The sequence below is a fragment of the Acartia tonsa genome, chromosome 8 (genome assembly GCF_053477335.1).
Source record: "Acartia tonsa isolate MP-2025a chromosome 8, ASM5347733v1, whole genome shotgun sequence".
In the NCBI taxonomy this organism is placed as follows: Eukaryota; Metazoa; Arthropoda; class Copepoda; order Calanoida; family Acartiidae; genus Acartia; species Acartia tonsa.
The window spans coordinates 16794622-16938800 of record NC_137267.1 but is presented as its reverse complement, the minus strand read 5'-3'; the positions used below and the strand labels follow the sequence as shown (position 1 = coordinate 16938800).

At 31.8% G+C, this 144179-nt stretch overlaps 3 protein-coding genes and 2 long non-coding RNA genes across 12 annotated transcripts; 2 read left to right on the top strand and 3 right to left on the bottom strand.

Moving 5' to 3' along the window:
* Nucleotides 1-59142: 59142 nt before the first annotated feature.
* LOC145326130 (uncharacterized) lies at nucleotides 59143-76627 on the top strand. Of its 2 annotated transcripts, none has more exons than XM_080169248.1 (28): nucleotides 59143-59236; nucleotides 59684-59775; nucleotides 60645-60706; nucleotides 61138-61220; nucleotides 61427-61541; nucleotides 61945-62015; nucleotides 62351-62444; nucleotides 63051-63128; nucleotides 64423-64544; nucleotides 65276-65347; nucleotides 65594-65639; nucleotides 66211-66271; nucleotides 66521-66584; nucleotides 66789-66866; nucleotides 67356-67425; nucleotides 68308-68384; nucleotides 68829-68886; nucleotides 69349-69420; nucleotides 69937-69986; nucleotides 70332-70400; nucleotides 70811-70897; nucleotides 71235-71321; nucleotides 71557-71667; nucleotides 72971-73061; nucleotides 73902-74003; nucleotides 74480-74558; nucleotides 75948-76003; nucleotides 76319-76627. In XM_080169248.1, the coding sequence occupies exons 1-28, from the start codon at nucleotides 59174-59176 to the stop codon at nucleotides 76339-76341; spliced, it is 2133 nt and encodes a 710-aa protein (XP_080025374.1). In that variant the 5' UTR covers nucleotides 59143-59173; the 3' UTR covers nucleotides 76342-76627. The 2 variants fall into 2 exon arrangements, with proteins under 2 accessions (XP_080025374.1, XP_080025373.1); XM_080169247.1 differs by having other exon boundaries at nucleotides 75948-76022.
* LOC145326131 (transient receptor potential cation channel protein painless-like) lies at nucleotides 76317-109787 on the bottom strand. 2 transcript variants are annotated; one of them, XM_080169249.1, is made up of 26 exons: nucleotides 109629-109787; nucleotides 108666-108765; nucleotides 108308-108375; nucleotides 107841-107930; nucleotides 107474-107543; nucleotides 92909-92994; nucleotides 92556-92595; nucleotides 92134-92210; nucleotides 91737-91825; nucleotides 91356-91422; nucleotides 91026-91127; nucleotides 90449-90485; nucleotides 89889-89950; nucleotides 89234-89318; nucleotides 88256-88292; nucleotides 87138-87264; nucleotides 86743-86780; nucleotides 86293-86350; nucleotides 84794-84898; nucleotides 84193-84238; nucleotides 83770-83823; nucleotides 83419-83470; nucleotides 82092-82187; nucleotides 81835-81868; nucleotides 81118-81384; nucleotides 76317-77683 (listed from the first exon to the last, which is right to left on the bottom strand). In XM_080169249.1, the coding sequence occupies exons 4-25, from the start codon at nucleotides 107878-107880 to the stop codon at nucleotides 81245-81247; spliced, it is 1542 nt and encodes a 513-aa protein (XP_080025375.1). In that variant the 5' UTR covers nucleotides 107881-107930; nucleotides 108308-108375; nucleotides 108666-108765; nucleotides 109629-109787; the 3' UTR covers nucleotides 76317-77683; nucleotides 81118-81244. The 2 variants fall into 2 exon arrangements, with proteins under 2 accessions (XP_080025375.1, XP_080025376.1); XM_080169250.1 differs by having other exon boundaries at nucleotides 86743-86777.
* A 409-nt stretch (nucleotides 109788-110196) lies between these two features.
* LOC145326500 (uncharacterized) lies at nucleotides 110197-135071 on the bottom strand. Its single transcript, XM_080169872.1, has 7 exons — nucleotides 135065-135071; nucleotides 134488-134539; nucleotides 134034-134126; nucleotides 133588-133704; nucleotides 132493-132574; nucleotides 110921-110995; nucleotides 110197-110250 (listed from the first exon to the last, which is right to left on the bottom strand). Exons 1-7 carry the CDS (start codon nucleotides 135069-135071, stop codon nucleotides 110221-110223), a joined length of 456 nt encoding a protein of 151 aa, XP_080025998.1. The 3' UTR covers nucleotides 110197-110220.
* LOC145326128 (uncharacterized) lies at nucleotides 112862-131458 on the top strand. 6 transcript variants are annotated; one of them, XR_013881761.1, is made up of 14 exons: nucleotides 115062-115137; nucleotides 115888-115955; nucleotides 116860-116944; nucleotides 117677-117793; nucleotides 118089-118226; nucleotides 119061-119148; nucleotides 119488-119617; nucleotides 124918-125119; nucleotides 126838-126907; nucleotides 127472-127524; nucleotides 128602-128675; nucleotides 129423-129632; nucleotides 130009-130146; nucleotides 130626-131458. It is a non-coding gene; the product is annotated as an uncharacterized LOC145326128 (long non-coding RNA). The 6 variants fall into 6 exon arrangements; XR_013881758.1 differs by lacking the exon at nucleotides 117677-117793; XR_013881762.1 differs by lacking the exons at nucleotides 126838-126907; nucleotides 127472-127524; nucleotides 128602-128675; ... (1 more) ...; nucleotides 130009-130146; nucleotides 130626-131458 and adding an exon at nucleotides 112862-113121 and having other exon boundaries at nucleotides 113601-115137; nucleotides 124918-125705.
* LOC145326129 (uncharacterized) lies at nucleotides 117365-117959 on the bottom strand. The gene is made up of 2 exons (XR_013881763.1): nucleotides 117821-117959; nucleotides 117365-117406 (listed from the first exon to the last, which is right to left on the bottom strand). It is a non-coding gene; the product is annotated as an uncharacterized LOC145326129 (long non-coding RNA).
* Nucleotides 135072-144179: the final 9108 nt, after the last annotated feature.

Below are 144179 nucleotides of genomic sequence, written 5' to 3'. Positions count from 1 at the left end.
TACCTAAAATATTTAAGAATGATTACTGACAAAAAGAAGATTTTTTTTATAAGCGAAGCTCCTTTATAAATACTGTATGGCTGTATGTTATTCTGTCCAAAAAGGTAAATTGACGTTTTCCCCATTTATCTACGTTTTTTTTGTTTAGAAATATTTCAAGTTTAGAGTTTTATTAGATATCTATTATAAATTACTTTTTGTTTTCTTATTAGGTGTTATTATGCTAGTAGCCTCAACTCTAGCCCTAGAAGTTTCTAAGATAATAAGCTTCAGACAAAAAAACCTTACTATTTTATATAATAGGATGTACACCATGAACTATAACAACTTTTTCTATAAAAAAACGTATCGTCTTATCTATTATTTGCATCATCTGTGGACAAAATTGTCACATGTTTACCTATCCTTTACATCCCTGCAATCCTGTGAAAATGTTGAGACTATTAAAAGTTTTGTCTAATATCCTTTATGATTTTTCTTGTAAACCTAGCTCTGGATGGCTGGGTTGTTATGATCCTCAGGTTTTGGTCACGCTTGATTACGCAGAACTGACATTAAAGTAAAAGAATAGAGATCGAGAGGACATGAGCTATATGTAACTCTGTCCACAGGACGGTGACCATGTCTTTAAAATCAGCTAATAGCGTCGAAAATATAAACAGAGCCGAGGTAGTTGTTTGGATTATATATCTGTACTTGAATAATAATTACATACACTAATTACATAATTACATACACTATTGAATTGGCAATAAAATCACAAAGATAATTAAAAAATGTTGAATGTTTACAGAGGTCCAAAATTCAAAAACAATTTTGAAAGGTCTGATTTCTACAACATTACATCTGTTATTGAAGTTTAGAAACCATATATTTTCACCTATGACTGTCTTGTTTTTAGAGTAAAATGTTTGGTACTTTGAACCAAACAATTTTTAAACTTCAATAAATTGACAATAAATAATGTGTCTGATATATAAGGATCTGCTTTTAGGGCTATGCCGCTTGGAAGCACATACTTTTAGTCCATATTTTTTCATGTAAAAGTGTCTGATAACCGGGAGCCTTAATAATCAATAATTTTGACAAACCCCAAACTGTCCTAGTTTTGAGCAAGACGATTCCTGTGACGTCATATAAAAAGGGAAGGGGGGGAGACAATCTCTTCCCTTTTCTCCCATCTCTTTTGAAGAGATTTTCTTCCCCCCTTCCCTTTTTCTTTCCCGAAACGTAATTGACGTAACTGGAATCGTCTTGCTCAAAACTGGGACAGTTTGGGGTTTGTTAATAATTTTCAAATTTGGAACAGTTACCATTTTTTGTTAAATTTCCTAGTTTTGGGTCAGGTTTCTCCAGTAAGAACCTATCCGGACGATCTCTACTGGGTAGCTTGAGAAAAGTTTAATTAGCAGAAGATTTGAGAAAACAGACAGAAAAAAACTTAATAGATTTCTAATAAAGTTTTGACAGATATAAAAACAAAAATATTTATTTCATATTTTAATTAAACTTATTATCAAATCGTTAAGACTGTGAAAAAATATATCAGATTAAAGTAAGAAAGTTACTCTATATACCTAAATGCTTAGTTATAACAAATTTTAAAAAGTGCTTTGAAAAATCTGGAATTGGTACATTAGATTGGCTTCTGAAATCTCACAATATATAATGATAAATCTATGTATTAAATATTTGGTTTTGTTGGTTAGACAAGGTGCTTAGTTCCAATCAAAACTTTTAACTAAATCTTTACTAAGTCTTTATTTATCTATCACACGTTCTTAATTTTCTGAAAAGAAGTTTTTTTTATCTATCATTCACCTAAGATTTCAATAAAATATGCGAAACAGCGTAAAGTGCCTCCTAAAAAATGACGTCATACAATGCAAAGTACCAACGATAGGCCAGTAAAAATATTAATTGACCGATGGTAAAATTTATACTGGCCTCTTATTGGTAACTTGTATTGTATGACGTAATTTTTTTGGCGGCACTTAACGAAGCTAGTAAAAGTGGCGGCACAGATTATGACGTTAAAAAAATTAACCAATGAGAGGCCACTATAATTTTACCATTGGTCAATTACAGTGCATACAGGCCTCTCATTGGTTATTTTTTTGACGTCATAAACTGTGCCGCCACTTTTACTAGCTTCGAACTTACGCTGTTTCGAATTTGCACTTTAAAACTGATTTTGTTATTGGAGTCTTAATAGATGTATAAGTATAGATTTATAACTACATGGCCCTGGTGGTGATGACCATATTGGTTTGCTAGCATATTGCTTTCTGCTCTTTTTTAACGATTTAGTTGTGTTAGTATTTCCAACACTATTGGATAATGTTTAAAGACCCAATTGCAAGTCGGAAAATGATCCATACCCTGTGGTTAAAGTCACATTTAGCTCGTGCCCCCTCTATTCCTTAATCCAATGGAGTCTTAATAGTTTGTGTCGACTTTATATGGCATCTCTAGTTTTTTTTCTGACAATAGATTTTTTCATAAAGATGTTTTACGTTGACTAAATTGCAAGAATATTACTATACTATAACGACATTATGACTTTGTACTCTTATTGACAACACAGAAGTAGTATTATTTTGATAGTATTACACCCACGAGAAAAGGGAAGCAACCTCTAGGTGTATATTTATAGTATAGACGAAACTATAAAATATTTAATAGAAAGACAAAATTGATTGATTATATATTGACTAAAGTCTCATTTTGCAAGGAAAGGGTATGGTTAAATAACCTGTTAAAATCGACAAAATAGCAATGTAAAGCTATAACCACCTTTCTTATTATTTTTCATTACAACCTATAAATTATTTTTTCTCAAATCACCTATGTATAAATAAAATAATAATTAAGTACTTACAGGATGATTAAAAACATAAGATTTTGATTTTTTTAGAAGAAAAAAATAATCTTTTAGAAGCTACGCTTCAACATAAAAGAATAGCAAACAAAAATCAATTTTCGTGGGAATCTGAATCTTAAAACTTTTGCCAAGCATCTCCTTGGAGACCTAGGGCGGGAAAAGTGAATAGAATTCTTTATATTGCAGTTGGACTAACTTTAACAACCTTCCTTATATTGTTAACTTTAGCCTTTTTCTATCTATAATACAAAGTAGCTTGATGTCTGTTTGTCTGTACGTCTGTCTGTCCGTCCGTCTGTCTGTCTGTCTGTCTGTCCGTCCGTCCGTCCGCCCCCCCCCAAAAAAAAATAAAAAAAACTCCCACTAATTTGTTTTTTTGATGATGTATATGATGAAGATCATCAATTTTTTTTATGATGCAGATGATGAAGATGAAGATCCACCACATGTACTACATTTTTTTTAATTACCTCTTGGGGCAAAGCCGCTAGTATTCAAAAAACTAATTGGAATTGAATTTGTTGGACTGATAAAGTGGCGTGCCAAAGAGGGGTGCAGAAGGTTGTAAATGTCAACATCCAACTTTAAATTATGATTTAGAATGCCTGCCTATCCTTTTTTTAAAACACATATGGTTTCACACCCCCTGGTGAAAAGCTGTACACGCACCTAAAAAATTCTCACAATAGGGTCTATACTAGGTGGTTTGTTGATGATTTAAGGGATTTTGCTGAGAAGTCTGAATATCAGAAAATAAGGGATGGTAAAAGAGCCTAATTTTTGTTTCTTTATTGAATTTAAGAAATATGTTTTTATTTGATTGAAATATTTTTTTTAATGTGAATTAATGTATGTTTGAACTTAACAACGCATTTGACTTAACAAATCAAATTAAATACAGGAAATTTACGCCTCTTTAATAATTTAAAGATAGACAAACATACATATATACAAACAACAAATAGAGGTACATACATAAAGACAATAAAGAATCATATAGACAATAAAGTCACATAATCATACAGACAATAAAGACACATAATCATATAGACAATAAAGACACATAATCATATAGACAATAAAGTCACATAATCATATAGACAATAAAGTCACATAATCATATAGGCAATAAAGTCACATAATCATATAGACAATAAAGACACATAATCATATAGACAATAAAGTCACATAATCATATAGACAATAAAGTCACATAATCATACAGACAATAAAGACACATAATCATATAGACAATAAAGTCACATAATCATATAGACAATAAAGACACATAATCATATAGACAATAAAGACACATAATCATATAGACAATAAAGTCACATAATCATATAGACAATAAAGTCACATAATCATATAGGCAATAAAGTCACATAATCATATAGACAATAAAGACACATAATCATATAGACAATAAAGTCACATAATCATATAGACAATAAAGTCACATAATCATACAGACAATAAAGACACATAATCATATAGACAATAAAGTCACATAATCATATAGGCAATAAAGTCACATAATCATATAGACAATAAAGTCACATAATCATATAGACAATAAAGTCACATAATCATATAGACAATAAAGATACATAATCATACAGACAATAAAGACACATAATCATATAGGCAATAAAGTCACATAATCATATAGACAATAAAGTCACATAATCATATAGACAATAAAGTCACATAATCATACAGACAATAAAGACAATAAAGAATCATATAGACAATAAAGACAAATAATCATATAGACAATAAAGTCACATAATCATATAGACAATAAAGTCCCATAATCATATAGACAATAAAGTCACATAATCATATAGACAATAAAGACACATAATCATATAGACAATAAAGTCACATAATCATATAGACAATAAAGTCACATAATCATATAGACAATAAAGACACATAATCATATAGACAATAAAGTCACATAATCATATAGACAATAAAGACACATAATCATATAGACAAAAAAGACACATAATCATATAGACAATAAAGACACATAATCATACAGACAATAAAGACACATAATCATATAGACAAACAATAAAGACACATAATCATATAGACAATAAAGACACATAATCATATAGACATTAAAGACAGACACACATAAACATTCAGACAGACAAGAAATACATACTTACACAAAGACAGACAAGAAATACATACTTACAAAAAAAACAGACAAGAAATACATACTTACACAAGGACAGACAAGAAATACATACTTACACAAAGACAGAAAAGAAATACATACTTACGAAAAAAACAGACAAGAAATACATACTTACACAAGGACAGACAAGAAATACATACTTACACAAGGACAGACAAGAAATACATACTTACACAAAGACAGACAAGAAATACATACTTACACAAAGACAGACAAGAAATACATACTTACACAAAGACAGACAAGAAATACATACTTACACAAGGACAGACAAGAAATACATACTTACACAAGGACAGACAAGAAATACATACTTACACAAAGACAGACAAGAAATACATACTTACGAAAAAAACAGACAAGAAATAAATACTTACACAAGGATAGACAAGAAATACATACTTACACAAAGACAGACAAGAAATACATACTTACACAAAGACAGACAAGAAATACATACTTACACAAGGACAGACAAGAAATACATACTTACACAAGGACAGACAAGAAATACATACTTACACAAGGACAGACAAGAAATACATACTTACAAAAGGACAGACAAGAAATACATACTTACACAAGGACAGACAAGAAATACATACTTACACAAGGACAGACAAGAAATACATACTTACACAAGGACAGACAAGAAATACATACTTACACAAGGACAGACAAGAAATACATACTTACACAAGGACAGACAAGAAATACATACTGACACAAGGACAGACAAGAAATACATACTTACACAAGGACAGACAAGAAATACATACTTACACAAGAACAGACAAGAAATACATACTGACACAAGGACAGACAGTAAGATGCGGAATTTTATTACATCTTTGTTTCCATTATTGTCTTAGGTTTCAAGCCATTTTTTCAAGGAATTCATATAAGAATACTATAAGGTTGACAAACATATAAAAACATTAAATATAAATGCACTAAAATTGGGAGTGACTTTAATGTACAAACACACATTCATCTTCTATTGCAAAATATTTCTTTTTGAATTTCTTTATTAAACGTATATTATGAATTTTAACTTGTATGAAGCTTGCTGTTTTCTACAGAATTTTTGATAATATGGTATCATTTTATAGAATTGAAAAAAGTGAAATACATTTTCTACTTAAGAAGTTTGTTCTTTTTTTATTTAGTACTAGCGGCTTTGCCCCTAGCCTCTAGAGGCTTTGTCTCAAGAGCAAGTTTAAAAAGAAGTGGTGGTGCAGCACTAATGTTTTAATTACCTGCCTCAAAAAACAGTAGTAATAGTAGTAGTAGTCTTTATTACATGCAAACAACAGTAGTAGAAGTAGTAGTAGCCTTTATTACATGCACCAGCAAAAAAAATTGGAAGGTGGATTTTTTTTTGTTTTTGGGGGGGTTGGGGGTGTCACAACCCCCAGGAAAATAGCCTAAAACCACCTCAGGACCAGCAGGTATAATCCCTAAAAAGTTCAATGGTTCAGAGGTTACCGAGATGTTAAGGGACAGACATAATTCTACATTGTATTATAGATAGCGTTTTTTGAGATTTACCTTCTACTCTATAAAAATGCACTTATTTCTAAAAAATATTATATAGGCTTTTATTTTATGCGCTTATTAAAAAGTTTAAATTCATATAAGTTATATTCCCTAACCTATAATAGGTGCACCTTGAATTTTAGGTATAATGTTACACATAAACAAAAGGTTTCTTTTACCCTAGTAATCTCAAAACGTGTAAGTAAGCAATTAACATTTTTTTTGGCTTACTTAAATGTGCCATTGTGCCATTTTTGTGGTAAATTACTGATAAGCCATAAAGAATACTAATTGCTTACTTATATATGCATTCTACAACAATTTGGTCTTACTTGTGAGATAAAAGAGGGTGGAGTAAATAAATACTCAGTCATTTACAGTAAAAGTGGCTTATATAAGTTGAAGTGAAGAAAAAGAAGGAGGAGTAATAATTAATCCCTTCCTTCCTGTAAGCAGTTTATGAAAAAAAGAGAAGATTTGGCTGATATAAGCCAAATAAGCAACAAATGTGATTGATTGCTTATAAGTAATTTATCCAAAAATTGCATGATTTGGTATATAAGCCAAATAAGCATTTATTGTGATTGATTGCTTGTAAGTAATTTATCAACAAATTGGATGATTTGGTATATAAGCCAAATAAGCATTTATTGTGATTGATTGCTTATAAGTAATCTATCAAAAAATTGTATGATTTGGTATATAAGCCAAATAAGCATTTATTGTGATTGACTGCTTGTAAGTAATTTATGAAAAAATAGCATGATTTGGTATATAAGCCAAATAAGCAATCATTTTCATTGATTGCTTATAAGTAATTTATATAAAAATTGTATGATTTGGTATATAAGCCAAATAAGCAATCATTTTCATTGATTGCTTATAAGTAATTTATGAAAAAATAGCATGATTTGGTATATAAGCCAAATAAGCAATCATTTTCATTGATTGCTTGTAAGTAATCTATCAAAAAATTGCATGATTTGGTATATAAGCCAAATAAGCATTTATTGTGATTGATTACTTATAAGTAATTTATCAAAAAATTGCATGATTTGGTATATAAGCCAAATAAGCAATCATTTTCATTGATTGCTTGTAATTAATTTATCAAAAAATTGTATGATTTAGTATATAAGCCAAATAAGCATTTATTGTGATTGATTGCTTATAAGTAATCTATCAAAAAATTGCATGATTTGGTATATAAGCCAAATAAGCATTTATTGTGATTGATTGCTTATAAGTAATATATCAAAAAATTACATGATTTGGTATATAAGCAAAATAAGCATTTATTGTGATTGATTGCTTATAAGTAATCTATCAATAAATTGCATGATTTGGTATATAAGCCAAATAAGCATTTATTGTTATTGATTACTTATAAGTAATTTATCAAAAAATTAGATGATTTAGTATATAAGCAAAATAAGCATTTATTGTGATTGACTGCTTGTAAGTAATTTATGAAAAAATAGCATGATTTGGTATATAAGCCAAATAAGCATTTGTTGTGATTGATTGCTTATAAGTAATTTATGAAAAAATAGCATAATTTGGTATATAAGCCAAATAAGTAATAATTTTCATTGATTGCTTATAAGTAGTTTATGAAAAAATAGCATGATATGGTTTGTAAGCCAAATAAGCAATAACTTTCATTAATTACTTATAAGTTATTTATAAAAAAATTGCTTTATTTGGTATATAAGCCAAATAAGCCCATTGTCCCCTTCATTCCTGGTAGCAAAGGTAAAATTAAAACATGGATATTTAAATGTAAGATATATAAATAGATTGCTAGATAGTTAGATAATTAGATAGATAGATAGAGAGAGAGAAAGAGAAAGTGAAAAAGAGAGGGACATTGATTGAGAGGGAGAGAGATCAAGAGAGTGTGTGTGATAGAGAGAGAGAGAGAATTTGAGAAATAATAAAATAATAAAAGAGAAAGATAGATAGATATTTTGCTCTTCTATAAATAGATAGAAAGAAAGTAAAATTTCCTTATATGGATGTAACTGAATGTCTATTTGTTTGCCTGTACCTCAAGATCTCGCTTACTACTATTTCTCCTTTACAGTGACACTTTTTATGGTTCCTGGGAAAGTTTATAACTATTTCAAAAGAGGGTACAAACACCCAACTAAGAAAATTGCCCCAGAAAAATTAACTCCCACCAATTTTTTTTGTTCGTCTTCAGAAATCTTGCTTACCACTGAAGCAATTATTTGGCCATTTTTCCCCTACCCTTTATTTTTTTGTAAAATTATAAAAAAAATCCATCAATTGAAATTCTTCTGGACTAAAACCAGTTAGAAATAAAATTGTTTTTAGAAAACATGAAATTTAACTAATTTAATTACTTATAAGCAATCAATCATAATAAATGCTCATTTGGCTTCTATACTAAATCATGGAATTTCTGGACAAAATACTTATAAGCAATCAATGAAAATTATTGCTTATTTGGCTTAAATACCAAATCATGCCATTTTTTCATTAATTACTTATAAGTAATCAATGAAATGTATTGCTTATTTGGCATATATCAGCTAAATTTTTCTTTTTTTCATAAACTGCTTCCAGGAAGGAAGGAATTAACACCTATATTTTATATAAGCATGTACTACTAGAGGATAATTTAGTATTTTGGTAACATAAAATGCTTTGTTTAATTAAAAAATTATTTCTGCTCTTTACCTGGATAACCCTGCATTTTTGCTTGCATCCTGTGCCTGCCTGGATGAAGATATTAAAAAAATTCCAACTCTCAATTATGTGTCATACCTGTGTTTAAAAACTCACTCAGCTACACACGAAGAAAATGAGAGAAAAAAACGGAAAGGGCTGTCCTGAATGCCCCTCCCCCCTAACCATTAAGGGTTAACAAGCATAATTAACTATAAATCATCCAAGCTTTTTAACTATTTTATATTTTTCCTCATATCTTTGGTGTTTATGGTCCAATTTTCAAAATTGTTGTAGTTAAGAATATCAAAATTAAATTATAAAATTCCTTCCACAATTATAAGTACTTTTAAGAAATCAATTAAAATTATTGCATTATATATAACAAATCATGCAATTTTTTTTATAAGTTACTTATAAGTAATCAATGAAAATTATTGCTTATTTGGCTTATATACCAAATCATGCAATTTTTTTATTAATAACTTATAAGTAATCAATGAAAAATGTTGCTTATTTGGCTTATATACCAAATAAAGCAATTTTTTTTATAAATAACTTATAAGTAATTAATGAAAGTTATTGCTTATTTAGCTTACAAACCATATCATGCTATTTTTTCATAAACTACTTATAAGCAATCAATGAAAATTATTACTTATTTGGCTAATATACCAAATTATGCTATTTTTTCATAAATTACTTATAAGCAATCAATCACAACAAATGCTTATTTGGCTTATATACCAAATTATGCTATTTTTTCATAAATTACTTATAAGCAATCAATCACAATAAATGCTTATTTGGCTTATATACCAAATCATGCAATTTTTTGATAAATTACTTACAAGCAATCAATCACAATAAATGCTTATTTGGCTTATATACCAAATCATGGAATTTTTTGATAGATAACTTATAAGCAATCAATCTCATTTATTGCTTATTTGGCTTATATACCAAATCATGCAATTTTTTGATAGAATACTTATAAGCAATCAATCACATTTATTACTTATTTGGCTTATATACCAAATCATCCAATTTTTTGATAAATTAGTTACAAGCAATCAATCACAATAAATGCTTAATTGGCTTATGTACCAAATCATCCAATTTTTTGATAAATTACTTACAAGCAATCAATCACATTTGTTGCTTATTTGGCTTATATCAGCCAAATCTTCTCTTTTTTTCATAAACTGCTTACAGGATGGAAGGGATTAATTATTACTCCTCCTTCTTTTTCTTCACTTCAACTTATATAAGCCACTTTTACTGTAAATGACTGAGTATTTATTTACTCCACCCTCTTTTAACTAACAAGTATTGTTGATATATAAAGTAGTAAGTTTTTTATGTCTGTAGAAAATAACCTCAATAACAGCTGAACCTATAAAATTATCTTTTACGGTGAACCTTCCATTAGGTCCTGAGATGGTTTTAGGCTATTTTATTTTTATTCCTTATAACAAAGTAACAGGATCTTTGTATATATGTATGTCTGTCTGTACCAAAGGATTGATCCAACTGCTGAACCAATATATTTCTCCTATACATGGAAGCTTCCTATAGGTCCTAAGATGGTTTTAGGCTATTTTTTTTTATTCCTTATAATAAAGTAACAGTACCTTTGTCTGTATGTCTGTCTGTTTTGTACCTAAGGATCTTGCTAACTGCTGAACCAATATGGTTCTCCTATACACAGAAGCTTCCTACAGGTCCTTAGATGGTTTTAGGCTATTTTTTTTTTATTCCATATAATAAAGTAACAGTACCTTTGTCTGTATGTCTGTCTCTCTTTACCTTAGGATCTTGATAACTGCTGAACCAATATGGTTCTCCTATACACTTATAGGTTTAGAGGTTTTTTATGTGGCTTATAAAGACCTTTCTATAGACACCTTAATAAGATTTCTCACCCAATCCTAGCCAATTTGGCTTTCAAAAGACAGACCCATCAAACATAGAGATATGACTGCTCTGTCTTAAAAAAAAGAACAGACCGTCTTAAGTACTTAAAATCTCTTAGATAAACCCCATGTTTAGAATTTTTGATGGGGTAGTCAATATCTTTCTATAGACACCTTAATCAGGTTTCTAACACAATCTTAGCCATTTGATATCAAAAAGAAAGATCTATCACACATCAAGAACTGTAGAGACCTGTCATGTCTAAAAGTTTGATGAAAATTGAAAAACTGCTTGATACAGGATAATATTTATGGACATACTTACATTTTTAGAACTTGATTATAGAGTTGCTTCGCTTATAATATTGCACTTTGTTGTCCCAGGAATCAGTATACAAAAATTCAGACCAATCGGATAATTAGGACACATACAAATTTGTTGTTAAAATGTAAAAAAATCAACATGTTTAAAATGGACGTACGGACATTCTGGTAATGATTATAGAGTTGCTACGCTTTCTAACTTGTACCTAACTTCTACAGGAATCACCATACAAAGTTTGAAATCAATAGGACAATTTTAACATGCCTAAATTATTGAAAAAAGCTATCCGTTATGGACAGACGGACCGACCCTAATTATAGAAAAGCTTCACTTTTAAAACAGTATATGAATTTAAAAATTAGAATTATTTATAGCATTGTATTATTGTTAGCTTTCTGCAGAAATTAGATTTAAAAATTTAAAAGTTTAAAACCAGTTTTGTTAGCTCTGAATGGTCGAAGGATCTGGCAAAGAAAACTAATTTTAATTTTATGGTTTTTATTTTAATGCTCGTGGAAAATTGTCTAGAATTTTTTAGTATGGATTAGAACTGGTTCTAATTCAGCGGATTTTAATTGGTTTCGAAGCCATACTGGAAAAAATATTTTTGGTACTAGAGCATACTGAAAAAACATTATATCCTGTTTTCTATGAATACAAAAATGTACATAAGATTAAAACCAGTTTTGTTTACCTGTGCCTTTGGAATCTTGGGCTAACAAAACTGGTTTAAAATCACACAAAAAAAATGTAAAAAAATTTAAAAATCAACATATTTCAATTGGACATACAAACTTTCTGTTCATAGAGTTGCTACGCTTCTTAAATAATACACAGGAATCACCACCTACAGTTTGAAATTGATAGGACAATTCTAAATTGACATAGTGTATGAACAGATGGACGCACAGACCCTTATCATAAACAAATAAGATTATTGAAATTACATCACCAAGCTGAGATTTGACATTATTATTGCATTGTATTATAGACAACTTTCAGTGTAAAGTAAAATCCTTATACTAAAGTAACAGAATGTTTGTTTGTCTGTGTGTCTGTCTGTGTGTATGTATCTTGCTAACTGCTGAACTGATCGGGTTCTCCTTATCAGGGTAGATTCTCATGGTTTCTGGAAAGGTTTATAACTATTTTGGGGGAGGGTACAACCACCCTCCCAAGAGAAATGACAAAAAAATCGAAGTTTTAAAAAATATATGGGAGACTTCAACGTAATAAAAAGAGAATTATCGTAAAATAAAGAAGTAATGTAGAGACTTTAAACTGTTTTTAACCTATTTTTAAAACGAATATAAAAAATATACTATGACACCAGTGAATCAGACTGCAGAGCCTAAATTTGAATTAAATCCCCAATAAACTTTTTTGGGGGGATTTAAATATTAATTTTTACTGTTGTTGTTCATTTTGACCAAAGCAAAAGGTTTTTTTTTTATTTGTTTTGCTTCATAAATATTGTATTCTGGTATAGAGTAAAATTAGGCCTTATGATTTTACTATAAAAATTCACTAAAAAGTTAATTCTTTATAATATATCGACGAATTAACATTAACATGTTTGTGTTCTCTCACTTATTTTAAAAACATAAAAATTGGCTGTAAAGGGTTAAATGACAACAAATGTTTATGCAATACAACAAATTTATTTTTGTCACATATACAAATGCGTTATAAAATAAGATTATTCAAACTTATTTTTTAAAATAATTTTAAAAAGAATGTATCTTTTATGTGTATGGTTTTCATTCTTTTCATTTTAATTAAATAGAAATTATTTAACTACATTGGAATTAAGTCACTTTGTATATATACCAGTATAAAACTTTGGGTACCAGTATACAACTTTGGGTACCAGTATAAAACATTGGGTACCAGTATAAAACTTTGGGTACAGTATAAAACTTTGGTTACCTCTATAAAACTTTGGGTTTAGTATAAACCCCCCCCCAACAGATTTTACCCTGGGGGTAAATTTTTTAGGGGGTGTCATTACCCCCCAAACAGATTTTGGGAGGGGGTATTCATCCTGTCTCCCAACAGACTCCAGGAGGTTAAATTGCAAATTTTACCCCATAGGTAAAAATTTTGGGTGGTAAAAAAATTTCCAGCACGCTTCGTGCGCAATTTGACCTCCCCCCCAAAATAAAAAAGCTTGAATGCCCTTGGGATTAATAACTACTCCTCCTCATTTTACTTCACTTCAACTGATATAAGCAACTTTTACTATAAATGTCTGAAGATTAATTTACTCCACCCACTTTTAACTCACAAGTAAGACCAAATTGTTGTAGATTGCTGACATAAGTAAGCATTTTATATTTATGTGGCTGATCAGTAATTTACCACAAAGATGGCACAATTGAATAAGCATTTTACTTATTTTTGCCTTCTTACACAGGAAGACATTACTAGGGATATCTATGATAAATAATTGAGCTCTTGTAATCGTTACTTATATCTTGCCACTAACGCCGTAATTGTGCGTCTTACGTGGATTCTACATATGACATCTTTTGTAGGGCGCTTGGAGTTCTAGAAAAAAGTATTTTTAGGGCAAGTCCTTAAAATAATTCCCAAGACTACTTTTATTGGATGAAAAGTTTTGAAACGCGTTTACGCCGCTTAAAATTGCCGCTATTGCCGTAACGAAGCATTGTAAGCAGGTGACACAGAATTTAACTTTGGTCAGGCTTGATTAGTTCTACAATTTTGTATTTTATGATGACACCCGTAAAACGACTCCTTCCATGAGTTTTGTTAGCACAAAAAGTGTAAATGTACATTAGCTTGAATGATAAATGCTATGGTTGCTTTAGTTTGTATATGCGCGTTTGTTTGTGTGTGTGTGTGTGAGTGTGTGTGAGTGAGTGTGCGCGGGTCAGACTCAGTTTATTTTTACCTGCCTAGAGTGAAGCATTGAATGAGTGTTAATGTTAAAAGTTATAAAAGTTTAAATTCAAAGCCTTGTATGTGAAAGCAAATATTATGTTAACAATGCTGTAAACATTTTAAAATTCGAATATTAAAGAATATTGTTTGAATTTTATTATGTTAATATTGCAATGTTGATAAAATCACACTTTAAAGAAATAAACCATAACAAACAAACAAATATCATGCATACTTGTTGTGTATATATAAGGTAGGGGTATATATTATGACTAGTAAAATACTTTTTAGTATGGCTTCGAAACCGATTAATATCCGCTGGATTAGAACCGGTTCTAAGACATACTAAAAAATCATTTATTGTATCGTATTATATCAGGTATTCTACGCATTTTTTTTAAAATATTTTTTCTCTTACAATTTTATATTTTTAAATCCACGGAAAGCTGTTTTGTGTTTATAATACGATGCTATAAATAACTATTTCAGTGTGGCTACGAATCTAATTTTTCTCTCTTGATTTAATAGGTTTTGATTCATACTGAAAAAAATGTATTATATTGTAGACAATTATCAAAAACAGAAATTTACTTGTGCGATAACTGTTTACAATATGCGCAATTACAATTATAAAACGGGATCCCTTTTGTAGATTAAATTTATTGGTGGAAAAGTTTGAACACTTTGTAGACACACCATACCCAGAAATGTAGGGATCATTGAGCAGTAAATTACATTTATACCTAAGGAGGGAGGGTACATATATTAGACTGTATTTTCACAGGTACCCAAAATTTTATTATCATCCTCGCTTATATTTAGCTTAAAAACTTTGGGTACATTTATTCAATTTTGATTGGTTGGTTCCAAACAAGTAGTGCACAATCAAAAATTTTAATCTACAACAGGGGTAATTTTATTTTCTGTATGGCTTTGAAACCGATTAATATCCGCGGAATTAGAACCGGTTCAAAGCCATACTGGACAAATGTGTAATGTATTATGATAACACAATTTTTTATGAATATCATAATGAAAAAACCATAATATCAATGCCAGATTTTTAAGCCCAGGACTTCGGCCCCTAAGGGATAACAAAACCAGAATAAACCTTTTAATTTTACTATCCGCAGAATGCTGTCTATAATTAGATGCAATAAATAACTATTATCATCATTGGGGATGTATTTCAATTAAACATTCATTGTCTTATCCCAATAAAAATTGGCGCTTTCACTCAGGGTACCTTGTTGAGCACTGAAACCCTGAAACCTTTGAATTTAAAAGACAGCTCTTACATGCCTTATTAACAAAAAGGTATTGACGGAGAAATAGACATAAACACATGGGTATACCGACGGAAAGACAATTTCAAAATTTGTATGGTGATTCTTGTGGTAGATAGGTAGACTTTAAAAATCGTAGGAACTCTATAATCGTTACATGAATGTCCGTACGTCCATTCTAAACAGGAAATTTTTGTGTTTAATAATTATTCAATTGATCTGATTTCTGGAATACTGATTCCTAGTACAATAAAGTACAATTTTGTAAGCGTAGCATCTTTAAAAATGTAAGTATGTCCTTAAACATTATCCTGTATTAAGCAGTTTTTCAACAAATTTTCTCAAAATTTTGTTTCAATTGTTAAACATTTATATTCAGTTCTGACACTCTAAAAGTGTTAATGTTTATTTATCACACCTTTTCAGAGCTTCGCTTTTATGGATGTTGTCATCTTTGTTTACCTATTTTGATGCCACCCTTTAAATTTTTTAAAGAGCTAATCATTTTGTTATTTAAAATTACTTGTTTTAAATTAGTAAATGTGTTAATGTTAGGCTTTATTTCTTAAAACGTTTTTATGATGCATTTGTTTGAGCAAGCAAGGAGGGAGGTGCCATTGGACCGTAAATTTCACATGTACCCAAAGTTTTGTAACCAGTTAAACTTGGAAGGGACACTGGGTTCTTTATTTCACTTTTACCCAAAGTTGTTATACTGCTTTATCTTATTTGTTTGCTCAGAAACATTTCAACCAACAGTTTTAATATTTGGAAGGATAATCATGTTTCTCGTATTCATTCGAATCCGGTGGATAGGAACCGGTTCTCATCCATACGAAAAAACTATGTCTAGCATCGTATTTTATCCAGCTTTCTACGAATATAGAAATGTACAATCATAAGATTAAAACCATTTTTTTTAGCCGGCGCCTTCGGCACCTCGGGGCTAAAAAACTAGTTTTAATCTCATAATTGTACTTTCTATATCCGCGGAAAGCCCTTTATAATACGATGCGAGAAATAACTATTATTATCATTTGGGATGTATTTCAATTTGTCGTCCATTATCTTATCCCTTAACCCGCAGCCGTGTCTCAATACGTACCGCATTCTCGTCGTAGGTTCGAATCTCGGTACGACACCGCGTCACAACTAAAGACATTAAAAATGGGTCCAACTGCTGCTATATCAGATGCGCGACATAAATAGTGGGGGGAATGCCTTGGCCTAAAACAAGCGTAACTCATTACTATTTCACAGTTAGGACTTCTCGGACAAAGGTCGTACAATCAAAGGTTTGGTTATCTGATGCTTTTTATTGGTTTTAAATGTTCGTGAAATTTTTATTAATGATTTTAACGTTATGTTATACTATCAGGGATCTTAAGATTTATTTATCATCATTGTCTAATCCCTTAGTTGTGCATGACTTTAGGTCAATTCCTGCATGTCCCCATTTTGTCGCGCAACTGACCTACTCTGCGGGGCAATCACATAACCCAACTTAACCTAAAATAACCTATCAAAATCTCATAAACCAAGGATGCTTGTTACAGGATAATGTTTATGTACATACTTACATTTTTAGGACTTGATTATAGGGTTACTTTGCTCATAATATTGTACTGTGTTGTCCCAGGAACCAATATATAAAAAATTTAAAATGGACGCATGGACATTCTGGTAATGATTATAGAGTTGCTGCGCTTTATAAATCATATCAAACTACTACAGGAATCACCATGCAAAGTTTGAAATCAATAGGATAATTCTAACATGCCTAAATTAACGAAAAAAAAGCTATCCGTTCCGGATGTATGGACAGACGTACTTACGGACGGACGTACCGACCCTTATTTCAGAAAGCTTCGCTTTTAAAATTACGATAAAACACCCCTTGCCACTATACCCAAATTTTATTATCGCAGGAATCTAAAGGGATAAGACAATGGCAGATTAATTGATGTACACTTACATCCTCAATGATGGTAAACAAAATTACCCCTTCTATGGATTACAATTAGGAGTGGACGTTTAGACACTATCCTTATACTAAAGTAACAGGGTGTTTGTCTGTTTGTGTGTCTGTACCAAAGGATCTCGCTAACCGCTGAACCGATCGGGTTCTCCTTAACAGGGTAGCTTCTTCAGGTCCCGGGAAGGTTTATAACTATTTTCTTGGGGATCGGGACACCCCCAACCCCCCCAAAAATGAAAAATACTCCCCCTTAGAAAAAAAGTTTAATTTTCTAACAAAAATTCAAAATGATGGGGGGAATCCTCCCCCCAAAAAAAATTTCCACCCCCCAACATATTTTATATTTTTTTCCTTTTTCTTTTAAAATCTAAAATAAGAAATTGGGTTGTCAAATTCGACTAATTGGTAATTGGTCAGCTTAATAACTTATATTGAATTTTGATTGCTTGGTTCAAAAATAGCTGTGTCAAAACTTTTTGACCAATGATTTATTTATTTCTTATCGTAAATGGGAAATTTACATCAATTTATCGTCCATTGTCTTATTCCTTAATATTCCTGGTAAAAAATAAAATTTAGTTTGAAGTAAAAACAAAACAAAAACATACATGCTCAAAAAAAAACATTAACGCTTTCACTTGAAGTACCTTGTTGAGCACTGAAACTAGGCAAGGTTAGGTAGGTTAGGTTGTATAAGGAGAGGGTGGTAGGGGGGGGGGGGGGGGGTTGTATTACTTATAATGTATGTCTTTGAGCAAAAACAATGAAGGAGGTGCCCTTGTACTGGTACCCAAAGTTTTATCTTAAGTTCTATTTTAAGTTACCTCTCTGTGTCCTGTCTCTCCTTGTAATATAATTGAACTGGCGCTTCGCCCCTAGCCTTTAGGGGCTTTGCCCCAAGAGGTAATTAATAAAAAAAATTGGAGAAGCAACTACTTTTTTTTAACATATTTGAAAAAAAAGCAGATTTTAGATTTTGGTGCTGCGAACCATAATTTTATGAGTTATCCATAATGCTTTCTTTTCAATCTTTTATTAAATTTTTTTTGGGAGGGGGAGTTGGGGGTGTCTCACCCCCAAGAAAATAGCTTAAAACCACCACAGGACCAGTAAGTATATTCCCTGAAAAGTAGAGCCCATTCGGTTCAGCATTCATAAAGACGGACAGACAGACATCGTTCTACTTTGTACTACAAAAGACACAACTTGCAAAATGAAAAGACAGAGCTTGTAAAACAAAAGACACAGCTTTTCTCAAGACAAAAGGCACGACTTGCCTGAGAAAAGAGAGAGCTTTTAGGGGCACTATGATGTGTGTCTATTCTGGAAAGTCTACGTTGACTAATAGTAATTTTTAAAAGCGATGCTTTTCTATAATTACGGTCGGTCCGTCGGTCTGTACGTCACAGACAGTTAGCTCTTTTTGTTAATTTAGATAGGTTAGAATTGTCCTATCGATTCCAAACTTTGCATGATGAATCCTGTAGTAGTTAGGTACAATTTAGAAAGCGTAGCAACTCTATAATCAATATCAGAATGTCCATACGTCCTTTTTAAACATGTCGATTTTTAACTTTTTTTTTACAACAAATTTTTGTATGTTAAAATTACCCGATTCTTCTGATTTTTTAAAAACTGATTCCTATTCCAACAAGGTACAATGTTATAAGCGAAGCATTTCTATAAACAAGTCCTAAAAATGTAAGTATGTCCTTAAACAGTATCATCAATTTATGCAGTTTTGCAACAAATTTACTTACAATATTGTTTGTACTAATGCATTTAATATTCTGCTAATTCAGTTCTGACAATCGACAAGTGTTAACGTTCGTTTGTCATTCCATTTCAGAGCTTCGCTTTTATGGATGTTGTCATCCTTGTTATAATTGAATTATCAGGAACTAGCAGAGAATGAGTGGGGACAATGGGCTGATTATTACACTAGTCCCCAAAGTTTTACAATAACGTTTTCTTATTCGCTGGCTTAATAACTTTGGGGACTTTTATTAGATTTTTAATAGTTAGGTTATTAAGTATGGTAGTGGTTAAACCTTAACCTTTCTACTAAAAAAGTGTTACCCACAAAAAAGATTTATTGTAATTGAGGTGCTTACATAAATTTATCGTCCATTGTCTTATCTCCTTAGATTCCTGGTAAGATCAAATATTTAGTCTATAATGAAAAGAAGGATAGTTCAAGGGAGGGAGGGGACCATGGGCTATTTTATACAATAGTCCCCATAGTTTTATAATAATTTTTTCCTATTTGTTGGCCTAACAACTTACTTTGGGGATTAGTTGGTTCATTAAGTTGAGTATCCAAAAGTTTTAACCACTAATTGTAATGGAAGATTTTTGTTTTATCAACGGGGATGTACATTAATTTATCGGCCTTTATCTTTTCCCTGTAGATCCCTGCATTAAAGCAATAATAAATAAGAAACAATATAGTTATTTTAATTTCGTCTAGTGTCACATCCCTTCACGATCCATACAATGCTTTACTCTGGTGGGCCTTCACGTCTGCATATTGTCATATTGTCTCCTTTACAGTTAAGCTTCTTATAGGTCCTGGGAAGGTTTTAAACTATTTTTGGGGAGGGTATCTTCACGCCCCCCCAAACAAAAAATACTTTTTTACTCTTTTGAAGCTCAAATTCAAAATAGGCTGAGGTTGACTTTTCCCCCTCCTACCCCTAGATGCTTCTAGGGGTGTAGCTGTTAGTTAATTATCATAAAGAAAGACAAAATAACCCTTTCCTTTGTTATATATTTCAAATACTAACATTTAAAAAATATGCAAACAAGAATAGTCATTTCATAAGAATCACATCAATAAAAAGTAGACTTTCTTAATCAAGAATAATAAGATCATAGGTAGGGCAACAATAACAATTAAACCTTTTTAAATCTTTATATTTATTCATAAGAAGCGCAGCAATAACAATCTACATCTTCTTATATAAACCCTAATCAATTGGATATAGATAGCTGATTACTTTTTAGTAGCGAAGCTACTCTATAATTCAAAATGTCCGTCCACTCGCCTGTCTGTTTGTCCGTCCGTCCGACCGTCTGTCAGTCTGTCTGTCTGTCAGAGAAAAAGTGGAAAAACATGAATTTCTCGGCTCCTATGACAGATAGATGGCTGAAACTTTATGACAACATTCCCATCACTAAGGATTATAATTAACTTTCACACATCCATTTTCCGATTTTCAAAAAAATTTTTGTTAGATATCTAAATTAAATTTCCTGCCTTTTAATAAAACATCTATGGAGGTTGGACTGCCTTTTAGCAGATTTTTGGCTATTTTTATATTTTTACATATTTCCCCATATCTTTGGTGATTATGGTCCAATTTTCAAAATTTTTGTAGTTAAGAATATCAAAATTAATTTTCCAGTTGTTTCAAAAAACATCCATGGTGATTGGACTGCACTTTAGCAGGTTTTTGGCTATTTTTATATTTTTACATATTTCCCAATATCAAGTATATACTTTTAAGAATATTTTGAGTGTTAATTAAAATTATGCATTAAATTAAATTAAAATAGGCACGTCAGAATTTTTCTATCAATTTCAAAATTTGTATGGTGATTCTTGTGGTAGATAGGTAGACTTCAGAAATCGTAGGAACTCTATAATTGTTACCTGAATGTCCGTACGTCCATTCTAAACAGCTAATTTTTGTGTTATATAATTTTTTGATTGATCTGATTTTTGAAATACTGATTCCTAGGACAACAAAGTATAATTTTGTAAGCGTAGCATCTATAAAAATGTAAGTATGTCCTTAAACATTATTCTGTATCTAAGCAGTTTTTCATAAATTTACTCAAAATTTTGTTTCATCTTTTAAACATTTATATTCTGATTATTTAGTTCTGACACTCTAAAAGTGTTAATGTTCATTTATCACACCTTTTACAGAGCTTCGCTTTTTTGGATGTTGTCATCCTTGTTTACCTATTTTGACCCCACCCTTTTAAATTTTTTTATGAGCAAATCATTTTGTTATTTAAATTTCCTTGTTTTAAATTAGTAAATGGGATAATGTTTGGCTTTATTTCTTAAAACGTTTTTAAGATGCATTTGTTTGAGCAAACAAGGAGGGAGGTTTGTGACATTAATAGTTTGAGTATGGGGAATGTCTTGGTTTAAAACAGGTGCAACTCATTACCATGCAGTTAGGACCTCTAGACAAAATTCGTGCAATTAAAGATTTGGCTATCTATTTGGTGTTACCTTACTTAATACCCTTGGGCGATTGAGCGCGTTACATTGCAATTTAGACACAGAGTAGGTTCAAGGTGGGGCGGAGAGGACTTTTACCCAAAGCATCACCGAGCCCATAGAGGTAATACTGGTATAAGGACAAGTATGTTCATAAGAAGAACAGCATTATTTTACTATACTGAATTTAACATGGACAAGTATAAATATAAGTAGAGCAGCAATATTATACAATTGTGATGTTTAAGTAATGTTGAAGTATATTCATAAATAGCGCGGCAAAATTATATTATGCTGTCCCTAGTAATCTCTCCTCATGGAGTAAGCATGAAAAAAAGTAAATTGCTTACTTAATTGTGCCATTTTTGTGGTAAGTTACTGATTTTAACAAGTGCATTTATATCCACAAGTTTGTCAGATAATCTAAACTTAACCCTTACAGATCGGGCCCTAAATCCCACCTAAATAGATTGGGGGGGGGGGGAGTTCATATTGACCCCCCCCTCTATCTCGGCTCCTGTTACAGTTAGAGACATAAAAATTTTCTGGTGGTTCATGTGTATTTTTAGAGAAAATTACTTTTTCTAGTCATAGCGGTCAGACCGCTCATTAGCTGCTTTTTAGCGGCCAGCCGTTAAATATTAAAAAAAGCTGTAGAGTGGCCAATTTTGCAGCTAGGATGACCAAATTTTAGGACGAACTTTTAATTTTTCATAACAAAAAAATACTTTTTCTGATCATCGCCGAAAAACGGCAAATAACGGAAACCGCCATTTATATATATTTATAATTCAGTACCAAATTTTGCCCTGGATTGTTGGGCTTGTTTTTATAGATTGTAAGCTCATTTATTTGATTGGATCCACCTGTAAAACTGTAAAAATTGAATTTTGGGACTTTTCTTCTAGGGGCTAGTGGAACAAAAGATCCCCCAAAACACTAAAAATGTAAGTTCTGAGCTTATTTTTAAAGATATCAATCTGATTTTTTTAAAGAAAACTTTTTTAACATAACTTAACTAATTAACCATTACAGTTTCATTTCGGGACTTCCTTTCTAGAGGCTAGTGGAGCAAAAGACCCCCTCTAAAACTATAAATATGAGTTCTGAGCTTATTTTTAGTAGCAAAGCTATTCTATAATTAGTAGTAAAGCTACTCTATTATTTGAAATGTCTATCTGTCTGTCCGTCCATCTGTCAGAGACAGAAAGGGTGAAACATGATTTTTTCAACTCCTATAAAAGATACAGAGCTGAAATTTTTAGGGATAATTATGGTAATAATCTTCATATTTTCACCAAGTTTCATTAAGTTTTGCCAATTGTTTGGGGTGCTAGATCGATTCTTACATTTCAAGGACTTTCAAGGACTTCCATGCTTTTTTTGAAAGGAATGGTAATTTCCATTTCAGGTTGTAAATCTTTTTTATTCCCAAAACTTTTGACCTTGGAACTAAAATTTGTGGGTATAAATAATCCCAATAATAGAAATATGCTTTTAACTTTAAAAACTTAATTTTTTCATCACAATGTGTATAATAAAGGATGAATTCCGACATTTATTTGGCCCCCTTTTCGACATATCTCTTTAGATCTCTAATAAATTATGCTTTTGAAAATCAAAACTCATTTTGATGAAATTTTATGAAAGTTAGGATCATGAAAATATCATTAACCTTACAAGACTAAAAAAAATGCTTTCAACTTAAAACTTATTTAAACTTTTTACTTAAAACTTATGTAAGTTACTTTTTCTTAAGTTACTTTTCAAAATTTAGGCTCTTTCTAAAATTTTTTTCTTGTGTGGAAATGTTAAGAGATCAAGAACATATGCTACTTTTTTTGATACACTAAGTAATATGGTCTGTAAACCCTAAAAAATACTTTTTGTGTGTCATGCTGTATTACATAGAAGCTCCACAATGATGTCTTAGTTCCTAAATGCCAAATTTCATTGGGGGTGGGGGTTATCATACCTGTACATCCCTCCCCCCTTAGACATCAGTGCACTTCATTGCTTGTTTTTATATATAATAGCTTTAAATTTGTTTTTGAATAAAAGTCTAATCCCAAATGACAAATACTATATTAGATATTTTACTATTATTTATTTATTCTAAATGTTAATAATAATTCATGAATATTTATTGTAAATATTAAAGAAACATATGTTAGAAAGAGTAGTTTTGTGTATTTCATATCAATATTAAATATATTTAATTTTAGTAATTTTTTCTCAGGAGTTTACTTCATTGGAGAACAGAGTTGATAAATCAATCAAAATATCATTAGGGTACATTAGAATCACTTCAAAGGCAGATTGTCTCAGTCTGTGGTTAGAGTGGTTTTGCTGGAACTTTATAACACAACTTTAAATCAGAAACAGAAGATTGATTTATGCAGAAAACTAGTGAATTTGATTTAAACATCTAATTTGTATAAATTTAAAACAAACTTTCATCAGTCATTTTTTAAACATGAAAAGAATATAAAATTTTTGAATGTATTGTAATACTGTATAATATCATGTAGTTTAATATAATTTGACTTATAAAGTTTTTTTTTTACATTAATTATAAAATCAATTTTGCCAATTTTCATCATGAAAGTAGGAAATAAATCACAAAAAAATGGCTTGTTTAAGTAAGGATTTTGTAGCAAAAATGGAAGATTTAAGTAAGAAATTAATTTCAAAAATGGCTTGTTTAAGTAAGAATTTTGTAACAAAAATGGAGTATATAAGTGGGAGATTAATCACAAAAATGGCTTGTTTGAGTAAGAATTTTGTAGCCAAAATGGAAGATATAAGTAAGAATTAAATCACAAAAATAGCTTGTTTAAGTAAGGATTTTGTAACAAAAATGGAAGATATAAGTAGGAAGTTAATCACAAAAATTGCTTATTTAAGTAAGGATTTTGCAACAAAAATGGATGATTTAAGTAAGTAATCAACCCCAAAAATGGCTTATTTAGGTAAGGGTTTTGCAACAAAAATGGATGATTTAAGTAAGCAATCAACCCCAAAAATGGCTTAATTAAGTAAGGATTTTGCAACAAAAATGGATGATTTAAGTAAGTAATCAACCCCAAAAATGGCTTATTTAAGTAAGGGTTTTGCAACAAAAATGGATGATTTAAGTAAGCAATCAACCCCAAAAATGGCTTATTTAAGTAAGGATTTTGTAACAAAAATGGATGATTTAAGTAAGTAATCAACCCCAAAAATGGCTTATTTAAGTAAGGATTTTGCAACAAAAATGGATGATTTAAGTAAGTAATTAACCTCAAAAATGGCTTATTTAAGTAAGGGTTTTGCAACAAAAATGGATGATTTAAGTAAGCAATCAACCCCAAAAATGGCTTAATTAAGTAAGGATTTTGCAACAAAAATGGATGATTTAAGTAAGTAATCAACCCCAAAAATGGCTTATTTAAGTAAGGGTTTTGCAACAAAAATGGATGATTTAAGTAAGTAATCAAACCCAAAAATGGCTTATTTAAGTAAGGATTTTGTAGCAAAAATAGATGATTTAAGTAAGCAATCAACCCCAAAAATGGCTTATTTAAGTAGGGATTTTGCAACAAAAATGGATGATTTAAGTAAGTAATCAACCCCAAAAATGGCTTATTTAAGTAAGGGTTTTGCAGCAAAAATGGAGGATTTAAGTAAGCAATGAACCCCAAAAATGGCTTGTTTAATTAAGGATTTTGTAGCAAAAATGGAAGATATAAGTAGGACATTAATCACAAAAATGGCTTGTTTAAGGAAGGATTTTGTAGCAAAAATGGAAGATATAAGTAAGCAATCAACTACAAATATAGCCTAAATGGCTGAGAAGGGATTAAATTTTGAGGAAAAATAATCCGGATTAAAATCTTAATCTGTAAGACATTTACGACAAAAGCGTCCGATTTGGCTGATTCTTATCAGCCACCCTTATTTTTGGGGATTTTTAGGGGTTTATAGGGCAATAATAGTTCTTCAAGTAAGCAATTAACCTACGAAAATGGCTCGTTAGTCCGACATGTCCGATTTAAGTAAGCCACTTTTGTTGTAAAGTGCGGACTTTCCCGATGTGAGCACGTCCTACTTAAATCTGACAAAAATGCTTATATAAGCACAAAAAAAGGTAAATTGCTGAGACAGAGATTACTAGGGTTATATTGTCTGACTCTGCGAGAATGAGGAAAAAATACATGATAAGTTTTACACTAACGTTTGAATGATGATGTTTGTATTATTTTATCTTTTTTTTTATTTCATATAAGGTAAGATTTTTAATAAATTATAATCTATAATGAAAGTAGAACGATGTCTATCTGTCTGAAGCTTAATATCTCGGTAACCGCTTGAACCGGTTGGGTTCTATGTTTCAGGGAATATACCTACTGGTTCTGTGGTGATTTAATGCTATTTTCTTGGGGTTGAGACACCGCCACCTCCCCCCAAAAAAGAAATCCCCCCCTAAATGTTTTTGTAAACAAAACAAATAAGCGGGATAGGGGAACCTCCACAGCACCTTAGGGCTATGCCCCCTTTGAAAAAACAAACCCTCCCCTCCATTCTTTTTACAAACCATTCTATATAGAAGGAGGACTTCCCAATATTTCTTGGGGCTAAGTGGTTAAAAGTTTTTTAAAGTCAAAATTTATTGGGTGAAACAGCCACTAGTGATACAAATCAGATTAATATTCAATAAGATTGTAATGTTTGATATTAATTTCATTAGATGATAAAGTTTATATATTCATTAAAGTGTCTCTACAAATTAAGTTTTCAGACTAAATCTAATAAATTTAATTCTCATACTCAAATTTGAATTACTCCATAACTTCATTAAAACTATTTTCTAGAAAATGTAATTGAAATGGAGATCATCAAAGATAATATCTTATATGAATTAATGAGAAATGATGAAAAAGTTTTTTTTTATTTTCACTGCAGTTTTTAACATCTGAAACAGCATTATCAAACATGCTGTTGAATAATTGAAATAGAGATCATCAAAGATAATATCTTGTATGAATTAATGAGAAATAATAAAAAAGTTATTTATTTTTTTTTATTTTCACTGCAGTTTTTAACATCTGAAACAGCATTATCAAACATGCCGGTAAAAATTCAAATGTCTGAATAAAATTTTTTCATATTTTTATATTTTTGGATAAATCTTTAATACAAGTAAAAAGATGTCCGACAGTTCGTTTACTGTCATAATCTTGAGTTCTTGGTAACTACTTAACTTGTTACTTTGTGATTTTCTGTGAAGTGTTACGCTATTTTTCTGGGATGCTGGACACTCCCCCCAAAAATGATAAAAATAAATTATGATGTTTCTTTTTTCAATCTTGTACTTACAGTGAAGCTTCTTATAGGTCCAGGGAAGGTTTTAACTATTCTCCATCATCCCAATTTAAGTTGACACCCCCCCCCAAAAAAAAAAAAAAGTTAAACTTTCTTTTAGAACTCAAATTGAAAATTAGCAGTCAACTTTTCCCCCTCCGACCTTAACAACTCCTAGAGACTTCTAGGGGCGCTAGCCGCAAGTTGATAACATTTTTAATAACATTTTGTTTAACGTAATTTAACAATGGATATATTTAGGATATACGTGGATATATTCACAGGGGAAAATTTGTCGTCAAATTAGTCTGATAATATTTATTGGCCAGTTCGTTTATCTATTAGGAGTGGAGGGGGGATGGGTTAAAGGAGTGAATGGGGGTATTGTTATTTTAGCCAGCTGCGAGCATCACTTGATCAGCGTACATAAAAATAATAAAATATTAATTAACAGTACTAATACAACTATTCTTGCTAGGCTACTTTCAGATATTATTAACCTTGTTAAACTATAAAAAGTATAAGAAAAGAAAAACAAACTGTCTCGTTTTAAAACCTCAAAGTGGATCATTAATATTTAAACAGTGTTTTCAATCAAGAAAGCTTTTATAATATCAAAATAAGAAAAATATTTTGTGTAACATTTCATTGTGAAAAATAGGTAAATTATTTATTATATTCTAGTGGCGAAGATACTCTATATGTGTGTTCCTGTTGTCTGCTTGTCATTTTTTAAAAATATTTTGTAAGTTAAGTTCATAGGTTGTGGATACTGATAATACGCATCAATTACAGATTTTTTATTTGAATTGATAAATAATAGTGAGGCTTAACATAGTAAAGGTCCTACAAACGAACATTAACCAATATAGATAATCAGCGCATTTAATATTCAACATTTGTATCAATCTATCCCAAAATTTTAAAAATACAGGATGCTTAATATGGACATACTTACACATTAAGACTTAATCATAGAGATGCTCAGCTTATAACATTATGCCTAATAATCCTAAAAGTCCATATACCAAAATTAAAGTGACTGGGATTTTAATATGATATAAATTTTGTTTAAAATGAACAGATTGACTTTCTTGTAATAATTATGGAGTTGCTACGCTTTAGAAATTCTACCTCGCTATTACAGGTATTGATATGATAATTTTAAAATTGACTTAACAATTTATTCATGCCTAAATCAACGATAAGGTCTATCTGACACGGCCGGCAGGACGTACTGACTGACCATAATTATGGTAAAGTTTCGCTTTAAATAAGCACACCATCTGAATGCTATCTGTGCAGAAAACGAAACCCTTTAGAGAAAGTTTTGTGTTTTGCAGCTAAAAGTTTGGGAATATTTTGTGAAAATAATATTTATAACACTTTGATATGCACAGCTTCATACAGAAGTTAGATTGTTAGCCCTATTCATTCATTATAAAACAACTTGGGAATGTAGTTAGCAAGGCCATAGAGATGTGTGTGTGTGTTTGTGTGTATGTTGAATATATAGTTGCTTCGCTTATAATTATAACAAAACGCGGTAATCCTTCAAAAAAGGTTAATTTATTATTTTATTTTTTCGCTCAAAAAAATTATAATTTAGAAATTTTCTTAAACTGCCTCGTGGATTTTTTTTCTTTATGAAAGCCAGTAATAGCATTTGAACTACTTTTGTTTACAGAAATGATTAAAATGAATGAAAACATTAAATTATAACAATCACATGTACATGAAAAGAATATGACATAACTGACATAAAACACTTATTATTGTCATAACTAATTTTTAGAAATAAAACATCAAAAGACTACATACATTCAAATATGGATTTGTAAATAAGTCTAAAATTATTTTAGGATTAGTTTTTGTTAACAGGGTATCCTATAAGTTAGTATAAGTAAGTTAAGAAAGATATGTATGTATTTCTATAATCTATTGTCTCAAACTGAAGATTTACTGAACCAATTGAGTTTGCCATTTTAGGAAAGCTTCACGTGGATCACGAGATGTGGTTTTACTTTTAAATTAAAGCCTTGTGATTATGCTATCGTTATACTCCTACTCTACCACTTTAAATTCAGATCCCCAAGGTTTTTCTACATGATCCCCACCCCCATCAAAATCCCCACACTTACGACGATATATTACTCATGTTTTAAAGTCTACTGGCAACACGCATCTTACTCCTTTGTTTAAATACGGATTTTTAATAAAAAAACAACGTAAATTATAAAAATATAAATTTGTGAATTGACTGACAATTCCATTATTCCTGTTTAGCTATAAATCTGTAGTAAACTAAATATGTTTAAACAACTAATTAAACAATCAAATGCAAGCTTTTCATATATCACACGAATACAGTTTCATACATAGAAAAGATACAGTAGACGCATATCTAGGTATTTTCTTGCATTCTTGACAATTTTTGCACATGACCGTTGTTCTTAATCCGCTTTATATCATAACTATTTCCTTTGAGGCCTCTGGAAGAAGTGGTGGAGGGGTGAGGATGGAACATCGACCCCCCCCCCCCCCCATATTTGGAATCTTAGTTTCTCCTCTCATCTCCCTCATTTTTATGACGTCACAGGAATCAAAAGTAGGACAGATTGAACTTCGTATTATTTTTTAAAACGAAAACAAAGAAGGTAATTTTTTCTAGTGTCGATTTATCCTAGAGGAGTAGAGACACCCTCCCCCAAAATAGTTTCACATAATCAACCTTCACAGGTCCTATTAGAAGGTACAGACATACATTCTGACAGACAGTATATTTTTAGTGGATCTTAAAATTGTAATTTCAGAAAACAGTAAAAGTGTCTGACTATGACGTCAGAAAAAATTAACAACTAACCAATGAGAGGCCGCTATATATTTTACCATTGTGAATACTGGCTTCTCATTGGTTAATTGTTAATTTTTTCTGACGTCATAGTCAGATACTTTTACTGTTTCCGTAATTTCACATTTTTTTCTTAATTTGTTCTAACATATTTTTCCATGTTTAACCCATGCTTTTGTGCTTTAGATGTATTACTCATCAGTTAGAATAAAGAATATGATTTAAATAAATTTTTTACAGATTAGTGAAAATGAATGTTTAAAAAATCTGCATACTTATGCTTATTTCAGGTTAGTATTTGCTACAACTAACCCTTGCAATAATATAAACTAGCAGCTGCGACCCTAGCCTCTAGGGGAGATATATTCCATGGGGTAGTGAAAAGCAGAAAATAGCCTAAAACCATCCCAAGACTTGAATCTGAAAAAAATATCTTAAAACCATTTAGAGACTTATTTGAAGCTTACCTTATATGGAGAACTCAAACGATTCAGAAGTTATAGAAATCTTAAGCTTAAGAACTTTACTACTTTTTATAATAGGATAGTTATAGGGAGAATTTGAAACTTCTATTCTATGTTATGAAAGAATCTAATCTTTTAGGATAAGAATCTCTCCGCACGCTCCCTACCCACAAATCTAACCAACTTTATTGCCTGTTAATTTGTCAAACTTTGAAATAATCCAGTCCACTTGATTACAAAGGCTCACGGCTTCATTAAAAAGTTGGAACACTTTAATCTCCTCACATCATAGTTTCATTTGAGTATTCTAATTTATGCAAAGGCCTAATATGACTGTCTTTGTTTGTGTGTGTGTTTGAATGTGTTTGTGTGATATTGTATGTGTGGGTGTGTGTGTGTGTGTATTTGTATGTGTTTGTTTGTGTGTTTGTATGTGTGTATTTGTGCGTTTGTATGTGTTTGTGTGTGAGTGTGTATTTGTGTGTTGTGTTTGTATATGTGTGTATGTTTGTGGTGTATGTTAGTTTATGAGTATGTCTGTTAATATTTTTTGTACTTGTTATCTGTTAGTTATGTAACTAGAAAATACCCAAAGAGATAAATACTTATTCAAGATGACTAGATAACTGGCTTTTCCGGTTTTGAAAAACAACTAGTAACAGTATGAAAAAAATTATTATGTAAATGTGTCCATATTCTTTGTAAAAAAACATGAATTAATTTTATTTAAAAAGCAAGTGTTTTTAATATATATCTTAATTTAACAGCGCATTTTAGAGCTTAAATAATTCAAAACGTACGTTGCTTTATTTTTGTAGAATTTTGGGCTATAACGTTAAATATTCAAATAATAAATTTTCTTTTGGCTTGAATTTTAATTCTTAGAATAGTCAGTTAGTGAAGAGCTGCTAAATATCTTATAAAAAGTTGCAAAAATGAAAGTTAGAAAAGAAAAAGTGTTTTTACCATTCAGTTTACATTACTCAGTAAGAACATATTTACGTTTATCAAATCATATTATAGACAATTGACCCGGGCTTTAACCCAAAGTAGTTGACAAACTAGGAAATAATATCATGCTTTCTCAGTTTATTTTCGTGAAAATGGCTAATACCATAAAATTACTTTTTTAGTAAGTATTCTTAGTATTCTAACTATATCGACTTTTAGATATTAATAATTCTACTTTTAATAGTAAATATAAAATAGCACCTATAAAGTAAGAAAAAAAGTTTTAGCCACTCAATATTGCTTCGAAATCTTCGAAAACAATTTTGTTTAAAAGAATGAGCACTAAAGAAAGAAAGAATTAGACAAAAACCATAGAAAGCAAGTAAACCAATAAAACGAGGTAAGATTGTGTTAAAATTATTAATCATGAATAGGTTTTTAAGGTCTAAATAATTAACATTTTTTTCTTGTGATTATAGTTGTCCGTTTTTAAAATCATGTTTCATTGGTACAGAAATCCTTAGGCAAAGATTGAACGAAAAAACAATTTTAATACCTTCATTATTATAAATTTATTATTAGAGCTCTACATTTTAGATAGAACAGTCTTCTGTGGAAAAGTAATGGACTTGAGTGGATTTTTTTGTGGTCCATTAGTGAAAAAAGGGATAGTACTTGAAAATAGTTTTTTAAAGAAAGTGTAATTATAAGTTGAGGTATGTTCTGTGCAGTTACAACAGTGTTAAAACAAAATAAAAAAATATTATCCTATGATATAACGTAGTAAGATTTTTTGTCTGTAGATTCAGATTTCGCTAACTGCTGAACCGATTGAGTTCTTAATTTTACGGAAGCTTCTTATAGGTCCCTAGATGGTTCTAGGCTATTTTCCTTACTCCTTCGAATATAGATATCCCATATGCTTCAAATACCGAAATATGACTAAAACAAATATATTACAAAACTTAATATAAAATTATTTTTAATTAATCGAACATTTTTAAAGTCAAAAATACTTAAATTAAATGTAATTTAAATGGGAATTTAAAAAAAACTTTAAGTACTTTGCAGAAAAGCATATTATTTTTTTTCTTTTAAAATACCAACTGGTAAGAGTACTACAACAAATTACGTTATACTGGCCTACGCTACCATTTGTCAATTAAAATGTATATTGGCCTGTCATTGGTAATTGAGTCTGTGTATTGGCCTGTCATATTCTAGAACTATCTACAGTTGCAAAAAGAATAATCTACATACAATATTACCTTCTAGACACTAGTTAAAATTAGGCAAGTCTAATATTGTAAGTTTTGTATTATGTGTAAAGAAGAAACACCAAGTTATTGCTAAGTTATTTTCTGCTTAGCTTTAATTAAAAGTTCTAGCAATACACACCTATATAACAAGTGTTAGTTAGGGATAGATAGATAGATAGATGGATAGATAGATAGATAGATAGATAGATAGATAGATAGATAGACAATCTATCTATCTATCTATCTATCTATCTATCTATCTATCTATCTATATATCTATCTATCTATCTATCTATCTATCTATCTATCCATCTATCTATCTATCTATCCCTAACTAACACTTGTTATATAGGTGTGTATTGCTAGAATAGATAGATAGATAGATAGATAGATAGATAGATAGATAGATAGATAGATAGATAGATAGATAGATAGATAGATAGATAGATAGATAGATAGATAGATTGATAGATTGATAGATTGATTGATAGATAGATAGATAGATAGATAGATAGATAGATAGATAGATAGATAGATAGATAGATAGATAGATAGATAGATAGATAGATATATAGATATATAGATAAATAGATAGATAGATAGATAGATATATAGATAGATAGATAGATAGATATATAGATAGATAGATAGATAGATAGATAGATAGATAGATAGATAAATAGATAGATAGATAAATATATAGATAGATAGATAGATAGATAGATAGATAGATAGATAAATAGATAGATAGATAGATAGATAGATAGATAGATAGATAGATAGATAGATAGATAGATTATATATAAGCATATCAAGATTATCTCAGAGCTGCACTAAAGATTCATTTTTAATATCTTCCACTTGGAATAGAAATTATAACAATTTCCTATACATGTTTAGTTTAGAATATAATAGACCTCTAATTTAATATTTGTAGATAGACCATGTGGATAGATGTTCTATTAAAAGCAAAGCTTTTCTATAATTATAACAACCTGTCTGTGCGTCCGTCTGTAACGGATAGGTTTTATAGCTAATTTACGCGTGTTATAATTGTCCTATCGATTTTGAACTTTGCAATGTGATTTCTGTAACAGTTTGGTTCGATTTATTAAGCGTAGCAACTTTATAGTCATTTCTGAAAAGTCCATACGTCCAAACAAATTATCCTACTCTTCACGGATGTATACATTATTGATTTATTTAAATAATAATTATAGATTTTTAATAACGTAGCTACTACACAATTTACGACCGACCAACCTATCATAAATCTTACTAAATTGACTTTAATTTCCTCTAACTTCAGCTAAACGCTATAACTCCTGCGCTACATACGAAAGTAATCGTTTTGTTTCTATTAATAGAAATTATTTGAAGTATTTACATGCATAATTGTAGAAATGTTTTGCCTCTGTTAGAAATTGAATGTATATAAAAAGGAATTATTTCGAAATTCTTGTTGAATTTATATTTTTTCCATCCCATATTTAAGACACATAATGTGCTGCTATGCGACAATTTTATACATTTTTTGTTCTTTTTAATATAATGTTTTTTTCTTTTTATCATTTACTATCATAACCCGTGCAAGGGGGAGGGGGTAGGACTGGCTTAATCCTTCATTTTCTAAGCTTTTACAAAAGCATGACAGATTTATTTTAACGGATTTCTTAACTTCAGGGTATAACACGGTTAGTTCAGAAGCAGCTTATACTGCCTTTAAACAAATGACGTCATACATTACAAATTATCAATGATTGGCCAGCATACATGTTACCACCTGCCTATCACAGGTCATTTGCATTGTATGACGTCATTTAATAATTAATGATATTTTACCTAATGACGGAGGGGGGGGGGGGATACACCTTCCCGTCTAACAATTTTTAAACAAAGATTAACGAATAGGGACTCGTGTCTTTCTAAAAATACATTTGACTTTATTTATAACATAAATTTCAACAAAACTTAGCTTTACATTAAAGAATAGATTTAGAATCAATTTGAAAACATTAAACCTAAAAAGGTAACATTTACCATATTAATATCCTATAAATTGTGCAAATTTTGATTGGAAATGCTTCTTTATAATTGAATGTGTGCGTGTATAGAGACATTACTGCCTATTAAATGATGAAATATGATGGAGGAATGGCTATAAAAGTCAGGTATAAATTGACAGGTGAATAGGTTCTCTAGTGTTTTTGGCCTGTGCATTTATATGGTGTGTTATGAGGCTATTGGGGTTTCTTTACATTTTTTTTTTGCAAATAATGAAATACCAAAAATGACAAAGATACTCCAAGAAGCATGATTAATCATAAGAACCAGGGATAAGGGGCAAAGATTCTGATAAACACTTCCCTTTAGTTACACCATAAAATAAGTTTTACACCAAATGAAATTAATTTGCTAAATCACGTGATTTAGAACAAACTGTTACTCTAATTTGTTAGGAAAGGTGATAGCAATTTGAAGAAAATAGCTCAACACCATTATTGAATTACTTAGTAACTATTTAAAGAAAATCAATTTATTTTTACTTGGAACTTAAACTAGATTGTCATGTGCTCTAATAAAGTGGAACTTGAAGCTAGCTAAAATAACGATAACCTCACCTTTACCTCATCCCCTTCTCTTCTACTGGAGGAATGAACTGACCAAAAAACGAGTTTCATGTTAGCAAGCTAAATTAACGACAATTTTTCCGCATATATTCTACATGTTACTGGACAAAGTGTCTCAAAAATAGCCATGTGAAATGGGGGAGATGAGAGAAGAAGTGGGAAAGAAAACCCTTAAAAAAAGAGATGGATAATCGTTCATTTTCATGACGTCATATGACTGATTTCTGAGACACTTTGTCCAGTTACTTCTACATCCATTTTTAGGAATAATATTACTAATGGCCTTGTAGCTAAGATATTTTAATTTAGACAGACGGACTTTCACATTTTCACATTCGGTGGAGCGAAGGGGAGATTTTGGGGAGGGTTGATGTTGTTTAGGAATGTCATCCGACTCCATGAATAACGTATTTTTATAAAGACTGTCTTCCCATATTTCATCCCTTCACTCACAGCATCCAAATGACTGTGCACGCTACAAAAAAAAAGTTATTATTCAGCTGCCCTTACTTTTTACTAACTTACCTATCCTCTCATACCTGTGTTTATAAGATCAATATAAGGCCTTATTGCCCTCTTGCCAAAGATATAAAAGTAGAAATATTGTTCTCATTTATTTGAAAACACAAAATCTGTATCTGTTATATTAGTTTTTGCTTTTTATTTGCAAATAAATTTCTTTTATATTTGTTTGTAAGGCAAATAGATATTGAACAATTAGGTTATGTTGGTAGAAATTATATATTATTAGAAGCAAAGCTAATCTATAATTACAAAGTCTGTTTGTCCGTCCATCTGTCAGCTACGTTTAAGAGCAAACGTGACTTTAATTGCATTCTTTAAATCATGAAGAAAAGAAGTAGCGGGTTTCTTCGTATTTCAATGTAGCTTTTAAAAGTTTATTTTAGATTAGGTAAATGTTAATGATTGCCCCGCAGGCATAAAGGTCCCCGTAGTGGCTAGAAATAGGAGAAGAACTACTTTGAAAATACGACAAAACCCACTTCTTCATTTTCTTTCCATGATCCCATTTTTTGTGAACATTCCCATAGCAACTACTCCAGAAATTTCTTGGTCCGTCGTTCTATCTGTAATGCTACGGAGTAAATAAATTTTCTAAGGCTAATTTTACCCACCAAATCGCTTAAATTATTTTGTCCGTTTTTTTATTGGTATTTCTCTGGAACTTCTTAATTTTAAAATAAAATATATTATTATGCATATTGGTCTATTCCATTTGCTGTCCTTATTAATTTAATATTCAAGAGCTTCGCTTCTTATGGATGTTGTCACCATTGTTTCATATTGTAAACCCACAGCAGTCATGTAAATTCTCACGATACTGCTTAGTGCAAGGGCGTCCAAGCCTTTTTTATTTTTACCCCCCCCCCAAAAAAAAAAATAGGGGGAAATTTTGTTTAGGAAAGGGGGGGGGGGAATTTTTTTTTGGGGGGTAGTAATCTTCACCTTACCCAACCCCCCTTAGACGTCCTTTGCTTGGTGTTCGATAGATCCATAGTATCAGATTCCAGTTTAGACTCCATTGCAACATACTAGAGACGTTAAAGATGTATCAACTGCTTTAAATGTCTGGTTTGTAGAGCTTTACTACTTATGGATGTGATCGTCCTTTGTAAAATTCACAAAAATTATATGTTAATAATAAATTCAATTTCGAAGACAAAAATTATATATATTACAAAAATATGAAAAAAAATTTAATGTCTTATTTAACTAAAATGGAAAAATTTCTATTTCAATTTAATGAAAAGAATCTAGAATTTGATCCAGGGAAAAAGGAATAGAAAATTATGCTTAAAATTTAGTTCATACATATAATTCCCGGGAAAAAGGTCTTAATATTTGGACAATACATATTTAAAGCATAAAATAGCGACCAAATAAACAAAAATGTTATAAGAGGCGTAGCTAACTTCTTAAACTATTTCAAAATTCAATATATGATATCAAATGTATACTTCATTTTATAATAAAATTTTATTTTATAAATTTTCCAAACACAATTTTTCATTTCAAGACAATTTAAGAAAAAGAAACATTTTGCTGCAATGCCCCATACCCCATTAACTGACTAGAACACATATAAAGAAGTCTGGATTTTATTTTGCTTCATCTTACAAATTTTTATTCACAAAACGTAGAAATTTGATTTTCTTGCGGGGGAATAATTTATTTCTTATTCATAAGGTTTAGTTTAGGTAACAGCCATTCAATTTCAGGTTTTGCTTGCCGCATTTTAACACACTTTCATATAAAATGTATTAGATAGGTGTCTGAAATTTCTGATTCATTAAATGAATAATAAAAGATGTAATTAAATGAGCTGATACATGCCGAAATAGCCTTCTGAAATTCTTTTAATAGATTCCTAATAATTTGGGGCTGGGGAAGGAGAAGAAAAGGTCATCAATTCTAAGAAGTGTTTCTCCCCAACGACAGCTGAGATCACGCATAGGTTTTGTGATTGTTTTGGCACAATGATGCGTTCTTTGAGTCTTTGTGTCGTGTACTAAATGAAAATTTCCATACCCATTAATCCTTACTCCAAAAAATCAGAGACAACGACATTTCCTTCAAAGACACCTCCCAGAGTGCGGCATCCATAGTGAAACGCGTGTTCTCCCTTGTGTGTATTTTTTTTTGTTTATCGGAATATGCATGAAGCAAATGTTTTTGTCGTGGAATATGTGTTTGAATGCTAGAACCCAGCTATAAGTATGTCCTGCCTCTCATGAGATGTATCCAGGTAAAGATGTATTACATGCGTGTTGAATATAAGGCCAAATCCTAAAGTAATTTCTTTCGATAAATGAAGAACAGATTATTTTCTTTGTTTTGTTTGATAAAAAAAGACTAATCGTACCTATGTAACATGTTAATTATAATGTAGTACGCTTAAAAATAATATCTTGTATTTGTTTAAAGCAATCTTTGACCTTATTATGATGATCGATCTGACTATTGCATTAATGTGTATTATTATTCTAATGTATTTTATATTTTTTTAGATGTACGGTTTTCATCTTCAAATAAAGATTTGTAAACTATCTGCGTTATATATCCTCGTCGGACAGCAAGTATTGGATTGATTGTCTATCAGCAATTGTCTGAGCGGAAAAGATCTCGAGTCACGCCGATACAGTGATTTTTTCCCGAATTAATTTCCTTGTTGGTTTAAGCTGGATTTTAAGCTATTTTTTATGCTTTTGTAGCTCCCTATAAAATTGTACAGAAATCTATTTCTTAGAATTTTATGTAAGGTATATTATTTGATTTTTATATTCAATATTTATATTGAATAATAGAGCACCTATTTGTCTAGGAGGTTAGACATACGTATGACGTTATTTTTAATTATGAGTGGTATGCCTTGGCTTATGAACAGGGTAAACTCATTACCATGCTAGGTAGGAAGTTTTCAGAGATGGGGTTTCAAAATAAATATTGCCGCGTGTATAACACTTGCAAACATCAAGATAAACTCTCAAAATCCAAATAATCAAAACCTAATAAACTGACAAGTTTTGGTCTATTTGATGGAGGCAAGTTGACCAACCCTCCCTGTCAAATACCTCTTGGGTTCATGTGAATAGAACTCCCAGTTTAGAACAATTCTCTACCTGGGCGGAGCCACTCGTTGTATATAAACAATTCAAGGAAAGGAATAAAATTGAAATTGAAATTTATTGAAAGTAATACATTTTCAATTTTCTTAAAGTCTTTTATTTAATTTTATTGGTTTCTATTGAAAATCCAACAGATTTCTAAATTCATTTTGTGTAAATGTTTTCAGAACAAACAAACCAAGGAAATATTTGTTTTTATTTGTTCAATTTTGTTTATCCTTAAAAGGATAGCCTTTTAGTTTATTTTTTCATATTAATATAATCCTAAAATTATGGCTGATTTTTCTATTTGAAACAAAGCAGGATTTTAAGATACTAATGAACATTGCTTTTCTTATTTAAATTGATATGTTCAAAATTACAAATATAAAATAAAGTCTGTAGAAGTCTGTAAATTCTAGTTGTTTAAAACAATAATTAATAGTTCTTGGTGATCAAAAATTGCAGTATGATAATTTTTACTGTTGTACTTGACGATCATGTGTTATTTAGGTGCATTATTAACATTGCAGAAAGTTGAAGGCAAATAAGTCCTTTTTTTCATCTATGCTCCATTTATGTCATCAAAGTTCTTAAAACCTAATCTTATCTAATATGCATAATAGCGATTTGAGGCTACCTGCTTAAATATTCCAGTTTAAACAGCTCTACCTACAGCCCCATATCTCTAATAAAAACAAGGATCCGAAAGTAGCAAAGCACAAAAAATAATGGATTGAAATATGGATAAGGTGATTTTATAAGCAGATGATCCAATCAAGAAAAGATTTATTGGAAAAAAACACGAAAACTTTCACTCATGACCAAGTAAATTACATACTGAACGGTTATTGGTATAGAGAATCTTCACAAAAAATTCAGCCGTAAATCTTGAAAAGCAGCCGAGAACATTTAATTTTCACCTTGGCATTAAAACTAGCGAACGGACAGACAAAGTGAATTATATAGAAGAGTTGCTACTAAAGATAAAAGTTAAGAGTATCCTTTTCCAGGTAACCTGGAGGGTTTCAGTAGGGTAGAGATTAAAAAGATATTAGCTTATAAAGCCAAAAGTCAAAAACAATATATTACTTATCTTATATCTTAGGAGAAATATAATTTTTAAAGATTTAAATTTTTGGGATCTACTGCAGTTCACGGTAAAACATTGCTGGTAACGCAATTTTCCAAAAATCTATAAATTTTAAAGGCTGCTAGCTGCCAAACGGCTGAACGTAAAGATCATACCCGCACACCATTTTAAGTAGCATAAGAAGTCCTACAAATAATCTGGAATAGCCAAGATCCAATAATGCACAGGGAAAGCTTCACTTAAGAAAAAACGCGTAAAATAGGTCTTTTTCGCGCATTTCTCTGCACTGCGAGATATTTATGCATTATTGATTTATGACTATTCCAGATTATTTGTAGGCCTTCTTATGCCGCTTAAAACAGCGTGCTGGCATGATCTGTACGTTCAGCCGTTTGGCAGCTAGCAGCCTTTAAAATTCATAGAATTTTGGAAAATTGCGTTACCAGCAATATTTTACCGTGAACTGCAGTAGATCAAATTTTTTAATTTAGTTCTTAGTAAATTTAGGCATGTTACTAATCTATAAAGCGAAACAACTTTAGACTTATTAATTGAAAGTTTTGTCTCCTCAAGTTCTGGCAGCTTAAACCCTTACTTTGGGCGAGCTGTATCTTTCACCATCAGTACTTGTGAGCCACAAGCGCATTTCCTCTTGCTAGGCCAAAAACCTTTTTATAGCCGTTTCTGTTCTTTAGACCCCTTTTTTTTATTTCTATTATGCTTATTGTATTTTCTTTGGATTTCAGAATAAAAAATAATTTTCTAACTTCCATTTCTATTTTATTTTAGTAATTTAATTTTTATATTGATATTGTGTGTTTAAAGTAGGTAAGTAGGTATATTTCAACCTTTTTAAACTCTTTTATATTAAACATATTATATTCTCCAAAAATTTATCCTTTTCATGTAACTGAAAAGTTGAAAGGGAGCCTTCAACCCACTTATGACAGCAATTTGTTTCATGTTCAGCTAAATTATTATGGATCTATTATATACATGGATAAACCACTTAATAAACAATAATCTGCTAGTATAAATTTTTTTCTGAATAACATAATGTAATAAAAAATATTCATTGTATAGTTTCACAAAAATAATCATAAAAAAAGGTTATAGGTTATTAGGAATTTTTTTTTTTTATGAATATTTAAAGACTTTTTAAGAATTAATAAACAGCCCTACTTTTTATTTTGAGCAGATTCAAAACCATATAATAATGAAAATTTAAGGAGATTCCTGTACGTTCCCTTGGAGGTAAAGTAAAAAAATATAAGACTGTAGCGTGTAGGTGATAGGTTCGAATTTCGACCCAAACTATCATTATATACAAAGATTTAAAGAAGTTCCTTTTGCTTCTATTACCGATGATCAACATAATTAAACTATTGTGATGACCTTGTCCAGAACAAGCGCAACTTTTTACTGTGAAAGTTAAAATTTTCCGACAAAGGTCGTGCTATCAAAGTGTACATGTCTGAATGATCTTTTACTGTTTTATTATGCACTCCTTAAGTAGAATTTGGTTCATAAAAAATTGATCTATAGACTAAAGACTATATAAATCAATGTCTTTTACTCCATATATTTTTTCAAGTGGCTGAAATTACAGATATTGTTGTGCTTAATGTTCAGTGAGGCAAAATTAAATATTTGAACTAGTAGCATTCATTACAACATGTTTTCCTGTTTTACCATAAATGGTCCTTTTTACTATACAACGTTTAAGATAAAAAAAAAGAAAATATCTGCAATTATAATAAAAAAGATAATATATAACCAATTCTCTTTTTAACAAATAAATTTTATGATTCTTTAGTTGCTTTACTTTTGAAGATTTATTCTTACATGTCCGAAAGACATATTTAAAGCTTGGATTCCATAATTTCATCTATATTCGAACCATACCTCTGTCTACAATCTACATAATCTTTCTTCTTTTCATTATCCTTTCAACTTTTGATGAAAGTTGTTGTTACAATAATACAGTTTCTAGAACTTTTTTTATGGAAGTTAACACCAGAAACTATTTTGACACCCCCTTTGAATTAATATCGAGGGGACGACATATTACGGAGGACGATAGAGGGGGTTATTTTAGCGGCAGAAGGGTAGATACACCCCCTAGGTGTCCACCAACCTACACAATCAACAGTTAAACAAGCGTCATTTGATTGGTAAATTTATGTATTTTTTTTCACATCCTCCTTAATTTTAAGGGATGTGTGACTTTTTGTAGCTTGACACTCCTTTGGCTGTTTTAAGGGTGGTATATACCCTTGCCAATGTGTAGAGTGTTATAAGGGGGTTTATCCACCACCTTAATTTTACCAGGGCGGTACATAAAAGCCTCTGTTTACTTTGAATTAAAAAAGAAAAAGAAAAAAGACCCCTGTTACAGGTAGACAATCATACATCCTATTTTATAACAGGCAAATCTATGCACAATTTTAATTTTAATATTTAATTATTCTTTTTATAAGAACACTTGGATCAAGAATCTTCCTTTGAACAATCAAAAATTGAAAAGATAAGAGAGCGTGACTTACAGAATAGGAAATAATAAAATATTTTACATTTACCAGACAAATATTTTACTCAGATGTCGCTAAGTTGTTTGGGAGAGGCTTTTGATCTTCTTATACCAAATAAACAACCCGCAGTATTAACTTACTTTATGAAAAGTGTCGGGTTCGAGAGTTGAGCACACTGAATCATTCTAGAGACGTTAATTATGGTACATACTGATGCTATGAATTGCATTTGACATTAATAGTGAGGGTAGAGGGATTGCCTTGACCTCTAAACCTCATTACTAGGCACATTTAAGTTATCCAGTCAAAGGTCGTGCAGCTAAAGAAATAGTTGTCTATTGGATGATACTTAAAATAATAGCCTATAGAGGGCGTTAGAGTATTGGGTCCCATTACAAGTGGATGATGGCCTTGATTTTTTTTTCACATTGACCATTTGAAATTAAAGGAGAACATAATTATTAACATAAATAGCAAAATCTAAAACAACAGAATTTTTAAAAACATATAAACTCGATGGTGTTATATAGAAGAAATTATATATTCTCTATAAATATGTACGCTTTATACTACTAAAAGCTATGTGGAAAAAGGATATAAATTGAATTTAAATACATCTATCTAACTTTCTCCATTTCAAAGTTTTCTATGAAGACCTTTGCTTATCTGTATGTATGTATATGCCTATCTTCCCACATATTCCTACAGCAATGATTCGACGACCGCAGCTAAATTCAGCCTTGCATCTTTTAATTATTCGTAGCTATGGTCAGCAGTTATGTTATTTTTATCTGCCGACAAAATCGAAAAATATGCATTAGTAGGAAATTGACATGTCGCAATTATTTTTTTTTAAATCTGGCCGCAACTCGACTAGATTCCATTTCTTCATTATCCAGTAAAATTTTTTACATTATAGTTTTGTTATCAGACTTTCAGCTGAGGTTAATTCAACAATCTTCAGCCAAGTCGCCCATTAGATCTTTCTAAAAAATATTTCTCATCTTTGGTCCTTGTACTCTAAAATAAGCGGCACGGTGCTTTCCCACAAAGGTCTAGTTGAGCACTGACTCCCACCCCTCCTGCCACATTGTGTGATAGTGCCGCAGCAATAGTACCCTGAATACCTGAATACCCTTAAAGACCTATTTATTCATCTAAAATACACACATACATATATTCAAATCTAAAGTACTTAAGGGTATTTTGTCTGAAGCTTAAGATTTCAATAACTACTGAACCAATTGGATTCTCTATTCAGGTAAGCGTCATATAGGTTCTGCAATGGGTGTAGGCTATCATATTTTAAGATTCAAGTTTGGGATGGATTTTAGCTATTTTCTCTCTGCCGCTTAAAATACAGAAACCCTAGATGCTAGGGACGTAGCCACTAGTATATTCAAAAAGCAAAACATTTATAACTACTGTTCTACTCCGTAAAACATGATAACTTTGTGCCAAATATAGTCAAACTATTTTCACAAAGGTTTCGTGGTTTATTACCTATTCTTTTACTATCTAACTTATTATGATTATTGCACATCTGCTCTATAACTCACTTTGTCTGTTTATCCATCTAGATTTTTGGCTTCGATACTAATGGATGTTGTACAAATAATTTTAATTTCAAAATCTATTTAATGTAATTAAATTTTTAATTGAATAGAAATTTTTCAATTTACGTACTAATCTTTTTAAATATTTATATTTAATTTACCTGCAGTACATCTAACACACATTATGATTTTATGCATTTACTAACTACATATAAATTATAATATACATACATCTCTGATATCTAAATACACTAAATAAGAATAGAAGGGAGTATGCTTTTTAAAATTATTTTGATCAATATCTAAGTGATTAAATATAATTGTTTACAATCCATTCAAAAGATTACTAGTAGAGTTTTTGAGAGGTGCATATGTAGTTGTAATATAATTATAACTACGTTTTTTGTATCCATTACTTTCAATTTAAAGAGATATTTGCATGAAGTGAATTTAAGAAAACTGATCTCAAGCATAAGTTACAATTATACCATCAAACATATATAATTTTGAATTAAAATGAATAACAAACAATTAGACATTATTAGATTAGTCGTTTTTTTGAAAAATTTTCAAGTCTTGATATTTTAAAACTACATGGCAGAAATTGAAATTCTTTTAAATATATGCCCTATAATTGTAGCTTAAACCATCGACCAGGAAATAATTTGCAGTTCACTAAATTCAAGTTTAAATGCATTTTGTGCAACTACCATAAACAGCAGAAATAAATGTAGGAATTGTTTCTACAACTGCCAGGTAAAACGCGTGACATTAGTAAAGAGAGAATGATTCATACCAGGACTGTCTAAAAGGGGGGGGGATGGAGGGGTGATTACCCCACCCCTCAAAATTTGAATTTCCTACACCCCGAGAAAATTCCATATGTACCCTGATTTTTTTTGTTGTTTTGAAAGGGGGGGGGGGATAAACCTTTTTAATACCCCAAACTTTTTGGGGGGAAGCTTAAAAACCCTTTTGTATTAATTGACCTTCTCTCCTAAAATGTAAAATTTAGGTGAACCGCCCGTCATGATTATTCAATAATTTAGAATAGGAATTGGTCCATTCATACCTGAATTTTACTGCACTCATTTAATTGAATAAAAGCTTTGACTGAAGATTTCATCATTCAACAACATTCAACTCTCACTTTCCCCACACACACACACACTCTATTACTCACTCTCTCTCTTACTCCGTATGTATAACTCATTTCATCTCTCTATCTCCTTTATAGAATTGGATCTGAAAATTTAAATTCAATCATTTTATTATATTTCTCAAACTAGGAAGTGGGATTTTGGTGTAGCAGTTGGATGGGTGTCTGTCAGTCTGTGTGTTCTCTAGGGTCATGAGGGAGGATGCAACCACCTTAAAATTAAAATTGGGAAGGCCTGTCTTCCCCCTTTTTGTTATCCCCTAATAGTTTGACACCACTACTCTATTAAACGCTATTAACGCCACTGGAGGAGACATTACAAATTAAATTTTTATAGTATCTTAAGTATCGTAAACACTCGGTTTTCACAAAGCTTAGGACAATTTTACAAACAAAAAAATAACAAACAAGCCGTATCTAAAGTTTTTAACCGATAATATTATCTAATAAATTAACGATAGAAGTTTTCCGTCACAGACGGATGCAAGGACCAAACTTAAATGTAAACCTCAAAGTGGGCTTATCTTTTTAAAAGCGAAGCTTTTCTATATTAGGTTGCTCCGATTCTTATACATTTTTATTCTGATTATACTATACAAGTGTTAATGCCCGTTTGTCCTACCGTTTCAGTGCTTCGCTTCTATGGATGTTTTAAAAGCGAAGCTTTTCTATAATTAGGGTCGGTCCCTCCGTCCTTCCGTTATTTGGACATGTTAGAATTGTCCTATCGATTTCAAACTTTGCATGGTGATTCCTTTAGTAGTTAGTTACGATTTAGAAAGCGTAGCAACTCTATAATCATAACAAGAATGTCCGTACGTACATTTTGAACATGTTGATTTTTTTACTTTTTTAACAACAAATTTTTATGTGATCTAATCATCCGATTGATCTGATTTTTGGTATGTTGATTCGTGGAACAACAAAGTATAATGTTATAAGCAAAGGAACTCTATAATCAAGTCCTAAAAATGTAAGTATGTCCATAAACATTATCCTGTATCAAGCAGTTTTTCAACAAATTTACTTACAATTTTGCTCCGATACTTATACATTTATATTCTGATTATTTAGTTCTGACACTATACAAGTGTTAATGTCCGTTTGTCCTACCGTTTCATTGCTTCGCCTTTATGGATGTTGTCATCCTTGTTAAGCATTAATATCTAATACAATATAATAATATCTAATAAATAAACGATAAAAGATATCCGTTACAGACGGAAGTACGGATCAAACTATAAAGTGGGCTGATCTTTTTTAAAAGACGTTTTAAGGGTTAAATTTTTAAGGGAGTTATAAATTGAGAATTTTCCATTTTTGATTAATATTAACTAAATAACTGTTTTAAGATTTTGCCAAATGCAACAAATAACAAGTTTATTAATTATGCCTCATAAAGTAATATCTTGCCAAAATGCAGCTATAACTTATGGTACTTTGTATTAATTTTAATGAAAACCCTTTAGAAAAAATTCGAAAAAACAATCTTATATAAATTGTTAAAATTTGTAATTTAGATATTTAAATATTAGATATATTAAGTTTTCAATTAATTTGAATTTTTCTCAATTTAAAAATTTTAAAAAATCTATGTATTAGAATAACATTCATTCTCTCTCTCTCTCTTTTCTCCATTTCTATCTCTCTCTCTTTCTCTCTTTTTCTCCATTTCTCTCTCTCTCTCTCTCTCTCTCTCTTTCTCCTTCTCTCTCCCTCTCTCTCTCTCTCTCTCTCTCTCTCTTTCGCTATCTCTCTCTCTCTCTCTCTCTCTCTCTCTCTCTATCTCTCTCTCTCTCTCTCTCTCTCTCTCTCTCTCTCTCTCTCTCTCTCTCTCTCTCTCTCTCTCTCTCTCTCTCTTTCTCTCTGTTATTCTCTCATGGTGACTGGAGCCAATCTAATTAAAGTAAAACTTTGATCAAAGGACATTTTAGATAAGCTTTGGGGAAGTGGCGTGTATAGGATTTTGTCAAGGGGGAGGTGGGTGTTAAGCATTAAAGGATGAGTAAAAGTGGAAGACAGCATTCCCCTAAATTGAATGGGAATGTTGGCACCCCCATACACCAACCACTCGCACGCCCATGCTACGTGGTAACTTATATCAAAGTTAATTAAAGCCAAAATTAACTAAACTTGAAATAAAGAATTACTATCTTTTCCTTGCTTAGTTTTAACTTTAATTTTTTGATATTTGAATGTATAACATATTTAATGTTGTTGATTTTTTACTTTTTAGTCAAATATTTAAAAAAAATTTTATATCTATTTATTGACATGTTTTTAAGACCTTATTTCGTTTAATATTGATAATATACTTAAATGAAATTGGTCGATAAATTTGTTTTTCTTATAAATCATATTCAAAGTGGGAGTGTCAAATAAAAGCCTAAAACCATCCTAGGACCCATTTGAAACTTCCTCAAAAAGGAGAACTTTATTAGTTCCTAATTGACAGAAATAAAAGCTATTTCTTATCATACTAGCGGCTACGTTCTTAGTCGAAAAAAGATTATATTTTTCCCAGAAATGATTGTTATCGCTCCCCTAGATGCTAGGGGCACAGCCGTTAAGTATTATATAGCAACACGCTTACAGCATACCTGTTTGAATATACTATGCAATTTTTAAATTAATACATAATAGGAAGTATCTACTCCAACGAATCCAGAGAAAATAAAACTGAAAATAAGAAAAATTAAATAGTTAAGAAGTTACCGTAAAATTTATCTCAAATGTACTCTTTTGTTTCTTATATTTTATTTTGCCATATTTACAAAAAGGTTGAAAATTTAAAATTAAAAGAAATGTTAACATTATTTTTTTGTCTCTTATAAATTATTCTAAATGAACCTGGAATTTTCTTCGCATATCATATGTTACGAATAAGTCAAGTTAACATCTTTCCAGGGGTGATAGCTATCGAGAGGGTGATGGTATCCTCACCAATGAAACTTTTTCTGATCCTGAAAGAAGCTTCACTGTAAAAGATAACAATGTGGGTCCAGCTGATTGCAAGATACTTCACTACACTCAGATACATAGACAGACAGACATCTTTTCTTTTATATATAGGGTTATTTTTCGATATCCTTTATCTATGCTATGGTAACAATCTTACAACACACATGTTTCAATGTACTATGCATTTTCAAAATTAATAGGGAATGGCTGCTCGAACCAATTCAGAGAAAACTGAAAATAAGAAGAGTAAAATAGTTACCGTGAAAAGCAGGGCTCAGCAGCCGCAGCCACCATCAGCGTGCGGCTAATAGAAGCCTCAAAATCAGCTGCGCGGCTTTCTAAGCCATTCAATAAGCCTCAGCCTTAGTCGCAGCCGCTAGGCTTAAAGACTACATAAGCCACTCAAAGCCTCAGCCGCATTCAGCTACTTGAAGTCACAGCCACCGTAAGCCTCAGCTACAGCAGGCCACAGCCACTCTCAGTCTCAGCCACCCTAAGCATAAGCCGTAATCAGTCTTGCGGCTTACAGGAAAAGTAGTCGCTGTCACAATAACCTGAGCTGCTGTCTGTCTCTGAATGCGGCTGAAGCTTAGAGTGGCTTATGTTGTCTTTAAGCCGATGCGATTAAGGCTGAAGCTTATTGGGTGGCTTGGCTGAGAAAGCAGCGCGACTGCATGCAACATATCAAAGGTTACGATTAAGTCAATCTAACATTTTTAGAAATCCAAAACACTGCAACTGTTATTACTTTTATTTAATTGTTACATATTAAAAGTATCTTTGTCTGTCTGTTTGTTTGTACCTGAGGATCTCGCTAACCACTAAACCGTTATGGTTCTCCTTGACAAAAAAATGTAACCAGCGCCATGTAGCGGATATAAATGACGCCATCTATCGGCAGAGAAACTATTTTTTGATAAACACCTGATCTTAACGTAAATTTAAAAAAAAAACATTTTACTTCCGTTAGAGGCCTCTAGGGGCGTATCCGCTAGTACTTATATAGAATTACAAAAAAAATTAAGACTCTCAACAATTGTCGTGTAATCAAAGGGTTGGTTATCTGTAGAATTCAGAAATAAGTGTTGAAGATTTTATCAAAAATTATTCGTGGATTTTAAATGTCCCATCTCATTTTTAAACTTTTGAGAATATGTTCTGCTGCCTTTAGAATAATATGTACAGTTTATGTAGATGTTAGGAAACATAAATATTCACATAGCTTAGTTTCAGAGAGACAATGATAATTATATCTTTAAATGGGGAGGGGGATGCTTTTAGTAGTTATTAGTAATTTTATAAAGGACGTCCAACGGGGGGGGGGGGGGGGGTTAATGGATGATAACCCTTGAATGAGTTTGGGGTAAAAGTTTGAATTTTGAATTTTTACCCCCCCCCCCCCAAAAAAAAAAATGAAAAGGCTTTAACGCCCTTGAATGTTAGGTCGTCTGTAGCTTAAGATTTCCATTTCCACAAGAACGATTTAGTTCTCTATTTTTGTCTATTTCATTTTTAGATTGAAGTCTGAGGTGGTTTTAAGCTACTTACTGCCCTTTTAATACAAAATCCCCAAAATACCTCTATTCAAACGACCTTAGTTAATATTTCATTAGTAAAAAATAAAATTGTCATATCTACAAAAACTAAATTTCCTATTCTCTAAATCTCTGTTATAAAAAGAGAAACATTTATTGAAAATATATTTTAGAATATGCACACAACCATTTGTTGTTTTCATTTCTTGCACTACAAATAATATCTTAGAATAATATCAACAATACATAGAATTAAACAAACAAGTAATGGTAAATCTTTTTCTCTTATTCATTCGAAACTGATTAATATAAGGTGGATTAGAACCGGTTCTCATCCATACTAGAAAACTAGCATCGTATTACATCCAGTTTTCTACGAATGAAAAAATGTACAGCATTAGATCAAAACCAGTTTTTTAACCCGTGCATTCGGCATCTCTAGGCCAAAAAACTGGTTTTAAACTTATAATTGTACATTTTATATCCGCGGAAAGCTGTTTGTATTACGTTGCGATAAATAACTAATAATATTTGTTATCTACGCTACAAAGTTGTAGGGTGTTTTTCCGTTCCTCTCTCTTAAGTTTGATAAAAAAAAATAAGGAAAGGGGATATTCCTCTTTTCACTTATAGAGACAAAGCCCTTAGAGGATAGAGACTAAGCCTCTAGTATTAACATTGGTCAGCATTATTAGAATTGCGTTATAGGGTAGATATTGATGCCTATAAATATCCAATTGTAGACGTGAATATTAAATGCATTTTAATTTATAACGAGTTTTTCGTTTTATGTTGTTTCTAGATTTAATTTCTATGATAGTATTATAAATATTCTTACTTTTTTACATCCTCAAAAAGCTTTGAATGAAAATTTTAATATTGATTTTTTGCTTTTACTATATTTTTTACTTGCGGCTACGCCCCTCGAGGCCTCTATAAATAAGCTATAAACCCTCCCAGGACCTGGCCTATGAGAAGCTACACTGTAAATGAGCACCATATCGGTTCAGCGGTTAGCGAGATCCTTCGGTACAAACAGACAGTTACTTTATCATAAGGATGATAAAGATTTTATTTTACTAGGGGCATTGCCTCAAGCAATTTTAATTTAAAACGATAAATTATTCTAAAATTTTCCCATAACCTTTATTAAGCTTGCTTGCAAGAATCAAAAGAAATTATAAGTAACTGTTTAAGAATTCTTAAAGGACATTCTTACATTAACATTAACATAAAATGTGAAAGGTTTTTTCTTGCTGAACCAATCTCCGTTTTAGGAAAGCTTTAAATAGGTTTTAGGCTATTTTTCCCTTCCCTCGTCTAGATGTTAGAAATTGACCTATAAAATTATGGTTGGAAAATATCCTTGTTGAAAACTCCATTAAAGGTGTTGCTAAAATGATAAGGTGACCTAGAAAAGTTTTAAAAGATAAAAAATGATGTGAAAATTCAGGTATATCAAGGGATGTAAAAGGGTCTCAAATTAGTATTTAAGTTTGGTCATGGTTACTTTCTATAATCTAATCAAGATTCAATAATTAGAGTAAAAGACTAGAGGGAGAAAGGGTTAAATAACTGTATCCCAAGTTATCACAAGCCAAGTAGCAGAAATCAATTAGGAAGCAGACAAAAAAGGGCCGTTGAAATAGGAAGGGAGGTAGTTGTCTGTATATACATCTATACTATGGATCTATTATTTAATATAAAACTTACATTTTTTTAAGCCTATTAATAGCAGAATTTGTTTACATTGTTTGACAGAATAATTTAGAGATGAATGTCCCCTCACTCCCTGCAAAAAACTAGATTAACAAAGTTTCAATGCAGTTTAAAGACGCCCCAGTCAGGAATTAAGGGTAATTTCTGTTCAAGTATTTGAAATTTAATCTAATATGATTCCTGTCGAATACAGAAACAATTTAGATGTTGATGTCGACATAATGTGACTATGTGCTGACATCCTATCGACGAGTCGTCCTGTCAAAGATATCAATAAGATCTACATGATGGCAATAGATAATATTGAACTTTGATGACATTATGACAGGTTATGATAACGTTGAAGGGGTGAGGGGGGTGGTGGGGTATTTAGGGTCTGGTTTTGTACAGAATGGACATTTTACATTTAGGGTTTTCTCACGATTAACAAAAATTAATGACAAAAATTTTAGAAGCAGTTTTCTAGTATTTTTTGCACTTTTAAATTGCATAAATACAGAATTGGTTTAATAAATGTCTATAATCTTTTTAACAGATTAAGCATGAAACTTTGATTGGAACTGAAAGACTTTTTACTCTAGCGATTTTTTTTATAAAACTACCACTACCTTGATGAATGTTGAACTTTATATTAAAATTTTCTCAAAAATGATAATATTCGGTCGGAGTAGAATTTTCATCAAAATTGAAAAATTGATATTCATTGGAAAGGAATTTTAATCATTGAAATATTTTACATTTCGGATAAATTTTACTAATATCTCAGATTTTGATATTACAGTATATATTAAATTTTACTGGCTTTATAGTTTTTAGTAATATTTTAATTTGAATATTTGTAACGAAAACTAAACTGAAACCAATCTTTAAAAAATCTTTGTTAATTGGGGTTAGAGATATGGTAAAATACCCATAGTTTCTTTCCATCATATTTAAAGAGTATCAGGGACGTCCAAGGGGTGAGGGTAATGGGGTAATACCCCCCTCCCCCTATTTTTTTAAATTTTTCACCCCCTCCCCTCCAAAATATAAAACTTTGATGTTTTTGCCTCTATGATGTAGAGATTACCCCCCCCCCCAAAAAAAAAAAAATAATTTTTAATGTTGATTTTTAACTTTTAAATTTTTATGTGATAAAATAATCCGATTGATCTGATTTTTTAAACACTGATTCCTAGGACAACAAAGTACAATGTTATAAGCGAAGCATCTCTATAATCAAGTACTAAACATGTAAGTATATACTTAAATAATATTTTGTATTTAAGCAGTTTTTCAAAAATTTTACTTTGCTAATTTCTATTCGACTGTTATACATTTATATTCTGTTATTCTACAAGTGTTAATGTTCGTTTGTCCTACCGTTTAAGAGCTTCGCTTTTATTGATGTTATCATCCTTGCTACACAATCAATAAGAATATAGTTTCAATTAATGTTCACTAAGACGACGACTTTATCTTTTATCTTATATTCTGATTCGCCAATTCAGTTAATTTTGATTATTAAATGTAGATATTGTTAGATCAGTAAAATTTGACATAATATTATTTAACATAAACTCATTTAACATACATACTTCACATAAAAACGTTTTACAAAAACTCATTTGACATAAAGGTACACTTCAGATAAAGGTACTCTTGGCATAGAGATACGTTTCACATTAGCCAGGGACAAGGGAAGGCTATTCTGGCAAACAATGCTTAGAGCTGATTTCATAGATTTCCAGTTTAAACTAGATGATGAGATTAAGCAACTTTTGGCAATATTTGACAAGAATCTAAAGCATTATTTTGTCAGTTTTTGCTTAATTTACTATAAGCCATTCAAAAATGATTTTCAGAGATTAGTACTATCTTCATTTTTGAGATAAATGAACAGAGAGTAAGCTTTTTACATTATTTAGATATTTTATCTTAATCATAGACTACTCGTAAATTATAGGTTAAATAGTGAATATAATTTATTGAAAATCCAAACAGTGGATAGCTGTAATACTTTGAAACATATTTCAGATTGTTTAAACATTTATCCCATCTAAAAATTAAAAAGAAAAAAAGTTTTTGCGACACCTAGCAATAAAGTTTTGAACTATATAACTATGCTTTTCCAAATCAAACATTTTATAATTTTTGTTGTGGTTTAATTTTGTATTTCTCGACAACATCTTGCCCCTAATTGCGAAACAAGTTGGAAGGAAGTTTACAGAATTTAAAATATGGGTAATTTCTCCCAAAGTGCCTAGTGGAGCACAGAATCCTCCTTTCCCTACCATTAATTTTAAAACAAACTGTAAACGATCAAAGGGGCGGGAGTGCTTTAGGTATAGCATTAAGGAAACCAGCAGATATAATTTAAATATGGGGGGGGGGGGAATCAGTGCTTCATAGGCAACTTTGTTGTAAGGCACCAATATATGTTTTTTTTTATGTTTATTTTAAATTAAGTTGATCGTCAAATAGATTTAGTATTGTATGATTTATGGTTATTATTTTTGAAAAGCAAAGCTTTTCCATGATTAGGGTTGGTCCGTGCGTCCATCTGTACGTCCATCCGTTACAGTTAGCTTTGTTTGTTAATTTAAAAAGGTTAGAATTGTCCTATCGATTTCAAGCTTTACATGCTAATTCCCATAGCAGTTAGGTACGATTTAGAAAGAGCAGCAACTCTATAATCGTTACTAGAAAGTCCGTATGTTCATTTAAAACAAGCTGATTTTTTTACTTTTTTTACAACAAATTTTTGTATGTTAAAATTATCCTAGTCATCTAATTTTTTGAATTCTGATTTGTATTACAACAAAATACATAAGCAAAGCATCTCTAAAATCAAGTCCTAAAAACGTCAGTATGTTCTAAAACCGTAACATGTATTTAATCAGTTTTGCAACAAATTTACTTACAATTTTGTAAAGACATATGCATTAATATTCAGTTTATTCAGTTCTGACACTGTTAATGTCCATTTGTCTTTCCATTTCAGAGCTTCGCTTTTATGAATGTTGTCATACTTGTTTTAATAAGAAATGAACAATGAATTTTATTTTTAACTTTAAAGTAAGATGTTTTTAGTTATTGAATCAATTTGAAACTTATGCCTAAACTTGCTCTAAGGGGTTAATTGTGGTGTTTAAAAATGAGTCGAAGTAAAAATTTGTCAAAATATTTTGTTTTTTGTCTTTAAACAGTTACAAATTTTATGGATAAGAAAAAAATTTAAAGATTTTAATTTTAGGAAATATTTAAAAATATTTTTTTAATCTCCCTACATCTGACTTGTTTAGTAAGATGTTTTTATGAATCCGTCTGCTATTTTATTATTTAATAGTGTACACTATTCTCATGAGGTTTAGTGAATTACCCTTATGAATACCCTTATGTATTATACTAAGAGCCCTTTTTTGTAATAGTTGCACCATTCATAACATTACATACTTGGTGAGGTTTCGTGATAAATTGGCATGAATTTAATAGAATTGTTTGTCAGACAGACATTCCCTTGTCCCTGCACATTAGCATACAGTTCACATAAAGTTACATTTGACATAAAGGTAAACTTGACATAAAGGTACATTTCACATTAAAGTACATTTCACATAAAGGTTCACTTGACATAAAGGTACATTTCACAATAAAGTACATTTCACATAAAGGTTTACTTGACATAAAGGTACATTTCACATAAATGTACACAAATAAAGATACATTTAACATAAAAACGTTTCATATAAAGGTAATCTTGAAATAAAGATACACTTCACATAAAGGTAAATTTAGGTATACTTCATAAAAAACTTTTTACATAAAGGTAATCCTATTATGTAAATTAATAAGTTTTTTTTGTCTGTAGCAAAGGATCTCGCTTCCTGTTGAACTGATATAGTTCTCCTGTATAGTGAAGCTTCTTATTTTATGTCAAATGTACCTTTATGTAAAGTGTTTTTATGTCAAATGTACCACTATGAAAAGTGATTTTTTATGTGAAATGAATTTATGAGAAGTGAGTTAATGTCAAATATTACTGATCCCCTAAGATCGCACGATCGCGAGATGATTCAACGATTTCAAATGCCATTTTATAGATTTTAAGCGACAATTATAAAAAGCATTCAAACATCCTAACATTTAGTATATAGGATGATTGGCATTATTTTATAGCATTTGATTTCTTAGATTTTAGAAACTTTTTTGTGGTTAAATAAGTTAAATTTATAAATCATAACGCCAGATTCCGAGTTTAATACTGAACAAGGAAAATTATGTCTATCCTATCCTATTATATCAGTAAGGTTTCTTTGTCTGAAGCCTAAGATGCTACTGAACCGATATAGTTCTTCTTTTTAGGCAAGCTGATCATAGCTCCTATAATGGTTTCAGGTCTTAGGATGGTTTTAAGCTTTATTTCTAGCTCTTTGAATAGGTAGCCCCTTGCACCTAAAGACATAGTCACTATTTACACACCCTGCCTTAACCATATAAAGGATAAACAAAAATTACCATGAAAACGGACAATGCAGCGTTCAAATAGGACCTAGTGCCAAGTAGAATCAATTGAGAATGAAATCCTAGCTGTTCCTTCTTGGCAGATATTTCAATTTTAAGATTTAAGGTGAAAATCACTAAATTTGCCTAATATACAAGGCAAATATACCTTTAATACAGGGAGATTTGTACTTTTTTTCTGTAAATCGCTAATGAGATCACTTTTCAAATAAAATATTATCTTAGTCATGTAAATCAATGAAGCAGTTGTGATTTGACTCGAATCTGGTTAACTTGTCTATGTGTTTTACTTGTTTTCTTAATCATCTCAAACATTAGAGCATAGAATTCTTTACACAATGTGTATACACTTAGAATAGAGATATCTAGAGAACACCTCTGTCAATTAGCCAATAGGATAATACTAGAAGAACAATCTGGCTATGTTATTGGAAGATATGTGTATAGATTTTGACTCAAAAGGGCAAAATGTTTTCATTCTGTTTGCATAATGAGTCACCTATAAATAGTAGCATTTTATAGGACAAAGCTTTGCTTGGGTAAAACATATCTTGTAAAAAGTATTATCTTATATAATGTGAAACATATGATAAAACATATATAGTAAGTGAACTATGAATAGTTGAATTTCTTTGGATAAAGTTAGCTTTCTATAAATTATTTTGTGGAAATATTTCATTGCTGTATTATATGATTTGATTGTACATAACAAACAAAAAATCTGGTGTTTGTATGTTTAAATTTTTTTAGTTTGACAGATTATGAGTCCAGTTTGACCATCTAGATATACTATATCTATTGGTCTAAGATATGATAATACAGGTTATTTGATTCCTTGTCTGTATGATAATCCAGGCTTCATTGATTTAATATTGTGTTTTGAAATATTTCAAAAGTGCTAAGTGATAATTTGTAATCAATCTGTTTCTTTTAGAAGCTTTTCTAAATTAAATTTGTTCAGTATAATGAAAGTCTAATTCTAATTGTACAAAATGTACCTTTGCTCACTATGAATTAAAGTATGTCTACTACTCTGTTGTTGTGAGGTTTCCTTCAAGTTAATGTTTCTTTTTTCATTTTCTCTTCTGCTTTAGGCTGTTGTAAAGCTTTATACTTAATAAAAACTTACTGCCTTGGTGGAACCTAAGGTTTGTGCTGAGTGTGAATATGATTATAACTATTGATGGAGGAGAAGGATTCTTCTTATCTTAGTTCTTCAGACATCCAAAAATCCATTTCCCTGTTTTAACTGTTTGGTACCAATCAGAGATTTTGAAGATTAACTCCTTAAGGTTGATGAATATAAGCCAAGAACTTTTGTTCTGTTACATTAAGTTTACTGAACATCTCAAGATAAATATTGCCAAATCCGAAGCTTCCCTATAAGCAAGGATTAGGGAGAGGGGTTTGTACCAAACAGTATAGTATATCTAGATTGTCAAACTGAACCCATAATCTGAATTATCTATCCTAAGAAATACAACAATAATACAATATTCATAGTTGACTTAATATTATATATCCTTTGTCTATATTTTACATTTTATGCAGGAATATATTTTTACAGGATATGATTTTACCAAGCAAAGCTTTATCCTAAGATATGCAACTTTTTATAGCTGACTCATTATGCAAACAAAATGAAAACATTTTGCTCTTTTTAGCCAAAATCTGTACACATCTCTACAAAAAACATAGCCAGATTGTTCTTCCAGTGTTATCCTATTGGCTGATTGACAGAGGTGTTCTCTAGACATCTCTATTCTAAGTGTATACACATTGTGTAATGAATTCTATGCCCTATTTTGGAGATTATTAAGAAAACAAGTAAAACACATAGACAAGATAACCAGATTCGAGTCAAATCACAACTGCTTCATTGATTTTACATGACTAAGATATTATTTGATTCAAAAAGTGTCCTCATAAGCGCGATTTAAAGAAAAAATGTATCTAATCTCCCTGTATTAAAGGTATATTTGCCTTGTATATTAGGCAAATTTAGTGATTTGTACCTTAAATCTTAAAACTGAAATATCTGCCAAGAAGGAACAGCTAGGATTTCATTCTCAATGGATTCTACTTGGCACTAGGTCCTATTTGAACGCTACATTGTCCGTTTTCATGGTAATTTTTGTTCATCCTTTATTTGGTTAAGGCAGGGTGTGTTTAATTATAAAACAAAAATAAAATAATCAATCTACATAAGTGACTAAAATGTGTAAAGCTAGGTGAATTTCAAAGATTTTTTTTATAAAGCAACAATTATACTTTAAATTAAAATATTATCGGTTTAGTTCAATTCTTTGGGTACCAGTATAAATTATAGTCAACTTACAATTACCTTTCTATTTGCTTCATAAATAAATAAAAAATAAGTTTATATAAATTTATAAAAATTAAATACATAATTTGTGGTCTATCATGGATCTGGCGTTGAAATATATCATCACACATTTTATTATCTTTCCTTTCCAATAAACGCCTACAAATTATTTATTTTACCCACAGTTTAATTTTAGAAAGATATTCATTTATAAGTTTTATTTTCTAATTTGTTTATCAAAATCTTATTATATTTCATTAGATTCTTTAGGTTGAAGGTTTTCCACATTAGACCTTATCTTTTTACCCTTATAAAAAATTAACAGGATGTCTGACTGTCGTTCTGTCCGGATCTTGCTAATTCATGAACTGATATGGTTCTTTTTTCTATGAAGCTTACATAGAAGGTTTATGATGTTTTTAGGGGAGGGTACCTCTACTCACACACAAGGATTTGGCACCCAAATTGTTTTTTTTATTTACTTTTTTATTTTAAAGCTAAAATTAAAAGTAGTATCAGGATTTATTTCTGTATGTTCCCTAGTGGTCTTAATTGACTGTACCGATCGTTATACAATTTTTAAATTTGTTCTGAGCAGGTTTTAGGCTATTTAAATGGGAGTAATTGTATAAAGTTTTCAAGCTTATCAAATATATTTTTCAGACTTTTTAGATAATACAAAATGAAGTTCAAAGGAGCCTGTTTATGGCTTATTTTAACGTTTTCTACATCAGCGTTGACTGAGGTAAAAAGTATTTGGAAATTCCTACTGTTTTTTTTGTTAATTTCAGGGCTCGGCAGCCGCGACTAAGCCTCAAATCTAAACCCATTGAGATGCTTTGACATTTTTTTTTTTAAAAGAGAGATTGTCATATTTGGGTCAGGTTTTGCCTTCCAGCTGATTTTTAAAATTGTAAAAGGATGACCTGAAAGGTATTAAAATTATGATTTTATTTTCGTAGAAAATTTTCTGTAATGCAATACGATATATGATTTTTCAGTATGGCTAAAACCAGTTATAATCCAGCGGATATTATTCAGTTTGCAAGCCACATTGGAAATGTTATTATAGGGTAGCTATTTAATCTGTATTTTAGGAAGCTTTTTAAAGTTCATATAAAAAATCATTGTGCATTTGTATAGTACGTCGTCATTTTTTTATAATCACTAAAAAGAGCTTCGTATTTTATAGGAATGTAAGGAGGGAGAGACGAGCCAGCTGCCCCCATTGCCCCCCTATTACAAAGCTACTCTGCAATATAACATCAGAAGTGTAGATAGAAGGTAAAATCAAAGTTATTAAAACGTAAATAAAAGAAATTGCTCAACTTTTAGAGAAAGCTTTTTGTTGTTTACTTTAGAACATAATAGGCTACATGGAAAAATTATGCTTTTTACAATTTGTTAGACCATATTAGACTTTTTTACCATTACATTTCTGTTCACTTTTTCTTTTTCTATTAGAAAATTATATTATGTTTCTTATCCCCCCTTTGTTCGTTTTATAATCAACCTACATACATTCTTGGATCTTGGACAAAGTAGCTTCGGACAAAGTAGATTCGGACAAAGTAGCTTCCGGACAAAGTAGCTTCCGGACAAAGTAGCTTCAGGACATTTACTTAGGAAAAGTAGCTTCTAATATTAATAAAGGTTATGGCCGCAGCGCTCGGCCCCCTGGCCAGCCTAGCCGCGGGCGCTCGGCTCCCTAGCCTATAACCTAACCTAACCTAACCTAACCTATGTTAGCCTCAGAACATTTATTTAAGAAAAATATCATCAACTGATAATACATAGGTGGTTTAGAATTTTGTAGATTTTGCAAAAAGTGGTTGATAGATTTTTACAATTTTTAATATTGTTTTTATAAGTTTTAATAATGTTTTTACAATTTTTTGGTTAGGTTAGGTTAGGTTATAGGCTAGGAAGCCGAGCGCCCGCGGCTAGGCAGGCCAGGGGGCCGAGCGCTGCGGCCATGACCTTTATTAACAGTGGAGGCTACTTTTCTTAGGAAGCTACTTTGTCCTGAAGCTACTTTGTCCGGAAGCTACTTTGTCCTGAAGCTACTTTGTCCGAAGCTAATTTGTCCGAAGCTACTTTGTCCAAGATCCGTTATTATTGAACTTCAATAAAGCTTGATTGTCCTTTTATAGCATGTTTCCATGCGCGAACTGTCATGATATCCCAGGTCTTAGAGCTACTGAAGATCCTCAAGGAAAACCACATCTTCTTCAAAAATAATATGTTCAAACTTTTATATTGTACCCCTTAAAAATAAATTAAGTTTATGTGAAACCAATCAGGAAGCAAGGTTAGAATTTCAACCAATAGGCAATATCTAAATAAGTGTAAGTAACACCAATCAGAAAGCAAGTTAAGAATTTAAGCCAATAGGAGAGATCTAAATGAGAGTACATATCACCAATCAGAGAGAAAGTTTAGAAGTTCATCCAATAAGAAAAAAATTACTACATGTGTGTATCACCAATCAGAGCGCAAATTTTAAAACTGTGTACGAGTTACTAATCAGAGAAGTTTATAATTGTAAATGAAAGATTTAAATAATTGAACATGTCACCAATCAGAGAGCAAGTTTATAAATTCGCATATTTTTTTGCACCTGATGTGATGTGGCATGATTTGTAGAGAAGGGACATTCTATATCAGTGGATGAGTCCTATGATGATTTACAAAAATCTGGTTATATTATGACTTACTCAGAACAAAATGTAAGTTGACACAATTATTTAGAAGCTTTACTTCCTTCTTTGATTATAACCTTTGAGGATTTACCCCTTTCACCAGAAAATTATTAAAGACCTCTATAGTCATTAAGTATAAAAAAACATAATTCACTCTCTAAGCATTTAGTCAGACTTTTATCAACTTCAGATAAACTTTTGATAGGTGTATTAAATTATAATCATGATTTTAGTTCGTAAAAGAGTCAACAGGGGAGCCAGTGTTTACTGTTGAGAAGGTTATTCACAATAAGCGTCTCTCTGGTTTTGAAGGATTTCTTACACATGTAAAATCAAATACAGCAAACAGTAAGTGAATTAAAGCTAATTTTAACCTGAAAGAACTAAAAAAAATTAATCAAGTTGCTATTTTAATTGTAAATGTCTGTTGCCTATCAATTCACTTTACAAAATTTAATATGTATTGAATTTTAGAGTACTATTGTTCTTTCGATACAATGATATAATGTCTTTTGAAGTCTATTTATTTGCTATGAATTGCACAAATTACTAACAAATTCTTTAAGCAGAACATAACTTATGAAACAGACAGACCAATAAGCAATTTCAAGAATATTACCATTTTAACAACTGAACTCTCATTGGTCAATCTCTAAGCCAGCATGTTCCTGATTGATAAGAAAGATGGCGGAAAATTTAAAGAGTAAATACGACCTTTGTTAATAAAACGCTATTAAAATGAATTTCTCAGTTGAGTACTGTGTTGCCGACAGTGTAGTTCAGGATGGAGGTATTGCATCTATCTTTGGAGTATTTTGTAAGGTAAATTTAGTTATGGTAACATCTTTATATCAAATCATTACAGATGTAATGTTGGAGACCGGGTTTTATAGAACCCGGTTTGCGTTTTCATAATATATGAAATAAACAGAATTAAATTATTGTATATTCATCAACCTGTATTGTGTATAAATTTAGTAAAGAAGTTACACTATAGTACAGATTTGGGAAAAATTGAACTTCTTGGTTGCTGTTGAAGATAACATTTACATTTTTTTTTCAAATTCCTTTCATAAATGAGCATCCATAATATAATTTACTTGGTCCGTCGTGTCATGTCTGTCATGCTACAAAAGACCAATAAATATTGTATTTAGGATAAGGACCCCAAGGATTGTATGAAGTTCAGTGTGACAGCTATGCTTCATGGAGAACATTGCTGGAATTTTACTCAAACTACTACTATCAGAGGTAGACAATGACTTTTTTAAACAGTGGATTTCCATTAAAGTTCCTGAAAAGCATAGAACCCTAATTTTGAAAAAAAAATGGAAATCATGAGCGGGGTAGTTTTTTTACGCCATACCCAATATAACCTAAACTGTGGCGAATTCTTAAAAAACTTTTTTGGCATTTTGCCTCACATAATTTTTAGTGAGGCAAAAGTTATTATTTCTAAATCATTCTAAAATAAGAGTGAGTGTGGGGGAGGGGGGGAGGTAGGGTTTGTAAGCCCACCAAGCAACTTACTTATTTTACTTTTTAATATGTTTTTTTAAAGAATTTAACACCTCAACTCAATTATTATATGTTTTCAAATTAATGTAAGATTCTTATTATTGAAATGGATTTATTATTACTTTCATCTTAGACCAGTTTTTCATTTACTCTAAGAAAGTGAAACCTGTAGCTGGCTAAAATAATAATCCCCCCCATCTTCTTTCACTCAATCCCATCCCCTCCTACTTAGGGAACGAACTGACCATTTTGTGTTGTCCATGTTAGCAACATAAATTGTCGACTATTCTATCCCTGTTATAATATTCACGTATTCTACATCCATGATTTTTGTTCCAGGTGTCGCAGTAAAAGAATACTCGACCAAACTTGTTGATAATGATTCTGCCACATTGGAGATGCTCTATTACTGGTCAGGTAACAGATCTATAATATAGATGTGTATACAGAAAACTACCTGCCCCACTTAAGGACCTGTTTAGTCTACTAGCAAATTGTTTTATGCAACTTAGCTGTGTTAAGATTCCTGACACTATTGGTTGATTTTCAAAGACCCCATTGAGAGTCGGCACAAGGTCCTTGGGATGAGGACATTCCATTATTTAACCCCTTCACCTTCTAGTGTTTACTTTAATGGTGTAATGGTCAGTTATAACTATATTTACGAAGCTGCTTATAGTACCTAACAAAAAAGAACACAGTAATAGTGTCTGACTGATTATGACGTAACAAAAAAAATAGCCAATGAGAGGCCACTATAAATTTTACCATTGGTCAATAACGGCCTCTCATTGGCTATTTTTTTTGTTACGTCATAATCAGTCAGACACTATTACTGTGTTCAACAAAAAATCACGTCATACAATACAAATGACCAATGGTAGGCCAGTATACATTTTTGATTTTACTATTGTTTAATATAAACTGGCCTATCAATGGTCATTTGTATTTTATGACTGCAGCTTTATTGGCAAATTTATCTGCTTCTTATTTTCACTGGATAGCCTGAACATTCATTATTTTCATATAATTCAAGCAAATTTCTTGGGATATCTTTTTTATATAAAGTAGTAAGGTTTAAAATAATAAAGAATAATAATAAAATTACTGAACTTATGTTTTCCTTTTAGGGAATCTTCAGGTAAATCCCAGGATTATTTAGGCTATTTTTATGCCCCCTTCTCATTTACCCCTTTCGATAAGAGCCCATAAATGCAATAGTCAGCCGCTAGTTCTGCTATAAAGTAATACGATTTTTGTTTGTTCTTTAAGATATCATTAACTATGAACCGTTTAAATGTTTTGAAAGTAAAAAAAAACTTTCCAATTTTTCGGCTAGTCAATTGATATAATTATTGAGGGCAACTATATTTTCTTCTGAATATATTGTGAATTTACATCTTAACATCGTTATCAATAAAGAAACAAGAAATGCCATATTTTACTGGTTAATATTATTTTATTTATGCCCCTATTATCAAAAAGATTTATGTGCCAATTGAGAGATTTGGCAGGTAAATAGCCTAAAACCATCCTTTAAAAAATCTGTAATCATTCGGGTAGCTGTGTGCAATTGTGCAACCCCCATAAAATTGAGAATCCAATAGGTTATGTGGTTAGCAAGAAGTAAATAACAGACAAAAAGCAAAATTACTTTCTATAATATGAATTGCATTTCTGCTGCAATTGTTATCCTTGCCATTATTTTTAGATTTGGATCACTGGGTGAGTAGTGGGGGTGCGGGTACCTCTGTTCCCATTGCCGCCAAAGTCTGGGGAAGTTTTGGAGCCACAGAAATTCATTTAGAGATGGACTATCAAAACTTTTTTGTTGTAAGTGGTTTCTTTTAAAAATAATTAACTATGCAAATTACAAAGTTATTAGCAAGAATATTTTCTTTTATAATTAGTACTTTCCTTACCTTACCGGCCTGTTGAATCCAGGTTGTCAGGATCTGTGAGCTGTTAAATCAATAACAAAATTACTTATACTTGTGGACAGTGATGTCCAAGGGGAGGGTATAAAGGGGTGATCACCCCCAAAATAAAAAAGCTTGGAAATCCTTGCCTATATGATTTAAAGATTACCCCACAAAAGTTGTTAATTATTTAATTTTTTACCCCCTTTCCACTAAATCAAAAAGCTTGAACGCCCTTGCTTGTGGGGATACCTCAACCCCCCCCCCCCCCCCCCTACTAGATGCTCTAAGGGAAAACGATGAAATGAGAAAACATTGAGACAAATATGGCTAGCAATTAACAGCTTATACCAACAATAAAATTAATTCGGAAAAAAATTCGGTACCTTACGTGTTTTTTAGCTATCGTTGGGGGGCAACACAGAGTAGAATTGACGACCTTTCCATCTGTCTCCCAAATATTATTCTATCCTTATTTCGCTTGTTGGTTATACCTTATTCCTGAGCAAATAATATGTTTTGAAAATGCTGGACTGATAACTCGACAAAATTTAATTTTTTTATGAGTAGCATCAATTCAAAAACATTCCTTCAATTCAAAAGGTTGCGTGATTATTAATAATTACCCAATTATGATTATTTTAGGTTCAAAGCCCCGAACAAGATTACAACGCACCAAGGATGCTTCACTGCAAAGGAAGAAAAGCTGATCTACCGGAAAGAATAATCACAATAAATAAATACATTTTAAAATTATTTTATTTTTGATCCAAAAAATTTCAATTTATTGGTTTCTTTCAAAATAGTTTAAACTCCAAGATTTCTCTATTTGAAATTTATTTTAATATGTTTTCTAAAAAACCCCAAGCCAGTCAATTTTGCAAAGGCTAAAATAAATTCTGTGTATGATTAAACAAATGATAATATCATTAGATTAGATTTCTGTAATTATTCTTTTGCTAGCTGCCAAACTTGTTTCCAAAACACTACACATTTGGATCTGAATTAGGTAAAACTTCTATATTTTTAAATCATCAAAACTAGCAAAAAACTAACCTTAGACCGAAACTATGCTTTGAATAAAGTTAAAACAAACGAATCACTAGTTTTTAAAGATATGTACAATTAATTGTACCTATCTTTAAATTGTATTTTTTTGGTTTCGGGGAGGCCTGGTATGATTCTGGTTGATTTACCTTTTCAAACATGAATGCATACATGATCAGAATCAATATTAGGCTTCCCTGAAAAGAAGAATGGGTTTAGCGGTTACCGAGACCGTAAGTAAACAAAAAAACATGAAAAATTAATTATCTATCAATTAAAAATCTAAAATTACCATGAAGGGAGGGGAAATTAGAATAAAATTTTTTGTTATTATTATTCGCTTAAAACTTTTATCAAAGTTTGATTGGTTGATTAAAACAGTGTCCAAACATTTCAACCAATAATCTTAACCAACAAATGGTTAATTTTGTTCATCATAATAATTGTACACCAACCTATCGTCCATTGTCTTATCCCTTAAGATCCCTGAGGATAACAGAAAAGTTTTAATATAATGTTTGAAAATATTTTAGTTTTTGTGCATCAACTTGGGGATGAAGCGCCACGCAAATTTATTTCTGCAAGAACAGAGTGGTAATGATTTATTATTTTTCAGATTCTAAATTCATTTCTTTGTTTTAAATCAAATATTACAATAACTTTACTCAAAAAATATATAATTATAGGTTATGATCTACATTACTATTCTATACATACAATGTTTAAAACAATGCCTAGTCGGTCCAGCAAGTAACCCCCCACACCGTATATTTTAAAATAGATTTAAAATAAGTGTGAAGTAGTTTTATTAGTGGAATACAATTTTTCACTTTATTATTTTAGGTATGATATGGATTTCAACATCAGCAGAATTGATTACAAGCCCTACAACAAATCAAATCCAATGGTAATATTAAACTTTACTTTAGAAAATAATAAGAAATAAAGACTCTGTTTGAGAGGGGAGATATTTTAGATTATTTTGGTCTCAGACAAGCACATATATCATTATTTTTTCTTTTTAAAGTAAGGTTTAGCGATTTTAAAAATAAAGTTTTGGCTCTTTACCATAGTATATTTGTTTTATTTTATATTAATATTTATGTTTTAGGCCCCTTTTTCAGCTGATGAGCATAATGTAAGAGAAATTATGGATTTTAATGTTGGTATGAAGTTTGTCATAGATGAGGTATTTATAATCAAAATTTACTTAGTGTTTTTGGAGAACTTTTTAAATTATCAGAATTTATTTCTATGTGACATTATAGTTGTCATTAATTCACAAAAAATAAACATTGAAGTTTTGAATAGAACCCTTTCAATCATATTTGTGGATTTACATAAAGCATAACTTATCATGTGGTACATTCTTTTTGTATACTTACAAACTTCTCTTTACCTTATTCTGCTTATTTTAGTTAGAAATTTTTTAAAAGTAGATAATACAGCATAAGAAAGTGTACCAGCATTATTTATTTTGTTGGGAAAATATCTGATAAATTCAACAAAAAATTTGGTGGTTTTTTTTGCACAGTTTTAATGTAGCATAGGTTAGGTTAAGGTAGGTATAACGTAGCCCTGAATTGAGTTTTCGATAAATATTAAACAGCTTAATCTTTATTTTAAAACAATACTATACAAAAACAATTTTCATCTTCACAATTATTTTTCTTTTTAGTTGATTGGTAACTGTAGTATTTCAAAATTGACTTATGATCCCTTCTCCCCTGATGGAAATGTCGAAATAGGTAAAATAAAAATAACATGAGAAAAACGCAATTCTAACCCAAAAAATTTGCGCCAAAAAGACCTGTCAACCATTGAAAACTTAGAATAGACAAAGCCGTCATGTCTCACTGTTTGGTGAGTCTGGCTTTTTTATGCCAAATTAACAAGGATTTGCGTTGGGTTAGAAAACTGGTTAATGTGTCTGTAGAAAGGTTTTAACATGCCCTATAAAACTATAGATATCTCCAAGATTTTAAGTCCTCAAGACGGTTTAAATAGCGAGCAATGGTTTTTTTAACACCCGTTACATACCTACATAACTAGTATGGTTAAAGAAGATGATTAAAGTCCCTCCACAGATTATGACGTCATACGATAGAATAGCCAATGAGAGGCCAGTATACACTGTAATTGACCAATGGTAAAATTTATGCTGGTCTCTCATTGGTTATTCTATCGTATGACGTCGTAATCTGTGGAAGGACTTTAATCATTTTGGTGGTTAAATTTTTGGGAGAAAGCCCAATCTGTCCCGATTTTGTATCACTTTTGAAAAGTGCGATTCCTGTGACGTCATATAAAAAGGGAAGGGGGGAAGAAAATATCTTCCCTTTACTCCCATCTCTTTTGAAGAGATTTTCTTCCCCCCTTCCCTTTTTCTCTCCCGAAACGTATATGACGTAACTGGAATCGCACTTTTCAAAGTGATACAAAATCGGGACAGATTGGGTTTTCTCAATTTTTGGGTGTATTTGTTTATATTCATGACATCTTGATTTTAGCAAAGCATTTGAGAATTAGAGTATATCTTAAAAATACCAAAGTATTTTTATTTCTAATAAAATTAACTATTAAAAAGTATTCTTTTCACAGACGAAAATGTATATTATTAAATATTTTAGATGAACATGGACATATTGTAATGGTTAGCCCTATCCACCACTTTCACATGAACGGAAAGTTTGCATACAACGGACAGGTATGATTATATAAATCCACGATCCTGTGGTTTTTCAAGAATATTTTCTTTGGTCCATATTTTTTTAGAAAAGGGACATCGTCCCTAGCACCTTTGTGGGTGGTAACCACTTATTTTAGTTTTGTTTATAAACAATGAACAAGTCTCTTACAAAATAGCCTACTTGAAAACTAACCCTTGAAAATCAACGCTCCTTGCCATTTTCCAGATTTTACTTGACATTGCAATCATTTTGAAATTCATTTAAAGGGGAGATACGAAAAGTGTTATGTTTGACGTCATATAATTACGTCTTAATTATTTCCTACTTTTCCTCTCACCCTTCCTTTTTAGAAGTATTTTTATGACGTCACACATAACACTTTCCGTATCTCCTTTAAAGGAAAAGTTTTTTATCTTATCTTTAATAAATTGAATATAAATATTTTTTTATTGTCAATATAGATTTACGACAGAGGGATCTTAATGGACGAATGGGTCACCACAGTTAGCGTTGATCAAGGTATTAAATAAATTTTAAACTGCAAAAAATATTGTAATACATAAGAGTTGTGGAAAAATTTAAATTTCTTTTAAAAGTTTGCATTTTTCTATAATCTATCAAAACTTTTGGATTTTAAATGACATTCTGTATTTTATATTTTTAGAAAAAACAAATATTACTATAAAATAGCTACGTTTCGTTTCATAAATACTAAAAATAATAATTTGTTTTCAAGTTTGGCTTTGAAACCGAAAATATCCGCTAGATTATAAAAGGTTCTCTGTCATGCTGAAAAATAATGTATCTTATCGTATTATAGACGATTTTCTATGAATAGTAGAATTAATTCCAGTCTTTTTAGCCTGGGCCTTCGTACTATCAGGGCCAACAAAACCTTTATTGATATTATCATTAATAGTTTTATTATCCGCAGAAAGCTGTCTATAATACGATGCGATTAAAAACTATAAATTTATTTAGATGGCGATAATGACAAAAACTTGACAACTTTGGTTTACTTTGCTTCCGCCAATTATGCTAGTGTTGACGCAAGTAAGATTCTATTAGTTAAGAATTTTATTAGTGGCATAACATTATTTTAACAATAATACTGAAGTACCTAAATTTAAGACTTGTTCTTTCATGCGTTGGTGACTCACTACGCATAACTCAATGGTTAGCTTCCTATGCATTCCCACCACTTCCGTACAATAAGTTTATGTATCTAGTTTAAGGTTTCTTTCAATTTAAACTGTATTTGTGTTAAATACTATAATCAAAGCTCTACTTGTTAATGACATAATTGTTTTTGTTTTGATACTACGATGATAATGATTGATGTCAGATTTTCTTATGACATAATAATGACGTCAATCGTAATAGTTTGGCCTAACGTGGTAATTGACCCTTTTTAAAGGAGACACTTTTACTTTTTTACCCTTGACTTAGAGTACTAGAACTAATGCAAGTTTTCTTATTTTGGCTAATTTTCAAACCTTTAATTGGCATTAACGCAGAATGCCGCTATATTTGTTATTATTTTATTTTCATGAAATGAATTTATTCAAGGATATGGATTTATTCCTCTGAAGACCGTGACTTATCCACAGAACAACATAGTAAGATATTTTTGTTTTAAGAATATATTTTGAAATGTTAAACTGTAGAAGGTTAAGTGTTGTTTTAAATTAATTGAAAAGAACCATATCGGTTGAGTAGTTATCGAGATCTTAAGCTACAGACAACAGACACACACACTCACTGACACAAAGACATCCTGTAACTTTTATGATAAGGATGTTGTTTATTATTGCTGGACTACTTAAGAACCTTATTAAAATAGGAGAAGAATTAACAATGTCGAAATTACGCCCCACACAACCGTAGAACTACAACAGATTACTCCTAAGTACCTGCTGCACTTTACAATTATATCAATAATTATCTATTTTTATCTTTATTAGCAAATAAAATGGAGTGAAGTTCAGACTTACAATATTCAAGGATTCACCAGCAATGATGATATGTTACAGGTATATTCATTATTTACAGAATGACCAGGCTTACTAACAGGTGCAATGCATACAATTATGTTAGAAAATGTTGACTATGTGGATAAAAATTGTAAAAAAATTGAAAAAAAAGACAAAATAGTATTTTGCACCCTATCCTAAGACTTAGGGTTTCTTTAGTCATACATAGATTTCTTTATTTTAATGTAAGGAAATCTTAACTTATTTACACAAACTTTAATAATAATATAAAATTACCCTAGCCATATTCAAATTGAAAAAATTTGCATGTATGTATTTTTTGAGAAAAATTAGGGGTAACCATGGTTTTGCATATACAAAAAAGTGGGTTCCAAAAGATCCTTTCGATGCCAGAATTTTTGCCACTTGTCCCTGGTAGAAACCATGCTAATTCCAATAATTTTGACAAGGAATTTGATATTACATCCTGTTACAAAGATGATGAGAAAATGAGACTCTCCATCACCTTCCCACTTCCTTCGGAGGCAGATCTGACCGTAAGTTTTAATAATAATTTTTTATGATACAATAAATCAAATTATCATAGATACTAGCTGCTATGCCTCTCCAGAACTCTTATAATTTAATGGGATGGAGTTCAGTGAGGTGAAGTCAAACCTTCACTTTTAAATTTATATGAACCTTTATTATAATATAGAACCCATAGACGAACACCTGGTTACTTTTATAGAAGGATATATGAAATGAGTATGATGAAAATATTACAACTTATTTTCAAGTGATGACATATCATTCGCTATTCTGAAAAAATGACAAAAATAAAAAAATTCAAATTTATTTTCCTGAAGAAAAACTAAATGTAAATAATTTCAGGGATTTGAAGCTGCATTGAAAAGAGAAGTACATTTGCTTACCTTTGTCTATGGCAAAGTTGCTCTCATCAGACTTCAAAACTTTGAGGTAAAGATTATAAAATTTGGGTTCTTGAAAATTTATACAAAACTGTATTATTCCTAAAATCTATTTTTTTTTAAGATTAAGGAAAGTTTTTATAGTCTTTATAGTATTTTCAATTGTCTATTTTACAATATACCATTCAAAACATACATTTATTAGAATGTGGGGGTTTTTAGAAATTGATAAAAAAAATGTTTAATTAAAAACCTTTCATTTAAATAAAAAAAATTTATTTTAGTATTTTGTGTATGAAGGAGAAAACAAGTTTGACATTATGTTCACAGTTGTAGCACCTCCCCCCCTACCAGAGGGGGTAGAGATACCCCCAGAATATCTTACTCTAAACAAGGTATTTATGTTCATAGTTGTAGCACCTCCCCCACTACCAGATGGTTTAGAGATACCTCCGGAATATCTTACTCAAAATAAAGTAATTATGTTCAAGGTTGTAGCACCTCCACCCCTGCCATAAGGGGTAGAGATACTTACAGAATATCTTACTCTAAATAAGGTAATTATGTTCACAGTTGTAGCACCTCAACCCCTTTCAGAGGGGGTAGAGATACCCCCAGTGTCTCAACCATGACACTTTGGTTGAGCTTGACTTCCGAATTAGCGGGAAGTTCACGAGATCAGTTGGCGAACATACAAACCCCCAATACCAGGAACCATCAAGTTTCAACAGCAGGTTTGAATATAGATTTATTGATGAAATTATTTCAAAGACCTGAAATTACAATATCAATTAGTTCATAATTCCAGTTATTTATAACCACGTAATCTTATTTGCTTTTTAAAAATCATTTTTCTCTACGGTAAGATCTTTGGAAACTTTGGCTTTAAAGGAAAATTATTTGGTTTAATAAATCATTGTTAAATGCAACAATAAGGCACATAAAAATTACTAAAACATATATTAATCATAATTAAGTTTCATGCTTAGCTGGCTAAAGCCTTTTTAAAACTACATATAATCGTCCTATACACCATTCTTCCTTATAAAATTAACAAATTCTACCTGAAGCTCTTATGGTTTCAAATCCCTGATATACTAGGGTCGTTCACACACTATGAGACCAATGATAGGCCCAATTTTGTTCTCCGAAATCTTCACACTCTCATATCTCATTCAAAAGTGAAAAACGTGGGCGCATATAAACAATCCATGCTGCGTCACTTTATGAAGGGAAAGTCAAAAAAGACGACATTTGCGCTTAATTCTGGAATAATGGTAAGGAATTAATTTTGCACTTGATAAACACAAAGCTTCCTCGAAAAGAGGTTAAGACACCCAGAATATCTTACTTTAAATAAGGTAATTATGTTCAAGGTTGTAGCACCTCCAAACCTACAGGAGGGGGTAGAGATACTCCCAGAATATCTTACTCTAAATAAGGTAATTATGTTCAAAGTTGTAGCACCTCCCCCACTACTAGAGGGGGTAGAGATACCCCCAGAATATCTTACTCAAATATAGTAATTATGTTCACAGTTGTAGCACCTCCCCCACTACCAGAGGGGGTAGAGATACCTCCAGAAAATCAACCTATGAATCCTTATCCTTACCTTTCTGACAATTCCAGAAAACAAATTTCTTAGGTTATCCATACTTAAATTTGCATTTTTTCTCATATAATAAAATTTGCTTCTAGGATGTAAAGACAAACTTGCAGCAAGCAGTTGATGCTGGTAACTTTACTATCTTCGATATTGGTTCTGGAAATAATGTTTACACAATGACAGGTTAGACAAAAAAATTAAAACAAATATTTTGTATAATAAATGATTTTGACTTTCATACGTGCAACCACACATGAAGCAAATTGTATAGACCAGTAAAGTTCTACTTAATCAGTTAGGGAGTTGAATCCATTTGTATAGAAGCAGAAATATAATCTATGATTATGGTTTGGACCCTCTAAAACTGTAATCTACCCTTCCACTTTCCCCTCTCTTGTTGAAGATATCTTCAACGCCGATACGATTTTTGAAATATAAGATTCCACTTTTGTCTCTCTTGTTGAAGATATCTTCACCAAGAGAGACAAAAGTGGAATCTTACATTTCAAAAATCGTATCGGCGTTGAAGATATCTTCAACAAGAGAGGGGAAAGTGGAAAGGTAGATTACAGTTTTAGAGGGTCCAAACCATAATCATAGATTATATTTCTGCTTCTATAAAAAATGATTCAACTCCCTAACTGTTAATCATTTAGTTTTATAATATTGCTGCACTACGTATAAACATGTATGTATGTCCATATTTTTTATCAATTGAAACTTGAAAAGTTTGAAGAAAAAATTCAATACTAATATTTTAAAAGATTCTATACAGTTAAAACAAGAAAAAGTAAATACATGAAACAACACAAATATCAGTAAATATAATACAAAATGAATAAGAGGAAAAAGGTTAAAAATAATTTAATTAACTCTTCCAAAAAATCCACTTAAATGATTTTCAACATAGGCAAACAAACAATAATTTAAGTTAGTCATTGTTAAGTATTTTGATAACCTGACATGGCCGTTGCATAGGCTTTGTAGATAACAAAAATCAAATTTTACCAATTATTATTTTAGCAATGTCCGGAAGCTTGATGGAGATAGATGTAGATGGAGGTGGACCTGGTAATCTACATGATAATGGTCTCACTATTACATACAAACAAGGATATTCATCAGGTTTTGATAATTCTATTTATTTGAAAAGTGAAACTTTTCTATAATTAGGGTAGGTCATTAAGCATTATACATTTTAAAATTGCCCTATCGATTTCAGACTTTGCATGGTGATTTCTGTAGTAATTAAGTACGATTAAAAAAGCGTAGCAACTGTATAAACGTTACCAGAATGTCCGTCATTTCATTTTAAACATGTTTATCTTTAACTTTTTTGACAACAAATTTTTATGTGATATAATTATCCAGCGAATGTGAAAACCAGTTGCAACAATTTTGTGTATCCGTGTTACATGTTATTTACAGTCCAATACCCCTTTTCTTCCCTGACTTTTTCTAAGAGGGAAGAGGTCATGATGCAGGAATTTATATGTTATATACACACCTCTAGTGCCAAAGGCAGAATTAGAAGAAATTTCAATACAAAAACAACAACAATATAAAATTGTTATGAAAATTATTTTTTTTTACTATTTTAGGTTCAATGGCAGGTTTAGCCTTTGGAATGATCTTCCTTGGTATGATTGTTGGCGGTGGTATCTATGTTGTTTTCTTTAGGTATATGTTTTAAATTTTTAAAACCAAAGCTTTTCTATAATTAGGGTAGGTCCGTCCGTCCGTCCGTCCGTAACGGATAGCTTTATTCATTAATTTAGGCATGTTAGAATGGTCCTATTGATTTCAAATTTTGTATGGTGGTTCCTTTAGTAGTTAGGTACGATTGAGAAAGCGTAGCAACTCTATAATCATTACCAAAATGTCCGTACGTCCATTTAAAACATTTAGATTTTTTTACTTTTTTAACAACAAATTTTTATGTGAACTTATTATTTGATTGGTCTGATTTTTGGTATATTGATTCCTGGGACAACAAAGTATAATGTAATAAGCGATGCAACTCTATAATCAAGTCCTAAACATGTAAGTATGTCCATAAACATTATCCTGAATCAAGCAGTTTTTTTCAACAAATTTACTTACAATTTTGCTTTGACCCTTATACATTTATATTATGATTATTCAGTTCTGACACTATACAATGTATTAATGTCCGTTTGTTCTACCGTTTCAGTGCTTTGCTTTTATGGATGTTGTCATCTTTGTTAGCTTATGGGTCTGTTTACTCATAAGACATCGAACTAACTATAAAGTATAAAAATAGGGATGGCTGGGGTACTCTCTAAGTAAAGGAAAGAATGATATTACTAACTAATCCTCAAAAAGTAATTCCCAATTTAAGAGAAAACCATCTTGTCCAAACAACCTGCAAAAGAAAACTCCAAAATGAACTTAAAAGGATGAAATCTCACCTCTCAGCGATGCCTCACCGCCTACCAAGAGAATTTGAACAAAAAATTTCAAATTAGAGATAAATAGCAATGATGAGGTTTTTTTAGTCTAATAAAAAAATGGAAGAATTGTTTCAGCTTCTACAAGAACTGTGTAGTAGTTTAACTGGTATTTGTATTAAGAAGTTAAAAATTTCATCATAACAATAGATAGTTTAAACAATTAAGTTAGTACTACTAATTAAAGGTCTTGTAAGCAAATGGTTGACTGTCTACTATAATAACTTAAGGATAAATCATATGCCCAGTTCACAAATAACTTTTAAAGGTCGACCGATTTTTTTCTGTAGGTCAACCTAAACAAGTACAACCCACAAATACCTTTATAAAATCGGTCAACCTAAAGCTTCTATAGGTCAACCTTTGTCTTTTGTTAACTGGGCTATAGCTTGCATGAACAAGGTTTCATAAATCTACATAAATTAACAGACCTCAACTATGTATACTCATAATTTATGGTCTCTTTTACGAAGAAAATCATCAGTCTAATTCTTACTGGGTATTTGAGCTAAAATACCTTTCAATTAACCATTACCTTTACAATTAAATATTGTCCCTAACTTACCTTTAACCAAAATTTTTCAATATTTTTTTTCAGGAATAATGTTCGAGCAGGGTTGCCAGCATCCAGAAGTTTTGAAAATCCCCTTGCAGGTTTCAAAGGATTTAAGAGGTTTTTGCAAATCAAAATTTTAAACTAATTATAAGTCTTTAAACATTTTTATGATTAGATAGGGTTAAAAAAATTTCAAAAAAGTTGAAATAGATCATTTAAAATGTGGTCTAATTAATGTTTTGAATTTGATTCAAATAAGTTAATGATACAATAACAAATTAATTTAATTTTAATTAGTTGTTTTTTTTTACATATTTTTTATAACTCTGTTTCTCTTTTTATATTTTAGGTAATATGTATCAATTACCTTTTGAATAATTTATATGAAATATAATTAAAATAATTTGTTTTAGGTTTGACCGGCCTGGGAAAATAGAACTGTACAGCCAAACGTGATAAATATAATAACTAAAATTAATAAATAAAATTGTTAATTCATTCAAAGTTAGAAAAAAGAAAAATAGTTATTGGTTTATTTTATCTTAAATATTTCAAATTTTAGAAGAAGAAAAAATATATTTCTCTTTAAATTAATGTTTGATATAAACGTTTTCTGTGATAATATCGTGATATACATTTTGTTACTGTTAGATCTGCTAAATCATAAATCTGTATGCAAAATAGCATGTTAATAGTTAAATAATAAATATGACCTCAATTAACATTGTCATTGTATATCTTCATAAATTTTTAATGGATTTATTTAAATCTATATAATATACATAAATTTCATTGAAAATAATATATAAGCAAGTATTATTAATTGCTACTTTAAGATTTTTAAATATGATATGTATGATATAAAGGATTGTACATTTTTTTACTTTTAGGGGTTTCTTATTTTTTTAAAAAATTTTAAATCACAGGTTGATTTTGTAAAGGTAAACTACTTATGGTTTTCAAAACTTTATATTAAGGTTTTAAATATTGGTGAATATTTTTAAATCTTAAATATGTAAAAATTAAAGTTAGCTCTTTTTAAAAGCAAAGCTTTTCTATAATTAGGGTCGGTCCGTCCGTCCGTCACGGATAGCTTTTTTCGTTAATTTAGACATGTTAGAATTGTCCTATCGATTTCAAATTTTGCATGGTGATTCCTTTAGTAGTTTAGTACGATTTAGAAAGCGTAGCAACTCTATAATCATTACCAAAATGTCCTTACGTCCATTTTAAACATGTTGATTTTTTTTACTTTTTTAAGGAGCTTTTTTCGTTAATTTAGGCATGTTAAATTGTCCTATCGATTTCAAATTTTGCATGGTGATTCCTGTAATAGTTAGGTACGAGTTAGAAAGCGTAGCAACTCTATAATCATTACAAGAATGTCCGTACGTCTATTTTAAACATGTTATTTTTTTTAAATTTTTAACAACAAATTTATATGTGACCTAATTATCCGATTGGTCTGATTTTTGGAATACTGATTCCTGGGACAACAAAGTACAATATTATAAGCGAAGCAACTCTATAATCAAGTCCTAAAAATGTAAGTATGTCCATAATCATTCTCCTGTATCAAGCAGTTATTCAACAAATTTACTTACAATTTTGCTTTGACTCTTATACATTCGCATTCTGATTATTCTTCAGTTCTGACATTATACAAGTGTTAACGTCCGTTTGTCCTACCGTTTCAGAGCTTCGCTTTTATGGATGTTGTCATCCTTGTTTTAACATGAAACCAAGATAGACTAAGTTTGATTAAATTTGACCACTATGTTGTTGTTGTATTGGCTGTTCTTTGTCCGTTTCCGGTCCGGGTTGTCATCAGAAGGATGGTGGGGGGGGGGGGCTTATGGTGGGGGCTCTGGAGGTGGGCGGAGGAGGGGAGGAAGACTAGTGAAACTTGGATGGGTGGAGAGTAAGGCAGCTACATGGGAGGGATTTTGCCAAAGGTCCATAGGAGTGAGATTTGTGGGATTATTTGGGCAGGAAAAGAGATGTTGGACAGTTTCTGGGGTAGGATTGGCGGGACAGGATGGGCAGTTGGGGGTAAGAGAAGCGTTGATGGAATGGAGGTAACTTTGGAGTTTAGGACAATAGTTGGATCTTAATTGGGAGAGGATGGTTCTGTAGTGCCTGGGAAGTTGGGTCTCGGAAGGGTTGATGTCAGGGGGGGCGTGTTTGAGGACAGGATTTGGGGGGTAGGAATTTATGGCTTGGGTAACAGCAGAGGTGTGGAGTCTGGAGATTGTGGATTTGTAGTTTGTAGGAAGGAGGGTGTTGTCGGGTGAAAGAAAAGGTTGTAGGGTAGGAAGGAACATGGATCTAGGGCCAGGGGGGGTTGTGACATTGTGGAAGGATGGATGGGAGGGACGGAGGGAGGAGGCCAGGTACTGGGAACATAAAAGGGAAAGGTGGTTCCGTACTGGTAGGATTTTGGTTTCTTGGTGGAGGTGGCTGATAGGAGATTTTTTAGTGGAACCAGTACAGATGCGGAGGGCTTGGTTTTGGAGGACTTGGAGTTTGTCAATGTTGTTTTTGGAGGTGTTAGGGAACCAAACAGGACAGGCATAGGTGGTGATGGGGCGGAGGAGGGTGTTGTAGGTGGTGAGGAGGGTCTCCTTCTGGTGGCCCCATTTGGTGCCAGCCAGACATTTGAGGATTCTAAGGCGGGAGGAAATTTTTGAGGAAATGGTGGAGACATGGGAACTGAAATTGAAAAAGGTGTCAAAGGTAACTCCAAGGATTTTAGGGGTTTTCTCAAGGGGAAGGGTGGAGCCATTAATTTGGACTTGAGGATGGAGGTTGGATTGGTGTTTGCGGTCGGGAGTGAAGAGGGTGACAGTGGATTTGTTGGGGGCGATGGAGAGGCCGTTGGAGGAGGCCCAGTCAGCGATTGAGGAGAGGTGGGAGTTGATGGATTCAACTGACTGGGGGATGTCAGGAGAGGAGTGGAAGGAGTTAAGGTCGTCGGCATAGGAGGAGGTGAGGGCAGGGGGAAAGTGGGGGGCATCTGCTATGTAGAAGTTGAAGAGGACAGGGGAGATAACAGAGCCTTGGGGGACACCGGTATGGACGATTTTAGGAGAGGCATTGGTGTTTTGGTAGGAACAGAAAGCCATCCTGCCACGCAAGTAGCAGGACAGCCATCTGATGATGTTAGGATGAAGGTTGGAGGAGGAGATTTTTTGGAGAAGGAGGTGGATGGGGATGCAGTCAAATGCTTTGGAAAGGTCGATGGAGGCAACAGTTGTGCGGCTGGGAGGGAGGTTTTGGTTGAAGCCATTGGCAATGGTGGTGGAAAGGTTGAGGAGGGAGGAGGTGGTGGAGTGGAGGGGTTTAAATCCATGTTGTGAGGGGTGGGTGGAAAGGGATTGTTTTAGGTAGGGAAGGAGTAGGCGTTCAAGGACTTTTGCAGCAGGACAGAGGAGGGAGATTGGGCGGTAGGAGGTGGAGAGGTCAGGGGGTTTACCTGGTTTGAGGAGGGCAATGATTTTGGATAGTTTCCAAATGGCAGGGATGTTAGCAGCGGAGATGGAGAGGTTGAAAAGTTTGGTGAGGTAGGAAATGCCATTTGGACCAAGGTGTTTGAGGTGAAGGATGTTAAGGTTGTCAGGGCCAAGTGCAGAGGAATTGGAGGAATTTTTAATTGCTTCAAGGACAAGGGCAGGGGTGAAAGGTTGGAAGTCTCTGTTAAGGTGGTTACGGCGGCGAATTTTACGGATGATTTTTCTGGAGAAAGGGTTTGAAGTGTGGCGGGAGACAGAGGTGAATTGACTGGTGAAGGATTCAGCAATGTGGAGGTGGGAGATGTGGACTTTGTTGTTGTTGAAGGAAATTGGTTGGTTGGAGGGAGGGGAGTTGTTTTTGCCGGAAAGGGATTTGAGAAGGGACCAGAATTTGGAAGGGTTTGTTCTATGGTCGGATTTAGAAAGGGTTTCTTGCCATTTTTTGTTGGAATGTTGGTTAACTATTGAGGAGATTTGGTCATTAAGGATTTGGATTTGAGGATCATGGGGGTTGGTTTCTCTTAAGGAGTCTCTTTGCTGGATGAGGGGTTTAGCAGACTGAGGGAGGGAGGGGTTTTGGTTTTTGATGATGCCGGCAGGGACAGTGTGTTTGGAGGCAGTTTGAAGGATTTGGCGAAAAGTGGTTTCACCTTGGGAGCAGGAGGAAGGGTCAGGAAGGTCTTCAAAGAGGGTTTCGGTTTCAAGGGTAAAGGTGTCCCAGTCTGCTTTATGGAAGTTGTGGAAGGTTTTAACAGGGCGGGGGGTTCTGGTGATTTCAGGGAGGGAGAGGAGAATGGGGAGGTGATCAGAGCGGAGGGTGGTGAGGGTGTGCCAGGAGAAATCAAGGGCAAGGTGGGCAGAGCACAGGGAAAGGTCAGGGGATGTGGGTTGGCCGTTGGGGGGAAGGCGGGTAGGGGAATCCTCGTTGAGGAGGCAGAGGCTGCTCTCATTAAGAGCTTCCAGCAGAGCCTCCCCACGATTCATGGCAGATTGGTCAAGGGTGATGGAGTTCCAGGCGGGGTTATGGGCATTGAAGTCACCAACTAGGATAAGGTCATTTGGATTTTCAAAAAGGAGGTTAAAGTCAGGGGTGTATTGTGGGGGGCAGGAGGAGTGTGGGGGGAGGTAAAGGTTGATGATTTGTAGAGGGGAGCCATTGCGGGAAATTTGGATGCCATCAACCTCAAGGGGGCTATTGGAGAGGTGGTTAAGGTTAAGGTGTGTGAAGGGGATGTCTTCGGCGATGAGGAAGGCTATTCCTCCACCAGGTCGGTCTTGTCGATCCTTCCTGATGAAGTTATAGCCAGGGAGAGGTTTAGGATTGGATTTGCAGGAGAGTTTAGTTTCTTGGAGGCAGGTAATTGGGATGTTAAGGGTTGAAATAAGGTTGTGGAGTTCATCTTGGGTGGTAAGGAGACCATTACAGTTGAATTGGAGGATGAAAGGTTTACCAGGAGGTTTGCGGGGGGCAGGGGTGGGGGGAGGAGGGGGCGGGGGTGTTTGAGGGTGTGGTGGTGATGGAGGTGCTGTTGGGGAAGGTGGGGGAGACGGGGAGTTGGGTGTGGAGGGTGAGGGAGGGGGGGAATTTTGGGGGGAACAGGAGGGGCATATCCAGAAGGGAGAATAGTGGGTGGAGGATGGAAGGAGGGAACATTTGGGGTGGAGGATGGAAGGAGGGAACATTTGGGGTGGACCACTATATAGATATGAGAACAATTCATAACAACAAAATATTTTGAGACAATTCTAACAAGCTCAAATTGATTCCTTTACAAATATTAGCCAGGAAAATTGCATGGATGAATTTATATGACAATATTGAACATATTAATCTGAATCATAATGGAGTATTGACTCAATTTTGTTTTCAAGATTCTCAATTTTTCTGTCGAGTTTCTCCACAACTGATAGCATGTGATCCTTGGGATCTTTTGTGGGCTTGTGTGGAGTCTCTGCACTGTGGTCTCCTACATTAGAATGCATTTAAAACTTAATATTTCAAATATTGTTAAATAATATATAAATAAGGCAATCAAATAGACAGGTATATTTATTTTTAGCAATATTTTTAGCTTTTTTAAAAAGGAAATTTTTCAGTATGTTTTTTTTCCTGGGGCCACTTCAATAAAGAGTAAAACAATAGAGGGAAATTGGTTAATCAACTGTATGTTCCCAACCTAAGGACCCTGTGCCGACTTTCAATTGGTCTTAGAAAATCATCCATAAGCGTCAGGAATATTAACACAACCAAGTAGCAGAAAACAATTTGCTAGAAGACGAAAAAGGTCCCCATTACCCGAATTTATTACCCGAACCCTAAATATTCTTAAAACTGTCCTGAACTAAGACTTATGAGATCTTACTGGACATATAACACACAAATAATTTTATTCAAAAAATAAATTAGATGAGATTACCTTCATTTGATGAAATTTTCATCAACTCAATAACCTATAATTAAAAATTTAATTTTAAACTCTTTAAAATAAGAAAAACAATGAGATAGTTTTAAATAAAATAATGAAATTTTAAAAAAATAAACCATATTTATTTGGTAAAATTGTTGGACTTGAAGAGAAAATTTAAAAGAGATATGATTTACCAATTTATATGAATTGTTTGCATTATCACAAGAAAGTTTTTGGCTGTATCACAATTTTCAAATAATTATTACCTTTTTAGAGGTTTCTTTAGAGCATCCATAGGACCATGAATGCTTTGTTTTTGTGTCTGTTATGTACAACATCTGAGAGTTACTGTATCTTCCTTCCTAAATTAAACAAATACATATTTTGTTTCAACAGATTGAGTTAGGGAGGGAAGGGACATTAGATCGTAAATTTCAATTATCTTTTAAAAAATTGATCTTTTAAAATTTGTTTGGATTAACTACATTGGGTAAAACGGGCGTCGTAGCTCAGTGGTAATGCACTGAGTTACGGTGGTGAGAGTTCGAGTTCAAGTCCACATGTGGCAACTCGAATTTCTCAGTCGCAATTCATTCACACAACTTTCCCTTGGTTGTGTAAGAAGAGTGATAATAGGGTAGTTTGGATACTCAATAGTCAAGTACATAATACCAGTGCAACCCTTACCCAAGCTACTTTGTGGAGAGCGTCATTCATTACGGTGACTTAATTTGGGACAAAGTACCCAAAGTTTATAACCACGTTATCTTATTCGTTGGCTTACAAACTTTTCTTGAAATTTGATTGGTTGGTTCTGACTAGAAGTGTCAAAACATTTCAATCAAAATTGTATTCTATGGAAATTATCATTACTGGGGATACACATCATTGTAGTGTCCATTATCTAATCCCTTAGTGCCCTTAAGAAAGACATTAGACTCTAAAGATGGATCTACAGATTTGAGTAACATCAGTTTTAAGTTGGTATAATTATATCTAAGAGATACTAACAAAAGTTAATGCCATAGTAATATTCAAAATCAGAGGGTTAATTATTTTGCAATAATAATAATCAAAATTGATTGTTCTGGATATCAAAAATATTGTCTGAAAAGTTTCAAAGAAGAACCCAATGTCATATAATGAGGAACTTTGGGTACCAGTATAATTTACTTTTCAATCTTACCACAAAGGGTCAAATGCTGTTCACGGTAAAATGTTCCTTGTTACGAATATCTCCCAAAATCTATGAACTTTAAAGGCTTCTATCGGCCAAATGGTGGAACGTATAGATTATACAAAACTTTAACTGACAAAAGAAGGCATTTAAATAATCTGGAATTCGCATTTATCAATAATGCCCAGTTATCTCGCAGTGCAAAAAAGCTTATTTTATGCGTTTTTTTCATTGGATCTTGTCTATTCCAAATTATTTGTAGGCCTTCTTATGCCACTTAAAACGGTGTTGTAATGTTATGTACGTTCAGCCGTATGGCAGCAAGCAGCTTTAAAATTCATAGATTTTTGGAATTATTTGTTACCAGGATCATTTTACCCTGACCTGCACTTGACCCGAAAAAAAATAATACTAACCTGTAGATCCAGAAAGACAGTAAAATGATTGCACTCCCTTCTTTGTCTTATCCTAGGAATTCATTTTAATATAGTACAATCTAAATTTTTAAGACTTTTTAAATGCATTTTAATCCCAAAACTAAGTTTTGGTGTATTAAATTTTCTTTGTCGATAAAGTTTTCAACAAAATGGTTTATTTTCTAACTATGGCGTAAACCTTTCTCTATTCCTCAATTGACTTAATTCTTTTTCTTCTTCTTTACATAATTTTGGTGTGGTTTACTTTAAATGAAAATTTAATTTTCTAACTACAAAGCCTGTTTTTTCTTGAATTTTATCATTAAAATTTATAAAAACAAATGGTCTTACCATTTCTTCAAGAAAGGAACATTCTGGAAGAATGCCAAAATTTCATCACAGATTCTAGAATAAAGGCTACGTTCAAGTCACACATCACATAGTAACTTATCAAATAATCACAGTAAAATCAGTTAAAAATGTTAATAACGATTTTTATCCATGGTTTAAGTGGGAGAGGATCGGCTTACTGTGTCTTCCCTATTCCTAAATATTTTTTTCCCTGTGTGGGGAGGGCTATATCTCTCTCCATGGAAATGTCCAGGAGGGGTTAACCCCCCCCCCCCCACCATATGAACACCTAAGAATTCAAAATGGTTAAACAATTTGTAAGGTTAAATGATTGGATTGTATATGTTAGTTAAATACTTTTGTAGCATAAAATCCAAATTTTTATTTTAATCTTAAACATTATTTTAAACTAAAAATGATTACCTTATTCCACTGAGTGTTCCAATTTGCTTGTAAACATTTGCATTCTAACATATTGTTTTTTATTTAGCTTATATTTTTAGTTTTAGTGCAGAAAGGTGGCGGTTTGATTAAAAATCCATATGGTGTTTTAACGTCTTATAAAGAACCAAACTGCTAAATATTCGAAAATTTCTGCATGAAAAGTATGATCTCAAGGACACTTCAAATGTTTTGAATTTTGAAATAGATTTTGAAAATCTTTGGGGCTTTCCATGAAAATGCCTATCGAGCAGTGACCCCATTTCCCTTTTTAAAAATTAAATTTAAGCGGCCGGTAGTTTTTTTTTCCAATGATTAACCCGTGCGGGGAAGTGGAGGGGTATATCCCTGCGGTCCTATAACTGCCCTGTCCTAATCCTGTGGGGCTAACCAGTTAACAATATAACCAAACCTAAGTTGACCTAATGTAATAAACAAACTTCCCCATCCCCATCAATTTTAATTCATTTATCTTTTTCTGTGCTCAACCAGGCACTTTGAGGGACATCACCAACACATTTTCTATAATTAAAACAAAAATAATATAAATAACATAATAATATAAGAAAATAAACCAATTCCTTTCTCATTTTCTTGATATCTCCAATGGCAAGACCAACAATGAGATTCATCAGGACAATACACATGGATACCACGAACAACACGAAGAAGATACGGGTTGTCCAATCTAAAATTCATGTATAGTATACGTTACGAAAAATGACCGGTCTTTAAAATGGTCCTGCCTCCCATCTAATAAAGTTGTACCCCTATTTTTTGTATGTGTGCTTTTCATATATATGTATAATTGTGTGTGTTGCGGTCAATTCGTTAAAAGAACTTTTACCGACATCCAGCAGGCTATAAAAGAAAAAATTCAATATGTCAAAATTCAGACCCTTATTTTTTAAAGTAAATTTTACTTAAGCCGAAAGACCACATAGTAAAATTAATTTTAGCCTAGGGGTTATTCAGAGTTTTATCTCCAGCATAAAATTCTGCTTCCATAGACACCTTACTCAGCTTCCTAGCTCTCATACAAGTCATTTGAGCACAAAAAGCATGTATCAAGAACTCAAAATCAATAAAATTTGGGCTTTGTGCCCAGGGTGCCCAATTTTCAGATCTCAGCCCACAGAAGGGCTAGAAAAAAGTTATTTAGCTTTTTGGTAATGGCAGAAGGAATAAAAGGCAGTTACCATTTGAACCCATAGTCTAAAATGACTTTAGATTACCCTTAGGGCTCCTAATAGGCTAGAATCGAGACATTTTCCATTTTTGATTTTCAGGATTCCAGGTATGAGTCTTTGGTTTGACTTTAGCTTGCTATAAGTGGAGCTAGGATTGAGATATTGGAGTTTAGTCTTTTTTAACCTCTCGATCACTGTGGTATCTCAGTGTAATATCCTAGCTTGGTAGCTTGATATATCAACTATCAAGGCGCTGAGACAACTTTTAGTGAGACCGCTTCGGTAGAGGTAGGAAAAAATTCACTCAAAATACATAATAGGTTGACTTTTGACATTTTGAATATCTTCTTTTATAGCCTGCCAAATGTGGGTAAATGTTCTTTAATCTCATTGAACGCAACAAACACAAGCATACATATGTATAAAAAGCATACACACAAAAAAAATGGTTAAAGCTTTATTAGAAGGGGGGCAATAGCATTTTAAAGACCAGTCATTTTTTGTAACGTATACTGTAATATGATAATGATTATTTATTGGATTTTATTACAAACAGTTTTCCACGGATAAAAAAATAAAAAAATATGAGATTAAAACCAGTTTTGTTAGCCCCCAAGGGGGCAAAAACAAAAATGGTATTAAGTTTATGATTTTAATTCAATATTCGGGGGAAATTGTCTGTAATACGAAGCTCTGCATGATTTTTCAGTATAGCAGAAATATAATGTTTCTGAAGGTATTTCCTCCCTCCCCCCCCCCCCCTCAAAAAATTAAGAATCAGGTAAAATTTTGAATTTCAAATTGTGTGTTCCACACCACCACTCCACATGTAAAAATTACCCCCGGGTAAAAATTTTGTAAAAGAAAATGAATTTAATAAACTGAATCGTACCTGAGCTCTTAACAAAGTTGTCTGTATAGTCGAACTCTCCCAGAAGCATAGTCATAACCTGAACAATTTTTTACAAGTAAAAAATTTGCTTCTTTTTTACTTCTTTTGGTTTTGGATTTCATTTATTAAAACATTTATTTTCAAAAAATAATATTGCATCAAAATGTTTCCGGCTGTTTGATTATGCCTTTTATTATTTGTATTGGCACACAAAAACAAACAATTTATAAAGTAGCTATGCTCCTCAGAATATGGTTTATTATAGTTATTTATTGCATCATATTACAGACAGCTCGGGTATTAAAATTAAAAATTATATGATAAAAATAATTTTGTATCCCCGGAGGACAGAGCCTCAGGCTAACAAAACTAGTTTGGTTGAAAACTAGTTCTAATCCAGTGGATATTAATAAGTTTCAAAGCCTTACTGGAAATGTATTTCTTACTTACCTTTATAAGTGAATCTCCCATATTAGCAAAGGCAACTACTAAATAAAAATATATTTGTATTAATTTGTAAATCATATATTAATATTGGAAATAATATAAAATTTCAAAAAAAGAACAGTAATGCTTTATACAGGGTGTTTTTTAATGGAACAAAAGTTTTTTGTTTGCTGTGCGATTCTTGTGAATTTCTAGCTTTTTGCTATTTCTTGTTTCTTTTAGGTATTTCAATTCCGATTCTATTGATGTGAGTAAAAACTTTGCTTTCAGCCGTTTATGAACTAGCTGCATTTAATGATCTTTTAATTTGGCGTTTGTTCCAGTATAAAAAAATGTAAAACACAAGAATAAAAATATGCAAAAAAGAAGAAGTAACTCCAAAGTAAATAAATAATTACCTCCTTGATCATGAAGAGCTATATGGAAGGTGATACTGTAGCCCAGGAAAACAAATATATACGAGAAGAAGAATTCTGTAATTGTTCGGAAAACTTTGCCGGACATAAACACGTGGCTTCCCATTCTAATTCAACCAATATGTCACAATTTTATAGAATTAATCAAATTAAATGATGACAAATTTAAGTGAAGCACAAACACCATGATTTGACAAAGTCATTTATATATTAGATGCTCAGTGATCATAAAAAAGATAGAGAGATAAAGAATGATATGATACATATGAAAAAAATATTTCTTAGCATGACCGACAACAGAACCAAGTAAGATGTATACAGAATGCTTTTTAAAAAGATGCTTATCTTAAGTAGCAACAGAGAAAATCACATTTCTCCCATAACGGATAGCCAGACAAAGTAAATCTACATGGTAGGGTATCGTATTTAGAGGCCCTACTGGGTTAGGGCTCCCAGCAGAAGGTAGGCATAAAAAACTATTCACTACACTTGAAGCAGCTTATAGTGCCTAATAAAAATGACGCCATGTAATATGACCAGTGATAGGCCAGTATACATTGATATTGGCCAATGGTATAATTTATACTGGCCTATCAATGGTATTTGTGTTGTATGAAGTAATTTTTTTATTAGGCACTATAAGCTGCTTTTTAAATCTTATTTAAAATCTATTGAGAAATGAGGGGATTGGGCTCTATGCAGGCTAGGCATTTTAAGAGAAAGCTGCAATGAAATGGTATTATAGGTAATAAGCAGATACAAAAAGACAAGCCACAAAGCTTAAAATTAGAAATTCTGCAGACTATTAAGCTTATGTCTGTGTTGTATGGGTGAGTTGCACCTGGACTGAACAGTCAACTTGTCAACTCAGAGGCTATACTCTTGGTCCTTCACCTCATACCCTTGGTAAAGTACATAGCAGACAACCAACCCTTAGAGCTCACGATCCTTGTCTGGAGAGCAGTTGGTGCTCATTTTTAAATCTGTTAGTATTGATGCAGTCTTGGGTCTAGAACCCGACACCTTCCTAAAAGATAAGTGAAAAGTAAACCATTTAAGCTTCATTAGTATATAATTCTAATATCAAATTGTGTTTTCCTTGGAATTCTGGAGATGTTGCCCAAGAAATTGTTTGTGCTGAAAATAAAAGTTATCATTTTTTATATTTTTGCTGCAAAGGGGTGTGAGCTTAAATGTTACAACCCTCCTCCCTTATTTTCTTTTTAAAATGGTTTATTAGGGTTCTGTATTTTGTTGGAAATTTTTTCATGAAAGTAGGGAATTATAACCCACCCTTCTAAGCTAGTAATAGGTAAATTAAAGAACCAATGTAGTGATTTTAAGCTATTTTTTATGGAATAGAAAAAAAAACAAAAAAAGCAAATATTTTATTTTCGCATCCACTAACATACTATGTTACCTGATTATCAGAGCAAAACTGGTTAGTGGTTTGTTGTGTACCAGCATACATATCAACTAATATACTATGTTACCTGATTATCAGAGCAAAACTGGCCAGGTGGTTTGTTAGGTACCAGCATACATATCAACTAATATAATATGTTACCTGATTATCAGAGCAAAACTGGCCAGTGGTTTGTTGGGTACCAGCATACATATCAACTAATATACTATGTTACCTGATTATCAGAGCAAAACTGGCCAGGTGGTTTGTTAGGTACCAGCATACATATCAACTAATATAATATGTTACCTGATTATCAGAGCAAAACTGGCCAGTGGTTTGTTGTGTACCAGCATACATATCATCTAATATACTATGTTACCTGATTATCAGAGCAAAACTGGCCAGAGGTTTGTTAGGTACCAGCATACATATCAACTAATATGCTATGTTACCTGATTATTAGAGCAAAACTGGCCAGAGTTTGTTGGGTACCAGCATACATATCAACTAATATGCTATGTTACCTGATTATCAGAGCACTACTGGCCAGAGGTTTGTTGGGTATCTGCATACATATCCACTAATATGCTATGTTACCTGATTATCAGAGCAAAACTAGCCAGAGGTTTGTTGGGTACCAGCATACATACCAACTAATATACTATGTTACCTGATTATCAGAGCAAAACTGGCCAGTGGTTTGTTGGGTACCAGCATACATATCAACGTCAAGGTTGGGTCAGCTAACTCTTTCACTAGTAGTTTTATTTAATTATGAAAAATAAAAAAGATGAATTTTCAAATATAATATGAACCCTTCATTTATATTTCTTTTTTTTTTAGAAACATTTCTAGCATAACTAGAAAGCTTTAACTAAACGGGGCCTTAGCTTTAACCTTTCATGCATAACTCATCACAATCTAACATAAAAAATAGGACTTTGAAATAGTTTTGTTTGTTGTCAACTTCCTTTTTTGATTAGAGTGGAAAATTTTCAAAAAGAGAGCTTTACAAAAAAAAGCTTTGCTAAGGGTGGCCTACGTTGAAGTATGTCTAGGGTGTCTTAGGCTAGATAAGGCCTAGCATTAGGTTAGCTGAGACTGAGTGAGGCCAAAGGCGGCTTTGGTTAAGAGTGGATAAATTGAAAGTTGGTAGCTTCAGCTGAGTTCTGGTTGGCTTAAGTAAGTCGCATGGCTGACCGTTAATCCGATGTAAGACGCGCCCATGAAGACAGATGCGGTTTATGATGGTTTGTACGAACTGATAGATATACCCTTCTTATAAAGAAACTACACTAGTAAAAAAAATCTCTAAAAAAACTTACAGTAAGTAATTATGTTGTAAATTTCAACTGTATTGCAAAGATTGTTCGCATTTCTACTTTTCCTATAATATAAATATATTTAGATTAAAATTCCTAAAAATATTTCATAGTTATAAGAGAAATCTTCTAAAATTATTACATAGACTTCTAGACTTTTTTTTACATATCACTGTCATAAATTGCGGTGTTATTATGTTGACAAAAGTAATATAATGGTGTTATTATGTCATTAGACTCTCGATATAACGCAAATTTTTAAGGCCATATAGTCGACGTAAATAATGTAAAAAGAATTAATTTTAAAATTCCATGTTGATACTATGTCTAAAAGACTACTTTTTATTAATTAAAGCCATATTGTCTGGCCCCATATTATTTTATTATCAAAAGAGTAAAAAAATAAAAGTAAGGCAACTTTTGAATAGTAAAGGGTCGTATTAATCAACCCGTTCCTCAACTTCCTAATGCCTCTAGGGGCGTAGCCGGTAATATAATTTGTATTATTACCAAAATAAATAACATACACAGTGTAATAGTAGCTTCCTAGTAAATTGTTTTACCTGTTCCTTATTTTGTTTGCAGTAAAGTAAATCCACTAAAAGTTTTGAAAAGGATAATTAACACCAACTAATGATGCTTATACTTATAGATGGTTGTACGATCACAATCCCTTAAATTATACATATATATATATATATTTGTTAAAGAATTATGGAATTTTTTTGGGGTGGGGGTGGTGGGGGGAGGGCATCAAAGCTCTTTTCTTTATTACGAAAAGCTCAAAAATTAGCTAAACAATTGACATCTTTGGGGCTTTTATTCTCACAAATATGTGGCATCTTTCCCAAATATAGACTTAGGACATATCTGGGATTGGATAATAGCTTAGGATTCCTTTCATTTGGATACTATAACTAATGCAACTTTGCTTAATTTGTCTACTTTTTAAAACTTCTTTAGGTATCTGGTACAGAATACCGCTAGGTTCAGAACGCTCCTAATAGACCAAGCTCACTGGAAATAAACCCATTCCTATATGCCAGTTAAAGTGATTTAGTTTAAAACTCCAAACTAATGAGATTATAACAGAAAGTGTTTGAATTGATACATTGATTGATTGATTGATTATCCTTTCCTCAATGACGACAACAACAATGACAATAGATGTAATAATTAGAGTGATCCATCTGAAGAATGCGCTAACTTTGTGCTGCTCCTCAAAATAAATGGCACCAAATTCTAAACATATTTTCAATTTTTGGATATGGTACAATTTAATGTAAAATGTTGCGGGAATAGAATATTTATAAAGTAAGAACTATAAAGGCTGGTAGTACAAAAAATTTAAAGCAAAGAATTGAAAATCTATAAATTGATGCATGTTTAAAAACAATTCCAGTTTTGAAATTCTTTATTTTCTCATTTTACATTTTATTTGTAAATTTTTATAAAATAATTTCTTCTTACCAAATATGATATAGCAAGCAAAAGAGAACAGTTTCACTACAAGAAAGAAGATAAAAAAGGCAAAGATCTGAAAAAAGATAAGGATAACCAACACGAATATTTTTGCCAAGTTTGAAATTGATTGGACAATTCTAACATGACTATTTACTATCGTAAAAATAAGAGCTAGCACAAAAGAATGGTTATTTATCGCACTGCATTACAGACTAGCATTAATTTCATGATTTTTGTTTTAATATTATGTAATATTGTCTGTAATACGATGCTAAACATGATTTTTCAGTATGGCTGAGATTCAGTTCTAATACAGCAGATATTAATTTGACTGAAAGTTTTTCTAAATCCGAAATTCTTAACTTGACATAAATAAAAAATATTCACCTTCCAAGTTCTGAACCATTTGAGTTCAATAAATATTTCAATGAGAGGATGTTGCAGTAGATGTAATTTTCCACTGTCTATTATCAAATCTAAATATAAGATAATAATTATAGAGTAGCTACAATCCTACAACCAAACGTTCCAATCACTAATTGTAATCTACAGAAGAGGCAATTTTGTCACTTTGTGTATTAACATTTGGGGTGTACATCAATTTATCGGCCATTAGATCCCTACAAAGGAGCAAAAAAGTTATTAAAACAGGATTAAGGCACTTTTTGAAAGTATGACACGCACACAAACTTTTTCAGATATTTCTTTTTCTTCAGTTGGCTTGTTTACATGAATATTACGTAAGTGCAACAATAACGCTACAACTGTAAAAAAGATGTATTACCTAAAACTGTACTTTCAGCCGTTTTGTGCTTGAATAGAAACAAATCAAATATCACTTTTGTGTAAATTGGTCTGTCACTAAAAAAATAATATTTCATGGGTATTTTTTAAGCTCGACATATGATAAAAATAAAAGTTATAAAGTGTTTTGGATGTTAATAAATAAATTTGAGTGAAAGTCCCCATTAAAACAAGGACGCATTTCCAAATCTCAGGGCTCGGCAGCCGCGAATAAGCCTCAAATCTAAACCCGTTTGGATACTTTGAAATTTTATTTGAAAAGATGGATTGCCATAAAAGGGTCAGGTTTAGACTTTCAGATTATTTGTCCTGCTAAATCCCACCATTTCATAAAAGTAAAAATAATCTTTAAACATTTAACAGATAATTTTACTTTTTTCTTGATAGATAAAAATAACTTACTCTTGTTTATCCATTCGAATACAGCTATCGAAAAGATTTCCTAAAATATACAAAATCCCATAAAAGTATTTATATCTAAGAGATATCTACATCCTAAAATTTTATGCATCATTTAGCAACCAATCCTTATATTAAAGTAACAGGATCTCTGTCTGTGTATACAAAAGCATCTTGCTAACCACTGAACCGATATGGTTCTCCTTTACAGTGTAGTTTCATATAGGTCCCGGGAAGGTTTATAACTATATTTGGTTGTACCCTCCCAAGAGAAATCGCTCATAAAAAAAACCCCAAAACGTTTTTTTTTTTAAAGCTAACAAAAAATCCTCTCTTCCAATAATGAAATATTTTACCTGCAACCGTAGAATTGATATCCAGAATAGCTCTCATGGCAGATTCCGGGGCCTCTGGGTTTTCCAGGATTTCTTTAGTCATTGCACTAAAAGAGGTACGATTTCTCGGATCACAATTTTACTTTATGAACGCTTAGCAAGGTGTGGGATTAGATAGACAAAAATTTATATTAGAACAATACACGGCACTAGTGTTGAAAAAACACACAGCCCAAAAGAAGGAATATATTTCACTCAGTTACATCTAATTCTTATAAGAATAATAAGAATAAGATTTATTTTCAAATCGGTTTAGTTATGATAAACATATTACATAGCATTTTCAGATATTATAAATCACATCATTAATAAACTTTAACTAATGTGTTATCTACGATTATGAGGCATTCCATAAACCAGAGGTGTATTAAATGGGGCCTTCAGTGTTCAAAATAATTTAAGTATTTACATATTTTAAAAATTATTTTAAAGATTGAAATGATGTAATTGAAAAAAAAAAAATAAATAAATTGTTTTTTAATCTTAATCTAAGCTCTCTCACAAGCAGCATCATATAAAATGGCTCAAATTTTTTGCTAAATAATATTTAAAAAAATAAAGAAAATCCGAATTGTAGGTGTAAAATAATCACAACCATGGCTATGCAAAGATTAAATAAGATTGTTAGGAAAACATTCGTTGCAGACAGCCTTATTACATACTGTTTCAACTTGAATCATTAAATAAGCTGTAAGGTTTTTAATAAACATTTTACGTGGTTGATAAGAATTAAGAAGGTCATTAAAGCAATTTTTATTCCAAAGGTTAGGTAAACAATAGTATGGGAGATTCTCAATGCTTTTGTATCTAATAATAGGGATATAAAAATGATCACCATCCAATCTCCTGTTGTTTCTTATGTTATTATAAATCTCGTTTTTTCTTTTCCATGTCTCCTGAAAAGAGAGTGGAAGCTTGTCATGAAAAGAAGTTTGGAATAATCTACTAATTGGGGGAGAGGCATAATATTTAATTTATTAAACTTTTCTGCTGTATGTGAGTTATATTTAGTACCAGTAATTAATCTTATTGCTTTTTTCTGTAATTTAATCAATGGCTCAAGGTAAGATTTAGGACAGGATGACCAAATTGGTAAACAATACAATAAATGAGAATGAATGAATGAATGATAAAGAGTGGTTAATGATTTTTTGCAAAGAAAGTTTTTAGCTCTATTTATCATATACAAAGAACTAGAAACTTTTTTTCTAATAAAATCTATATGATACTTGAAACTGAGATTAGAATCAATAAATACACCTAGGAATTTTATTGCAGGTATTTTACTTCTGCTATTAACAACACCAATCTTATCTATCAGCTCAGGATTGTTTTCATTATCATTATTAGAATCAATGAATACATTGATATCTTCCCAGTCTATTGTGTCTTCTCTTTTGTTGAAAATCATGATTTTTGTTTTCTCTGCATTTAAAGATAATTTATTTGCCCTAAGCCAATTGTTGATTTTTTTAAGTTCATTATTTAGTTTAATAATAATATCATTTAGGTTATCTCCCGACACAACAAAACTAGTGTCATCTGCAAAAAGCAATGTAAATAAATCAGTAGCACTGGGAAGATCATTTATATAAATTAAAAACAAAATTGGACCAAGTATCGATCCTTGTGGCACTCCTTTTGTTATCTCCAAGTATTCTGATGATTCATCCCCAATGACTACAAATTGTCTTCTTTGATTTAAGTAATTTTTAAACCAATCCAGTTCTTTATTTTTTACTCCTATTTTTTCTAACTTTTTTAATAAAATGTCATGGCTAATTGTATCAAAACCTTTGGAGATATCGCAGAAGACTCCAATTGAAACCTTATTATTATTTTTAGCTAAAGCAAGTTCATTTATAAGGTGCATTATGGGATGTAAAGTAGACTTTTTGGCCTGGAAACCATATTGGTGTTTGAACAGAATCTCATTTTCAAGTAGAAAGTCATTCAATTTATTTGCAACTATTTTTTCTAAGATTTTAGAGAATATTGGCAAAAGACTTATTGGTATATAGTTAGTTGGTAAAGACTTATCACCAGCATCAGATGGTTTTAATTTACAGATTGGCAGAACCTTAGCAATTTTTAATTGAACCGGAATGACTCCTGTAAAGAAAGATCTATTTATAATATGGCATAAAGGAACAGCTATAAAGTTAATAATTTTCTTCAAAATTGAATTTGAAATACCAAACATATCAGTTGAGTTCTTAGATTCCATGCCTTTTACAACATCAATAACATCTTTAGGATATATCTGACCCAAGGTAAACAAAGAATTTGATTCATTTAGCAATTCACAAGGATCAGAGAATGAGGGATTAATATTCTCTTCAATTTTATTTGCTATAGTTGTGAAATGTTTGTTAAATTGAGTAGCAATATCTTTATGGCTAGAGAAAGTTAGTCCCTCATATCTAATTTCATTAATGACTGATGATTTGTCATGTGTTTTTCTTAAAGCCTCCCTTAAAATTTGCCATTGTTTTTTTAGGTCAGATTTATTCTCAAGAATGATGTCTTTATAATACATTTTTTTCGCCAGCTTTATTAAAGAGTTATAGATATCCCTGTATTGCTTATATCTAGTTGTATTCAAAACTGTTTTGCTTTTAGAATATTTAGCTGCAAGTTTTAATTTTTTTACCCTGCTCTTAAGCAACCCACTTGTCATGAAAGGCTCTTTTTTGTGTATTTTTTTATTAAACCTAACCTTTTTAAGGGGGAATACATTATTAAATGTCTCAGTATAATAATTCATAAAATTATCAAAGCTAGTTTGAGTGTTATTTATGCTTATTACATCTTCCCAGGATTGAGAGTTAAGTATTTCAGAAAATTGATCAAATTTTTCTTGGTTAAATTCTCTAAATGTTACATATTTAGGGTTGTTCTTAGGTTTAAAAGATTCAGAAAAAATAAAGCAAGGATAATGGTCTGAGATTGGATTTAAAATGACACCAGATGAATATCTGTTTGATATATTATTTATAAATATAATGTCGATACAAGATGCATTAGTATGTCCAAATCTAGTTGGTTTTGATATCATAGGTAAATAACCATTTGCAAAGTTGCACTCTAAAAAATCATTTGTCTTATTATGGTCTTGAAATTTCAAAATATCAATATTAAAATCTGCTAGAATATACGAATTTTTGTTGAGAAGAGATAAGTTGGCTTGAAGGTTACCATATGCAATAAATTTTTCTAGTTGTTGTTCAGGCGTTAAATTAGAATTAATGTTGTTTGGTGGGCGATAGATATTTGTAACTAAAGCTTTTTTATTAGTATTAATTTCAATTTCAATAGTTATACTTTCAAATAAGTTTTCTTCAAAAATACACAAATCCTCAATTATTTTTCCCTTTAATGATTTTTTACAGTAAATCCCTACCCCCCCTCCTTTTTTCCCTCCTCTCCTAGTTTTAAAGTAGAAGTCATAATTATCTAAATGAAAGAAATCTGGGTTTGAAATTTCAAAAATTTCCTGAAAACACAAAACATCTATGTTTATATTAAAATTGTTTAAGTTAGATATAAATTCTAACAAGCCCTCAAATTTTGAGTTCAGCGATTGAATGTTCCAAGTAATTAAAGACAAATTATCATTATTTCTGTATTTTTCGCAAAATTCAAGTTCCTCAAAATATCTAGAGTCAAAACTAATTTCATAAAATGGATTATCGAAATTTATATTACTGGAATCAATGTTTGACAATTTCCTAACAAAGTCATAGTTCAAATAATTTTCCACCATATCCGGACTTAGCAAATTATCATGATCCATTAAATATAAGATAACTAGCCTACAGCTCACATTGTTCGCTGGTCTGTAATGCTCTTGAGAATATTAAATATCCGTACTGGAAAGGTAGAAGGCTAATGCAATTATTAAGGTATAAAATCCGATCAGTTAAGAATTTGTAGAGGGCCCGATCTTTCAGGGTTAAGACAGAAGACTTATTTTATGTTTGCTGACCAATGCACCTCTACTCTAAGAATAATATTGTCTGTCGGTCTATCGGTAATGCTCTTTAATAATTTTCCCAGCTTTTATCGAAGATATTTTTGTGTAAAGATTCACTATGCATCATTTCTTTTTATGTCTGTCTGTTGTGAACCCTTTTTGCTTTTATTTGCTTTGCCTTTTGTTTTTTTTTTAAATTCAAGAGCTTCTATAGTTATGGATGTTGTCATCCTTATTTACCTGTTAAATGTTAGTAGCGAAAAGTTTAAAATTTTTATTCCTTACTTAGTCCGTTATTCTGTCTATAGAATACTAATATTTTGTGTGAAGTTTTGTATGACCACTGCACTGATCATCGTTCGTCTGTCTGTTGGTTATGCCGCGTTTTCTTCTTTTTGCTTTTGAGTTTTACTTTTACTATTAGGATTTTTGCTACTTATGGATATTATCATCTTTGTTGATGATTTTTAAACTCAGGGATCTTAGGAAATAATGTTTTATATTTATTTTACATCCCCCATGATGATAAACAGGGGTAAGCCTTCGGTTGATTTAAAAGTTTGAAAACTTCTTGTTTAGAACTGACGAAACACTTATTAGGTTTTTTAGTCAAAGTGGTTACTAAACTTTGGTTAACAGTGTAATTTACAGTCATATGTTACCTCCTTCCCTGAGGAAAAGAAATTTTGGAATTGAAATTATCCTTCTTACTCTATAATTCACTCTAAAATATTTGTTTTCTCAGCTGCTATAAAAATTAGATGGCTTAAATTTTTAATCAAGATTATAATAGACATTTGTTATTATAATTGCTTATTGCTTATTTATAATTCAAAATGTCCGTCCGTTCGTCTGTTGGCTAGGATTAGAGGAAAAAGTAATTTTCTCATTTGCTATTCAATGGCTGAAAATATTTGTTAATATTCCCTATATAGCTTGCCAGTATGGACCATATCTATTGGTTAGTTCTTTCATCCAGTAAAAGAGAAGGAAATGGGGTAAAAGGGTTGTATAATGTTAATGATCTATTTCTTGTTAAAAGCCAAACTTTTCTACAGTGGGGGTTGATCTGTCCATCCGTACGTCCCTAACAGATAGTTCTGATAGCCCTATCACCATGACGTTAGTATGTCCAAATAAAATAACTTTTATTTAAGGTCCTACCCCAAACGTAAGAGTCCCAAACGTCAGAGTGGACAAACGCAAGAGTCCCAAACGCAAGAGTCCCAAACGTCAGAGTGGGACAAACGTCAGAGTGGGACAAACGTCAGAGTGGACATTGCTTAAGTAAAACATCAGAGTCTATGCTATTTTAATTATATGACAAAAAATAGACAGTTAGGCCCCCTAGCCTGCCTAGCCGCGGGCGCTCGGCCCCCTAGCCTATAACCTAACCTAACCTAATCATAAAGAAAATGACTCTGGCTGCAGCACTCAGCACCCTGGCCTACCTAGCCGCAGCGCTCGGCCCCCTAGCCTGCCTAGCCGCGGGCGCTCGGCCCCCTAGCCTATAACCTAACCTAACCTAATCATAAAGAAAATGACTCTGGCTGCAGCACTCAGCACTCTGGCCTACCTAGCCGCAGCGCTTTAATGATTATAAAATCGAGACTCATACGTTTTACTTATAAAATGTCCACTCTGACGTTTGTCCCAAAAATCCTGCGTTTGTCCACTCTGACGTTTGTCCCACTCTGACGTTTGGGACTCTTGCGTTTGTCCACTCTGATGTTTTTCCACTCTGACGTTTGGGACTCTTACGTTTGTCGTGGAACCTTATTTAAGCTATTAAATGACATATTTACTTAAATTTTTGCTGAAATCTAAATATTTTCTCTTTTAAGTGCAGTTACTCTATATTTCTTAATGTTCTTTAGTAGAATTGATTAATGTTTTTATTTTACGGATTTTGTCATCCTTGTTAATGTTATTAATTATCAGAGATAATTACTCTTTTTAAATACTATCGCTCCTTGCCTTACAAATTTTATTCTTTTATTCTTCAATTAAATGTTCATTTTATCATCTCTTCAAATTCAGCTTGTAATAAAATTAGAATGCCTATGATTAATTATGTACTCCCCTCCCGTCTCTCTCTCTCTTTCTTTCTCTCACTCCCCCCCCCCCCCACCCAACCTCTCTCTCTCTCTCTCTCATTCTCCCGTTCTCTCTCGGTCTCCCCCCTTTCTCTTTCTATCTCTCTCGCTCCTTCTCTTTTTCTCTCTCTCTTCATATATGCGTTACACATAATGATTCGACTTTAACATTTTACGTTAGAATATCTGTTTAATATATATTTAATCAGTAATTATTAGTTTTATATTTACACCCAATGTAACAAAACACGATCTAACGTTTTGCTCCATTTTTTTTATCATATTTTAAAGATTGAAATCCTAATATTCTTCATTTCATTTTATCGTCCTCAAAGGGTTGAAATGTTTAGTTCAATATCTGACCACATTACGGGAGTGTCGCATGAATCATTTCATTTTAAAACTAAGTTTTCTTAGATTTACTATAATATAAAATTAAGTTTCCTGTTTTATGAATAGAAATCAAATACTTCAATGTTATTTAAATAGCAACATGAATTAAAAGACTAAATTTATGATGCTAAAAGTAGAATAATGGGTCTTAACGTTCTGGTCAATGAGAATTTAATAGGGATTATTGGAGCACTATGAGTTTTATACACTATACTCTTGGAAGATTCGAGCTCATTTATAGACGTTTATTTCCTATAGAGATCTGTCATGGATCTTGATGCAATAAAGCAGGCTGTTTTGTAAATGTTAAAAATTGGAAGATTTCATTAAATAAAAGTAATCGCAAATATACTTAGTAAATGATTGTGAGAGAACAAATATAAGACTATAGTCATAATTCTTATTAGAAGTAAAAACAAAGAGAAAAAAACTAAAAATCTAAAAAAAATCTACAAAAAAAAACTGTAGCAATAAACGAGAGTGTAGAATGTAAATAAAAGACCCAAGCATTGTTTATATGAGGCTGGGAGTAAATACAAAAAAGTAAAATATTCTAAAAGAAAAAAAGTTATTAAAGTATTATACTTTACTGATATATAATGATGGTAGTGATTGTTTAAATAAAAAAAAAAATTTTTACTAAGTAAATGTATTGAAAGTAAGATCTTTTATTTTTAAATTAAAACATTAGAAAACACTACAAAATAATAGGTTAGAGTTAGGGCTGCTATAATAAAAATTTGTTGCTTTGTATATTATATTTAAGACATTTGAAAATTTATTAACGGGGGTTGTAAGAAGAGAATGAAGGGTAATATGTGTTGCCAAAGCAGAAATTTATGGAAATACAAAACTAATTGACAACAAAACATTTACTTAGTAATAAAATCTTATAAAAATGAATGAAAATATGTTCATTTGATGAAGTAAATCTTATTACAAAAAAAAATAAAGAAAGAAATAAAAGCAAAAAAATGTAGATCAAGAAAAAAAGTCCATGTTTATTAATTCATTTTTTAGAGTTTAGAAGATCATTTGCATTTTTAAAGCTGATCTTGGAACTGTATACAGTACCATTTTTATCGTTTTTCTTTATAAACTTAACAATAGTTCCATCAATGAACCATACCTTACTAAAGAGATTAGATTTTATATATTCTTGTAGAAGGTCAAATCTTCTTTTGGTAAGCACTTGTGTGATGTGTACAGCCTTGTCCTCCTTCTGTTGGCTCGCTCTTGTTGTACTCCTCCTCTGGGATCCCTCCTGTTGTGTTGGCAGCTCTGTTTGTTTCAGTTTAAACTTATTTGCAAGAATTACTGAATTTAATCGAAGAATTAATATAGAGCTGGATCGGTTTTAGTCAGTAGTTACAATGTCCATTGAGTGTGATTGCCTTTTGACCGTATTATAAAATAGTTATTAATAAAGAGTTGGGCTAGGCAAGGTTCGAAGCCATTTTTGAGAATAAGTTTTCCCTTCCTTGATATTAGAGAGGGGGAAGAGATGTATTATTACATTAGAAGTGGGAAGCCTCGATTTAGGGGTATATTAGTTCTTTAGTATGGCATGGGCCATAATAAGATATGAAAACATTGTACTGTCCCGGTAGATCGGCACTGGCCTATGGATAGGAATGCCCTTGCTGGTAAAGCAATTATCCCACTCGGAGGGTGGGAGGTTGTGCCCTTTCTGTGGATAGAAAGAGGAGAAAAAGTTGCACTGTACCGTAGGTTTGGTGCCTGCCTGTGGAGAGGTATGGCTGGCCAGTAGTGCAATATATTCCACTTGGAGAGTGGAAGGTGGTACCTTTCTGCGGATAGAAAGGTTAGAAAAGTTGTACTGTACCAGACACTCTCTATGGAGAGAGGGTCTTGCCAGTAGGGCAACATATCTCGTTTGGGGAGAAAAGGTTGCTACCCCTCTGTGGAAGGGGGGGGGGGTGAAGGGGAAACAATTGAATGTCCGGGAATAAGGAAGGCCGGGGAATAGAGGTAAAATGTATTGAGTCGGTCTGGACAGTACGACAATTATCTATTGACGGAGGGGAAATAAGTGTTACACTGTACCAGACTGGGAGAGTTGGTAGGGCCAAATAAATTTAAGTTGTACTGTCTCGATAAAGTGGGGCAGGAGAAACATACACACAAGCTGTTTACCAGACACACATACACACGCACATACACTTACTCACATTAGTACTTACAAACACAGACACACACATATTCTTTCATAACATATATACATACACACACACACTCATTCTCTTCTCTTTACTCTGGTGTCTCTACCCTCTCCCCTAGTCACAAGGTGAAAAGGGGAAAACCTGTTTTGTCTCCCACATGCCTTATCTGAAGAAAGAATGAAATATAAAATACTTAGTGATGGCTAAAAAATTGTAATATTCTATAAGTTTAACAGTGAAAAAATTGATAATTTGTAGATATAACATAAATAATAAGCTCTGTTTTAATTTAAGTTGTAGTGGTCAGTTATATTCTAATCCTTTTTATTTATATGTCTTAAGTTATAGTTGGTATTGAGAGAAAAAGAAGGGGCTACATTTAATAAAACTCGTTTTTTAATTTCCCACCCACCCACCCTGTTTTTTAAAGAATTCATCATTTAACCATCCACCCAACTGGTAAAAAATAATCCATGAGAATTAAATACAAATTATCTATAATTATTTCAGATTAAATTGTAGAAGGTCATCAACCAGAGTTAAGAGTTGACCCGCCGCCATTATGGAAGGAGATAAGAGCCCTAGCTCAAGTCCTAGAAATGGATCCGAAACTCCACCCCGAAAAGATACAGGTAGTTCACCGGAGGTGCCAGGGACACCAAAGAAACAAAAGAAGCAAGGGAGTCCCATTACTGATATCCCTGCAAATAACACTAGTACTCCTGCCGGTGTCAGGGATAAAGATGGTAAGAGAAACCATGTGCATAGCAGTTCAAAGGAGACGTCCAGAGAACGGTCAAGGTCTAGATCTGTAGTGCAGAATAAAAATGAAAAAGACTCAGTGGATAAGGTGACACGTCTTGAGTCACAAATGGATGCCGTGTTTGGTATTTTAAAAAAGATTGCAGAAAGTAAGGGCAATGCAAAGATACGGAAGGATAACCTAGGACAAGGAAACAGTTCTGACGAAGAGGGGGAATATATCAACGAAGCTAGTTCAGAGGAGGAGATAGACTTTTTACAGTCTAATCAACCATCGCTTTTGAGACAAAAGGCTCCACACAAAATGGAGAGTAGTAGGATGTCCATGCCTGTCAAATCATGGACTTTAGAGGACGAAGGTCCTGGCACTAGCAGAGATTCAAGACACAGAAATCAAACTTCAAGAGGGGTGAAAAGACAAGCAGAGGAAGATTTGGGTTTGAGTCCAAAACGCAGCAGGTCCGCTAGTTATGTAACCATGGGGTTACCCGCGATCAGAGATTCAAAGGTATAGTTAGACAATAATTAGTATTTAAAGTAGAAGAGTTTGTCTGTAAAAAGTATTTCACCAATTAGAACCCGAGTTGGCTCTCTTTAATTCGATAATTAATAGAAGTACTGGGATGGTTTTTAATTAATTTCAATTACTTCCTTTATTCGGTTTATTTAGTGCCTCCAGGGGCATAGTTCTTAAGTTATAAGGAAGAATAGTCATGTGTTGTCAAATATAAAAATGTTGAACAGTACCTTTAAATAATATGAGAGTTAATGAATCTTAATTGTTTATTAATGTTTACACACATCAGTTTAGTGACTAGCTTTACCTAGCTTTGCTAATGTTCTCCTCTCCCTTGTTTTTCTAAAAAAGTTGGGGGCGCGATACCAACTTTTAATAAAAGATTAAAATAAAAGATGAGTGTAGAAAATTGATAAAACGAATAGGGAGGGGGGGGGGTGTTATAATCTGAATTCACAATACAACGTAAAAAATTTTTAAAAAATCATGTAAGAATGGGATATTTAGGCATTTTATATTTAATAGGGGAAACAATAATATCAGACTGTTATAATTTTAGGCCCCCTGTTAATTTTAGTAAGTAATGTTAATTTTTAGGGGAAACTGGTACAAACCAAGATTCCTGAAGTCTGTCAGTTCACTTATTCTGGTTTCATGCAATATCGCCAAAGAAGACACGGCCAAATTGGTAATCTTGTTACGAACATTAGAAGCGAGCTGATCTTCTTGAAAACCAAACTTTTGGAGTCATTGAACCTAGAGGGCAGTTTAGAGGAAGCGATAAGAAGATTATACTTGATGAAAGCACCGGAAGATGTGAAACCTGAAATACACTCCAGTCTCGATGATTTGTTGTCTGGATACGATTGTCTAAAGAGAATGCAGAAAACTATAAGTCTAATGTTTCGGCCAGGTATAAAATTTAGTACAGCCACGAACTACGCTAACCAGCGCGATGCTGAGCACAGTAAGATGGATGTCAATGAGACTAGGTTGTTGGAAGAACTGATCAAGGAGCAAAAGGCAAGAGACGAAGAGGATGGTAGGAACAAGCAAACCTATGGGGCCTACAAAGAAGGCAAGACTGCTGACGGTGCTACTAGTAGTAATTACAAAGGCAGGAAACACATATCTGATCTCACATGTTTTTCTGCCAAGCTAAAGGTCATATTGTTTCAAAGTGTGAGAAGAAGATGGAACATGACTCAAAGAGTAAGAGCACATGACTTGATCATCTGGATCGCAAACATTATATAGTGACATTGTTTAATGGGTGTGCCCTCCTGTGTGTCATATAATCAGAGCCTGGCGCACAATTACTAAACAAAAGGATTTGACTGTTATATTTGTAGTACCATATTGGAGATCACATACTTTCTATGCTGAATTTCTTGACCAAGATCATTTTAAAAGTTGTGTGGTTGACCAATTAATTTTTCCAGCCTCGTTTATATCTAAGTCAGAGTCATGTCTGTTCAATGGTCCAACTAGTTTAATACATTGGCTATGTTGTTAAAAACATAAGATTCATAGAGATAATAGTTAGTAATATGTACAAATAATTTTCTAATCCGGGATTTCTGAAATAAGTTTTATTGGTTTAATTACTAGCGGGGGCAATCTCAGTGGATATTATGTGACTTATCAACAAATTCTCAAAATTTATTTAAATGTGTAGTTATATATTTCGATAAGTTAATAAGTGAAATTGCCATAAAAGTTAAGTTTAGTCCATGAATTTATAGAATACTATATAGTCTCAGTAACTGGGTGTCTATTAACTTAAATTCACGTTGATCTTAGGGAAAGTCAAGTTAAAGGCCGAGCCGTAGGTGTAAACATTATTATGATTACTATTTACTCATTTTTATATTATTTTCAGACCTATTAAAATGGGAAAGGTACAGACGCCCACAAAGGGCAAATATGGGATGACGGATAGAGGATTTTATTCGAGGAAAATGCAGAGAAAAGCTGTGACTGCTGGGCCAATACATATCCCAATCCAACCATTGGAGGTTCGGAATTTGGAAGCTTTGGAATCATTGGGTCTGGTAGGAAAACAAAGACTACAAGCCAGGTAAAGATGAAATGAGTAAAGTTTAGATGTTTTTTTTTTTTTTTTTTTTTTTTTTTTTTAGAAAACTGTTACCAAATAGTAGGATTTGCATATAACGTCGACATTATTAAGTATGGTGAAAGTCATGGTTCAAATACGTTTCTGACACAAGGAGACACGAATAAGATGCTTTAATAGATGCATGACCAGAGGGTGTTAAATTACCTTGTTAACAAGTATTCTATGGTAATTAAGAAATATAATGTACATAAAGTTCCATGAAAAAATTTAAAATGTTGCATTAAGACTGATTTGGTTGACATTGATAGATAGACTGTTTTTTAAAAAATGGGAAACTTTGTTACAAGATAATAAATGTTTTAGAATAATTAGAAATTCTGTTTAGATTGTCTGGTGTAGCCAGAGCAGCAGGAACGCAAAGACAACAGAACAGGATAATAAAAGATTTCACAAAGTTCATTCACCACCATGGTATAGCTCCGCTAGAGGTTGACGAAGAAATCATTCTGAGTTTTGTGATGAAAGCATACACAGACCAAAAATCTTACAGAACTTCAGAACCGTGGTATTACTGATAATTCAATATTACGCTCTCGCCAGATTGGCGGACGTGAGAAAATTGCGAGCTGGTGACCTTAGATTAGTGAAGTTGGAGGGATATCCAGCAGTTGAAATATTGTTTCGCACTATGAAGAATGATCCAACTGGCAATGGTAGCGTAGCACATATTATAGAGGAACCAGGACAATTATGTCCATACAAAGCAATAAAGTTGTATTATGCACGTTGTGCTTATTACTTTAATGATGGCCACATCGATGATTTGAACTTTCTGCTACCAAGATTCCGCATGGCGAAAGTGACTAGGATATTGATACCTGATGGAAGGGTAGCTGTAGCAGAGTCCACACTAGTAGCAAACATTAAGTCTCTGGCGAAAAGTGTTGGTTTTGAAGGAAAAGTAAGCGGCAAATCTGCCAAAATCGGCGGCATTTCGGCGTCGTGTGCAGTTGGACTGTCTGACGCCGAAGTGCGAGATAAAGGCCGTTGGCGCACGTTAGATACAGCTCAATACTATAGACGCATAAGCGATTCCCACAAACTAAAATTAGCTAGAAGCATAAGTATCCAAACACAACCACAAGAAAGACAGAATTTGAACTATCACGAGAGCAGAGGAACAAATTGTTCATACATTTATGATCTGGAGGTTCAATTTATGTATGTAGAAGACGCCCAAAATGTTAATGAGGATAATGTTAACTTAGAACAGAAAATATTAACTGTCATACAAATGGACACTTGAATCAATGTAAATAAAGATTATTTTGAAAATTGTCTTTGATCCACACAGATAATTAGCAATACAATAACTAGCTTGTACTATACTAGCCGGATTGGTGAAAAGAGAAAAATAGGATAGATTAAGAATTAGAATTGTTATTCTTGACAACTCAATTATCTATGCACAGTTCATTAAGTCAGCATATAGTTTATTTAACTCTTTCGTCAATCTTGCTAGTCTACATTAATTGCAACATACAAACTTCATATCACATTGGTACAAAGTTAGTTAAATATTGCAGTATTAGGGATAAAGGTTTTGCAGTCAAGGGGCTTTGTGTACTATAGCCTAATAAGTGTATCCAGCGACATTTTTCTAAGATGAAAGTCAGCTTTTTACCGGTCAATAAATGCTAATGTTTAGAGGTAAAAATAAAAGATTTCATATCTCGAGTTCTCACCCGGAGTATCAAGGGGGGTATATCTGAGTCATTCTTCGGGGTTGCCAGCTGATGCCCATTTTTGAATAAATCATAGTAGTAGTTGATTGGTCTATCGAGACAAGATCTCATGCCTTCAAGAATGGGCTGTATGGCCCTGAATGCTGCTTTACAGGTAGCTATGCTATGCCCATACTTGTCTTCTTCCTTCTTATCAATTGGAACATTGTAGATACGAAGACAATAATTGCGGTCTCTTTGTTCATGATAGTCAACTTTGTCCTCTAGTTCAGAAATCTTGTTTTTTTGCTGATTAAGGATGGTAACATTTTCAGCAGCATCAGTCTCCAGCTTCTGTACCCTTTCAGTCAGTAATTTTAGGGAGCTTTCAGTGTCAGTTCTGAACTTTGACTGGGCACTTATCTCTTTACTGACAGTTTCTGACAGTTTTATAATATCTGCCTTTAAACCTGCCAGGAGAGAATTATTCTCCTCTAAACGATCTTCCAACGATATATAATTCTTGTCAACCTTCTATGGTCCTTTCTGTACAAAAGTTTGTTTAAAACTTTAAAAACTGATTTAAATATTCAAATATTACTATAAATTTTTTTAACTGTTTAATCACGACTTAGAGTTACCAAAAAAATGAATTGAAAGTTTAACAATGTTAAAACTTTTAAATAACAAAAAATAATCTATATAATTTAATTAAAGAGCTGTATATTGATTTTAATTGATATAATCAAAGAAATTTTATTCACATTATTAACGCTAGATGTCAGAATTTATTACCTTAATGCATAATCTTGATCAGTAACATCCCCATTCAACAGACAAGCTCTTCTTCCAACGTAAAGCTCATCTAAGAAGATGTCAGTATCATTCAAAGAAAATTCTATTAGTGCTACCATAATTCAAGGCCTTTGTATTTAAAAATCAGGTGAATTTTTGAAAATTCATATTTAAATATTTAACCAACCCACCCCAAAAAAAGAAATATCTAAGCAGCGTATTTAAAAAGATTTGCAGCGCATTTTACCACCAAAACAGAAAATCAGTGTTTCATAACTAAATTAAATAATAATTTCTTTTTTCAATTAAATTTTTTTGAAATAATGTAAAAGTGATACTTCAGGGATTAATTACTTGATAGACTTACTAATTTCTTCAACAGCTTTAATTTTGTATCTTGAATCCATTATTTTGTTCAACAATATACGACATTTCTTCTCACAACCAACATTCAATACTAGAAAATATTACTTGGTATATGACCCCAATTATAATAAACCAAAGTTTACCCTTTAATTATCAAAAAAGTTGAACTTGATTGGAACTAACCAATCAAAATTTCATAAATATGAAATTTTATGCCAACATATTTTACAAAAACTTTATAAAAACTTTTGTACAAGTGTAATTTACAGTCCAATGTCCCCTCCCTCCCTGGATATTAAAGCCATTGTTCCCTAACTAGCGTAGCAGAAGCTTATCAAATGAACATAATATATATAAGTATCAGTAATAATTTACAATTATTATTTTTTTCATTTTGTTTACATTTGTTTTTAATTTGCTTTAAGATAGATAATTTATACAAATGAAATATGAAGTTTATTAGTTTACCCTCTCTAAGCAGAGAATCAGATTTGGAATATTCGTCTAAAAAGTTTCCATTCAACTTATTCTTCTTTCTAAAAATATCAAAAGACTTTTAATAATTCAGAATCTACTCTACATATAACTCAAAGCTAATGTCCGTCAGTCAGTCAATTGGTCCACTAGTCAATGGAACTTTGTTTCAATTTGTGAGATTTATCCAGCAGCTATTTGATAAAAACTTAAACGGTCTGTCTGTATGTTTATCTGTATATCTATCTATCTACATGCCTGTGTCTATCTAGCTATCTGTTTATCTGTATACTATATATGTCTACCTGTCTACCTGTCTACCTTTCTATCTATCTATCTATCTATATGTAACCTGACAGGCACGCCAGAATTGAGAAGAAGTTCAAAGCTCTCAACAGTGCCTGTCCTGACAGCATAGAAGGATGCTGGCTCCCCAAGGTTGGTACAATAATCTAAATAAGATTTGACATGCATATCAGTCTCTCCTATAATAAAACAGTCATTTAAAACTATATATTAATATAATTGGATCTTTATACAATTCAAGGTAAAATGTTGTAGGAATCGATTATTACATGAAAAAATAGGAACTTTATAGGCTGATGGTGGCGGTTAAATGGTTAATATGTTATTATAGCACAGCATTGTAAATATCAAAAGACAGCCTACAAAAACAGGGGAAATTGGACTGTAAATTAAACTGGTACCCAAAATTTTAAAAAAGCACTTTATTATATACGATGGTCAAAAAGTTAGGATACATATTATGAATTTTTACTGGTTGGTTTCAAATTAGCAGTATCCAAACTTTTAAACAAGTAATTTTAATTTACATATAGATTTTTTTTGCATTATAATTTGGGATTTATATCGTTCATTATCTTATCCCTTTAGATGAACACAGTAATAGTGTCTGACTGATTATGACGTAACAAAAAAAATTAGCCAATGAGAGGCCACTATAAATTTTACCATTGGTCAATAACGGCCTCTCATTGGCTAATTTTTTTTGTTACGTCATAATTAGTCAGACACTATTACTGTGTTCCTTCAGATCCCAGTGGATTTAGAAACAGATTGCTTAAATAGCTAATGTTTGTAGGGTTTAAATCAGAGATCTAAAGGGATAGGACACTGGTCAATAAACTGATAAAAGTTCCTAAAAACGATACAAAAAAAAAATACCTTCAGTAGACTACAACTAATTGTTGATACGTTTAGACACTCAACTATGTAAACCAACCAATCAAAATTCAAAGCCCCCAAAGTTGTCATGCTCTCTCTGGGTTTGAATTATAAAATGTAAAGCGCCTACCTAACGTAGCTCCATGATCAAGCAGAATTTGAATATGGCAAGGTCTAGTAGGGCGCAGCTTAGCTCCAGCCGCTAGATGTAGCGGGGTCTCGCCGCTGCTGTTTCTGTTTCAATGAAAAACTTTTAATGTTTCCCCAAAAATATGATTATCTTTTTTTTTATAAAAGTAATAGTATATGTGTGTCTGCCTTTCTGTCCCGAGGAAGGATCACATTAACTGATTCTCCTTCTATCTTAATTTTTGGGGAGGGTAGTAAAGAAATCGTCCATAGAAAAGACCCCCCCCCCCAAAAAAAAAAAAAAAATCTATCAAGTGCTCCTCGAGGACTCTAGGTTTAAGTTAAAGAGCAGGTCTTGTAGTGATAATGATTAAGAAATATGTATTTATTTTTCAAAAATTTATAATCTCTGTGGTGACAAAAAATATTGCTTCAAGACATTCAATATTGGGAAGCAAACTTAAAGATATAAAGAGAGGGAGTTCATTGCCCTTTAAATAATTTCATCTTTAATACAAAGTAGAACAATCTGTCTGTCTGTCTGTCTGTCTGAAGCTTAAGTACAAAATAAAGTACATTTGGAAAACAAAACATCAAAAGTTCTTTTCATTCCTTGCATTGACCTGAAAATAATTTTAGCAAATTATTTTTAAAAAATGTTTTTAATCCTATTGTATAGAATAGTAAGGTTTTGTTGTCTGTAAGATTTCGATAACTACTGAGCTGATTGAGTTCTCCATTTTAGGGAAGCTTCTCAATGGTTATGGATGGTTTTAGGCTATTTAGTTTTTATTTCCAAGTTTGGTTTTAAGCTAATTTCCTACTTTCCCCTCTCCTTCTAATGCAGAGCTCCTACATGCTAAGAGCGCAACCACTGGAGATTTATATATGATAATATTTTTTACGATGTTGTCTTTTGATTCGTTAAACACACAATAACTAACACACACAAAACTATTATCGCCGACAGACGGGGAAACAGAGGGACTTACTTACTGACTGTAAGAGACAAACAATTATATAGTAGTAGCCTTGTTACTACAACAAGGATGACAACATCCATAAAAGTGAAGCTCTGAAGCGATAGGGCAAAAAACATTGACAATTGTAGAGTGTCAGATCTGAAAAACAGAATCTAAACTGATTTAATTGTCACATGAATCATCATGCATAGTTTGAAATCGATAGGTCAATTACAACATGTCTAAGTTAACGAAAAAAGGTAACCGTTTCGGACGGACGTAAAGACCGACCTTGATAATAGAAAAGCTTCGCTTTATAAATGTAGCTTACTTTGGCCCCGCAGGCGAGAAGATACTGCATGACATGAACCTGACCAAACTGAGCAGCCGCGTGTAATGGCGTGTCCTGAATATCAAAATTGTGTTATACTGGGATTCAAATAACGCGACAATTGTCAGATTTTTTTATTAACTAATAACCACCCTAATGACTGTTTGTTAATTATAGTAAGTTACTTGAATTAACTATAACTTTCTTCTAATATATTATCCTATTATTTAAAACATCAAGATTTATTTGTTTGTTTTTTATTTAAGATCTCGCTAACCACTTTCGGTTCAGTTTTTCTTTTTAGAGAAGCTTCACATGGATTGGGATTGTATTGGGCTTTTTATTTTTAAACTTGATGTTTTTCGTATGTTTTTTGGACATTTTATTGCCCACTTTCCCTTAAATGCTAGGGTGCATCCTATAGTTATATTTGTATTGGACTGTCTTACAAAAATATTATTACACTTGAAAACTATATAATTGTCCTTGTATTTAGTTAATTTTTTTGTAAGATCAAGATATGCTTTGAAAATATTTAAGATTAATAATAATAAGACATAAATCAAAATTTAATTGATACAAACATCAAATCAAATGGTTGCATTGAAAAGTTGTTTATAATATATCATAACAAGTTTTAAGATTTAATCTTACTTATAACTAACTTGTTCTATACAATAAAACTATTTATATAATTTACAGATTAAGATTTATCTTAAAACATAAAAGCTATGTTCAACAATTCAGACAATCAGACAAACGAACATAAGATAAGATAAGATTTATTTCCTAAGGTGCATGCAACTAGGGCGTTTACAGTTTATTTATCAGTTTATTTATTTTACATAATAATAGGTTTAAGTATGTACCAGCTCAGGGCTGTATTGAATATTACGTCTACTCCTATATTCACATACATTTTAAATATACGATTACATGTTTTATAAATTATGAACACTGAGCAGCTGTGTCACAAGTGGATGGCTTAACCCATCAGGGTTGTTGAACTGCAAGGTGTCATTGCAGTGCTTACCAAATCATGACATAGCTTATAATAGGATTTTTGCATGAATATTGATTACATACAATAAAATGAAATACTATAATATTCGCCAATAATACCCTTAACAACTGTCCCACCTTACTTATTTCGGGGTCTCCAAGAATGAGATCCATACAATTATGTTACGGATGCCGTGGGATTTCTCCACGTTTCTATTCCTGTTTTAGACCTTTCCCTCGACCCACCCCAACATTTCCCTGGATTAGTTGATTTTACACTTTAATGTTATTTTATATCCATGGGATATAACATCCCATTTCAGTAGGTACCTAATGACTTTTTTCTCTCACCGACAATTCCTTACATCCCTGTGACAATTGACGGATTAAGAAACTTAGATAAACATCAAGATTGAGATGTTAACAAGGACGTTAACATTATTGTGTGAAAATAAAATAAAACAAATGAAATAAATAAAGAATAAATAAAAGGAATTGAAAATTGAAGAAAGAAAATGTTTATTGAATTTGATTTGATTTTGAAAGAAATTTTTGAAAGAAATTTGTACCTATGAATTTAATTTTACTTAAGAGCGATTAATAATATTGAAAATGTTTTGCCATAAATAACTTAATTTTGAAAAGATTTGCTTTTTAGTTGCATCGGATTAAACTGAAATGAAAGCATGGAAGCTCCTAATTTCTGGTTTTGGATACAATTGGCTTATTTAAATACCGTACATCATTGCTCTCAGTTATAGTTTAGCTTTTGATTTTGTATGTTGGGTCACCTCCGGGTTCCAGGGACAAATGTAATCCTTTATCACTACTTCACAGGACTACAATCTCTCACCAATGTCTCCTTTCCAGATCAGTGACGCATTAATCCCTGTTCGGCAAGTATATCTAACTTTAGAATGGTGGTATTATATGACACCGATCCTAAACCCAGATACGCTTAAGAGATAGTCTTTTGTTTATAAGCCCTATTCCGAAAATGGTACTAAGACATTACTGATAACTTTATACTGTTATTTAGTCTAAGAATTTTTTATTCCTAGGTAACTAACTTTGCCAACACTTTTGGACTGAAAGTATCTACTGTGATTACTAGAGTCATGCGAACATGACTACAATATTCCGTTCTACTGCCTGTATCCCCGTGAGGCGTGAAGTTCTTTGTTAGGTACCTTTGTCAGGTAAGAAAATCACTAGGCTAGCTCCGAACCGATCTTCCAGAGTATTAGCAAAGTAAAACTACCTTTAAGACGTGAACTTATTCAGAGTTCTAATCCGAAAATGTTAAATTGTCCGAATAGATAACGATCTCCAATTTTCCTGGACTTCAGAAGCTTGGGGAGGAACGGTTGTTAGTATCGGCCGTCAGATAGCTAGCTATAATCAACCGTTGGTAGCCGAGCCACCACCGTATCTCCCTGTGTTATTCCTATTTAGCCCCGTAGTGACTTGCGACTTATTGGTACCGCGTACCGCGCTATAGGAGTTCTCTTCAGAACAAAAACTTGGAGATAACTATCCATCCGGATGCCTAAGCTTTTAGGCCCTAAGAAGGCCTTACCCTTAAATTTATCTCAATTGACCAACATCAAAATGATATTCTACAATTTATTTAACAAAATATTATGAATTTTATCTAACAAAACTTTTTATTTTTTAGGTGTGTTTTAAATGAAAAATCCTAAGTTTGAGCCGCCAGGACCCTCCAGAAAATTCCAAAGCAAGAGAAGGGAGTCTTCCCTTAAATTTTAGAATTTTTTAAAAAGAGTCAGTGTGATATAGTAATTCCGTATAACGACTGACTGTTTCTCTCTTCCAGGTTTACTTTTATAGGCCTGAAGCCTAAGGAAAAAAGAGAGACAAAAAGGATGATTTTGATTTTTATGTTGATTTTTATGTTTTATCAGGAATTGGCGACCTAATTTTTAAGATTTTGCATTTAATAGTGTGTGTATATCTCAACTAAATTACAATATTCATTTCATAAATTAGTAAGATCACATTTTATTTTATTTTACATCAAGAATACATTAAACTATTGGTTTCAAATTAGTTTTTCTAGTAATGTTTTTTCAATGTCCTCTTTAATTTTTACAAATTTTCATTCTTTTAATTTAGTTTTTTTATCACGAAACCTCTAATTTTATGATTCTTGTGTTGTTTTACTAATGTTAATTTATACTGACAATATTTGCTAATAATTTTTTAGCTGTACTATGACCATTCTATTAAAAGGGTTATTGTCTAACATTTCATTATAGGGTCTTCGTTTTTTAAATCTTATTTCCCCATTTTAATAAATAGGTCTTTATACATGCTTTTTTACTTAAAAATTATATTAAATTGTTTTAGATTTGTCTAATTTTGATAATATTTTTATAGTCTTTTATTTTCATTAGAAAAAAATACATAATTTAAAGTATGGGTTGGATTTTTCCCTAGTAAAGCTACTCTACAAGTTATTCATAGAATCGGTTCAAGGGAAAAAGACGATCCATGTACCCCCCTCAAAAGAAAAGCTCGATTATAACACGTTCAAGAGGCTAAAAATGACTCGTGTTTCATACAGCCTTGTTTTTGAGGTGTTTTAAATCATAGAATATTATTTGTTCACTATTTTAATAATTTTTTTTTGTGTTTTTTGGCACAGACGAATTTTTTTTATATAATATTATGGCTTTAAGACATGATTTTAAGTTATTTTTCAATTAATATCTTTATGTACTACATTAAAAGTTGAAGGCTCTTAAAAACTTATACCAAAACATTAATGTCGTCTTACCTACATTGGTGAGCGCACTAATTTATGGATGCCGTGCTAAAATTTGAGTAGTTCTTATTTACCGCATGGCGACACTGTATAGGTTTTAGACTACAAGCTAAAAACATTTTTTAAACATAAAATAAGGAAATATACGAGTTAAAAGTTGCTTTTTTATGCTCACTTTAAAGTGAGGAATAGTAATAAGAAAAGCTAGATCATTTGTTGCTATAATTTGTCATTTTCCCTAAAAATTGGTGATAAATTTTAATAAGAGCCTTCGTGATATGATAAATATGAAAATCTTAGTTTAATATAAACATTGTGAATATTTTAGATTTATCTTGCTTTATGTCGGGTGTTGCCATGGTGAAAATGTGCTTAGTTTTGAGATGATAAAGAATTGACTAAAGAAGAAATAAGCACACTATTACTGGTAAACTAAATTTTGTTTATGTTTTTTAAAGCTATAATTTAATGTCTTTTCATGCGTCGACTATTTAGCAAGTTAAACCAAGAGGTTTTCATAGACAATGGACATTCGGCTTCGAAACCGATTAATATCCGCTGTATTTGAACCAGCTCTCACCCATTCTAAAAGTCATGAAATGCATCGTATTACAGACAACTTCCCACGAATATTAAAAAAAATTAATACCTTCAGCCCCTAGAGTTCAACAAAACTGGTTTTATACTTATATATTTTCATTTTAATGTAAGAGAAAACCTGTCTATAACACGATGCGATAAATTATTCTTACATCATTATATTATTTGTCTATATATTTTTTATCTCTCAGATATTAATCCACTCCTATCGGGAAGAGTTAAAAAATAGAAAGACATCCCATTAATTAATTATCTTTTATACAAATTTGGTCATTTTATTACTGTTTTATTCGAAAGTTCGTTTTTTAAGGTCATTAATCTTATGCTACGTTTTTATTATATAATATTTAGTCCTTCCTTTATCTCTCACTAAACAGATGTTTTTTAGACTAAATTTTATATGTATTTTTTAAAAAAAACAATATTTTTAAAATGTTGTTTTTCATAAAATTGCAATCATATTCCTGTATTATGACCTGAACATAATTATTTATCAATGATTGAATTTTATGTGTTTTAAAAATTGGATTTATTCTTTTTTGATTAGATCTAAAAATTGAATTTCTTATTTTTTCAGGCCCTTTTGCAGTAGTTTGGCTGTTTTTTGTTCTTGATTGTAGTCGTAGTTTGGGCTCTCAATTTTTGGTAAGTATCAAATTTGTAACTTTTTTATTTTTGACCTTTAAAACACTAGTTTTACTATATTGAACTAATGTCAAGTGGACAAATATGATAGCCTCGTCATATTCATCTCCTTTCTACTAGTTGTACATTATATAACATTATGTGTGTTGAAAAAAATATAAGGTCCACATCAACTTCTTGGGAAATTGTTTTAAAGAGCAGCTGGGTTGTTTCAGTTTATTTGTTATGGGCCAAATATTTTTCCAACAATTACTTTTGTTATTTTATTTTATTTCCATATCTAGCTAGTTATAGAGTAGTTTTATTTAAACTGTTATAGTTCTTTTTACGCGTTAGCAAAAGCTACATATTTTATTGATTTTATCCTATTTTATAAAGTAGTAAGTCTTTTTTGTCTGTAGCAAAAGATCTCGCTAACCGCTGAACCGATATGGTTCACCTTTACAATGAAGCTTCTTATGTGTCTATGGAAGGTTGTAAACTATTATGGGTGAAAAGACCTCACACATTAACTGCCCCTAGAGGCTTCTAAGGGCGTAACCGCTAGTAGGTATATGAAGTATTTTATATTTATCTCATAGTCGGTTCTAATTTTGTAAAAATTACTTAGATCCTTTCAGATATAAATAATAAACTCTTAAAAAGTCCTTTTATAAAAAAAATAGCTAAAAACCCGACTATACAGTCAAAAAGACCCTAAAGTTAGTTGCTATTGCATAAATTTCAAGCAATATCATATTCCCAGTTTTGTTCTCACTTATTAGTTTCAATCTCTCGATGTCATGAGTCATCAGAAAGTTCCCAAAATAGGCATTAAATATTGAGAGATTGTCATAGAGTCTTAATTCTTTTATTATTAATACAAGTATAAGTTTCCCTGGTAGCCATACTGTTTTATATTTAGGAGGAATCCAGTCAAATCACCCCACGAAGACTGAGAGAAGGCTTCCCTAACAAGACTAAAGTTTAATAATTTAAAATATGTCAAGGTAAAGACACGCAACTTATTTCTTCACCACAGAGCAAAAATTAAGTGTCGGAAATAATGTTAATTACTTACAAAACTTAAATTTATACTAAAATGTAATTGTTTAATGCAAAAGCCATTTTTATTTTCAAATTCATTTTTAGCAAAGAATATTTAATTTTGTAGAAAATAAAAATGAGAAAAATATTATCCAATCTATATATGTGATTAACCTATGACGCGCAAAAGGTTCAAATCTCTATATTCGTTGTATCAGTCTAACGTCGCCCGTCGGCCATTTTACTAAAAGCAAGGGAAAACAGTCTACATAAAAACTTAAAGAAAATTGTTATTTTTTAGTACAGAATACGCATTTAAATCAATTCAAAGCATTTATAAAAACAATTTGAACTTTTTTATTTCCAATTTTAGTTGTTTTCAACAACTTATTTTGTTTCTTTTAAGAAAAGATTGGTTAAATTAACTATCGTGAAAAAGTTTTCAAAATGTAATATTAAACTGTCTCTGCGGAGATACAAGGTAAAACAAATATTAAAATAGTCAGTTCATTTACCCAGCGAAGCCGTACATGCAAAGATTTCATTTAAACCAAAATTGAAGATATGATTCCATTGAATTCACTGTTCCTATTTAATTGTAAAGAACCAATAAATGGGTACCGTAACAGCCTCCAAGTTAACTTTAAAAGCATTGTAGTCCATTAAAAGTTTGGGCTTAATTTGATATTATCAAGGCCTGGAATTAGCTGAACCTAAGAAGAGTGGATCTGCCCTCCCCATCTCTAGTGGAGAACTTTGTTGGTGCCCCTCGTGATGGATCAGAAGGAAAGCCTGAGCACGAAGAACCATAGGTAAAATGTTGTTGATTGGTTAGCTACCTAATGAAATTTGGAATCAAAGTTATAGTGTAGATTGCGGCCTATCCAAATATCACCTAATTATGTAAGTAAGTTTTTCATTCTTTGACTAATGAACCATTGGATTGTTTTAATGAAATGTACTATTCTGAAAAGCCCTAAATCGAAAAAAGACTTTAAAAAGAAATTAACAAAGCAATGCAAACTTTAGTATTTTATTTATGTATTATACTTTATTGTTTTATTTGTAGTTCATTTATAACAACCTAATTTTGTTATTTTATTTTAGGTTGTTTAGAACCGCTGTATTCCACCTGAATAAACGAGTATTGAAAGCTTCCCTGACTGCTCCACTGTCAGCTGTTCATTCTGGGACACCTGCCGCACTGCTACATCTCCAACTAGTGGGTTGTGGTACACATACAAAGTAAGTATATCATTGCATGTAATGGGTAAATTATGAATGGGAAATATATATTATTTGAGTGTTTTTCACCTAAATTTTTCAGCTCTCTGTTGAGTTTCCTATCCCTATTTCTCTGATAGTTGAAAAAAAGAAAGTTTTTTAATATTCTTTACAGGGGAGAAAAAGGTTGATTGAAGATATCGAAACTTTTAAATGCCGTCTTCTTTTTTGAATATTTTTGTTAGGAAGAGATAAAAATGGACCATTTCAAAATATTTGAAGTCTTTAGTAGTTTAGTCTTTAACAGTCATTCGTTGGTTTTTTGTCTCAAGTATGAGACTGATATGGTTCTCCATTTTCGGATCCTAGGAAATTGATGATTACTAGCTGTTTTTTCTGGTGTTATCCTATAATAAAAGAGTTAGAAACCTGAAATAAAATTATTAATTATTATTATTGTTTCAATCAAAGTAGTAGAGTGTGTATCTATCATAGCTTCACTTTTTTTTTTTTTTTTTTAAAACATGGATATCTTGATTTAATTTAGGAGGTGGTGTGGTAGTGTTGTGGTCCAAAAAGCTGTTTTTTCTTCCAATTTTTAAAGGTTATTGAGCAAAGAAAAAAACGCTTTTTCAGATTTATGCACCGCACACCGATGACAACGTGATTAGACACCTTGCCAAATTTTTTACTTTATTCCTGGAATAAGAGCAACATTCTCTTCCACTTTTAAATTATAGCTTTTTTAATAATATAAGTAACAAATATATTGAGTATTAGACCGATACTTAAAAGATTGATTATTCTAAAGTTGTATAGCTATTTTAATATCTTTTAATTGTTCTTATTTTTCAGTTGATTTGCCGTTTTCTTAATGGGGAGGTTTTTAATGCAACCATCTCGCAATCAGTGAGCAAAATTTACTCAAGATAGCGGTTATGAGGTAATGATATTATCATTTAGTCTTATTTTAGATAGGTGTTAATTTAAAATATTTTTATTTGTTCGTAGTTTATGATATTATATAAGTTTTGATAAAAAAAAATGGTTTATATATTTATAATGGATTTTATGATGAGAAAAAAAGTATTCTGAACAAGAGTAGAATCAGAGGATAGTGCTAATAATTAGATCCTAAGATTTTTAGATGTAATTTATAAGTTTGAATGTCTTTTGGCTTATTTTCTGTGTGCTTTTCTTTTTTAAATAATCTTATTTACAGCTTATATTTTGTAGAATATTTTTTAGCTTGATTTAATATTTATTTTTTCTGTTTTTTCAGTCATATCTACTCGGCTCCCAGTTTTAATACAACAACTGTGGTTCCAACATTGCATTGCTGATCAAGTAACTGGTGAAAGACCGCCCTATATTTGATTGCAGACGGAGTAGCCTGTACACTGATTTTCTAGGTAAGTGTTCCTTTTGCTTCTATTTTGGTCCTTTAGGGCCTATGGTGCTCCCATCCCTTTTTATAGGATTGTGAAGCTAAAAAAAAGACCCCTTAATTATTTTTTGGGGGATAAGATACATGCATGCTTATTCTTATTTTAGGTGAAGCAAAAAGATTAGGCTTTGTTTAATTTAAACAGAATATGTGACTGATATATTTATAATTAGATAGTTATTTGCTTAGCAAAATAACTTCTCCCCCTTTGCAAAAAAAATTTTGCTCAATTGGAGGGGTTTTAAAATAAGTTAGAGATAAATTTGAGAGTGATTTTTATTAGCTGCTTTATTTTTCAGTTCATTTTGTTGGGAGTTGGGAGGGTGGTTTATATTTTAAAAACTTAAATTTATTTTGTTAATATCATTCTGTATAAAACATATAAGGCATTATTTTCTGTCTTTCTATAGAGTAATTGACATAAGAGACATTGGCCTTTTGACTTATAGATTTAAGACAAGAGTGAAAGAAAGTGATAAAGAGAGGGGTCGAGAGAAAGAGAGAAAGAATTAATATCGCTTTTTTGTTTTATACTGATAGCTTTGGTGTTTTGTTTTTATTAAGGAGTGTCGTGTAAGGTGAAAAATCAAGGTGTGTGTAAAAAAAATATTGATAAGTAAAGTTTTAGTTTATTTATGTTGATTTTATTTTTATGTTGTGTGAAATGTGCATGTGCCATCCAGCTTGTTTGATATTTTCTTAATTTAGAGTTTTTTGTAAGTTTGTTTTAATAGTGTTGTTTTATTTCAGCTGTTAGCTTTTTAGCTATCCAGGCTAGTGTATGTGTGTAACCGATTTGGTTAGAAGAAAAATAGGCAGCTGATTTCTGCTTTCTCATTTAATTTTTTCTCAGCTAAGTGGGCAGGTGTGTGCTTGTCGCTGTTTAGTCTGGTAGAGTGTATTCTACAGCTAAATAGGCTGTGTGTGTGTGTGCCTAGGCGGCATTAGTTTTGTGTGTCGCTTAGGGGCTTGGTAAAGTGTACTCTACAACTAGTTAGGCTGTGTGTGTGTGTGTGCCTAGGTGGCACTGGTTGTGCGTGTAGTTTAGTGGCCTAGCAAAGTGTACTCTACAGCTAACTAGGCTGTGTGTGTGTGTGCCTATTGTTAGATGTTGAATAATGTATTTAAGAGCTGTATAGCCTGCGTGTGTGTTCCGTCTAAGTGGCTTGGGAAACAGCTGAGTTGTGGTGTGTAAAATTGCTGCTTTAAAACATATATGTGTAGTTTCCCATTTGTTTTTAAATGACCTTATATTTTTTTGTTCATTTTAAAAGTTTAAAATTTTATGGCTTAGCAATTGTAACTTTTTATGTATAAATTTACAAGAAAGAAGATTTATAAGTGAAGTAAATATTTTAAATGTAGCAAAACAAGGATGACAACATCTATAAATAGCGAAACACAAAAAGGTCATTGATGGTAATATTTACAAGTAGATTTGTAGTGTATTTATTAATTGATTTATTGGGTAAAATAAACACTAAAACTTGTTTTTATTTATATAATGTTGTCGGTCAAAGTAACTTACATAAAGGATACTCATAACTATGGGAAGAATTATTTTGATCATGATATCTTAAAGAGTTTTAAGACTGGTCCAAAAATACCAAAAATATGGGGGAAAATGTAAAAAATATAGAAATAGCCAAAAACCTGCAAAAAGGAAGTCTGATCGTCATGTCTGTTTTCTTTAAACAACAGGAAATTTTATTTTGCAACTAAAAAAAAAATCTGGAAATCGTACCATAAACACTGAGGATATGTAAAGAAATGAAAAAATTACAAAAATAGCTTAAAACCTATTCTATTACGCAAAAATTTTGATTGTTTTTATGCGCACGAAAACGAATTTTTCCAATAATTGTCTATTATTTTGCCAAAAATTGACAGAAAAATTATTCGGCGTTTTTATCTTCCTATTTTAAAGAGAATAGGAAAAAAAATTTATTTTTAGGGCAAATCGATTTAAAAACTGCTTTCAAGAAATGTTAGAAAGTAATTTAAGATTAAGTTGTCCTAAATCTTAGAAATTGTTATTAATTTATCTTAGGCTTGCGTGTGTGTGTTTAAATATTGCAAGTTGTACTTTCAAAATACGCATTATTTAAATTAAAAACTAAAATAATTTTGATGAGGTCTGTTTTCTATCTTGACATGTGTCAACTTTTTTCAACACTATATTTATGCATTTACACAAAAATTTTAATTATATTATTTCGGAGCAAAGCATTTCCTTAATTTACTATCTATCAGTTTAATAATATTAGAACCCTCAGAAAAGTTTTTATCATATAAAGTTTTTCAAATTTTACTATAAAAATTCAATTTACTTTCCATAAACAACTAATTTCAAAAAATAAACTGCATTTAGAAATATTCTTTGTTTAGGCCAAAAATATACAAAAAAAACTCGCCATTTTATCTACACATCCTAAGAAATACATGTTTCAAAGCATAAAGGCCCTATTCTTTACACAATGATACAACTATTGGCTGCGCCCCTATAAGAATATTCTTAGGGAAAAGCTTAAACTCATATTTAGGTTCTTAAAACCTTTTACAATGCCATAGATGCTTAGTGCTGTAAAAAGTATGAACAATATTTTAATTAGCTTATAGAAGAACGAAAGGTTGTTAATAGTTAATCATTTTAGCTTGCCACAATGCTATCTCTTATTTTAGCATCGACTACAGCTATGATTTTTATCTCTAACACTACCCAACTATTGTAAAAATTTGGACAAGATTTGCTATAAAACTACTGATATCAATGTGTGAAAAATTAGGAAAAAGTATAAAATTAAGATATTTTTTACAAATCTGAATACAATGTAAACAAGGAGTTTGATACTTTTGCTTGTGATATTTTTCTACCGGGCGCGCGTGACCCCCGTTGTCAAAATCCTTAGCTCAAAAATGTAATGATTTACATTAAAATTATGTATTTTGATGGTGTTGTAGAGTTAGCAACAGTAAGGTGTTTACTGTTTAAGACCAGTGAGTTTCTTCAGGTTAATGCTGTAACAGGTTATGAGATCCGTAGCTTCTTATTAGGTATTTCTGGTATTATGGCTGTTGGTGAATATTCCAGTCCAAGTCAGGTGGGATCTTGCTAGGATACTGTGGATACACATCTGATAAACGTCTGATGACTTGTGTTGTATGATGCAAGGCTGGTTTCTTGACGTATTTGACTGTAGATCTAATGATTTTCAAGCTCAAGAGCAATGGTTGGCTGATTGTTTTTATCAGAATCAGCTACTTTGTTAGGAGCTAGTAGATGATGAATCTGGAACTCAAACTTGGGCATATTTATCCGCTTAGGTATTGACAAGGCTACGACATTTGGTTTTGTGAAAAAAAATCAGCAAGAAATCAGTTGCAAAAATATAAAAACTTGTATTCAAATTGGTCTTAAATATCTTTGCAAAAAGGAATTAAAAATAGAAAAACTTTTGTAGATTTTATTTGTTTTAACTTTTATTGGGTTTTAAATCTTAAATGTCATATTTTAATTTCGTATTATTGACAAAACTACCCCTCTATCTATAAAAGATGAAAATCAGAGATAGTGTAGCATGCCAATGTCCTTTTTATCAAAGCTAGGGTTATGTTTTTAAAATCGGTTTACAGTTAAGGAAAAAAAGAATAACTGTCAAACAGTTTACTTTTTGTTTAACAATAGAAATCCACGTAGGAGATTTAAATTTGAGTCTTTGTCAGACAGTTTTAATTGAAATATTTCGCCTTTATTATTTAACAATTTTAACTATATATATGGGAGAGAAATGGGCCAATTTAACTTACTTGGACATTCCTGTTTTTTGAGTTTGTGGTACTGGAAATTAAATAATAATGTTGTTCATTCTTATACCTTTTCTAATTTGCATAAAAAAAGCAATTAATTGCAAATCCTTTGCATCTAGAAAAAATTTCATATCTTGGGTAATTAAGTAGAAAATTTCGTTTTTTAGTGAAATAAGAATTCTTTTTTCCCTATCTTTGGGATTATTCTTGAGATATTAAGGTTTGATAATCCGATGAGAAGTCCTTTATTTTAATGCTATAGAAATCCTTTATCCTGCCATACATAATCAAAAGGCCTTTATTTAAACATTTTCAGTTACATGCTACAAAAAAAATTAACATTTTATAGGTTCAGGGATAGCAGGATATGTAAAAATTGCTTTGAATCCAATTATTTCCCGATGGATTTTAACCGGTTCTCAGCCATGTTAAAGCTAGTATATAGCATCGAATTGTACATAATTTTCAACCAATACTTAATTAAAAATTAATTTAGCAATTTTTCATTTTAATGTCAGCGGGAAACTGTCTATAATACGATGCGACGAATAATATTTTTTCCTAGATTACTATATGAAGTTTGAGGATACTTGGAGATTATTTATTTTGTATTTTTTAGGAAAAAGTATAGGCAGAAAATATTTAAAAATTGCAAGATTATCAATTTAGAGATAGGATAGAGATAACTTTTTAGGGGTTAATTAGCGCTCGCCTAAACTACAAAATTCCCGCTGGGGACATACAATAAAAGAACTGAAACCTAAAATCATAGTAAAGCCAAAAAAAAGATAAAATCTTTAAGTCTAAAGTGAAACTTAAATCAAACTTATACCAGATAGAGAGCCTAATCAGTTCAGTCTTATAATGTTGTATAATTTGTAGTTGAAAATTCAAGATAATCAATTTAATGTATTTAAAAGTTTGTAAAAAGTTGAATTAAATGTATGTTTTGGAGCGATTTTTAACACACATGTCTAAAAATCAACACATGTGTTCGGAACTAGGTCATAAACCTCAGAATTTATAAATTCATTTTCATAAAAATTATTAGCTAAAATTAGGCTTATTTTCAGGGATCTTAAGGGATAAGACAATGGACGATATTTTGTTGGAAGTTTAAGACACATTAACTCATAATTAATGAAAATTGGATTTAATTATACAAGGATCTAAAGGGATAAGACAATGGATGATAAATTTGTTGGACTATTTTGCTACATAAACACATAATTTATGGAAATTGGATTTAGTTAGACTTTTCTTATGGAAATTTTAATTTCTTTTGGGATTAAGTTCATGCTTATTCAATAAGGCCTTGTAATTTTGGATGACACATTTCTGTTCATAAATTTTGTCAACTATTAATTTATTATTGTGTGGTGTTTTCTTATTACTGCAAAAAAAATCTTAATAGCTTTATCTATTTAATTGTTATTAATTCTTGTATTTTATTTTTAGGTATTGTGTCTGTAATTGTATTTGGAGATTCGAAATTTGCTGAGAAAACTGAAACTGTGAACTGAAAAGAAGATGGCATTGGTGGCAGCTGAGAAAATTGCGAAATTCCTACCAGTTTTACTCTCCATTGGGGCCTCCTGTAATATGCAGATGTACCGGATTTGTCTGCAGAAGTGTGAAGGGCTTGTGGATACTAATGGAGGTATAGGAAGGTTTTTAAGCAAAATTATTCTATAACTAAGTTGTGTGTTTTCTGCAGTTTTGTGGGGAGTTATTTTATAATTTTGATTGTATGTTCTTTTTTGCTACAAAACTAGATATGTCTGTATTTGTTACAGACTAGATAGCGTATCTGCTCTAGAACTAGAATTGTCGTCTGTTGAGCTTTTTAATATTCTATTGAATTTATTTATTTTATTAAGCACACATAATTGTCCTACTTTATAATTATAATGATGTCTATTCTTGTTCAAACTTTTTATTATTTTTTCTTGCCTTTTATAAATAAAACATTAAAGTAATGTAAATAGAGCAATAAATAGTATATGTAACAACCACCCCTTTTCAAAGACCTTTTACACGACTTTTGGTTGGGTCTTTGAAATAAGCTGAATCATTCAAAAATGTAAATACAGCCGGGTGCTGGCAAAAGAACCAAGAGCAAATTGCAAACTAATGTTAACACAAGGACGCCCAAGCTTTTTACTTAACATGGGGGTAAAATGAGGATTTCTATATGTTAGTAATGTAAGATATTTAAAAACTTGAGGGGTGTAAGGGATAAATACACCATTACCCCTCTACTTGGACATCTATGTTTCAGTTATAATGATTTCTGCTTTTGCCTAGTTAATTTCGTTTTTGCTTTGTTTAAATACTGTTCATTTGTTAAAGATTATTTTGAAATTAATCTATTGATCTCTTGAAACTGAAAATAACCTAATACTTGAAATAAGGACATAGTTAATTTGTCATCCCCACAAGGGAGAGCTCAACCATTTATGGAAAAATAATCGAAAACAACGTAAATACAGGCAAAAATTAAATTTGGGAACATCTGCAATATATTAGTTCTACATTTGTCGCTAGATGTCACTAAAAACTTGATAATTTTGATTTTCCACAAAGTATTCATATCATTTGGAAAAATGTCTTATCACAAATAACTAGGTTTAAAAATGCAGTATTGTAAATCAGAAAAGATGATTACGAGTATAATGGCAGTTTTAGATACTTCACATAAGTTTAGACAGGAATGACAATTTTTCACTAAAATTGTCCCTTTCTTTTTCTAAAAGCAGTAAAAAGCATTAAACAGCTAAACTTAGAAAGCAAAATTTAATGAAATTATTTTTCGTCTGCAACGCTCTAGGTCTATGCAATTGGAAATCAAATAATATGCTCTTTATACATTTATACTATAAATTTACTAATGAAACTCTGTGTCTCATTGTATAGTTCTAAGAATGGGATCTGGAGATTCTTAAAACGTTTGGATAATGGCTATTTTATACCTTATCTTTTTAGCTAGATAAACCCTAATATAATTTAAAACATTAATTATTTTATTTAGGGTTTTAATTAAACGGTTGCTCGATTTAATTGGCTTAAACTCCGGCTTTGTTTCATGCTTATTCATATCAATCCTGTTGGTTCCGCGTTCAGTCATGGCAATGAGTAATAGTCTCTCATTTGACATACTAATGTATGCAATGATAAAAAATAATAAGCCAAATGACGCAAGAGTACTACCAATCACCATACTTGTTAGTAGAACTAACATGATTGTCATGAATTTATTTTGAGAAGGAAAGTCTTCAAGATATTGGAGCCATGATAAAGCCTTTGTGTTTCTGGCCCCATTTTTCATGCACAATGCACTTTTAAAATTTGATTTTTCTTTAATTCTATTGTTTTCAGATATGTCAGTGTTGTAAGAAGACTGTACAGTTTTGCAGTAGTCAATTTTCTGCTCATCTAAATCCTCAGGGTAATTTTCTTTGCTTTTTATTTTACTGATGTTTATCTGTTCGTCTATTTCCTCTTTTTGCCCCAAACTATTTTCTAAATCGACTTTGCCTATTGTTTGATTTAAATGTTCCTCTATAGGTTTATTTCTATTATATTCGAAATTTTCAAAAATTTTCCTAGTCGAATTAACGGAAATTTTATTGGTAGATAATTTTTCAATATTTTGACTTATTTTTTGATTTGATGCGTAATTAGGGGATTTACTAATATTATCCAATTTTGTGTTAGGCACATTTTCTTTTATATTGGTAATTATTGGCGGATTAATTTTATCTATTGGATTATTAACAATAGAGTTTTCTATTATTTTTAAATCATTGTTTATAGACGAACAGTTTAATGTTGAAGTATTAGATGTTTGACTTTCCATTAATATATTTTCTATTAGCTTATTAGTATCATTACTATTTACACTATTTTGGGTATTATTATTGACATTATTTTGGATAGTCGGACATTCTAGTACTTCAACATTCTTAATTTTTATATTTTCATTTTGATAATCAATATCCGAATTTTTCAGGTTTATCTGAATGGACAAAGAAATGTTGATTTTGGGACCAGTTTGATTTAATGGTGAGGTTTTCTCTAGAATAGGGGTGCCGGGTATGTCCCAAGAATCCGTAACTTGTGGTATTTTTACCTGTAATTGTATGTTTTTGCTTTCTTGAGAAATACTCGGCTGCCCTACTAGTTTTTTTCCATTGTTGGCGGGAATTTGCATGCCGACAATGGATGGTATAGTCTTGATACACCATAATTTAAGCAGCGTGGGCATTGGTCTTTGGAGGGATTGACATTAGGGAAAGTGAAACATTCCCCACTACCATGGGTGTCAGAATTACACAATAGGCAAACTATACTGTTAGCTTTTTCTTTATTCTTTTTATACCACCATTCCATATTTGCTTTTTTAACTGCTTCATCTGGATGTTTTAAACAGTATCTAGAATAGTGAGGCTTTTGGCAATGCTCACAAGTTTTTTCCTTTTCTACTTGGTTTACATTTGCATTTTTTTGTCTGTCTAATTTTCTTTTTCTCTCAATGGCTGAGTTATAAAAGCTTCTGTTATTGCTAAACCAGCTTAAGATTGTTTCTTTAGTAATGTAAGGAACATTAGTGGATGTCAAAAATGCAGATTGCAATAATGGTGGTACCAAATAGGTACATATTTTTTCCCTAAGTTTAGCCATTTGATTTTCATGACAATTGCCTGTTTTTTGCAATATGGCTGCCAAATATATTATTATTTTATTTGGTCTGTCTTCATCTTCAGCAGTGAATCTATAAGTGTAGAATTGTTTCTCATATTCATGTGGGTTGAGTAATTCTGCACCTATGGTAGTTAGGATCGATTTTACAAAATCCTGAGCACTAAGGGCATTAGGATCTATTTCTAGCATATCTAGTTTATTCCTTGATTCTGTATTAAAGTAGTGAATAAGAATATTGTTGTAGGAACTATGAGTAAAGGGGATCTCATATTCCTCCAAATATTTAAAAGTGCTAAAAAAAGTGTAAGGATTAGTTTTTTCTCCATATTGGGGTGGAATTTTACCCAATATTTTGACTTGTCTGTGAATACGTTCGTGTTGACAACTGCCCCACACTAAATTATTTGGTATGAGATTAATTATTTTTGCTGTATTTAGGTCAGTGGTAGATGTATTTTCATGAAGAAGAAGTTTGAGTTGCCACATTTGAGATTCAGATAAGATATTTCCAAGTAAGTTATTTTCTTGTTTTGTCTCTCTATTTCTGTTATCTCTATTGGTAGATGGAGTCCTTCTATCTAACTCTGTATCTGAAGAGCTAGAACTAGAGCTAGGGCCACTACTGTTACTACGTCTATTCATTCTCCTTGGCATAGAGAAGTTCTGTCTGTCTTTATGCCTGTCTTCTTTGTCACTATTGTCTCTTTTATTTTGTCTTTCTTTACTTGACTTAGTTTTGTCTTTATCGTGTTTATAACGATTTTCATGTCTATCATGATGTTGTTCATGGCGTCTCTGGTCCTCTTTGCCATGTGGGTTAAGTGGATCATACATTCTGTCAGGCCTTTTTTTAGAATGTTTTTTACTTTTTTGTCTGTCAAAATCCTCACTATAATAGCTAGATTCTGACTCATAACCCGAAAAATCTGAAGTTGGTTTAACTATTTTTTTATTTTGGGGTTTATTTCCATTATTTTCTTGTTTTATTACTTGAATATTTGGCTCATGTTCATGTATGGGAGGAGTGTCTTGTAAATGTATTTGAGGCCTATTTAATATGCGATTTTGTCGGCTATTGCCTAAGACAAGCATTGCTGTTGCTGAGTGAATCTCAGGCCTAACATGAACACTAGGTATTTCCTCCAGTCTTAGATAATGATTTACTGCATTATTTAATCCAGGTTCATATTCTGGATTATAAGGTGGAGGATTTAATATTTCATCTTCTAATTGATCAATAATAATATCATCCATTTTAGGTTATTGCTGTACTACACATGGAATGAGGCCTAAATCAAAGATAAATGGAGCACCATTGTGCGTGGCCTATGCTCTGCTGCACTACACATGGAATGAGGCCTAAGTCAAAGATAAATGGAGCACCATTGTGCGTGGCCTATGCTCTGCTGCACTACACATGGAATGATTGTTTGTCAATGAAGAGCTGTGCTTTTATGGATGCTTTACTGGTAAGACTTATTTAGTGGCCTTGAGCCAATATCCCACCTAAAAAGAAAAAAAGTTAAATCTTACCTGGGTTTATCCGTAGGTAACGGAACCAATTTTATGGGTCACCTCCGGGTTCCAGGGACAAATGTAATCCTTTATCACTACTTCACAGGACTACAATCTCTCACCAATGTCTCCTTTCCAGATCAGTGACGCATTAATCCCTGTTCGGCAAGTATATCTAACTTTAGAATGGTGGTATTATATGACACCGATCCTAAACCCAGATACGCTTAAGAGATAGTCTTTTGTTTATAAGCCCTATTCCGAAAATGGTACTAAGACATTACTGATAACTTTATACTGTTATTTAGTCTAAGAATTTTTTATTCCTAGGTAACTAACTTTGCCAACACTTTTGGACTGAAAGTATCTACTGTGATTACTAGAGTCATGCGAACATGACTACAATATTCCGTTCTACTGCCTGTATCCCCGTGAGGCGTGAAGTTCTTTGTTAGGTACCTTTGTCAGGTAAGAAAATCACTAGGCTAGCTCCGAACCGATCTTCCAGAGTATTAGCAAAGTAAAACTACCTTTAAGACGTGAACTTATTCAGAGTTCTAATCCGAAAATGTTAAATTGTCCGAATAGATAACGATCTCCAATTTTCCTGGACTTCAGAAGCTTGGGGAGGAACGGTTGTTAGTATCGGCCGTCAGATAGCTAGCTATAATCAACCGTTGGTAGCCGAGCCACCACCGTATCTCCCTGTGTTATTCCTATTTAGCCCCGTAGTGACTTGCGACTTATTGGTACCGCGTACCGCGCTATAGGAGTTCTCTTCAGAACAAAAACTTGGAGATAACTATCCGTCCGGATGCCTAAGCTTTTAGGCCCTAAGAAGGCCTTACCCTTAAATTTATCTCAATTGACCAACATCAAAATGATATTCTACAATTTATTTAACAAAATATTATGAATTTTATCTAACAAAACTTTTTATTTTTTAGGTGTGTTTTAAATGAAAAATCCTAAGTTTGAGCCGCCAGGACCCTCCAGAAAATTCCAAAGCAAGAGAAGGGAGTCTTCCCTTAAATTTTAGAATTTTTTAAAAAGAGTCAGTGTGATATAGTAATTCCGTATAACGACTGACTGTTTCTCTCTTCCAGGTTTACTTTTATAGGCCTGAAGCCTAAGGAAAAAAGAGAGACAAAAAGGATGATTTTGATTTTTATGTTGATTTTTATGTTTTATCAGGAATTGGCGACCTAATTTTTAAGATTTTGCATTTAATAGTGTGTGTATATCTCAACTAAATTACAATATTCATTTCATAAATTAGTAAGATCACATTTTATTTTATTTTACATCAAGAATACATTAAACTATTGGTTTCAAATTAGTTTTTCTAGTAATGTTTTTTCAATGTCCTCTTTAATTTTTACAAATTTTCATTCTTTTAATTTAGTTTTTTTATCACGAAACCTCTAATTTTATGATTCTTGTGTTGTTTTACTAATGTTAATTTATACTGACAATATTTGCTAATAATTTTTTAGCTGTACTATGACCATTCTATTAAAAGGGTTATTGTCTAACATTTCATTATAGGGTCTTCGTTTTTTAAATCTTATTTCCCCATTTTAATAAATAGGTCTTTATACATGCTTTTTTACTTAAAAATTATATTAAATTGTTTTAGATTTGTCTAATTTTGATAATATTTTTATAGTCTTTTATTTTCATTAGAAAAAAATACATAATTTAAAGTATGGGTTGGATTTTTCCCTAGTAAAGCTACTCTACAAGTTATTCATAGAATCGGTTCAAGGGAAAAAGACGATCCAATGTTATAAATTCAATGGGATAGACAAGACTTATTTAGATTCAAGATAATAAAAATTTGTTATTTTGCTGGAAAGGAAAAACTTTGGTTAAAAGGATTTTAGAGAAAAAATAAAAATTTAAGTTATTTTGTGAATTGATATCGGAAGTGCTGCGGAAGGCAGCTTCAGCATGTCCAGCCGGATTAGAAGAACATGTACCGCTGTCGTAGCTGGCCCTTGGGTCGATGTGGCTCTGCGTTTTCGAAACGTCAAAACGCAGAGCCAAATCGACCCAAGGGCCAGCTAATATACATAAGATTGTTCATTATCATTAGAAGCCAGAAAAAAAAATTATCAAATACATGGGCATAATATGGTCAAATTTACATTTTAAGACTTTATTACAAAGATATCTTTATATTAAATGTACACTTTTATTTTGAACCACCCAATCAAGATATGATAAAAGAACAACAAAAGTTCTATGCCAACAAATGAGAGAGCTTGTTTATAAAACTTTGGATATAAGTTCAGTTCAATGTCTCCTTCCTCCCTGATAGTAATAGAGTACAAGTGTTCAGGGAGGGAGGGGACATTGGATTGTAATTTACGCTAGTAATCAAAGTTTAACAAAATGTTATTTTATTTGCGGGGTCAAAAAAGTTTGGGTTCATTTGTTAAATTTTGCTTAGTTGGTTCCAAATTAGTGGATGTATTTTTGTCAAAATTGTTTGTCTGGATGTAAATTCGACAGTAATATGCTATATATCGTAGGTATGCTGACAAATATACATCTAACACAGGCATTTAAACATCCAAAATTGTCATTTATACATCTATTTCTTGCCAATTTCACAGCAAAACTTCTTTATATGTCATAAATACATCTATAGCGGCGACGTTTTGGATGTATAAGTGCCTGTGTTAGATGTATTTATGGCAGTTACTTTAAGTATGACTGTATTTTTGGCAGAGTTTTTTACATTTTGACAAAAACACATCCAGCTGTATTTCTGCCAGTTGCAGGAACGCCATGTACCCAAATTATTACCTCTTCACTGGATTTACAAGAATGTGGTTCACAATCACAGTTGATGTCGTCTTTATACATACTCATATAATCAATTAGTAACCTAAATATTTACATAAATTTATACAGTATAAACGTCGTTATTGTGACAGGGTAAAATCTAGCTTGCTAATATGAAACTCATTGATTGGTCAGTTCGTTCTTCCAGTAGGAGGAGATGGTATGAGGTAAAGGGTGTGAAAGGAAGTATCGCTATTTTAGTTATCGGAACATCCAAGTAATAACATATCGATTTTACATAATAGGCTATCGGCTACGGTCCTAGTCGGCTCTAGGGGTATTAGATGGTTGGAGAAAATCTATCTAAACTTTAAATTTTAGTTTTCGATAGAAAAATCTAAAAAAACATTAAAATAATTTCATGTAATTAAAATATTTTTTATCAGCAACTTGTGTATAAATTATCCTTATTTTAAGTATCTTTTTCTCTCTGAAAAACTAGCAAATTAACCAAGATGATTTCATGGACTTTGGTTTTCACATAGCCCGAGGTTAGGGCTCTTTAGCCGTAGGCAAATATTTTCACGCCCGAGGGGATGAAAAAGTGTATTTTCTTCATACATGGTTGAATTCACATCCTTTGTCTTTATATATATTAACAACGCTTGGTTAAATTTGTTTTGCCCCGAGTATAAAAATCTATGTCCTACGTTTAAGTTTTATAATATATATTTTGAACTGTGATTTATTAACACTCCAAAGTTTACAGATTACCGAACTAATTGAATGTTTAACAAATTTCTGATTTTGAGCCAAGAGATACCCTACACTTACCATAAAGGATAGGCTTTTCTGACTTAGCAGCAGTAGGTTTAACTTTAACATCTTTAGTATGATTGATTTGGTTCAGAATTGAAGCGACAATAAAGAACTGCGGGATTCACAATATCAGGGCTCGGCAGCCGCGACTCAGCCTTTTACAATTTTAAAAATCAGCTTAAAAGCTAAACTAACCAAAATATGGCAATACCTATTTTCAAAAAAGCCATCTATTTTTTTTGCTAATGCTTAGTCGCGGCTGACGTGCAGCGGTCGAGCTCTGCACATTATACTCACTTGACTACGGGTAAATTTCCAGCTGCGGCTGCGACATGAATAGGATAATCACCATCAATATTCGCCTTCACAACACATTCAGGGGTCAGCAGCAGCTCTACAGTCTTACATGTTCCTCTAGATAGATAGATAGATAGATAGATAGATAGATAGATAGATAGATAGATAGATAGATAGATAGATAGATAGATAGATAGATAGATAGATAGATAGATAGATAGATAGATAGATAGATAGATAGATAGATAGATAGATAGATAGATAGATAGATAGATAGATAGATATATAGATAGATAGATAGATAGATAGATAGATAGATAGATAGATAGATAGATAGATAGATAGATAGATAGATAGATAGATAGATAGATAGATAGATAGATAGATAGATAGATAGATAGATAGATAGATAGATAGATAGATAGATAGATAATATGGTTTATTACCTCACACTAGCTATATGAAGTGGTGTATTTCCATTGATATCAACTCTGCTACGAGGAGCTCCTTTCTCAAGCAAAAACTTTACCACACTCGATCTGTTAATAAAATAAAGTTTTAAAATTAACTGTGTTTGTGCCTTTGAGGCCTCAGGGGCTATTTTTAAGAAGGGGAAGAAAGTTGATGATCCACCCTAATACTCAAGGTCAGGTTAGGTAAATTTATCTAGGAGCTGGGTAGCCCAGCAGTGTAAGGGCATGGCAGGTATAGGCCCTGCAGGTGTTAGGCATAAACAAATCTTTTCACTTTGAGATAAGCACCCAATTTTTATATCGAAGTAAATATATTCTTTGCGAAGAGGTTGGAAGTACCCTGCCTTTAAGTACAGTCTCAAAGATAGACAAACATCCTGTTACTTTTAAACAATGATTATCCTATCTCTTTATCCCTGGAAAATACCTGTCTCTACTGGCTGCGTTGATTCGTGGATTCCTTGGCTCCGAATGATTGGCTTATCAGTTCTGGACAATGCTGTTAATTAATCAATATTATTAAACTTATTTTGTATTATAAGATTAAATAATTTAATCAATTTTCGCCGCTTTACTAGCTCTTTATATTGTCTTTTTACAGGGAAGAAGGGAACATCTAACTGTAAATTAAACTGATAACCAACGTTTTATAACCATGCTCTCTTATTCAATGTCTTTAAAACTTTGGGTACTTTTATTGATATTTTAAAGTTAATTTTATTGAATTAGTTGGTTTCAAAGTACTAATGGTTTTCAAACTTTTCAGGGAAAAAAATGTCTACAAAGGGGTTTGTTTATCATTAGAAATTTTCGTTTTTTTATTAAATTTACCAATATGGTAAAATTTATAGTGGCCTCTCATTGGTTATTTTTTTTTACGGCATAATCTGAGTCAGACACTTTTACAAGGTTCTGTATTCTTTCTTACAAGATTTTGGTTTTTTATTAATTTGCTACTTATTGACATACTTTTTTTGGTTTGATTTTGATCATGCAGCTTATGCGTGACATTTTTAGCTGTACGTTAGACTGGCCCAAAAAAACATGAATTTTTAAATCTTTACCATATCAATTTGCGCATACCTTGGAGTTGTTACCGGTTCAAATGTAGACCCTTTAGTGAAAACTAGACCTCTCTACAATGAAAATTGATCTCGAAATTTCAATCTTTAACTTTTTATCAAAAACTTCATATTTTCATGATTTTAACAAGAAATAATTAAAGAACTGCCAACCTAAAATAATGTAATAAGAGTTCAAATATGAAGCAATTATAAAAAGTAGGCAGAACCGCCATTCCTGTCGAATAATTCCGAAAAACGTCTTAAAACATTGTATTTTTTAAATTGATAATTTGTGTATGAAATTGAACTAAAACAGTAGCTATTAGTTATATGAGAAAAGAAAAGATGAAAAACTCAAAAAAATATACGTTTTAAAGACATAAAATAGGAAAAAGTGTTTTTAATAAATTTCATGGCTCAACAGACATTGTCGCCAATAAAGAGACAATTTTTTAAAATAAAAAATTAAATGAAGGTAAAAAAACATGTAATATAAGTATTCTCATATTCAACTTTTAAAAAAAGCCTACTAATAAAAAAATTAATATTGCAAAAAATAATTTGATTGTTTTTTATTACACCAGGAATAAAGAGTAAGGATTATCTTTAATTATTTTTCTTCAATGATTTTGCAATATGAATTAGCTTTCCCAAATTATTGTAATTGTACATAAATAAATTTTTATACTTTCTTTCTTCATATGTTTATTCCTGGTGATTTTAATATCTTATTTCAATGTTTGTAAACAAACAGACAGAAAATTTGATGTTTTGCTTTATATCTGGTGTAAGGCTTTCATAATTTGGGGAAGTAAAGGTGAAAATAATTATGCATTTGACGAGATAGCGATAGATTTTTTCTTAAAATCAATTATAGGGCTAACATCTACAAACAATACATAACCTATTTTTACATTGCGCACATTGAAAAGCGATTTAGACCTTCATTTGGGCCACACTACTGTACGTACTACCAAGACAAACAACTAATTAAACAAGGATGACACCCATAAAAGCGAAGCTCTGAAACGTTAGGACAAACGAACATGAACACTTGTATAGTTCAGGGATGGTTTTATTTGCACCCTTACTTTCCCTTCTAAAACAGAGCCCATGGAATCTAGGACACAGATGCAAGTGCATTTAATAATTGATTCCTGAAAGATTTCTTCTGCCGATTTTCGATCATTCTTCTCACAGAAGGTGAATTTTATTTCACCTATCGTTCTTTCCTTTAAAAAACAAACAATGAATTTATTTGTCCAATTGGGTTACTGGGTTGTTTATACTAGCGGCTGTGCATCTAGCACCTAAGAAGGTAAGGAAAGTAATGAAGATTAAAACCAACATTAGACTTGAATAATAAAAATTTAATTCATATTTGTCATTTGGGTCATAACCTCTTTTAGTATGGACATTATTAAATTTTCTAATGTGAACATTTACAGCCTTTGTTGGTTTTTGAAAGTCAATTTTTAATCGCCAGCAATAAATAAAGAATAAAATGTAGTTGACCTATTCTTATTCTTATCGCCTACAAGGACAGGAATATCTAATCCCAAGAAAACTATTCTTTTTCATAATAACCTTTTCATAATATTTTCATTCTTTTTAACAATTTAACAGAAAGTTTTAATAATGATCAATTTATAAGTGTTAGACTCTAATTTTATTTTCAGATAACATATCCCTCTTTAATCGATATATTATTACATAGATGTTGCACCTGATTTTCATGTGTTCTGATAAAATGATGTTTGCAGCTGGCTAAAATAACAAGGGGGTATCGTTATATCATTTCCTCCGCTCATACTGGATTAACTAACTGACAAATATATGAGGCCCATGTTAGCAAGCTAAATTGACGACAAATTTCCCCATATCAATTTATCCACGTAAATCCTATATCCTTTCCCACTCTGTACAAGACATTGTGTGCAAATAAAATAAAAACTCTAATGCATTTTCAATCCAGTCTCCTTTCCTATATATTCCAGAAAAGCACAAAAATAAATGTTGCTATTTTTAGCAAAAATAAGTCTTCTCTTAGCTGCATTTAATTGCAACCACCTATCACATGATAGAAACGTATTATAGACTAAACTTTGCTGTAGGGGGTGTGAAACTTTATATGGGGTTTTAACGCGCCTTTTGATTTAAAATTTAATTTAATTCATCTTTTAATTATTGTTTAAATAGGTAATAGTTATTTCTCGTATCGTATTATAAACGGCTTTCCGCGGATATAGAATGTACAGTGATAAGATTAAAACTAGTTTTTTAGCCCCGAGGTGCCGGAGGCACCGGCTAAAAAAACTGGTTTTAATCTTATGATTGTACATTTCTATATTCGTAGAAAACTGGATATAACACGATGCTAGACATAGTTTTTTCGTATGGATGAGAACCGGTTCCTATCCACCGGATTCGAATGAATACGAGAAAGACCTTTAAACAACCCCTGCCACCCTCATTTTACATAAATTTTACTCTACCACTGAAGGTATATTCTCTACATAACATGCATTAATTATCAAAATAGGTTTTTTTTTATTCCTTTCTATAAAGTAGCATTTTTTGCAGCTTATGATTTTGATCAATACTTAACATAATAGGTTCCCCTTTTTAGGGAAGGTTCAAAAAGTTCACGGAAAACTTTTAGTATTTTATATTCATTTGGAAATTTTTTGCCCCCTTTGAATGATGACCCCCTAGATACTAGGGACGCAGCTGCTATTTAATAGAAATGAAGGGTATTGGTTTATGATTTACAGATATTATGCTGTTATAAAAATGATACATTGTATGAAGAAAAAGAACAAAGTAGCCAAGATTTTTAAAGCAGCTTTGTAATTATGTTTTCTTGATATCAAAATTAATTCAGCCAGAATTATCTAGTTCATAGCAGAGAGAGAGAGAGAGAGAGAGGAATAGAGAAATAGATAGAAAGTAAGACAGAGTGAGAGAGAGAACGACAGAGTGAGAGAAAGAGAGCGAGAGAGAGGAAAAGAGTGAGTGAGAAAGAGAGAGAGAGAGAGAGAGAGAGTGAGAAAGAGAGAGAGAGAGAGAGAGAGAGAGAGAAGAAAAGAAAGAGGGAGAGAGAGAGAGAGAGGGAGAGAAAGATGGAGAGAGAGAGAGAGAGAGAGAGAAATAGAGAGAGAGAGAGAGAGAGAGAGAGAGTGAGAGAGAGAGAGAGAGTGAGAGAAAGACATACAGTAAGATATAGACAGAGACAGAGACAAAGACAAAGAGAGGGAGAGAAAGTAAGACAGAGAGTGAGAGAGAGAGAGAAAGAAAAAGAAAAAGAAGAAGAAAGAAAGAGAAAGAAAGTGAGAGATATCTCAACTCTTTATCAAATTTTTGATCCAAAGTTTATTATTAAGGTTGTACGTCCGTTTGTTCAAATCTCTGACTAAAAAAATTGAATTTACTGTTCTCGTTTATTGACAGATTTTAAAGATTTACCTAATAAAAGCTAAAAGTTTTAAATAGGATCTATCTCAATAATTTAAATCAAAATGTTGATAGCTTTATTTTAGGTTTTGTTAATGGAATCGATTTTTTGTACATTCTTTTCTTAAAAATATTCTTAACATACAAATTGCAATTTTATCAAATTGTAAGTATTGTTTCTATGTATGTTAAAAAACAAACGATTTGGAATTAGTAACCTTCTTTTTTCCTATATTATTTAAAGGACTTTTTGTGTATATGGATGAGTCTATACACCTGTGTTAACAACCCTGGATATTTTTTGAATTATCATATTACAAGATATAATTTATATTTAAACAAGGACATAAATGTTTATAAGGATATTTTAGAAAAAAATCATTTTTATTTATGGTAAAAGGAAAAATTTACATTGTTATGATGAAGAAATACTCCCCTATAAATTTGACAAATAATTTCAGAGACAAAGACCAAATTGTGTCAAAAATGATCCATGTGACGTCATAAAAATGAGGGATTATCTATCTCTTTTTTAGGGTTTTATCCTACTTCTCCTCTCATCTCCCTCATTTTTATGACGTCACGTGGATAATTTCGACACAATTTGGTCGTTGTCATTTCAGACACCAAAAACTATTTTATGGATTATATTGCGATGGAAAACAACTGAACAATTATCTACTTTAACTTCTGTAGATTAGAATTATCGGTTGAAAAGTTTGGACACTGCTTGTATAAACGAGATAACGTGCTTATGCAACTTTGGTTTGGGTATCAGCATTACAGCCCAATGTCTCTTCCCTCCCTGAAAGCTCATTCGGAAACTAAGCTGTAGAAAATACACTATAGGATTATTAACCTCAAGATTAACCAAGATAGCAGGTTCTTTATATTTCCTAAATATCATAACTAAAATGTTCTTTCATTCACAATGTTTTCACTAAGACTAACCATCATATATGAATAAAACCATATTAAGCGTAAATTATGTCGTAATCGCATTAAAAAGTACATCTATCGTATATCGCGGAATCACTTTAAGTACAGCATGACCCTCGAAAAAGTATTTTTAAGCATCTGCAGCCCTTATTTCTCAATGAATTATTAAAAAATGCATATGTCCTTGTTCTATATAGTATTCCACGTAAGTAGATATAAAAATATTTTTTTTACCTCCATTAACACCGGAGATTTTTAGAGCTAAAGTTTTGAAAAAGTGACTGAGGAAAAAGTAACTTTTAACATGATACGACTTTTTTAGCAAAATTAAGCTAGAAATCCTTTTATTTTTGTTACTAGCAGAAACTTTATACAAAAATGAAATAAAAAATTTAGTTTTTGAGTAAAAAGCATTTTTTTACACATATTTTTTGAGTCTTTTTAGTTTAATGATATTTTGAAAAACTTACTTATTAGGCAAAATTGTTTAAGATTAAAAAACCAAACAAATCTCTATGAATATAGCAGGAAAATTGTTTTTGTTTTACAATCCTAACTTTAATAACAAAAAAGTTATAAAGAAAATAAAAATAAAACATAATGATTTTTTAGTCTAAAAAGCTTAATTTACCCCTTATTAAATAATTGAGATGTCAGAAAAGTAGGCGGAGCAACTGTCATAATTAATCCTTTTCTATAAATAAGGGTTAATAAATAACCTAAAATTTGCAAATAATCAATTCATTCAGTAGTATTTTTTGCCATTAAAAATTTATATTTTTTGGTGGAATAAAAAAGAAATATTAGTTAACTTGTTTTTCTTTGTGTCTCATTATTCAATTGCCAGAAAAACATAATATAAGCATCCAAAAAATAAGAGAAACAAAAAAAAATTCTTTTTCTCAGTCACTTTTTCAAAACTTTAGCTCTAAAAATCTCCGGTGTTAATGGAGGTAAAAAAAATATTTTTATATCTACTTACGTGGAATACTATGGAGAACAAGGACATATGCATTTTTTAATAATTCATTGAGAAATAAGGGCTGCAGATGCTTAAAAATACTTTTTCGAGGGTCATGCTGTATATTTAGGTGATTTCCATTAAAAAGTTTCTAGCTGGCACAACCTCCCCCCCCCCCAATTTAAAAAAATGTAAAATAAAAGGGTTATTGTTTTTCTTTATGCCTAATCCCTACGGGGTACACCGTAACAATCTACCCAATATATCCTAACCTACCCTCGGTTACAAAAAAAACTAACACACAAAAAAGGGGTGAGGGTGAGTTCTGAGCTTGACTAGGCAATTTGAGGGAAACTGACAGTTTTCTTATTAATGTTTCTCAACTTTGTACTTTTATTCATTTTTAGAGATGATATGAAAGAAGAAACTATACAGCTTATTATTTAGTTACAGCGCTAAAATATTTTTTTTTGTTTACTAGTAACTTCCGTCATAGCTTTAATGAGCTTCGTCCCAAGAGGGGCCGCTGGGGTAACCCCCATTAACATTGAAAGACAAAAACCCCTCTCTCCCAACCATCAACTTCATGACTATCATTTTTTGAAGCCCCCCCCCCCCCCGGCTTTAAACCCTTTTAGGACCATCGCCGGTTAATAGAATAGGGTTACTTATGTTATACTGCAGTCAAACTTTTTTCACTCTTTTTTTCGAAATGTCATGAAAAATAGGATTTTTGACTTTATCCCCTTGGGGAATATATAAAAGATGAATCGCTATTAAAAGCATTATTAAATAGGCAACCGTTATAACAGATTATCGGTGCTATGAAGCTAAACACAGAAGTTTTCCTAGTTGTATGAAAACGAAATTAAGCAGGGATGAATTACAGTCCAGATTTTGTTTTAAGCACTATAATTCAACCTTTATATGGCAAGATTTATTATTTTCTGGTACTTCTAAGAATCCTTATACTTTCGAAATACCGTAAGACGTGAAAACTAATCTTGACTGAAATACATCCCTGAATAATTTCGTGATAACGCCGATAAAACTTATACGACGGCTGATTTATATCTGATAAAAAGAATTAAAGATACGGATCGCTATATCCATGATGTTATTATTTATATATTGACATGGTATTTCTGCCATGTCGCCAGTAAGACTTGTATAATAACTGCTTTGTAATAATCAAAAAACTTTATCTTCAGAATCGAAAAATCTTTATTCTGGAATACAAAATTACAGATCGGGAAACAAACGTTGGTCTAATGCGACGTCATCGTCGATTTGATCGCTAATGAAGAGGACCTCAGGATTAAACACCCGTGGATTGCGATTATCCGTAATCGAACTTCTTTGGATGGAGAATGCCTTGGCCAGCTTCAAATTGTGTGAATCACTTATCCGTCTGTAATGTTGAGCCGACTCTAAACTTCTCCAGCGGCCTTTATCGCGGACCTCCGCATCGGATAGTCCGCTGGCAAACGCTGCGCTCGTACCTCCTATTTTGGCGGATTTTCCGGATACTACCCCGGAAAATCCGACCTTCTTGGCCATGGCTTTTATGTTGGTAACCAGCGTGTTCTCGGAGACTGCGTAGCGGCCGTCTGGTATCAGGATCCTAGTTATTTTCGCCATCTTGAGTCTAGGAAATAGAAAATTCAGATCTTCTGTCCTGCCATCTCGAAAATAGAAAGAATTTCGCGCAAAATACAACTTGTACAAAGTGTAAGGAAATGCCGCACCACCTTCTTTGACGATATATGCTTTGTTTCCGATATGGATCTGATCGTTTTTCTGTTGACGGAAAAATATCTCTATCGCCGGCGTACCGTCAAGATCTAAGAGTTTCACATCGCGCGCTCTTAACTTCCTTGCATCGGAAATACGGCACAAAGTATAGAATTGAGTCACCAACAATATAACAGTACGAAAATTTCTAAGTTGAATTTGATCCAATTCTTGGGTGTTCCTTGGCCAGACAGGAATCACCCACACGACCATTCTTCTGATAACATAGCCGGGAAGTTGCTGAACCCGAGGACGGCGCATCCTTCGTGGGGCGGAGATACATACCGTACCTTGGAAGACTCTCTCCACGGCCAAGGACCAGATAGATGCTGGTAACCCCAGGGCTGCCATAAGAGCATGAATCGCTCCTTTAACCGCCGCCGTGTAACCGAATGGCCGTTCTTCTTGATAAACTTTCATCAAAAAACTCATGATAGAAACTTCGTTGAGCTGGGAAGGGTTCACACCTTGCTCCGCCAGAAAATTGGTTACATCCTTGATTATTCGGTTGTGGCTCCTCCTGGTGCCCTCGGCGCGCGCTGCACCCGCCAATCTATAAATAAAATACCGGATAAATATACTGCCAACTGTAATTTTAAGCCATAAAATGGAATGCAAATCTGAAGATTATTTAAGTTCCCTATGTAATATTAATACCCTGAAAATTATATGTGATTCACAAAAATATTTTGAATGACTAATTTGTTTTCTACCCTTATGTAGGAAAATAAAATTTGCTACCTTATATAAATCCCCTATATAACCGTAAAATCCTGGTCATTTTGTACAATTTGAAATATCGTTTTTATTTTTTATGGGCCGAAATATTATGAAAACTGTCGTCCTTGTATGCGTTAAAAAACAAACGCGTATAAAAATACCTGGCCTGCAGCTCCCTTCTCCCGGCTAAGCCCAACTCCTGCAACGCGGCCATGGTACGGACCGGTTTCTGAGAATTCGGAATTTGAGTGGACCTGGCGCTGGAGGCTTTCCTTTGCAATAACCTCGAAAACCTTCCTTTGTCCGTCGGGGCATTTTTCGCTTTTTTAGCTGTACCCATTCTGAAATAATCAACTGTGGGTTATTATAATTTGCGAAAAATATATTTGACTACGAATAAACAAAGCGTAAGTACATAGGCGATATAGGAGACATGAAAACATAGTATAAATAAACGATGAAAACCGTAACTGCCTGCAGTGGCATGAACTCCTGTCCCATACATGACCTGTACTTACGGGATAAAATTGTTTGACATCCGCCGTATATGAAAAACACGACATTACTTGTCATAATAATATAACATAATAATCGTTCTGACAGTTTAAAGTAATATATACATGAAACAAAAAATATATAAATGTACTGGTTTGTCACTGGTCTAGACTATATAGGATAAATAAAATTTGTCGTAATAGGTAAAACAAATTGTCTGTATAATATAATGTGAAGCCCAGCTTGTGCTTAAAGCAAGTACGCAAACAATTCAAAAGGATATGAGAGAATTACTGTCTTTGTTATAAAATATGACAAAATAAATTATCCTGACTAGTCGAGGAAACATATAAAAATACAGGTACATAAACATGTATAAGATGCTGCTGGTCTAATAAAAGAATAACAAAACTTGGTGTGGTAAAGGTCTTTTGCTTTTAATTGTGGTGAAATAACTATCTAAGCTGTAAACCAAAATATTAGAAACATGTAAAATAATAGTTAAGATGGTATTTATCAAATATTTCGTTGAAATAATAAATTTCGCACTTTGAATGTGTATTTGGAAAAAACATATAAATATTAGACCGTCGTAGCAGCTCCTCATACAAAGTATAACATATTATATTAATTGGTGTTGTCAACTGTAATTAGCATTGCCAAAGTTGCGAATTTTGTGGAGCCATTAAATAA

Bases quoted from the DNA above. Each gene is read 5' to 3' on its own strand.
- LOC145326130 (XM_080169247.1), top strand. From the start codon at position 59,174: ATGAAGTTCAAAGGAGCCTGTTTATGGCTTATTTTAACGTTTTCTACA. The intron at 59,776-60,644 runs GTAAAATCAAAG...GTCCTTTTATAG, and splicing joins ATCAGAAGTGTAGATAGAAG to CATGTTTCCATGCGCGAACT. The intron at 70,401-70,810 runs GTATATTCATTA...AATTTTGACAAG, and splicing joins GCAATGATGATATGTTACAG to GAATTTGATATTACATCCTG.
- LOC145326131 (XM_080169249.1), bottom strand. From the start codon at position 107,880: ATGGATTCAAGATACAAAATTAAAGCTGTTGAAGAAATTA. The intron at 107,544-107,840 runs GTAAGTCTATCA...ACATCTTCTTAG, and splicing joins TAAAGCTGTTGAAGAAATTA to ATGAGCTTTACGTTGGAAGA. The intron at 81,385-81,834 runs GTAATCTCATCT...ATTCTAATGTAG, and splicing joins GAAAATTTCATCAAATGAAG to GAGACCACAGTGCAGAGACT.
- LOC145326500 (XM_080169872.1), bottom strand. The intron at 110,996-132,492 runs GTAATAATTTGG...TTTGATATTCAG, and splicing joins CTTGTAAATCCAGTGAAGAG to GACACGCCATTACACGCGGC. The intron at 110,251-110,920 runs GTAAGCTACATT...AATTATTTTCAG, and splicing joins TTCTCGCCTGCGGGGCCAAA to GTCAATGCAAGGAATGAAAA.